The sequence below is a fragment of the Onychostoma macrolepis genome, chromosome 10 (assembly GCF_012432095.1).
Source record: "Onychostoma macrolepis isolate SWU-2019 chromosome 10, ASM1243209v1, whole genome shotgun sequence".
NCBI classification, from domain to species: Eukaryota; Metazoa; Chordata; class Actinopteri; order Cypriniformes; family Cyprinidae; genus Onychostoma; species Onychostoma macrolepis.
Genome location: NC_081164.1, coordinates 10,372,908 through 10,500,703, shown reverse-complemented (window position 1 = coordinate 10,500,703; position 127,796 = coordinate 10,372,908). Strand labels below are relative to the sequence as shown.

At 38.2% G+C, this 127,796-nt stretch overlaps 2 protein-coding genes and 1 long non-coding RNA gene across 3 annotated transcripts; 1 reads left to right on the top strand and 2 right to left on the bottom strand.

Annotated features, from left to right (window-relative positions):
• The first annotated feature begins 6,446 nt into the window (after positions 1–6,446).
• On the top strand, positions 6,447–9,375 carry LOC131548577 (uncharacterized). The gene is made up of 3 exons (XR_009273192.1): positions 6,447–7,601; positions 8,048–8,079; positions 9,270–9,375. It is a non-coding gene; the product is annotated as an uncharacterized LOC131548577 (long non-coding RNA).
• ints2 (integrator complex subunit 2) lies at positions 8,618–29,420 on the bottom strand. Its single transcript, XM_058790009.1, is given in 26 exon segments — positions 8,618–9,688; positions 11,306–11,482; positions 11,923–12,028; positions 12,581–12,688; positions 13,676–13,819; positions 13,822–13,968; positions 14,059–14,260; positions 14,351–14,476; positions 14,557–14,758; positions 15,577–15,741; positions 16,004–16,108; positions 16,890–16,998; positions 17,893–18,069; positions 19,261–19,395; positions 19,795–19,863; positions 21,465–21,579; positions 22,447–22,518; positions 23,310–23,435; positions 23,644–23,864; positions 23,951–24,121; positions 24,207–24,337; positions 26,620–26,733; positions 26,980–27,082; positions 27,722–27,860; positions 28,037–28,333; positions 28,981–29,420. Coding segments are annotated over 25 exon segments (3,630 nt in total). The 5' UTR covers positions 28,330–28,333; positions 28,981–29,420; the 3' UTR covers positions 8,618–9,515.
• A 1,109-nt stretch (positions 29,421–30,529) lies between these two features.
• On the bottom strand, positions 30,530–105,257 carry med13a (mediator complex subunit 13a). Its single transcript, XM_058788751.1, has 30 exons — positions 104,655–105,257; positions 100,466–100,700; positions 79,873–80,041; positions 67,733–67,878; positions 63,029–63,226; positions 62,624–62,818; positions 62,368–62,530; positions 61,063–61,176; positions 58,078–58,806; positions 47,012–47,228; positions 44,993–45,023; positions 44,604–44,725; positions 44,200–44,290; positions 43,606–43,808; positions 43,112–43,311; positions 40,356–41,269; positions 39,480–39,647; positions 39,087–39,310; positions 37,789–37,978; positions 37,275–37,689; positions 36,919–37,138; positions 36,116–36,307; positions 35,135–35,358; positions 34,696–34,838; positions 34,269–34,427; positions 33,343–33,528; positions 33,051–33,205; positions 32,556–32,720; positions 31,768–31,868; positions 30,530–31,679 (listed from the first exon to the last, which is right to left on the bottom strand). Exons 1-30 carry the CDS (start codon positions 104,718–104,720, stop codon positions 31,547–31,549), a joined length of 6,468 nt encoding a protein of 2,155 aa, XP_058644734.1. The 5' UTR covers positions 104,721–105,257; the 3' UTR covers positions 30,530–31,546.
• Between the last annotated feature and the right edge of the window lie 22,539 nt (positions 105,258–127,796).

The following is a 127,796-nucleotide window of genomic DNA, read 5'->3' as shown; positions in this document are numbered from 1 at the left end:
ACCCCAGTGCAGAAAATATACTGCATATGGATGCATCATTACCAGATTGACTCCTGGTCAAACACACCATCATGGGTAGAATGTACCTGTACTTTAAGAGAGAAACACACACACACACACACACACACACACACTTATCATCCATGCCTCTGCAAATGAACTGTGAGAGACATGAGCTATCTCGGTTAGCGGTCATGGGGGCTAGAGACAGGCTGCTTTTTTGCCCAGGACATATTGACGGCCCCTCAGAGAGCCACTAGCCTGATCTACAGCAGCAGTTGGGGTACTAAACACACACCACTGAGCTCATTTCCTCTTACAGCAAGAAGGAAGAGCCATTTCACATGACACAAAGAATAGAAAGCCCAAAATATGAAGGCAAAGAGTTACAGAAAGGCTATAATGTCTTGAAAGCTGCTACAAATTGCTCTAACTATTAAAGGAATAGTTCACCCACAAATGAAAATTTGCTAAAAATGACTAACCCTCAGGCCATCCAAGATGTAGATGAGTTTGGTTCTTCACTGGAACAGATTTGAAGAAATTAAGCACCACATCACTTCTTCACCAATGGATCCTCTGCAGTGAATGGGTGCCGTCAGAATGAGAGTCCAAACAGCTGATAAAAACATGACAATAATCTACTAGTAACCCACATGACTCCAGAACATCAATTAACATCTTGTGAAGTGAAAAGCTGCGTGTTTGTAAGAAACAAAGCCATTATTAAGGCGTGAAAAAGACCATTCCCTTTTGCCCTCTCACACCAAAATCCACCAATGGCAAAAAATGCCTTAACGATGAATTTGTTTAATAAACACAGCTTTTTACTTCACGAGACATTAACTGATGGACTGGAGTCGTGTGGGTTACTTGTGGATTATTGTGATGTTTTTATCAGCTGTTTGGACCCTCATTCTGACGGCACCCATTCACTGCAGAGGATCCACTGGTGAGCAACTGATGTAATGCTGATGAAATTCTCAACATCTGTTCCAATGTAGAAACAAACTCATCAACATCTTGGGTGACCTGAGGGTGAATACATTTACAGCAAATTTCCATTTTTGGGTGAACTATTCCTTTAACTACAATGAAATTACAAGTTGCTATTCTCATTTATTTTTGTTTGTTTACTTGCTTATTTCAACACGTAACAGAATTATCAGCTATGCTATTATCATTACGTGCGAATAAAAAACGCTGATAAAAAAGCAGCACATAAATACTGAAAATCGTTCGTGTTATTTATTGAGTGTTAAATAAAAGCTGCCCTGATATCTCCAAAAGGTGATATTACACTTGTTCCGTGTTACTCTACATCTCACCAGGAGAGAAAATCATGCAAAAACGGGTGAAAATTACCTCTGGGGCCACTCAAGAGCTTTCTCTCACACACACACTTGCTCATACACAAACACACACACATTCATGTGTCAAAAGAGCAATTACACGCCGGCTTAGTTCATGAAGACAAATGTAGAGCATTTTTCAGAAGCCGATTAACAGACTTTTTATCACACTAAAACCTGGGAATTTCATTTGCAGGTTTTAAAGAGTGCACACTATTTTTCTTAAAAAGAAACGAACCCCACACCTTCACTTAATAGGAGCATATCCTGTCTGCATATGATATTAGAAGACAAAGAATTACAGTGCAAAAGCGTATAAATATATATAAATATATATATATATATATATATATATATATATATATATAGGGCCTTGCTCTTCTCTCTCATCTGATTGGTTGTCCTCTTCACCTCAGCATGGGAATGATTTCAAGGTATCTCATTAGTGATTTAAATGAGCTTGGATCCTGTTTCATGCGTCCGTTTGCATCTGACACCACTTAAAGTGGTTACTGAAAGGGCACGGATTTCGTTCTTCCCCTTTTCTTTGTCTCTCAGAGGCCTTAAACCTAATATTTTTTGTCCAGACAGTCTGTTCATGCACTTCATAAAGGATTATAAGCATCATAAAGAGCCCATTTCATGTGTTTATGTGCTTGGAGAGAAAAAATTGAATCGTCTCATCACTCCCAAAGCTACAATAAACAGGTGGTAATAAAGGTGACGACAGCTGGAAGACGCTCCAGTCATAACAAAGGCTTTCCAAATAAGTGTTCCCAATATCCACAGAGTTTCTCCTTCATCTTCACAGCCACCTACACACACTCCATCAACTGAAAAACTACCGATTTCATATTTCATTATCCCCAGTGTGAAGCAGCCTTTTTAATGTAATTTGGAGTTAATCACCACACTGGTTCTGCACAAAATGAAATCATCCTTGCAGTAAAAATCTGATTAGCTTTCATGGTTCATTTTATAAAGCTGTGTCTGGCATTCCAAAATCCAGTCATGGAACTGATTAACCATCATTGCGTGCAACGGATCTTTACATTGTTATGCTGTGAACCTTTTATAGGAACACCTTTTCACCTTCACATTTGCAGAATTGTTTATAATATTTAATCCAGATGCTTAAAAATAAAATAGAAATGATATTAGTATATTTATGTTAAAAATAACACTGAAAATATACATTGAAACAAATTAAAATATGTATACAATTTTATTTTTTAATATTATTGCTATTCAATATAAACAATATTGTTAAATGAATTAATACCTTAAATTAAAAGCATTGTGTAATTTGTTTACACCTTTTGATGCCAATGAACTTAAGACATTCTAAAGTGTCCAAATAAGTTTTGTACACGATCTGCAATTGGGTTTTACCTCTTTAATATATTTTTTTACACTGTGAGGCTGATGATACATGGGGCAACTTTTTTGAGCAATGTTGCTTGGGCACTTTCCCATTGAGAATGGGTAACAAATTTTTATCTGGATATTTCAGATCGGTCGTAGGCCCTGTGTCTCGCCTGGTTGCCCAATGACGGCAACATTGCTTAAAAAGTTGCCCCATGTATCATCAGCCTCAGGTTCCTCAGGTGAGTCCTCCAACCCCGCAGCTTGTCTCTGTTCCTCTGTTGGACTGTTCTAAGGACACAGAGACACAGTGGCTGGAGGCTGAGAATCACTCAGCTGTGGAATGCAATAGCAAGGCCTTCGATGAAGAATACAGATGGATTTTAAACAGCTTTTACTCCTGATCTGGCCTAACACTTATTATGCCTTCTTTTCTTGTCTCTTCTTTTTCACAAAGACCACTAACAGTCTTCCACACACACACACACACACACACACACACACACACACACACACACACACATCCCACCTCTCCGGAGCTCTCAAGAGGTAGAACAGATATAATTTCACAGCTGAGCTGCTAAAGCCACTGAGCTGTGGGCTGTATGAGATTTCACACCTGAGGTTACAATAGCGTTACAGATTGGATCTGTGACTTTACAAAGTGAAGGCACGCACACTCCCCTTGAGCAACCCCCGCCTCCCGTGACAAAAGAGTACATATCCTCTCAATGGATCTACACCAATCGTTTGGATAAAGTGATGGGAATACAGCCCAGGGAATGATTGTGGTGGTAAAGCAAACACATTGATTTATTTACTAGCACTAACATATGCGGATCAGCATCAAGTAAGTGGTCAAGATTTGACTGGTCAGCATAGCTATGTTAGTCCCTGCAGATAGACACACAAATACACTATCTGACCACAGAAAAAAAAAGGGCAGTGTATTTTGAGAGTTATAAATATGACATGATTTCCAGTATCTAATATTATGATTATTCATAATTATATTTGCATTTGTAATATTGATTATTCATAATGATTTACAATGAATGTTTAAATGTTATTATGTATGTGTGTGTGTGTGTTGCCCTTCAGCCTTGATTTATTCATGATACAGCATGGCCTCTTGTACCGTATTGCTTACTTTATATATATATATATATATATATATATGTGTGTGTGTGTGTGTGTGTGTGTGTGTGTGTGTGAGTGTGTGTGTTTATAAGTTTTTCTTCTTTTATTAGTGATATATATTCATATTTGTAATTGTTTTTTTTTTCTGTTTTGTTTTTTCTTTTATTAGTCACTTAGCATTTATAGCTGAAGTGATTGCCTCGAAACGACCTGCCTGAAGAACTTCACCACCCCGAGCAAACACAGCAGATTTCAAAGTGAATACTTCCTGTGCCAGCCGAGCTGATCCCTGAACAGTATCTACACCTTCAAACTGTCGCCACAGCTTCAGAACGAGGCTGAGCCATCTCCCAAAACCACCCGAGGAGCCGATTATGCAAATGCAAGGCTAGCTAATTAATTGGCAGTCAAAGAGGAGTGCTCGTCTCCCAAACCCTGCACTACAGAGATCGCTTTCTTGACAGCGGATGGGGGATCGTGCCCAGAGGCAACAACAAAATAACAGAGATTTACAGTGGCTGATGATAATCAAGAACCATAATTGCTTTTTCAATCACAATGATAATGACACAATCTTGATGTAGAGCATTGTAATTGTGCTATTAATATGTATACTCTCTCAGCACTGCAGCCATCTGTTGTGTAGAGAGAGAGAGAGAGAGAGAGAGAGAGAGAGGTGCTCAAAGGCTCTTCAGCACTTTAAGAGGACGCGTTATGCAGCTCACAGCCGTCAGAACGAGGTCAAATGTGTATATAATGAGGGCGTTAAATGGCTGGTTGGCTGGTTAAGAGCAATTTACTCTCTGAGGAGAAACAGTGAAAAGTAATACGCCATGTCAGCACTGGTAATTAAAGATTACAGTGTATTTAAGTGAGCTTTGGCGTCATCAAAGATTGTCCCTTGTTCTGTCAAATGACAACAGGTATGTTTTTTGGCTTTATTTCAATAATATAATGCTAAACAAATTCAGAATTTACCCTCTTGAGGTAAACAAATAAACACTAAAATATTTGTATTTTGTGAAATAATACACTGTTGCGTAATTTTGTTATGAAATCAATGCTGGCTAAATCAGTTCTTTCTCCTGGGAGAAAACTATTCTAAATGTAAATAATTCAGTGCAACAAACCATATAATCAAAGCAGCAAAATAAACAGGCTTATAAATGTTTAAAAAGTGAGGAGAAAACACTGTCGATATCTTTTGTTGTTGAAGTCGAAAGCTCTGCATTATTATAGCGCAAATCCATCTGTCACTTGATTTAATATACACAAACTAAGTAGACGCTTGTGTGGGATACTTGCAAAACCATCATAAAAATATGACCTAGACTGTATTAAATTCATGATCATAATATATGTTTTAAAGTAGAATGTCTAAACTGAAATATAGGCTACAAAGGTTAATAGTTTTTGAATTATGTAAATATTTACCCTAAACATATTTTAGAATTTAAATCAATTTTGAAATTATAATCTAACATTTAAAAATAAAATATTAAAAACATTTTATATACTTCAACTACATATGTAAATTTGAGCATGTAAACCCCTGGTTTCACAGACAAGGTTTAAGCCTAGTCCCAGACTAAAATGTAAGTCTGAGCTTTCAACTGAAAGAAACCTGCACTGACTGATTTTAAAATATATCAGTGCCTTTGTTTTGTCTCAAGATGCACAGCAGCATTATCCTAATTGAACTATGGCCTAATCCTGGCTTAGTCTAAACCTTATCTGTGAAACCAGGCAAAAGTAACAACAATTATTAATAGAAACAATTGCACGAACAAAAAGTCCTTAAATAATAATAATAAATAAATTATATATATATATATATATATATATATATATATATATATATAGTAGTAGTATGGAGATTTTTGTTCATGTTTGTGTGATAAAAAAATAATAGTACTATGTTGGGACGGCACTTGATGTCCTGAAGCAAGACCAGCTGAGAACCACTGTGCTAGATAGTTTTCCATCATAACACAAAATTGACTGGATAAATGAATACAGAAATACGCAAATACGGAATAAAACAACCACAGAATTGAATCATGGCACACTGAATGTTGGAAACCTAAGTGGCAGTATAGTACTGTGAACATCACTCTACCTACCACATTTAATGTGCAAAAATATGAAATATTAAGATACAGCAAAACGCTGCTAAATCTATCCTTTCCTTTCCACTCACTGTGAAGTCAGTTCACAAAGCTGCTTTTAAGCTCATATATATGAAAGAGTCTCTTCTGTCTGAAAACACCTGTAACGCACAGCCGCAATCTCAGACGATCTCTTCAATAGCTGTATTGCTTTTACTAACGTAGTCACCCAGAGCGACTGATAAAGTCAATGTGGGCCCAGAGCAACCGGCTGCAAATGATTTATGCTTCAGACCAGAAGCTAATCACACATTCACCAGGTGTGGGATGTAATACACTCTCCCGTCTCTCCAGATGGTATAGCATCCAAGAGCCCTCAAGGTTCCTCCGCATCCGATTCTGGCCGCAACGCCGAGCATGGAGCAGAGAGGTTACATACCAGGGCCGCACAGCTCGGCCCGTAATAGCGGGGGTAATTAGATCGAGCACACCGCAGACCGCATGCCGGCATATGGTACCTTTCAACCGTGAGCCCGCAGCTAACAAAGGAAGGAGTATTTTACATGGTGCAATCTCTAATCTCATAAACAATACTAAAGACATGATGTAAGCCTCCAGGGTGCCATGAACGCCGAGGCATATTGCATTTAGATGGAGCCCATGGGGCCGGAGCTGAAATATGGTGATTTGATTGCAAGCGTCTGTAAATAGCTTTTGCCAGTTCAGTCGGCCTACGCTGACAACACGATTTGCAGCACAGCTTGCTTTGATTCGGTGGGAAATAAAACACACAAACTCACTGCAGAGCCGCGCGTTCTGAAGCGAGATGTTTTGAATTTCACCAAAGGCTTCGGTCCCTGAGATCAGAGACTTGATATAACTATCTGGGCAAGAGACAAATTCGCTCGGTTTCGCTCGCCTTTCCAACTGGCAGACTTCACAAAGTTACTTGACATTCCTGTTTGAACTCCTTTGAAAAATCGCCTCCATCTTTGAGCGTTTGCAACAAGATGCAAGGAAAGATAGCTTGACTGGTCGCAACCTACAATCGTGAAGTTTACTGTAAAGATCTGTATTTAATCTCGCACACATGCCCGCCAGCCACTGCCAGATGGAAAGCTGGCACTCGCCACGGTGGATTTCACAAATGGATGCTGTGCAGCGAGGAGCACAACACTAAACAGATGTCAATTACCAAATCAAAGCGTGAATTACATTATCGGCGCTTTTAGATTTCAGCAGACCTTTGTCTCGCAGCACAAAGTCAATTCGATTTACTGATGCGCGCAACGGCAAACTTCCCACTCAAGACATCCAGAAGTGAGGAAAATAACTCAATAGCAGGTCAAATGAGCAAGTAACGAGAAATGGCCCTGGAACAGAGAAAGCCGGCTCTGCTAGGGGAGGTGATAAACATTTCCATTTCTCTCTGCCGCACACACTCGCGCAAGAATGGAGGTGCAAGCAAAGGTGAAAGAGGGAAAAGAGCACTGAAGTTTTTTTTGTGTGAAAAAGGTGTTTAAACTTGACAGTGCCTTAAAGGAGAAACAAAACTGAGCTGTGATTTCGCCTTCGCTAGCCTGAGGCCGTTCACAGCAGCTCAGAGTCAGAGCTCTGTAGAGGCAAAAGACCTGCGGTGAGAACCATTTACACAGTCTGGATGCATATTTTGTGCCTTTTCTTCCATTTCTATCATACACAACAACATCTATGATCACCCTATGGGCAGATGTGCCTTTAGAAGCCATGGATGCCGTAGTTATTTATATTTATCTTTACATAGGAGCACATACTGCACATCAGACATGAGAAACCTCAGAGCTTCTTAAAGGGACAGTACAAAATACGTATAAATTATTGTTTATTAATGCTTTTTTAAAAGTGATGCAGATGAGGCTAAAAAAAATGACCAGAGCCTGATTCTGTCATCATTTATTCACCCTTAAGTCTTTGCAAACTTGTATGACTTTCTTGAAGGATGTTTTAGTTCCCATTAACTTCTACTATATTGTTTCAGACCATACAATGAGAACCTAAATTGTTATCAAGATTCTTCAAAACATATTCTTTTGATATCCACAGAAAAATTAAAGTCTGCCTGGAACAACATGAGGGTAAGAATGACAGATGACAGATTTTCATTCAACCACTCCAAAAAAAGCTAATGTGAAGGTTAGGTCAAGCTTTATAGTGTAATTTGGCTCTGAAAAAGTACATTCTTGTATTTTCTGGATTTTTCTACTTTAATGCAAAGCATTTTGGGCCAAATTTGATTGCAAATTAAATGAGAGCATTTTCTAAAGCACAGAAAACCATTGTTCTGGAGCAAAAGGAGCATGTGATTGGCCAAGTTTTTTGTTATGCTTCAATCATTGATCATGTCATCATTGAACATGCATAAGCGTTTCCATGTGTCCTCCAGCCTGCGGATCCTATGCTTCTGCATGTGACAAGAGCGCCCCCACATGGATCTAAATGATATGTTAGTTTTAATACACTTACACCCCCCCATCACAGATAAAAGATTAATCAATATCAGGCCATTTATGTAAAATATTAGTTAATGCAAATGTCTTCAGTATCCAGTTGCTCCAACTGTTGGCAATTGTTTTGGCAATCACAATGCCAGCCATACGTCCTCCTCAATTTGTTCTAAATATAACTGAAGTGTGTCATTTTTTATATATTTTTAATGCAATTTTAAAATCCCAACACAATATACAACTAATTGAGTAAACAAAGAGTTTCCAAAAAGTTGTTTTAATAGAAATGTTCAAAATGTAAGATTGACATGTATACAAACCAAGGTAACAAATAAAATTCAGATGTCACGCTTCAAGAAAAGGTGAATTTGAGCCAAGAAAATACTCTTTTAAATTGTGGTCTAGAAAACAGACCAATAATATCACTGTAAAGTGCCCTGGACTCACATTTCGTCGCTCACTCAAATACACACTTAACTAACAAGCTAACAATTAGAAAATACCTACTACATCTACAGCAAGTTGCTTTGTGACCAGAATTACTCCAATCCTTCACGACAGGCCAGAGAATGAACGTCCAATTCGCTTACAAAAAAAAAAGGCTTGCTGGAAAGTCAAATGTTGTTTTGAGTCAAATATAGATGGTGGTTTTGGCTGGCAACAGAATATGGAATTGCAATCTATATTTTTATCTTTCAGTACATCTCGTCCTTTGTTTTGAAAAATGGTACCCCGTGATTTGACTATTCATATGTACCATATAAATACAGTTTACGTAAAACTATATCAAATTAGAATTTCTTTCGTTATCTTCATTCCAGATGTTTTCTTAACTTGTGGTGTGCCAAAATGGAGGAGAAAATTCATGTTCGGTGTTTTGAGTGGACTGACTTTAAACTGAAATGGTCCCAGCACTAGTCCAACAGCTGTAAGTCGTCTATCATTATACTGCTTTGCATGTTCATAAGCAGATTCCTGGAACATGAGGCTTAACCTTTACATGGGACAAAAACTCATTCCAATCTATGCATAGTCCCATTAACTTTTCTATTTGTCTGTTTGTGTCGTCACAGTGCCTGTGTGCTGGAGCTAATGATGTCCATGAAGGTGGCCTCTATCTGATAGCACAGCTGTACATCAGGATCGGCTCCACCCAGCTCCTCTGCAGACCTCTTGCATAGAGAGTATTTGGATTCTGATAGCGGTATTTCCTGTGGCTTCTGTCTCAGATACTGGAGCCCTAAACACAAGAGCACAGTGAATTAGATCTAAATCTATGGCTACATGATTTGGCCACACCATATTGTGATCATATCTTGAGAAATGAACTGTGAAAAGATAACCTCATATTACTGATGCTTAGATAACAGATAAAAGAACAAAGAAGGCATAGAACACTTTGAAACAGAAGCTCACATGCTCAACAGACTGTGCAAAACTATAAACTTGGAAAGAATGCCATTTTTTTGTCTGCCAAATTCTGCAGAAACAGTTAGGGTCTTCAGACTTGAAAATCAATCTCAAATCACTTTTAACTGTCCAAAAAGAGAAGTGACTGAAAACGAACCTACTTATCTTTTGATTCATGGGGTACCTGAATTTGCAAGTGGATATTTATTTACTTCACAGGTCACTTGTCACTAACACAAATGGTTTGGAAGTCTATCAAGCTAAATCTGATGGTAATATAATAACAAAATATTATAGTTATAGTTGATTATATAACTGTTGCAACAGAGATGGAAATACAATTTTTAAATATATGAATTATGCTTCCATCTTTGTTGCCACAGTTTTGGAAGTGCCTTTTTCTGTTCTAAAGAAGGGGGTGTCCCAATACGTTTGTCCATATAGTGTATGTACAAGTCATTGGGGTTTAGTAAAGAGTTTTTGGCTCAAGATCTGCATTTAAAGTCACACCAGAGGTGTTCAGCTTGGATTAGGACTTGGCTTTCTGCAGACCAGTCAAGTTCTTCCACACTGACTCAATCAATCATTTCTTTTTGAACCTTGCCTTATACACAGAGGCATTGTCATGTTAGAATAGAAAAGTGTCCTGTCCAAACTGTTGCTTTAAAATTAGAAGCACACAATTCCCTAGAATATTATTATATGCTTAAACATTAAGATTTGTACTCATGGAAATTACTAAAGTAGTCGAACCGGTTCATTAGAAGGGGGTGACCCAATAATTTTGGCAATATAGTGTATATACATATATTGCATTACAGCCGTTAAATACATAATCATGTACCTTTCTTTTTTTTTGTCAGATTTTCAAATACTTTTTTGCTTCAAACCAAAATTTGTAATGTTGTGTCACTGCTAGTTGGTTCTGGTTCTTGGCTTTTAACTCTTTAGCTCTTAAGACTTGGTAACACTTGACAATAAGGCGTCATTCGTTAACATTAGTTAATGAATTAACTAACATGAACGAACAATGAACACTACATTCATTACACTCTTTATTAATCTTTGTTAATGTTAGTTAATAAAAATACAGTCGTTCATTGTTTGTTTATGTTAGTTCACAGTGCATTAACGCATTAGTAAATTCTGAAATTGACAATAACTAAGATTAATAAATGCTGTAGAAGTATTGTTCATTCTTAGTTCATGTTAACTAATGAACCTTATTGTAAAGTGTTACCGACTTTATCAACCTATGGAAAAAATAAATGGAAAAAATACTTCAAGAACCAAGGCAAATGAAAAAGTCGGCATGCACTTTTTCACTCTATTAGATCTGACTTTGAACGGAGTAAAGCAATTTAAAATCTTGCCCTGCCCCATACAATAGCCATAGATCAATTCAAATGAAAAACAGCTCAGTCAAATAAGACAAGAATACACTCACTGGCAATGAGAGGGTCAATATCTCTGGCCTTGGTGGTGACATCAGCAGCAGACACCTGTCCCACCTGAACCAGCAGGGACATGGCATCATCAAAGAGTGGGGGGAAAGCCTTGCAGAATGAAACCAGGCATGGCAGCGTCGGCATGAAAAATGCAAAGCGCTTGGCACGGGTCAGCACTGTGAAAGATACCAAAAATTGTTTAGAATCTCATGCAATTTTTGGTTGTTTTGCTAGATAACATAAAACTAAAACTGCACAGGAACTGCAGGATTTAACAGTGCTCAAGACTCCTCGGGTACACTATTCAATAAAACAATAAATGGATGGCTGATGCATAATTTATAAACACTGCAGATGAAGGTTTGTCACAGGCAGTAATAAGTGGCCAGCAGAGGGCAGTGTGTACTAAGATAATGGGACAAGTTTGCACAGGTTGGTTTTTGCTACAAAAGGCGGCAAGGTAATGGGGTCTGATATCTCCAATTATCAATGTTATTTTTAGACACTCTTTAATAAAATGCCAGCCCTAATAAATGAATAAGAACAGAGACCAAGGTAAAGAGAAAATGGAAGAAAGATAAAGAGATAAAGCAACAGATGAAAGAGTTATTTCTACCTGTGAGGAGGGTGCCCATCACACTAATGGCAAGACGTGCCACACTGAGGGATTTGGGCAGGGCGTACTGGGTGCACAGATGGGACAACAGCTGTATGGCGAAGATCTGTGCCAGACAAAACAAAACTGCCATTAGCATCAAGCCCAGAGGTCAACCCTCAGGGCTCACCATGTGTCTGTGATTCAAGTAGCATAATACATACTATTAATACTTCAACTTATAGCTAGACAGCTCTAAATGAAGTTGTAGTACAGGGGTCACCAAGTTCAGTCCTGGAGGGCCGGAGTCCTGCAGAGTTTATCTCCGACCCTAATCAAACACACCTGAAGCAGCTAATCAGGTCTTACTAGGTATACTTGAGACTTCCAGGCAGGTCTGTTGAGGCAAGTTGGAGCTAAACTCTGCAGGACACCGACCCTCCAGGATCAAGTCTGATGACCCCTGTTGTAGTATATATTATAAAGCTATAAAGAGTCTTGTATCCTACCAAGTATACGTACATACTAAATACAATAAATTCTAGAAAGAGAAATTAGATTCTGTGTATATTCGTGGTATAACAAATGAAGGGATTCAAATTAATTCTGGAACTTGGGACTCGGAAGTGGCAACTGATCTATTTAGTAGTCCTGGCTGAAAATACTGATAGTTGCTTACCTGTTTCTCCAGCTGTGGCTGAGCGAGGAGTTCTGGGATAAAGTCTAGACAGATGTGCATGGAAGGAATTCCTGCCACCGTCAGAGGGAGCAAAGCCTGCGGATAACCCTGAAGAAACATTTAAAGAACATTTAGAAAACTTTCAGAACTCAATTAAAGCTTTAGAACCCAATTAGAGATTTATCCTTTATCTGAAACTGATTCACAAAAACCTAAAGGCTGTTTTATTCTTTAAAACGTACTTCATAGTTAATTTTAGTTTAAAACTGTTCAAGTCAAGATGAGAATGACCCGATTTTTTAATACATGTTCCTGCTAAATTTGCAAATGATTTACTGGTGCACATAAAAAAAAATAAGAGCTATTATAGTGTCACAAAGTTTTACACTCTTGTTCAAAAGTTTCAGGTAGGAAAGATTTTTACATTTTACACTCTCATGCTCACCAAGGCTGCATTTATAAATGTACAATAAAAAATATAGAGTTTGAAATTTAAAAGAACTGTTTTCTATTTGTAATATATTTAAAAATGTAATTAATTCATGTGATGTGAATTTTCAGCAGTCATTACTCCAGTCTTCAGTGTCACATGATCCTTTAGAAATCATTCTAAATATGCTGATTTGCTGCTCAAGTAACAGTGCTATTTAATATTTTTGTGGAAACTGTGACACAGGTTTTAAGGAGTTCAAAAGAACAGCATTTATTTCAAACCAAAATCTGTTATATTGTTATAAATGGTCTTTATATTAAATACTTTTGAATTAAATGAATCCTTGCTAATAAAAGCATTAATTTCTTTAAAAAAATATTAGTGACTCTTTTGAACAGTACTGTAACTTGATTTTAACCCCTCCCCTCCAACCACCTGTCATACAGAGACCACTTGTCACTAATCAATCTAATCAATTCCCAATGGATAAAATGTCATTTTTCCCATTGGATATCCTGTTTCACTTTGAAATACATGACATAAAAATGTTAAATCCATATTGAGAAAAAAAAAACATTGTGTGTGTACTGTCTTATGATCAATATGCATGTATGTATAAAGTATGTATCTTAATGGTAATGACAATACTGTAACTTAATTACCTGAAAGTGTACTAGTTTGGCAATGTTGGGGTCTGCGATGAACATTTGGTGCAGCAGGCAGCAGATGAGACACTGCACCTCCCTCAGGTCACTGAGCAGCCCGCCCTCTGCCTCGCGCTCCCCCTGGGCCCCCGCCCAGCCCCCACGTCGCCCACCTGCTTCCGCATGGGAAAACCTGGAGCAGACTGAACGCTCCTCAACAGGCTGTCTGCTCCTCCACCTCCTCCCAGCTGCAGCTCCTCCTGAGGGGACGGCAAACACACCTCCAGCAAGATCTGTACTGCTGCACTGTCCTGAAGGTGGACAAAAACAACACAAATATGCCAAATGCACAAACTGATGATTCAGAAAACAGTATTAGACGTGTGTGTGCATGTGTCTACCTGAGCAGCCAACAGAGCGTTCTTCAGCTCTTCTCTGGTGACCTCAGGGGTATCAGGTTGGCCACTCAGCCCAAGGTTTGATACAGTCTGAGCTTGTCGCTCAAATTCAGCCGTCTCTTTCAGGTGGGCGTTCAAGTAGGCCTTAGATGCCAACAGGTACCCATTCAGCATATGAAGAGTGACGTCCATTAGTGGAGGACACCTTCATGAGAACAAACACACATTCCTTCAGTAAGACTAAGATTAGCATGAATTATAGAATTTCTTTAGGGTATTTCTTATCAGGTAATACCTGAAGATTCTGGAGTCGCAGCGCAGGACAATGAGAGGATCCACCATCAGATCATTCTGAGTGTATTTCTGCTGCCGCAGTAGCTTTACTGAAGGCTGCAGAGCGTTTACCGTCATCACCCACAGCCTGACAGAGGAAAGAGACTTAGTACGAGTGCTGAAGTGCAAGATTCCCTTCCATTTTACTAAACACAGAGGAAGTCTCACTTGCGTGGCATGACTGTATTAAGTACCATCCAGAGTTTGTTAACAGTCTGTAGGATCCTGCGAGAGACGCCGTCCTCTAAGAGCAGCCCCATGCTGGCAGTCAAAGCCTCTGCGTATGGTATCAGATCTCCCGCAGAGAGCAGCGTCAGGTGCTCCAGGATACGCAGCAGCCTGGGCCCACCAGAGAGAACATTCTGGAAAGCTAAGAAAAAATAAATAAAAGAAAAAAGATAAATGGTTAATTAAAAAAAAAATAATCACAAACAATTGCTTATATTAATTATTTGACTATATTTAATTCAAAAAGAGGCTTTAGACGTCAATATATTTGTTTGTTTTATTTCCATATTAAATATAGCATAAGCCTGTCACCGTCTGTGAATACAAGAATCCTGTGGAGAAACAGGCCTGTCAGAGCAGCGTTGTATGAATACAGAAACACCTTCAGGCTCATTACTCCGCAGGTGCAAAACTGAGTCATGCACATGAAAGGTCAGACTACAACAACAAACTATTCATATCATAGACCATAATAAGCACTTGTGATCTCCTCCAGTGCCGAAGGGCCTTATGAGTCTTAATGTAGAGTTCAGTGGTCTGGTTTACTGTAGTGTGAAAACTGCTTGAGAAATACATTGTACAGCAGAGATGTGCTAATTGCTTTTGCAGAATCCACCTGAGCGACCACTTTTCTATTTTTACCCATGGTGGCTGTAAATTTTATAAAAAAAATTGTATAGACATATGCCTTTCCATTTCCTTATTTTGACCTTGTGTTGATATAGCCAAAACTGACTTGTGTGACATATCCCCTTTTCTTCACTTTTAATCCATATTAATATTCTTTACTGTGTAACAATGGATAAAAACGGATGCATCAAATACATTTTTTAATTATGAGTCAAATTTCAAAAATTGAGTAAATGGCAGAAAATCTTTAATGCAATCTCGGTCACATCAGAAATGTGATTTCCACATTTAGCTCTTAACTAAATGGGCGATAGTGTGAGTTTCTTGTACCCTCTCGTAGCTGTGTCTGTGAGTATTTGCAGGTTGAGGATGTCAGCAACATCTTCCTCAGTAAAGGCAGAGTACCAGTCACTTCTTCTTCACTGATCCAGTCCTCCACCATGCATAGGTGAGGATAGTTTGTGGCCAGTAGACGCAGAAGAGCAGAATGTAAGCCTAAAAAAGAAAATAAATTTAACTTTTTTTTTTTTTTTTTTGGGAAAGTATAATAGCATTTTCACTGTTTGCATGTATACAGTCTGTAAACCAAAGCACATAAAATTAATGAAACATTTTTAGCAAGATATCAAGTATCAGTGTCATGTAATGAGACAAAGAATTGCATCTAGTGATGCAACTAAATATGGCTATATTATCACATATTTTAAATCTACTCTGCTGAATGTAAGTGCAATGGAGGTTAACGGGTGTCCTTTACCTCCCAGCTCCTGCTGCAGTCCTTGGGCCTGGCGAATTAGGTGTTTAATGGGAATCTGGTCCATGAGGGCAGGAGAGTAGGATTTTGGTTTCTTCTGCATAAGTGCTGGGAGAAGAGAGAATGCATGGTTATCAGGCTGTTTGTTAAAAATAGGCCTCTGTGGTGCAACTCATGTACAGGTGATTTTTCATTGTATTCCAGTTCATTAGCACAGCCAAAGGGCATCATTACTCCAGAATGATAGAGGAGAAGAGAGGGAGAGAGGGAGATTAAATAAGCACAGCACTCTGGGAAGAGCTGTGTGCATAAACACTGAAGAGTAACCGCTCTAATAACCGATGAGAGGCTTCCAAAGCAAAGTCAAACTGCAGGTGATTGGTGTGAGTTTGAAGCAATTTAATATGCAGAGGAGAGAGCAGGAAGCTAAGCTGTATCGCTCTCATCCTAATATTATAACAGCACACAGGGTGGCAAGACAGGAACTTACATAAGCGAGCATACACCAGATTAACTGGAGATAAAATGATTAAGTCCTGTTGTGCAGAGACTATCATTTAATAGCTGAATTGTTTAAAAATTAAACAAAGAAAAAGGCTGTAAGAGAAGACAAAATCAAAAACATCTTTTTCAACTAATTAAACTGGAATTTGAATTGAATGGATCAATCGGAAAAAGTGAATTCTAATTTAAGGAAATGTAAAACAGGAAATATACTATTCACATTTAAAATGAAATGAAATTGAATAATAAATAAAGTTAAAAAAATTGTATGAAATAAAAGTTAATTTTTAACTTAACCTTAACTTTTAACATAAACAATTTTAATTAAGTAAAAATATTTGAAATTCCACCTAAATTATATCAGTTAAGTGTGTAATATACCTACCCAACGTCTTTGTATTCGCGAGCAGAGCTTCCTCATACGACAGGATGTAATAGAGAATGAGCAACTGGGTGGTGATGGTGTACCGAGAACGGACTTTCCCTCCATCTCCCTGAGAGAGACAGAAAAATTAGAGTGGGAGATGGAGAGAGGTCAAACAGGGGTTAAAAGGAATGGAAATAACAGGAATAAATGGTTTTGATCTGCATCGGACAGATCTGGAGATATACAGTGTATAATCTAGACAAGTCACATTTATTTATATAGCGCTTTATACTATACAAATTGTTTCACAGAATCTTCACATTAATAAACATGAAAATAACACTGTGTTAATGTTGTAAAATTCATCAATTATGAAACAAATTCAATTTGATTTGTAAAGCAGCTTGACAGAAGACAATAATACCATAATTCAGCTCAATTTAGAACATCGTATCAATTCAGTTCAATAACTGTCAATGCTGCAAACTCCAATTCAGCTATAAGCAGCTCTACATAAGACAATAGTGTCATTATTCAGCTCAAGTCAATTCAAAGTTGATCCAATTTAGTTCAAAAACAGCATGGGATGGAAAGTTAGTGTCATTTTCCAGCTAAATTCAGTTCAAATTTAGTTCTCATCCGATAGTGTCAATGCAGTTAAAATTATAACATTAATTTCTAAATTAAAGACAATTGGCATTCAGTATTAGTGATATATACTTTACCACAGACCACACATGATAACAGGTCTTTAATACTATTAAACCTCAATTGTTTCAAAGTGCCTTTTGACCTATATAATTTATGCTTCTATCAATGATCAATGCTTTTATCAGTCTTTTAAAAAATCCGAATCTTGGCTTGTACATATTGCAATATGCCATTGGTCTAAAAATAACCTTCAATAATATCTATGCAACTGATTTTTGCTATGGCAGGGCGGTCATTTCTCACAGTTAGTTTTTTATTTTTTGAGATTTTGCAGTCAACGTGACCGAAAAGATGCTTAAGCTCCACCCACCCCTGCCAAGCCCTGGAAAACATTAAGGATCTCCTGCTCTGTGATTGGCTGGTTGGTGGCCTCAGGGTTGGTCTTGGAAGCAGGGGTCAGGATGGAGTTAATGTAAACATCAATTAATGGAAGCAGCTGAGTGTGGAGTGGAGTAGTCGTCTCGCACAGCTGTCTGAAGATCCAGTCCTAAGAAAAAAGGGTAAAAAAAAACACAAAGAAAGAAAGAAAGACACTCAGAGATCATTCAGAATAAGTGAATTATCCAATCATCTACCTCTGGCACTCGGGTGATTAAATCATCTTTCCAGCTGAGCAGATCAATAGCTATAACACGGCTTACTGACTCTAGAGGAGGCAGATTTCAGTCTTTAAGGCTGACGATGTAATTGTGAGGAAACATTCTGATCAGCCAGGCGATGCGCTACCACATTCAAAAACCACATCCTTAATTAAATCAATGGAGTGTCTTTCCATGAGTCAGGAGACGAGCCAGCCAGTCAAACAGATAATAGAACCCAGTGGATTCAAGTCGATACTAGCACTGAACAGAGTCAACAGAGTAATGGAACGTAGTTAGCAAGGAGCGGATTTTAACAGAACACAAAAACAAAACAGGATAAGAAAGAAAAAAAAAGAACAAAATAGACTGCAAAACAACAATTACAATACAACAGAATTTAACAAACGGAACACAGACAAAGAGAATGGAATAAACAAACAAACGTAATAGAACAAGACAGAATAAAACAGGAAATAGGAAACCACACAAATAAAGTAAATGAGAACGCTTTACAAAACACCAGAAGAAAATATATACATAGAAAATAATAGAAAACAAAATAAAATATAATAAGATAGAACAAGCAAACATACGTAAATAGGATGTAACAAAAAACAGAACACAACAGAACTGAAAATTACAAAAAAAAATACAGTTGGAAAAAAAATAAAAACTGTTAACTGTTTTTTTTTATTGTTATTATAGTAAAATGAGAGTAGACATATTAATCATGATTTATTTTATAACTGCTGAAGAATCAAGTTCTTTAATAAAAACTGGTAACTGAAGGGGAAAAAGAAATATGACTTAGGTTTTAGAATTTTAATTCACTTTAGAGTTTTTTTAATATATTAATAATAATGTGTTCATTTAAATGCTATTATGTCATTTAGTGCCCCCCCCCCACCCAGAAATTTGCTTTCAAAGAATAGCAAAGAAACAAAAAGGATAGAATTTAAATTAGAATAATAAACTAACAAAGAATGCAAGAAAATAGTATGGAACACAGCACCAAAGTACAAAAAAAAAACAACACAACACAACAGAATTCCATCAGAACAGAAACAACACAGTCAGAAGAGTATCCTCAGGATTACCTTTATGGACACTTTGTGTTTGGTGAAGGCTCTGCTCCTCAGGAGCTGGTATATGCAGTGGATGGGGAGGAATCCTGTGATGTTGGCACTGAGGTTATTAGTAACGGCCACTCGCACAGCATGTGCTGTGACCACCTGTGACAAGACAAAAATCCACTTATCACAAAATCTGTCTTCATGCCATAATTGTACACCGACATTAACATTTAAGATATTCAACAGATGTCTTATCCATAATGACAAAAAGTGCTTTGTTTCCATTTGTTAGGACCGCCATGTTCAACAGATGGCAAGCACGCAGTTCTCAAAGTTATCTGCTAAGACAGGATATCTATAATAGTGCATGTAATAATATGGCAGGCTGTTAGTAATTAAGATGTTTGCTCTGGTGCCTACACAGTTCTTGCAATATGTCAAATAAATTGCACAAAGTCAGAGGCACAATTATTTTTACAAAAACATTGTTCTTATTAGAAGAGACTAATGACTGTTCTGCATTAAAACACCATCAATCCACTGTAAAGAAAGAGGCACCTGTTCTGTGAAGATTTCCTGAGTGAAAATGGTCTTCATTTTGCTCAGTGAGCTGGGTTTGATGGCGATCTGTGGAAGGATAAAGAGTTTAAGTCAGTTCTCAACCAGATTCAACTCTGTGCAAGGTTTAGAAACTTGAAAAACAAATTTCAACAAAATTTTCAACTAGTTTTTTTTTTTTTTTTTTAATGTCGAGAGTGACTCATTCTGGCTAAACAAACCCTCCATGACTCATCTATCTGTACCACATCAATAATGTACGACTCAGCTAAGGGCAATTACATATTACACAGACGTACTTTTGCCTTCTCAGGGATGTGCATGTTCCTAGACACTAACAATCAATAAATCCACCAATTAACACCGTCTCTTCTGTGACTTTTACAGTGCAAGCCAAGTATAATGGATGTTTATACCTAGAGGACTAATTCTGGAATTTAACCAATGTTGGCATTTAAGCCCCAAAGTAAACAGGACTAAGTACCCCCTTTGTTTGGTTCTAAATTTGACTTGTTTTTATAGAGAAACAAACAAAAACCCAGTACCTCTAGAGTGAACCACTGAAGGATAGACTGACCTACTGCTGTAGGCACTAGAATTAATTGATTTTGTCTAATCAAAAACTAATTATCTTAATTATAAAGCATGTTTGCTTATTATAAGCTAAAATCAAATGTTCAGAATGTCCAAAGCGGCTGTCTAGGTAAGTCAGTTGAAACAGCTAAAATTCCTATTCAGGTGGGTTTGTTTGAAATGTGTGTTCCACAGATATACTCTGTGAAATTCCAGTCTCTGTGTCCTCACACAACTTTGGTAAAAAATTACAGAGCATATTAGCTACTTTTTCCATCGGTTATCTTTGGGGTCCTCTGTGAAATTAAACCCACCGGGATAGAAACATCTGCGACTGTGGAATGTATTTTTAACGCTCATTTATTTATACACTCATTACTCTAACTAAAAGGACAATTCTCACTAAATGTACTACCTAGTGCACATTCATTATAGAATTCCCTAATCATATACACTATTGTTCAAAAGTTTGGGGACAGTATGAGTTTTTTTTTTATATATAAACATGCAGAAATCCAGAAAGGACACATTAAGTTGTTTTAAAGGGACAGTAAAAACATTTACAAACTAAAGATTTACATTTCAAACAAATGCTGTTCTTTTCAACTTTCTATTAATCAAAGAATCCTGAACGAATGCATCACAATTTCCACAATTCCATTTTCAACACTGATAATAACAAAAAATATTTCACAAGCAGCAAATCAGCATTTTAGAATGGTTTCTGAAGGATCATGTGACACTGAAGACTGGAGTAATGAATTCAGCTTTGCCATCAAAGGAGTAAATTACATTTTAAAATTAAAAATTAAAAAAACTAAACAAACTATAATATAATTATTCACATAGTTCACAAAGTCCAGTTTATTTCAATGGGTTTTGTGACACAGCACAAACTTTGTGACATCCAAATACATTCAAGAGACACTCCCATCTTAATAAATTACATGAAATGACAGGCATCCAATGTTAATAATTAGAACTCAAATGTCATTTAGAAAACCAATCCCCCCAGATTAGTGCTGAAGTGATTTTATTATACTGTTAGTTTTTATTCATTGGCTGCTAGTGCTGACCAACTGACTGCTTAAACTCACCTTCATCCCAAGGGTGGAGCAAACCAGCTCGATGATGGCACTGAGCTGGTTGCTATGGAAATACATTGCAACCAGTAATAGCATTTCTCCGAAAGAGGCCGAGACACCGGCGGCACTGGAAAGAATAAGAGAAGGGAGGAGAAAAGAGAGACGGAAAAGCAAAATAGAGGGAAGACAAAGAGAGGAGGTAGAAAATGCATTAAAAAGAGTCCATATTTAAACACTCTTTCATACAGAACAAACACATAGACACATACTAACCCCCAGGGTTACAGTGGGCTTCACATATATGATAACACTAACCACAAACACGCTCGGCCGTGCATCGATGGACATTTATCTCTAAATTTATAGAGTGTGGATAAGCGCTCCAATCACAGTGGGTCACGAGGAGCACAAGCTACAGGAGAGATGACTTATAACCCATCAGCTGCTTATTAGTTATTAAATTGAAAAAGCCTGTCACTGCCTAACCTCTGCATAACCCCATCTGTTTTCATTTTGTCATTCATGCTCTCACCCTCTCCCTTTTATAAGCAGAAAATTATCTAATATACTGAAAATTGACCACATTTCACCACAAATGTTTTGTGCTTGCACAACACATTTTATTTTTTCTTGTCTACTGAAAAAGTGGCCTTTAAGTAAAAAAAAACAAAACCCAGTACTAATGGCTAAAATTCATCTTGCCTCACCAGACTATGCTTTCATATAGCCTATATCTAGAACAGAAGTGGGTCTGAATGCTACAGATCGGGCAATAATAATTGCAGACAAAAAAAAAAAAAATTAAATAGTTCTCCATGAAATAAAACTAATTGAATTGAAGGATAAACAGACATTTGGTACATGAGCAGAACAATTCTGTTTCCTGTAAACTTCTCCAGAAGATTTCCTTCTCGCCGATCATAAAATAACTGGTATTTTTAGTATGTTGTAAAATGCATTTATTGGTTGTTATGGGTTTGAAGGGCTTCTGTACCTCTCAAAATACTCCTCCTCTTTTATCATCCAGCTGAGCCACATTACCATCAGTTGCTCCTGTTCTGGAGTACTGCAGAGAGAAGAAACAGCAGCAATTATGACTCATCTGGGTTTTACTCTGAAGTTTGGGTAAATTAAACTATTGAAGATGAATTGAACTGAATTGAACTTTGCATTGAACTTATCTGAGTGACAGAACATTAAAGTGCTGATGTTGATGTTTACTGAAAGTGCAAAGTGCTTGCTAATGTTACATATTTAAAGAGGTCATACCATGCAAAATAATTATTTTCCTTGATCTTTTGACATTCACTATTGTCCAAGTTTGGGGTCTAAAATGTTTTATTTTTATTTTTATGTTTTACAAAGAAGTCTCTTGTGCTCACCAAGACTACATTTATTTGATCAGAAATACAGCAAAAATAGCAATACTGTGAAAAATGACTACAATTTAAAATATCAAAATATTTTAAAAATGTAATTTATTCCTGTGACGGCAAAACTGACTTTCCTGCAAACATTACTCCAGTCTTCAGTGTCACATGATCCTTCAGAAATCATTTGAATATGCTGATTTGGTGCTCAAAAACATTCCTTCTTATTGTTGAGTAAAATTATTTTAACAGTTTAACAGTTTTAGAAGTCCAAAAAGATCAGCTAAAACGGTTTGTACCGAAATCCTTGTACTTCTGATGTCTGAGATTAAAATGGAAGTGGAAAATGAAACTAAATTATAATTGTTTTTGGCACATTACAACTGTACCTCATTGAGAAAAATTTGATTAAAGTGTGATATGACTGTTTTAATCTTTAAATCGTTATTTATCTTAACAGGTGTAGTATTTGTGTCAAAGTGTGTACCTGACGAGGGTAGGGAACGCCAGCAGTTTGCAGAAGGACAGGGAGACAAAGCGCACTCCTGCAGGTGTGGCTGGTGGACGACTGGTCATCAGCTGCAACAGTTGCTCCGCCTCTTCATCTGTGGGCCTGTGGAAAGAAAACACATTTGTTACCACCATTAAAACTTGGCAACATTTGAAAGAGGAATTCAGATTCCATAACCTCCAATGGAATGGAGCCAGGACTTCTTCAATGGGAAAATTAGCACCTTAAGCATCTAAATTACTCATGGTTAAGAGTTACTCTACCACCCATTTATACTTTAAAGAACTGATATGTGTCAGCTGTAGCATACCTAAGACCAGCAATCCCCATAAGTGCGCAATAGAGCCGCAGCAGCGCGCTGGCCTTCACCACATGCTCCTCCCGCAGGCCAGAGTACCCCGAGCTGCTTTCTGAGTCCATGTCACTGTCGTTGGGAACATGGGTACTGCGGGAACGGGGTAAGATGGCGACCAGCTCCAACAGCAGCTGCCTCCGCATCTGCCACAGAACTGAGCTGCTCTCCCTTTTCCTCTGAAGTGAGACACATACATGAATTTCATGTGTTTCCAAAACAGCTAATCATCAATTGTCTGAGTGTTTCTGTTGTTCCTACTTACCTGCTGACCGTTGCGAATGAACATACTGAACCAGGTACGCACTTTTGCATTAGTGCCCAGAAGTAGGCCGCTGACATAAGACACAAGAGGACTGACCGCCTCATCTGCCATGTCTGGCTTATAGTCCAGCGTTAGAGCAACACCCAGACCTGGAAGATGACACTCTTCCACCTGTGGAAGGACCAAGGGCTTGACTTTAATGACACATGGTTCTGATCAATTTAGCATGACAGGTGGTCTAGTGCTGGAGACTCACCACCATGGCCCTGATGTTCAGAGCCTGAGAAGGGTTCATCTGACACAGCTGCCGGAGAGCTTCTGTCCTGCGTCGCCCACCCATGCTCTCCTCATCCTGCCGTTCTCCATTCTTTATCAATCCCCTGCACACTGGAGACACACAGGCAATTTTGATTAAATGTGCTGCTTTTAACTTTAAGCAGCCTATAAACCACATAAAAGATACTAATATTGTTAGATTTTTATTACAAACATTAAGTACAGTGCAAAGGTCTGGAGTCAGTGAGAAAAGTAATGATTTAATTCAAATCTTTATTAAGGAAGGATGCATTAAATTGATCAAAAGTGAGAGTAAAAACAATAAAAAACTGTTACGGAAGACTTCTTTTTCAGACTTTTTATTCTATTCTTTTTAATTTTCTATTCATCAAAGAACCCTGAACAAATGTACCAAAATGTAATGTTTAAAACATTGATAATAAGAAACGTTCCAAATCAACACATTAGAATGATTTCTAAAAGATCATGTGACACTGAAGACTAGAGTAATGACTGCATAAATTCAGCTTCATATCACAGGAATGAACTAACACAGAAAACAGTTTTTTTTTAAATTGTAATAATATTTATTAATATTACTGTTTTTGCTGTATTTTTATTTTTTTTACAAATAAATGCATCTTTGGTGAGAATAAGAGGCTTCAGCTATACTAACTACAATGAGCACCACAGCTAAACTACTATGTCACGGCCCAGATGAGATTATTCTAAAATATTTTCCACAAATCTCTTTCTTTATTTGGCATGAATCCAGCTCTCCTCTCACCTTGAATTTAAATATCTGTTTACCTTTTATTACGTGATTTTAACCACAGATGACATTTTGCCACACCGCATGATTGGAATTATAGAGAATCTTTTATGACCGAGTGCCAGAATTATATTAATTTCAATAGCCTCTTATAAAAAAAAAACCCGCCTGATTGAGAGAAAACGCAGCTGAGTCCGTCACAATTCATGCTGCATCTGATTACAGTGTATCTCTATAGACAAGCTCTTTCCCTTAATGATTCAGCCTTGAGCGGAATATTCTCCCAATGAAAGATCCTGTCTAGGTAATGAGCCTTGAGAATTGGCCATTCAATAATACGAAACATTTCAAACTGGCTCTGAATGGAGCCTCACACAAATAAGCTATTGACTCAACAAGGACCTGGGAGTGATGAAAAGATAGCACAGACTCAGAGATGTTTTTATTTCCACTTAGAGCATCTCTGTGGAAAACCCACATACACATATAAAGAGGTGCACAAACACACCCATGCCCAAACTGCACATAATCAGCCCTGCCATACTCATCAAAATGGAAATTCAGCACCTCTCAGATGATCGTGCAATGGCCACATAAGGCAGATAAAATGTCAAGTAAAACTGAGTTTCATGTGGCTTTATAGTCAATGAAGAAAAACGAAACTTACGGTTATATTTTGGTATGTTAAATAGAAAACACATGTACATATCCCTGACCCAAAACCTAGAAACACCTGAATGCAACTCCAACTATTTAAAAGTCAATTCACAATTCAAAGAACTTTCATAATGTGTCACAATGAGCAAATCTTCAAAAATGAGTTATTTTCAAAGACCTTTCAAAATGATGTATGAATTGTTGGAATCGGACAAAAAAATGACTGAGCTACACCCGTTTGAGTCAACAGTCAGCAAAATCAATTTTGAGAAAAATCAAGTTAAAGTTTTCTGAAAGCTCCAAAGCAAAATCACCAAGCAGCATTGCATCTTTTCCTCCACTTCTTGTCTTAATGATCATTACTTTATTAATAATCACACTATAGCTATTTGTTGATTTTATCTTTGTTATTATAAATAAGAACAGATGCAAAAACAACAGTAGAACAAATATAAGAAAAGTAATGCATTACCTTTTTCATTTTACATTTAAACAAAAGCATTCAAGAAAGAAAAACAAATAATAAAACGTAAAAATCCCTTTTTTTTGGATTCATTACAAATAAATTAACTATTAAAACAACAAAAGCAGTTCAATCAAGAACAGCGAGTGATTCCCTTTTTTCTTTTATTGTTACATTAAGATTAATGAGACAGACGTCCTATATATTAAGACCTACTGTACTGCATGGATCTAACAATGTTACACATCAGATGTTTCACTTAAAAAATAAAAAAAGCTGTTTGTGTTATGTTTGTGTGAATACTTAAATACTGTAATTCTATGTATATGTGTATTTATGCATGCCCTTTGGACAGTCAACGCGAGAGGCGAGCAAAGAAAAGGTACTTCTCTCAGAAAACACACAAATAAAGATCATTTTAGGTGTTCAAATTTAACATTTTTAACTGTTTTAAATTCAATATTTTTTGGATCATAATATTTCAGCAGATGATGGACATACCCTCACTGAAGCTGTCTGGGACATTTGCCACTAACAGGCACAGGAACCACTCTCCGTTCCGCACGTGAAGCAGGGCCTCGGCCACCTCAATGATGGGCAGCAAAGAAGGCAGCTCTGTTCGGAGCAGATAAATCATTTTCTATGTTTATGATGGATTTATAGTTTTATCTTCAAAGACAGTAAATAAAGGACAAAACATCAGATAAAGACAAATTACAGGCACAGCGGAAGTATAATCTTAGCAAGTTTTTCATTTCTGACATGCTGAAAGAAAATGCTTGCTGATTTAACAAAGATTTTCACTAACTTGTCAAGCAAAGTTTTTGACAGACTTTACACCAAAAATGTTACACCATTGACCTGCTTGTAGGATGCAAAGAACATCAGCCACTTCCTCCAGATACACGGGACTCTCAAACAATTCAGAGGACTTGAGGAAAAACTCTCCATTAGAGTCAGCCACCTGTTGAACACAGGAAAATATTTTAACACTATGTGTGACAGAATGAATTAAAAATAACAAACATGGCATCTTTATGAAATAGAGGAAAACATGTAGAAAACAATGCACGTAGTCTTTCAGTTGGCTAAAAGGATCATAATACCTATATTATTTGGGGTTGGTATTTTTCATTTTTAAGGTCTCTTTTGTCCACCAAGTCAACATTTATTTGAACAAAAACGAAATAATATTGTCAAATATTTGTAAAATTTAAAACAATTTTCTATTTGAATACATTTTATATCTATCTATCTATCTATCTATCTATCTATATATATATATATATATATATATATATATATATATATATATATATATATATATATATATATATATATATATATATACACACACACACACACACACGCATATATTTATATATATGAGCAGAAAGAAGAAAAAAAAAAAATATATATATATATATATTTTTTTTTTTTTTTTTTTAAATGTTCTGAAATAATATATAATAAAATAATTACACATTTCTGGACTAACTAACAGTTGTCTAGAGGAAAGTATCTTAACATTAAGAAAATTATACACTTCGCTTTTAAAGTGAAGGACAGATCGAGATCAGAAGTAAACAAATGTCTACTAAACCTTGTTCATAATGGCCAGCAGCTCACTAAGAGCCAGTCTGAGTCTCCTGAGAGGATCACTGTGCTCAAACTCCAGAGTCAAACCATGCTGCAGCTGAGAGACCAGGATGCTCTCGCCATTAGAGCCACCAGCCTTATGCCTGTACAGAGAAAATATAATTAGAATCATCAGATATTTAAGCAAAATTCCCTCTAAAACACTTCTCTCAATTTCTCAGAGCACTTCTGAGAAAGACTAACTTATCTGATTTATTATGCCAATGAACAGAATCTATAGAACAGCCACATGAAAGCAATTTCTAGTTTCTGAACTCACCTCAGCTGCTGCTCTTTTCTAGCGTCCTGCTCCAGAGCATGGAAATCCACAGACAGCAGCGCAACAATGGAGTTTACCGCCTCCACCCCTGACAGCAGTCGCAGGATGAGCTTCTTGTCCTGTGCCCAGGTGTTACTCTGATCCGCAGGGGCACAGAGAGCCATCCTCACCAGACAGGGCAGCAGGAGCCGCAGCTCTGGGTCACTTAAAGCGGCTAGTCTGGCCACATCTACCTTCTGCATGGCCTCAAATGCATATGGGCTCACAAACTGAAGACTGGCACTGTCTGCCATTCTGCTGCAAAGAATGAAGGGGAAAGACAAAGAAAGGAAAGATTTTAGATTAAAAAAAGTTTATAATAACCATACTTTACACAATATTGGTTAGTACAACTATTGCTATTACTGTAAAATCATAATAATAAATGACTACGGGATTTTTTCCAATGAAGTATAACTGTCATTTTATTTCATTTATTTTTTGTTGACATTTGTGACTAAACTCCACACCAAAAACAGCACTGTGGTATTACCATGACTTACCATTTTAAAACTATGTTCTGGACATGCACTATGGTAATACTATGCTATTATTTTACGTATTTAGTAAACGTCTGTAAATACTGTAGCATATGAATATGGTAATAAAACAATCCAATGGTATAATAGTGAGTTTACTTCGATTTTAGTTGTATTTATAAGAATGTGTATTCATGTTTCAAAATTTGTTGCTCTAAAAAAATATTTAAAAAGAAATACTAGGCTATTTAAACCACTTTCGAATGCTCACTGTGGAGAGAACTGCCCTAAGATGCACAGCACAATGAAATACAAAGTAATATTTAACGTATCAAACACTTTGGCTTGCGCGTTAATTTATCAGAATCTAATAAAATTATATTTTGTATCATTAGGGACCGTGGAACAGCAGTGGAAGCGACTTACCTAAAGTTTACCGGAGCCGCTAGCTACAGCAGAAACACAAGCCCCGATGAGGCCCGCGAGACCACGGTCTTTAGTGATTCTCACACCTACAGGAAGTTGAGCGTCGTCGGTTAAGGTAGTAGAGTTCACCGGTAAGCTAACAGGCTAGCTGCTAGAGCTAATAAAAAGAGATCCATTCATCAAGATGTAACTATTTGAAACACTATAATTTCCAATATTAATATTTATATGCTTCACATAATTGACTGTTTAAAACCATCTACGTCCCCCAGACTGTTTACTGACAGCAAGCTAAAAGTAATGGTGAATTGTTTTAGCTCAAGCGCTCATCTGCCTTCGGTGTGCATGCTGAACTCTGACTGCGTCTCAAAACCCTAGTGAGCCGCCTACCTAGACACCATTGTTTGGCCATCACTAGCATGTTCATAGTTAAATTATCGTAACAGCGCAATAAATATGGAACATTTACAATAAAGATACAAATACAATTAACAAATAAAAATCCATCGTGTCTGATATGCCCAAAATGCTATTTATGTAAACAGCTCTCTAGGGTTTGAGACACAGCCACGTTAACTCATTTAACCATTAAATGGTAGTTACAAGAAGCAAGGTCAATTTTTTTCGGAAACATTTTCCCATTCAACCATTTTTCTACTGTATTCCAGATAATCATAGTTATTTAATTACAGAATATGTATTTTTACCTTTTATTATATTTGCTTTTATTAAAATTAGCACAGTAAATAAGGCCTACATGTGGTATTTTTGTTCAGATTTACTAGATTTCAGTAATTATATTTTAAATATAGCATTCATAGTAAGGCCACAGTACAGGCAGGTGCAACCTACACAAGAATCAATGTAATTTTATATAAATGCTTTTCATAAAGCTAAATATGGTGTGTGTCATAAACTGTATATGCAAACATTTTAAAGTGGCAATTTGCAAATAGCCTTAATTTTACTAGGCCAATGATTATCAGTAGCTCCTTAAATTTGAATGCTTCCCTTGAACTACTGTAGTTGATTTTCACAAGGGTAAACTGTGAAACAATCACACATGCAGTGTAAACTCTGACCTCGGAGTGCTTGACCCTATAGCTCTTTACATGCTGTACATCACACACTTGCATTTGGAAAGCATGAACTGGTGTGGGAGGTAAGAGAAATCCCAGGGTCTTTGAATATCAGCATACAGTTTATTCTGAACAGAGTAAGATACAGGAAATAGATCTTTCTCTGTGCACAAACACTGCATTTCCAACAGGCACCCAGATCTGGCTGTAAAGTCCATTTACACCACACATTCCTTTGTCACACTCAAAGAAAAGTGATTTTGGTCTAAAAGTGTCCATTATCACTCAGAAATGGTGCAAGCAGGAGAGCGAGGTGAGGTGAAATGGATAAACTTCTAAAGGGGGGCTAGAAGCATATTATAGATATTTGATTATAGATACTTGAAGCCGCAAGTCTCCGTCACAACAATCAGATTTTGGATTTCACATCACAGTCCCTCCCCCCAAAAAACACAAGCACAGGAAAAACATGAAGTTGACTTTTTATTCCTAAAACAGAAGCAGTGCCACCCAAGGCTGGTGCGGCATTCATATATAATTATTTATATATTGCAGTTTTTCGTTTTTGTGTCTAAATGTGTGGTATAAAATACAATATACGACAATGTACCTCTTTATTTTTAAACACAGTGAACTTCATTGCTGTACAAGTCCCGTGCAGCTAAAGCTTAGCTGTAATTGTATCCACACGCAAAGGCGTGGACAGAAACCCCCATCTGGTCTCCTCTGTACATCGTGACAATACAAATAATCTGTCTCCCTTACAAAAAATAATACTCTAAAAGCAACCTACCGCAACTTTATTTTATTCATCTTTTTAGTGGGTTTTTTGTTGGTTTGTTTTTGTAATTAAGACGAGTACATATATTTTTGACCAATTGCTTTAAAGCAGGAAGGCGATACAAACCTTCTAGAACTTTTATATATAAAAGAGGTTAAGAAATCAGACAAATTATACATTAAAAACTTACAATAAATAAGACAGATGCAGGCATTTCGTTTGGATATAATCCCATCCAAAAGAAACAGGGAATTAGAGGTCTTAAAACCAAGAATTCATTCTCTCATTTCATAGAGCATCAAAGTCCCTTTCCATCAGACTCTATACAGGTTACTTCTCCAGACACATCGATTATGGAACTGGCCGAATCCATGCTAACCGAGGAGCCAGGGATGTAGAAGAGCACCAGTCAGCACTTCCGTCTTCCTTCTTTGGCCTCCATGCTGCCGATAACTCATCCAAGGCCTCCGTTTCTCCACTTTTTCTCTTCGAGTGAGTGTTATAAACACCAGACGCCTGATTCTCCTCCACAGTGCTGGGTCTCAGGTGTAGTGACGGACTACCCAGATCATCTCCGCTGTAACTCGCGTACATATAAAGTCCAGCACTGTAGTTATCTGTTGGGCTGTTTTCAGATCCACCTTTTCTTCACTCTCCTCTTTTCGTTCCCTGACAAGGTCCTGCTCTCAGTTCTGCTCTGTGAGTGTTACAACATGGTCATAATGAAGTTGTACATTTGATTGAGCACCACAAAATGGATGGGCAGGCAAGAGCGGCGGTCCTGGGTCGCAGGGTCACAGGTCAGCCAGGAAAGGGCGTTGTACTGCTCCAACACAAATCTGTGAAGGAAAAACATTTTGGAATATTCAGCATTCGCTATCATTAAACTGAATTATATCACTTCCCGAGGACGTAGAGGAACATTACCTGAGAACATCAGAGGTCTGATTGGAGTCCAGAGGGTGGGAGTGTTTGCTGTGCAAAAGTTCATCCGATTGCACTGAAGACACATGGAGGTGTAGAGAGGCCTGAGAGTTGGGAAAGAGAGAGGCAAGAAGAAATTTTCAGTCGACAGAATCCATTAATCTACGCCCACCCAAAACAAGCTACAAAGCTGAGTATTTCCTCTCATTGTCAGGGCCTGTTATGAATTAAATCGACAAGCCCATGAACGAGTAAACACGAGACGCCAGAAACATTCTTACCCCTGTTTACAGCTTCCTTTATTAGGGAACGGTTTGCTCCAGACTTTTTAATTGTGTACAAGTCAACAAGTCAGCAATAAACGAACAGCTGCTTATCAAATCAAATGCTTTGCCTTAATAATTCATGTCAACACATTTTGTGAGCTCAATTCCCTCCATATATTTCGGTCTGTTTTCTCTCCTGCTCTCTCTTATACACACCAACAGCGGTCTGGCCCAATCCCTGAGTATTGAATTATTAAAAATCCCCCATTGCAGGATTCTCTATAAATGCTGCATGAGGAGGAAACAAAAGGTCATGTGACCTGGATAAAGCTTGACAGGTAGATGGGTGAAGAAAATGACATTCTGAACAACGTTTTGTTGGCTCTGCATATATTCTAATATCAGTTAAAAATGTCCATTTTGCACATTTACAGTATTCCTTGGGGATGAATCAATAGAAATGTGATGCAATAACGTACAAATCCCAAGACAAAAATTTCTGCATTATGAACGAGGAGGAATTACCTTTAAGAAAAGGGGACACTGGTTCTGTGCCTGAGGACAGGCGGACCAGAACCAGTCAGGCAGTGGACCTGCTTTAGCTGTGGACACAAAATAGCCCAGAGCTAATGGCTGCTGGAGGATATTGGGAGCTTCTTCATGAGACTCCATGCGGTCTGTACTTTGACCCTGAAAAAGAAGAAGAAAGGATATAGAGATGAGCTGCAACAATACAAAAAAGAAAGGGAAAAAAAACTTTTATATGAGAGTTACAAGAAAGTGAGCAACAATTACTCTCAGTAAATCAGTACTACTCTCAGTACCTCTCTCTTAGCTTTCATTAAATGTGTTTTTTTTCAATTAAATTTCATTGTGTTATGAAGATTAACTGAAGTCTTATAATTTTTACATGAAATGTCCCTTTAAAACCTTAAAAAGCTAAAAGTTTTGTCTTTTATTCTAACAGCTCATTTTAACTGAAAGGTCTGCTAGTCAAAGTTCATGCCATTTCTCAGCTACCTTGCTCCCATCTCCTCCGTGGGGGTACTGGGATCCAGGTGAGTGGACTGGTGACGTTGTGGGTGAGGCAGGGAGGATATTTATGATGTCAGGATCAACCAGGTCATTCTCCTGCTCCAGAAGGTCAAAGATGCCTCCCATTGGATCTGACCCATCTGGAAATGAAGCAAGGATTCAGTATAATTTATTTGCATTGACATGCAACTGATTCATATGGCAAAATCTCCAAGTATGGCAAGAACACAGGCTACCAAGTAAAACAGACTTGGAAAAAGACAATGTTGCTCCTCACCATTGCCAGGGTTGAAGGCAATGTCAATGTTCTCGTGTGGGTAGTTGGAGCTGTTAACTTGCACAAAAGCAGAGGTGGGGAACACCAGGATGTGTGTGCAAGACGTGTCCTGCGGGGTGCTCAGCTGGGACGTCTGCATGTTCAGAGTTGTACTGCGACCAAACACCGAACCTGTTGACACAGAATCTGGACAAAGAAAAGAGACAGAAAAGATTAAAATGACAGACTGACAGATTGAATATGAGATCAAGAGAAACAAGGATTCATTGATGCAAGTGCAAGATATTATTAGCTGTTATTTTCATTAATGAATCAGATTTGACTGAAATCAAAATTCGCTTTTGAGTTAAAACCAGTTTTGTTCCCTTGCATAGGCATCCTAGTATGAAAAAAAATATATCCTGTCGCTCTCTAAGCTCTGTGAATGATGGGCAAAATCCATCAGATGCAATACATCTTGATACTATGACAGAATGAAAAGCTTTTGTCAAATAAAGCCATCGATCTTCAGTATCATCACACCAGCACAGGAATCAATAGGAGTGCAGAAAAGTGTTTTATGAGATCGAGACACAGACAGGAGTGTATATCAGATAGGGACAGCAGACACATGCGTTATGACACACTGAGGCTATCATTCACATCCACAGCGAAGAGATGCACGACTAGAGGGTTATATTTTAAAAGGTAAAGTGTGTTTTTTGATGTTTAATTATCCTTTTCAAATACGGTTTAAAATACATTTTAATAATAAGTCTGGAGAGTTTTCAGAAAAGCGTCATTTTTACAATTCCCTTTTGTGCCAGAAATAGAGCAGAAACTAACTAACTATGCACACTAATTACAGCTAATGCATCAAACTAGCCATAAAAATAAGGACGACAACATGCACACCATACGGAGAGTAACAGGAAGTGTGATTCTACCTGGCATGATGACAAATGAGCCCTGGGGTTCCATGGCAACCAGGCAGGCGCTAAGGATGCTGGGAGTGTCAGCTGCTGAGATCCCGCACAGCTTACAGTTCTCCTTCAGCCTCCGAGACACTGACTGCAGATTCCGTCTGCTCAGTAAAATACTCCAGTCTGAGAGAAGAAGAAAAAAAAAAAATTCATTCCTATGTGCAAAAAAAAAAAAAAGCGTCCAACTGGATGTGCACTCCGGGGATGCTGATCAATCAATTGGCTAGAAGGATGCCACTTAATAAATTTCCCTTATTTTAATAAAACTACAATATTAATAATAATAATAATAAATTTATGTAGCAATCATTTTATAAAAGCAGTAAGTAACGAGTCAAAACTATGAATACTGCCAAGGTTAAACGCCTAAAAACATTTACATGGCCATTACCTCGCAACTCTCCATGCCCTATTCGTCCAAGCCGGCCAATCACCACTCTCCATGGCAATGATGTCATCTGAACCAAACCTAGACACCAATCCCAAAGCTTTTGTAGGCCCAGCTTCCGGGCAGATCCCTTTTTCCTTCTTGCTCTGAGATGACAAAAACAGAAACATTTAAAACCTCTAATCACAAATGCTAAATATGTTTAAAACATCCTTAAACTAGTTTAATGTGTAAATTTGTTTTACTTAAAATGTACATCATGGAGATGAAAGTAAAAGTGTTACAAAGGCGTCAGGTCTCTACTTATCATGGCTATGGTGGTGATAATGGTTCATTACACTTTTCTGAAGTGTTGAGTGAATAATTAATCCTGCATAGTTCACGAACCACCTGCATGTCACACAATGCTATTGAGTGAGGACATGTTTTTTTTGTAGTTCACCTGTTGGGTACGTCTATGCTGATGATACAAGTTTCCAGCAGCTCTCCATACAGGTCCGTACAGGTGGCCAACAGCCATCTTTGATCATGTGACAGGCAGTAGCCCACAAACAGGACGTTATACTTCTGAGACGCCTCTCCGAATGTCTCACCCAGCTCCGTTTGCTTGTCTTTCGTTGGGGCCAGGATGAAGGGTGGCGTGTACAATCGCAGACACTCCGGTCTCTGTGGCAAGAAAGTCATGTGTTAATGGAAAATAGTGACAGAACTTAAGTTGCCCTATAAAAACAGTAAAGATCAGGACAAGAGGACAAAAGTGAAGGGCCTAAGGTCGAACCATCAGCCTCATACCCGGGCATGTCAACATAACCTTTTCCTCTCTTATGAAATCAATAAACCCCACAGAGTAGTCACATCTCTTTTGTGAGTGGGGAAGAAAGTGGGGTGGGAGAAACAGTGCTAGTGAGCGTAGCGAGAAAATTGGATTCTACAAATAGCTCGGTGAAGAAAGGAGAGCAAGTGGAGCTTTTGGATTCCTCTGCCAAAACATGCAAGCCGGATCCCATTAGGGAGGTCTCACGGAGCTGCCCAAGCAGATAATGGAAAGAGAACTGTTGGGTTGTGCGAGTCCCCTTTGGTTTTGTTCCAGGACAGGGAGGTCAGTGTAACAGTCTCCACACGTCACCGAGTTCTCATACAACACTGAGAGCCGTTAAAGAGCCTGAATGGGCTGCCAGGGCGGGAGCCATGGGCCCTGGGAGCCTCAAATAAGGGTGTTCATTTTGACACTGCTGGCACTGGGGACTGGCACTTTAACATGTCAGTCTGGAGCATTGACAGACCTTTAACAATGCTAATGTGTATTTTGTTTTTAATATTTAAGGTGCTTTGGAGACTGTCTGAGCTACCCATTTCTATACAACAAAAAAGGGAACTGCTTTTGAATTTGTCATCCAATCATTCTGCTGAACCCTCAACTCACATCTGGGTTCCTGAGGGAAGTGTCGAGGGCGAGGCCGGGGCCAAAACCCGTCAGTGATTTCACATTGGTGGAGGTTGGGAGGGGTCTTCTGCACTGGGTGAAGACTGAGAAGGCCAGAGACTTGAGGTGCTGGGCGTAGAGGTACCTCTCTTCACTCCTCACAGGCTGGAGCAAGTACTGACAGGGGACAATCTAAGAACACAAAGTACACAGATGTAAAACAGTGATTTGTTTCACTATTGTCTTCACATCGTATCTGCTGTTATAGGTGTCCTATATCCTATAGGTGTCTATTTGAGACCACAAGAAATGAAGTCACACAGTGGTTCTCAACCTTTCTGACTTCAAGATCCCCCATTTTTCACAACAATATTTGCCCAACATTCCTAGTTTAAACTGCACGATTCCAGACGTTTTAAGAGCTAAATGTTCTTCAGGGTTCCCACTCTCATTGAACTTAAATGACTTTTCCAGTTGTTCATAATTCACAAAAATATGACAGCTTGGCATAACTACAAAAACATATATTCGTTATAAAAGTACCCATGGAATTTTATTTAATAAATGACTTAGAAACCACACTTTTAAAAGTAGGGTTCTTCATATATCCAGGTTGAAAACATTGGGAACCCTGGTTCTTCAAAGAAAAAGGAGTGAATTTTAAAAAATTGTGGGTTTTTGAGCAGATTTGAATGCTTGTTTTATGCCAAGTCATCTTGGGGCCCCCTAGTTGTGAACCACTGCACTAGACTTTTTGCTGCATTGGCTTCCTTTCATTTGCATGTTAAACTGACTGTACCTACCTGTACAAACACAGAGTTGCGGATGTGAGATGGAAGGGCCAGCAGCATCTCCAGGTAGCAGCGGAGGAGTCCCAGCGTCCACATGCTTGATTGTGACACCCCTGGCTCTGCCTCCTCATATGAGAAGGGGTCCATAATATAGATCATGATGGCAGGTGGGTAGGTGATGGCATGGGAATCTCCATCTGTAGGAACTCCGACCTTTTCTCTCTCCATAGTGCTGATTTATAAAAGGGAAAGAAAGGGTCTTTAATGTGCTTTTAACACAAAACCAGATTTTAAGTGTTTTGACAGGACTTAAATTTATACATGATACTACAATTAAGACAGGAAAAGGCAACAAATACATTGTGTACCTCTCTGGTGGTTCAGATGGCCCCTGAGTCTGGCTGTTGATGGTTGAATTGTCTCCAGAGAGGCTTGAGTTCTGGGTGACAGCCTGCTGGCCCAGAGCCCCAGACTGGGAGCTGTTACCTTGGACTCCCATGCTTCCAAAGGGAGGGAACGAACTGGGCTTGGCAGACTGGATGCTGCTGCCCTGAGGGCCTGAGGAGGAGGAGGGGGTGTTATTGGTGTTGCCTGGCAGGCCTGAGCCACTGTTGCTGGCAGCACTGTTGTTGTTGAGGGCGGAGCCTCCGGAGGCCATTGAGGTTTGGGAGTTGGAGGAGGCGGAGCCTGAGGATTGCGAAGATGATGATTGGGTGGAAGAAGTGACAGGGGTTGGCTGAATGAGGAGAGAGCTGTCCAATGACTGTGTAGCGAGGTATGGAGCTGAAGAAACGGGGAACAAGATGAAGATTAGTGAGACAAGTACTCTTTGATATATTTCTGTGACAGCAGGGATAACTAAGAGAGAGAGATGGGTCTTACCGAGGTCATGTCTGCAGACTTGGGCAAACAGTTTGAGCTTGGCAAACGCATCACTGCTGCCACTAGCTGCTTTCAGGAACCAATCGCTGACTGGCTGTTCTGAGAGCTTCTTGGCAGCTGCTCCACCCACCCTAACAATGCCATCAGCATGCACTTTGGAGATTGGTCGATGCTGACCGAGCTTACAAGACTGTTGGGCAGAAACAGAGAGAAACCAATCAGAAAGCAGGTCAGAGAATCCAGGAAAGGTTTAAAAAAAAAAAAAAAAGTCATGTGTCAGTCACATGAAATTATTTTAATTTATTATTGTATTCATTATCACACTGGTTTGTTGCGAAAATATTTTACTGTTTACTGAATTATTCTAGTTATTTACTTATATTAGCTAATGAATCGGAAGTCTCGCCCATTCACAAGAAATAGCTTACTTCTATCTTAAAGTAAGGTGGACAGTGAGAGACAAAATTAAAGTCTGTGTAAAGAGAATTCTGAGAATTGTTTCTAAACACATTACAAATGTTAGAAATGTATTGCTGAAACACATTACAAAGAATTGTGGAGTTAAACCGTTAAACAGTTTTTCACCAATTCTGTGTTCAGGATTTTTTGGGCGGGGCTAAAACAGTGGCTCAATGACGCAATGGAGCCATCGAGCGTGGCCCCGCCCCTAACTCTATAATAACTATGTTGAGAGGTCAAGTTCTTAGTTTGTCAATCAATATGTGGCAGAATACATACAATTTAAAAACAGGGAGAGTTCACAATTCGCATCTAGAAACGCAAGCTTTACCGCTTTCTCTTCTTTCAAAGCGCACCGGAGCTTGCGCTCTCGTGGTGTTTGCCGTTGCTAAGCAACCATGAGCCGTGCTCACCCTGACGACGAGAAGGTTTCAACTCACTGCAGCGTTGAGCGCGCTTGCCGCACGTCTACAATTAAATAACGAACTTGCACGCTCAAACATGTATGGCTGTATAAATCCAATTAAGCTACTAGAGGTAGCATCAGTAGCATCCATTCAGGTTGTAACGGTATTTGACAGTTGAGAGAGACGGCCGCTTTCCCGCGAGTGGGCATGGTTTCAGCGCCGACAGAGGACACGCCCCCAGTGTTTGAGAGCAGAGAGTCCTGCTTATTTTTCAAAGATTTTGATAACTTATTTTAATTATTTGGCGATTTTTTTTTATCATTTAAATTTGGCTGGGTGGTTAATAACACATTTTTCTGTTGCTAGACAAACTCAGAATACATATTTTAATATCACTTTACACAGACTTTAAAGACTGACAAACTCTCTCACCTCGTAGACCGCTGTCAACTCTCTAAAGAAGTTCTTGGCTCCAGAGAGGAGAGCATCGCTGTCCGGGCAGAGGACCAGATAGCCCACGTCTCTCTGGGAGCCAAAGGGATCCAGCAGTAGCTTCTCCCAGTAGGGCAGGCCAAAGGGAGACAGCACCACAAAGTCATACTCATACCCAACCAAGAAGGTAGGAATGGGCAGCGGCTCCGGAGACTCATCAGTGCCTGGAGAGAAGCAAAGAAGTTAAGTCAGAGTGACAGGTGAGTGGTATCAAGGTTGCCCCTGCCAGCAATTTCAAAGTCCACTAACAATCTTGTCAATGGGTAATTTTGAACATTTCCACTCCAAAAATCATGATGGCCTTTTTGCTCAACAAGTTCCCTTGCTGCTTACCATAAGACCCTCTTCCTGCCATCTTGTGAAATTGCTGCCATGTGAGAGGCCCCTGGACTCCCCACGAGCGAACAGTCCTCTTCTTCTGGATGGCATCCTGAAGAACAGGCTGAAGAGAGAGGAGAACTCTCAACACATCCTGAGAGCACAGCCCGCTCACATCCACTGCTATAGAGAGAGAGAGAGAGAGAGAGAGAGAGAGACTGTTTAATACATATACTCAAATCTGACAATATTCAACATTTACTGCCATATATAAACACAGATAAAAGTAGAACACAGATAATGTACAGAAGCAAATATTTTACCAAAAACACCAAAACCTAAGTTTTTATTAAGGCAAAAAATAAAGTTAGTATATAAAGTTCAGAAATGAGGCATCTCTCTATTTCATTGCTACTCTGCAATCATTCTTGGTCACAGTGAAGTGTCCACACTGCTGAGATGTTTACCTGTTGTACAATCTACAACATGTGCAATAAAACAGATGCTGCCACTGGCAAAACACATCATCCTAAAGCACTGATTTCAGCCCTCCAAAACTATTTTATCCAAATACAGAAAATTAAAATTATTTTTGGTATTGTTGGTTTCTGAAATTTTGTTGCATCACTAGCAGAACACGTAAATGGTAATAAGCGGTCAACTGTAAAAGGAAGGACTGAGAACAATTAATTGCTCACAGTAAGACCAGGAATGTGTATTAAAAGTAAGTAGAGTCAACTTTGACCTCAAGTTATCATGGCCATCTTCTCTTTTGTAACTGTGAATGTCGTCCTTCTTTAATGATCATATCTGTAATAATTAAAGTACTAGCCTAATGACGAGTATTGATTTTTGAAGTGAACAAATGGCGAACATGCTCTAATCTCTCACCGCTGCGTTTGGCCCAATGGTGCAAACACGTGCTTTTCACCAGCGTCTCGTCCACCTTCCCACCGGACATGTTATCCATGAACTGCCGCCCGTGTTCTAGAGCCAGGTAACAGTCGTTGTGGAAGTCCCTTTCCTCCACACGCACACATGGTGGTACAGTGACACCCCCTGGCCCTTGGGAAGGCAGTCCCTCTGGGTCCAACGCCAGCATAGGGGAGAAGGGATTAGTGCACTGATCCTGCAGGACAGAGATAAGCTCGTCCGGGACTCGATCCTTGCCTCCAGCCCCTGTCTTCTCCAGCGACATGCTCCGTAATGCCTCAAATCGCTTCTCCGCCTCCTGGCTCACGTCTGAACCCCGTCCGATGATATCCAGCTCGTCTTCCAGGAAGAGGCCAGAGCCATTACCGTAGCGCCGGTTGACGACAGCGCTGAAGCCGCACCCGCAGGGATACTGGGCCTCCATGTTGGGGTCGCTGATGTAGATGCCCACGTCGGCGCCTTTGATGTTCATGTTGCAGACGCAGATGCAGCAGCTGTCGAAGTTGCAGTCCTTGAACAGGTTCATGACAGACTCCGACAGGATGAGGTTGACGTATAGGCTGTGGGCTTCGGGGATGGAGGGAACCGTCGCAGGCTCCACAGAGTTGAGTGGCCTGCAGGTGGAGGGCGTTGAGGCCGGCGAGTACAGGTCCGAGTTCTCATATTTGAGGGAACCTTGCACACTGGCTGGGCCTCTGGGGGTCCGGGGTGTCCGTGGGGTACGAGGGGTGGGAGCTGAGAAACGAGGCGTGGCAGGGGATGGGAGGATGCTTGTGCCGCTGTTGCTGGGCGGAGCGCTGTTAGACAAGAATGGCGTGTGGGTCTGAGGGGTGTACGTTTGGATATACTCTTGTTCCATAGCATTGTTTTCACTAGAGTTCAAAAAGCAGAAAAAGACAAGAGGTTAATTGGGACATCACTGAAGTCAAACCCTACAACATTTAAAAAATCTTGTCTATTCTCACTATCATAGATGATTATTGGATATTAACATCATGAGCTGCAGTACTGTACTTGTATCCCAAGAAGACCTCTGGGGTGGGAGGGAGTGAGAAACTATTTTTAGACAGACGGTCCAACAGGCAGCTGTGCAAGAAATGAAAGCACAGCTTGTGCCACATGGACTGTATGTGTGTGCGAGTGTGAGAATGCCGAGTGTAGCTCCCGGTGGCCTTTAAAAACAGGCAGGCGTTTGAAGGTCCCCCATTTGAAGACGTGGCCCTCTCCCCCAGCTGCTGTGGGTTATAAAAGAAGCCTAACCAGCTCATAAAGGGCTTTTGGACTGACTTAAACAAATGTGGACTTTATGACCAGACTTATCACCCTGTCATCGACCATTCGCAACACCCCCCTACCTCTCTCGATTTCACTAAATTTCTACCAACAGCAAATATAATGTCCAAGAACACAACGTTCTATTTGCTCTGAGATTAATGTACGAAAATAACTTTATCCGATTATTTTTTCATCTGTTTAGATACAGTGCCAGTACAAAGAGACAATACAAGCTCAAGTCTAACTTGAGACTAACAGAATGAAAGAGGATAGCTGAAGTTGATCCCTGACACAGGTTCATAACATCACATGAAAAAGCAAACCAGACGACAAGAATACGACATGAATAACAATCAGATGTGGTCATCTGAGTGAACACCAGCTATTCAAATAAACCAGTCCACGAGAAACGGAGTAGCTTGAGTGTGGACAGTGAAGAAGCTGTGAGATAAGCAGCTTCTAAATATAAGAAAATAAAAGGACAGTGGCAGCAGATGGATTTGACAGGCTAATTACCAGTGTGTTAACACCTGTTCTTTGCTTTTATTCTCTATTCGCCATTACTAAGAACAAGAGGTGTGTGGGTGTAACTGATTCCACAGAGCACGAGTTTGTACCTACAGTTCTAGGGTGAATCTTGCAGAAAATTATTTGCATGTAAATGTAAAATTATATTTTACCCTAAAAATCAAAAGGGAAAGGCTTTTTTTTTTTTTAGCATTGTGCAATAATTTATGAGAATGAAAGACAAAAAGATATTAAAATGGCCGAATGAGAATTTGTCAAGGAAACTTTCAGAATTAATAATCTTAATTGCAAATTATTTTATTTGGGAGTGAAATATGACCCAGACATTTCTTTGTCAAGTCAAGTCACCTTTATTTATATAGCGCTTTTAACAATACAAATTGTGTCAAAGCACTTAACAGTATCAAATTGGAGGATAGAGTGTCAGCAATGTATAATGATAAACACTCAATTTTCAGTTAAAGGCATTTCATTATTGAATTTAGAGATGTCATTGTCTAGCTCAGTTTAGTTCAAATAGTATCTGTGCAATATCGATGATAATCGCTAGAAATTAAGTGTCCCCAACTAGGTAAGCCAGAGGCGACAGCGGCAAGGAACCAAAACTCCCTCTGCGACAGAATGGAGAAAAAAAACCTTGGGAGAAACCAGGCTCAGTCAGGGGGCCAGGTCTCCTCTGGCCAGACGAAACCCGCAGTTCATTTCCAACCGCAGCCATGTCAGATTGTGTAAAGGGCTTATCTGATTCCCGTGGTCTTGTCCCGATGGAGCATTTTAATTTATAATTTAATGTGTTTGTTATATTTGTGTTTGCTTTGTGAGACCCTTAGTGCATACAAAAGTCTGTGTAAAGATATGGGTGTTGTTTATACAGTAAGTTCAGTACATTTCACCCCAGATGTGAAACTCACCCATCCTTGCTGAAAATGGTCATAGCAGGTACAGAGTTGAGTAGCTCCAGTTTTCCCACTGTCCAGCTGGGCCTGTAAACACACTCATCAGGCAGTTTGATAGGGGGCAGGCACTGACTGGGCAAAGACTTCAGGGGGGCAAACATGGAGCAGCCCACAAACGACTGACACAACTCAGGCTTGTACACAAATGAGAAGTCCTGAGGAGAGAGAGAAAACCATATTCAGTTTGTTGTTGTGTCATTCCAGTTCAATAGCAATTTAATTAAAAAAAAATTAAAGCACTTGAGTAAATGCATGCAAGCTAATTTCAACAAGTTTAAAGATCATAGATAATTTAGCTGCAAATAAATTCCTAATATCAAACATGAAGTGCGTTCCCATTGGCTGTGATCATGTTGCTCTGCACAGCATTTTGCTATCAATAGAGAATAGAAACGTACTGCACTGCACATGGTTAGGACATGGTGTAGCAGTCTTATTACTCGTCTAACCTTGATTTCAGAAGGTTTGGGGCTGCAGAAACTCTCCTCCACCTCGATTTTAAACTGACCACCCAGAGCAGTAGGGCCATCTAGAGTGTTGAGGCCAGAGCCAGGCTCCATACAGCCATACTCTTTGTTCATGGGAGAGTAACCCATGTTGTGCTGCTCTAAAGATGGAGGCGTAGGGAACATCTGGTGTAGATCAGCCGCGCCTGAGGGATGGATGAGCAGAGGGAAAGATGACATGTAAGTGGAAGGATGCAGGGGACGATACACAGTACATGCATAAAAATATTATGTTTTAAATTGTCTCATTTCCTACTTATTCTCATGGAAAGCAAAATCACTTATTGTCAAAATGTCAAAGTTGCAAAGAACTTTTAAAAAATGTTTCGATTAGTTAATTTAAAAGCATATAGTATTTCTGAACCTTTAATGTTTGCACGTTAAAGAAAACTAACACCCTGTTCCCACTCAAAGAAATGTGCATGATGTTACTGCTTGTAATGTAAAAATGGTCATAATGGCCAGCAGGGAGCAGTATACAGAGTTTGAATGATGAAGTAAACCCTGTATATTTATAGAGACAGAGACTGTGCTCACTTATACAGGGAACAGGGTCCATTGTGGCTGGTTTCGACTCCTTACTGCCAAACTTCTCATCTGCTCCATTTACAGCTCTCCGTGCTCCAGGCTATGGAGAAATACACAAATTAGCCAAAAATCAGAGCTATGATTTAATTAAAATTACAGCAATTTCTCTACAGTAAAATTTAAAAAAAAAAAAACACATTTCCATTGCAACACACCCTTATTTTCAAATAGCCGAGCAATGGTAATTTTATCAGTGATTACATATTGATTAACATCTAATTACGTACAGCAATCAGCTCCGAGCCCTTGCGTCATTGTGAAAATTTGCCAAACCAGCAAAATTTATTTTCACACAGTGACGCAAAGGGGAGACAAAATAGAAAGAGATAATAGAAAGACAGCTTGATACTAACTGTTTGTTCGTCCTCATCTGAGTTGAAGAGGTTGTCCAGGTCTTTGAAGGAGACTGCCAGGTCTGAATCATGTATGAGGCTGGTGGAAGCAGCCCGGTTATGGGCCGCAGCCCGCTGAGCATCTGAGAAAGAGAAAGAGAGAGAGAGAGAAAGCTTAACACACAGGCCTGTTCTCCAGCTTTATCTAGCGTAACCACAGCCTGGGCTTGAGACCATATCAGGACGAACCCTTTCCCTCACTCAGCGAACACATTTAACCTTTATGGGCAACAATACACTAAACTAACCCAGGCTGTCAACAGGGAAACTATTTCAAATAAAATAAGTGGACTGAGGGTTTGAGAGGGGTTTATGAGAGAGTCACTGGAGTGTAACAGGACAATCCTTACCATCTGATAGTGCAGCACTGCCATCTTCTCCCTGTGAGAGAGAAAATAAGTGATGGTAAGTGTTAAAAAAAAAAAGACATTATATAATGCACAGATACACAAAGGTTGTGTTAGATTAGATATGCAGGGTCCAAAATGTACTTTGAAACATGTCAATCGCAGCTGAGTTGAGACAAAACTAAAACATACTGTAAAAAGTGTTAACCTCCAAATGTTACCTCAAAGAGCTATTTCTTCCCCTTAAAATAGTTCTATTAGGTACAGATTGACGCATTTAGGTGAAATTTTGACATGAATAAAACCAGTTCATGTACATGTTATTTATTTTCAGTGTAGTCCTCAATAGTAGGCACACACTGATTAACTTTTCCACAAAACAAAGATGAAAACAGTCCAGAGTTTGTCAGTTCATGAACACATGTTGGTTAACAATCACCTAGAAGCAGCCAACCAATGAGACAAGGTGACAGCAAAAGAAGAGTGAGGGAGAGTGTGAAAAAGAGAAACAGAGTGAGTGAGTGTGGAAGCATGTTTATATTTCACCACCAAATTATATCTTCCACACACAGAATAACAAATAACACTGTAACAGCACAGGCTAATGGGACTGCAGCTTTCCCTCAGCGCCTTACAAACCCACCCCGGACCCTTAACCTGCCCCTCATGCAACCTCCACATCTCAGAGCCACCATTACAATGCAAGCCGCACGCTATGCAGAGATTCATTACGCCGTGCATAATTTCATTACGCTGCAGGCCGTCTCTCTGCATAAAGAGTGTAATCTGTTCCTCCATACACACACTTCACATCCTAATGACCAACTCTGTAATAAACGCCTGTACATGCAAATCACTCCTCCCCGTAATCGATAGCAGAACCCTGGGGTGGAGTATAGGAGTTAAGAAAGCAATTTTCTATGTAGACTATGTATTTTACAACAAATGAACGCTGCTGTGTGTGCTTACATGTAACAGACACACGTGTGTTATAAATGAGTCTGTGCTGCACCATATGGCCTACATTACTTAATCCTCTCCTGTGACAGCAAAAAGTAGCTGTAAGGTTACCAAGACACACATATGACGAGTAATTCTGAGAGTAGGTACCAAAAAAGCTTTTACAAAACAATGAAGTAACAGAGTACAGAAGGACAAAGCTGATTTTTGTTAATCCTTCACAGCTGCCAAAAAGACACTTAAAGTATGTGTGAAAATCCAACAGGAATGGGAAAGACTGTGTTCGCCCCCTCTATTCATGCTCTCTCCTCCACGTTTGAGGGTGTCAGATTCAGATCTCAGATGGGAATCTCCCATGAGCTGAAGACAGCAGACATGATGCCAGCATATTACACTCTACACTGCCAATGGAGAATCTGCGGTGTCTAAAATTCCTTTTCGCATGGAACAAAAGTCCATGTGAAACTGTATTCACAACCCTTTGTACTTCCGTTATGTTGCATATTTCTAAGTGAAAATGAAACTAGCTTATGAAAAGTGAAGAGCACCCTTACATTTACCATTCAAATGTTTGGAGCCAATAAGCTTTATTTTTTTCTTTATTCAGTAAGGATTCATTAAATAGATCAATTATAATGCTGCATAAGAATTTTATTTAAAACATGCTATTCTTTTCAACGGTTTCATGACTTTCACAGAAATATTTTCACAAAAATAACTTTTGTCTTCAACAATGATAATGTTTCTTGAGCATCAAATCAGCATATTAGAAGTATTTCTGAAGGATCATGTGACACTAAAGACTGGAGTAATGGCCGCTGAAAATTCTGCTGTCACCACAGGAATATTTAAAAAAAAAGATTTTTTAAAACATGAATTATAAATATATTAATTTGACAATATTACCGTTTTACCTCTATTTTCCATCAAATAAATGCAGCCTCTGTTAGTATGATACTTAAAAAAAAAAAAAAAAATCTTACCAACCCCAAACTTTTAAACATTAGTTTATCCCAAAGATTAGTGCATTGTGGGACATCTCTACCAAAAAACATTGCTCACCTTGTGTTTCTTCCCTGGTTCTCTATCTCCCCCAGCTTTGTCTTTCTTATCCGAGAAGGTGAACTTAACATCTCCGTCAACAAAAGCGTAGGGGTCTACCTCAGGCTCGTGGTCGCCGTCGGTGATGGCTGCAGCCAGGTACTGGTTCTGTCGCTGCAGATACGTCTGGATCCGTTCATCTGAGACCTTGAGCGGCCTTTTGGAGGCAACCATTAACCTGAAAAGGACAAAAGAAAAATAGGTCAAACCATAGCTGAAATATTATAACACTTCTTGGTACCCTCATACTGACCAGAGACAATTATAACCCCCAGACCAATCAAGTGTGCAATATTTGGGATTAAAGGATTATTTTTGATTGAAATTAACACATTCATAGTATAACAGAAAACCTACAGTAGTTGACAATAAATCATAATGCTATCTACAAGCTTTGAAGTTCTATCCAAGTTTTAATCACTCAGTGTCTCTCAAATCTTTACTTGTGTTATGTAAAATCCCTCTGTGTTAGTTAAATGGCATGTACCAGCCACTGTCCTTTTCACACAGATCAGACCACTGTAGCTCTGATGGGGGGGGGGGGGTGACAGCACACAGTGGCACTGGCCAGAGATTAAACCCATTTTGAGACCCCAGAGAGCACAGGGATTACACTGGGCCTTAACAGCAGAATAGACACAAGAGGACTCCAGCCAAGTGCATACTGGGATTGCACTGCATACCATTACATCTTGCTACGGCCAACAGAGAAAGCTCTCGAAACCTCTCTTTCCTGATCTTGGGCAACTGCAGGCAAACAACAATCTTACAGTGAAAACAATATAGAACTAAAAATGCAAAGTACTAAAATGTTGGAATGTTCACACGTCTAAAATTGCTGAAGGAAACTGCATTATTTAAAACATCAAATATTTGTGAAGGACCCACGCTAAAACAACATTTTCAAACCAGCCATTTTTTGTTTCTAGTGAGGGATTAGGGGCACATATTTTTCAACTTAATACTATCAACACGCATTCTTCCAGGAAGACAACGGCACGGCTGAGCGATGTGTACACTTCATTTTGTCATAATACTGCTGCTTCGTGAATTTATGAGGGGAATAAAGTCGTTGCTTTCAATAGCTCTCATCCGCAACGGTTTAGAGAAAAGTTCATACTACATGAACATTATTCACACAAAAGTGTCCAAACATTCTCACACAGGGCCAAATATCAGGACGACCAACAAATGTTCACCCTTCAACAGATTCAACAAACGCCACTTCATGTTAATAGATGACACTATACGAAAAACCAAATGTTTTCTTTTTTTGGATACAAAGTGGCAAAAGTGATGAATGTGCACTCCTCTAAGAGAATCGGCATGAGAATTTTAGTCATCATGTATTAGCACAAATACGGAGCTAACTGCATTAAAATAACAACTTCATGTCTTTTGGAAGCAGTGTGGGTAACCGTTTGTTGATTCAAGTTCCTGGAGAAAGCAGATAAGATGTACACTTTAGCAGATATTCAACACACAAGTAAACATGTCACGACTTAGTTGGAGACTGTCATCAAACAGCACTGGCACCAGTGTCAAATGACTGTGCTTTTAAATCAAGGTAACCACATGGGAGGCAAGTTCCCATGGTGCTTTTCTTGGAAGTCTAAAGAGTTGGTGCATGTTGCAAGAGTGTCAAGTGCTGAGCATGTGTGGATATGAACACAACCTCATTTCACACTTTGTTTATTATTAATCATAGAGAAAAATTAACCATGTAATTGCAGTAGGTTGACAAAAATATTAAGCAGCACAACTTTTTTCAAAATGATAAGATTTCTTTTTCTTGAGCACCAAATCTGCATATTATAGACGGTTTCAATGGCAACAACATAAACAAACGTTACTGCGCATGCACACTTTTGTGGCCCTAACTTAACTTCCGGTAGACATCCAAATAGAATCAATAACAACAGCAAGTCCCTCTAGAGTAGATAATTTTTTGATAAGCAAAATATGTTTGCTGCGTAAATCAGACAGACTTATTAAAAATGCAAATTCATTCTCTGCCAGCAGGAGGCGCTTTAAAGCAGGAGAACTAGAGGTTTCCCCCGGTAACGGCTGCTGGGCTGTACACAAAGCAGCCATGAGCTTACAAACGCTGCTTTATCAGGCATATAACATGCATGATGAAATGAAAATGACATGGAACATTTTCTAAAGACAGTCTTCTTTCCTTAAATACAGTGATATAAAAACACCCGCGCCTCGTTTTGATTTTTAAAGGTGCATGTGTTCATGTTTATTCAAGGAAGCCTTTTGGAAAATCGGTCAGTTGTCGCCACAAATAAATTAATTTATGGGAAACACATCCCACAACACAACAACCTGAGCCCAGCTTCATTACTCATAACTTTAACTGCGTTTGTAGCCGTCGCAACTAACCAGACTGATAAACAAATACAAACCGGAAGTTATCTTCGGCCAGGCACATGTGCCCGATGAAACCATCTATAATAATTTCTTAAGGATCATGTGAGACTGAAGCCTGACGTAATGGCTGCTGAAAATTTATCATTGCCAACACAGGAATAAAATCACATTTTAAAATATAAAAATAGAAGAGTTATTTTAAATCATAATATTTCACAATATTACTGTTTTTACTGTAGTTTTGATCATATAAATGCAGCCTTGATGAGCATAATATACTTAATAAAAAAATAAATAAATCTTACCAACCCCAAACTTTTGAACATTAGCGTGCATAATATAAGCAAAGGCCCCTTAATTTTACAGAGAGTGAAGGAAAGTAGTCTCCCAATGTCTCTTTCGGTCTTGTCTCTTTCAATGCCTCTTTCTTTGTCCTTAAGGTCCACAAGCTAGTGTTTAAAAGTATATCATGTTAATTTCCAGCCTAAATCCCCACTTAAACCCCTGAGTGTTTGTATGCACGTGAGAGACGGACCCATAATCTCCTAGTTCACAACAGTGCTGGGCCTGCACATTAGTGAAGTATGATGTCAAAAGGGCGCATCGCGAGAGATTAACATGGTGTGCGCACTCAGAGAAAGAACATTCTACACAAAACAAGAGTGTGGTTAATGTGTGTGTTTGAGTGAGCGGTGTGCGAAGCTACATCACAGCTATTCCAAAACACAGCTCACAAACAGACAAGGACGTTTGGGGTTCAGTATTGGGGGCTCTCGCTAACAAACTCTGGCTGCTGGAAATAAAAAGCCGTGAGCGGAGGAGATTAAGGGGGTCCACTGGGTGGTCCTGCTCTCACTTTAGAATCACAGTTACTTAAGCCATTATAACACATCACAAATGCACAAGGCAATCCTCCTGGCTGTTTACAGGTTATGGAGAGCTCTAAATCCTAAAGATACGTACTTTTAGTTCACTACATTGTTTGAGACTTCAGGGAGGTTTTAAAAGCGAATGTAAACAAAATATGTCTTAAAGGGAACATGTATGGAGGAAAACCAGATTTTTTTCCCCTTTCCTTTTGAAAACACAGCAGCCAAAACAGGGATGTGCAACAGCGATCAAGTATGTGACAGTGATGATCAATCACGAAAACGATGATCATGGAAAAAAAATTTCCCTGATTGGTTATAGCAGCACTTTGGGCAGCACCCTGAGCTCTGATTGTTTAGTTTGCCACAGCATGCAGTCCAAAATATAGATGTGAGAAGAGAGAAAAGCATGGCTTCAAAGTCACGCAGTGATGTCTGGGTTAGCTACATACATATCTGATTAATCTAATATAGGATGCATTGGGATATTAACATTTATTAACATGCTCAATGTGCTGCATATTACCAGAAGGTGCGTTTACATGGAGCATTGTAATCCGTTTAAAAGTCCAATCCGAATGAAAATGCTCCATATAAACACCTCAATTGGAATAAAAATTCCCAAACCGAATGAAATTGTAATCGGTTTGAGAGGGGTGGGATAAACCTTTCTATAAACCGAACAAAATTAAAATTCTGCCATGTAAACGCGTTTAACATTACTTTGCGGCATTCTGGAATTTGGGGACACAACAGTAGAGACTGGGAAATAGTGGAGGTAGAAGTTCAAATTTAAATTATACAGTTAAAACACATTAGAATGGAGAACGTTTGCTGTGTAATGCACTGCCGTTTCTGCTCTCATGACCGGAGTGGAAAATTGATCTGAAATGAAGTGCAATTTTCAGCTTATAAACAACACAATGGTGACAGTATAGCTTCCCCAAAATTTTGAGGTGAAAATGGGAGGACGACGACGATTTACTGTTAATAAAATTCACAATTAATTTCAGTTTATGTCTCAGAATGTGTATTTTGTTGTTTGTAATTTCACAGCTGTAATAACATAACATGTTACTAAAGTTGGAAAGTGCTGCTTTTCTATCGCAAATGTGCCGAATCTGCTCATGTAATTACAACCGCTAATGATAGAGAAGGGGAGGGGGAGCTGAGCTCTCGTGCCTCAGAAAAAAAATAAATTTGCCCACCACCATCGAGTGTTCACTTTCAGTGCTGAGGAGTGTTGAGAAAAGAAACCTCGCAGGGGAGGCTAGCCTGCCTTCTGGTATATCAACCAATCATCATAGATGCGTAAGTTGTGTGATATTAGTTTGAACGTCTCCCGCTGCGATGATAATGTACCAAGTACTTACTGATGAGTAGAGATATTGAATATTTGATCGCCAACAGATTTACCAAGCTGTCATTCAAACAGTATATAATACAAATTACAAATAAAGGGAGAACACGCCTAAGCTGGATATAGGCTACAGCAGTCGGCTTAATTAAATGGCACAACAGGCAGCTCTCTTTTAACACAGACTTTTAAAAAGGGATGGATGTTTGCTTCAATTGATAGGCCAGGTAAGTGAAATTATATTATTGCTGTACGTGTCATTTTCTTTACATTTTCTGACTAAAAGCAACCAAAAAGCCATTTTTAAAGTGCTTAAGCAAACAATAATAATAATAATAATAATAAGCAGGGATTCCCAGACCAATACAATTAGTGTGCCGCCTCTATTTTTGTCGTTTGTATTTATTTATTACAGATTCATAATTTCCAATCTGCTTGAAGTGCTCACACCATGAATAATGTATGAAAACACGCTTGGAAATGTTATTTGTTATATATCTCGTTGCGATCACTCTCCGTGTTCATAAAGCAAAGCTCTTTTGATTTATTGTTCAGCAACTCTTGGTAAGAAATCGTTTATTTGTTCTATTTAATGTACAGTAAAACTTTTTAGTATCACAACAATTAGGGATGGGTACCGAGAACTGGTATTTTTTTGGACCGTAATTGGGTCAATACCAGACTACCGGTAAGCTTCAGGACAAACGATACTGTTATTGATACTTGCGTTGTTTTATCTCCGTATACTTCAATGTTAATGACGAATTAGAAGCAGTTGCATGACATTTTCCTTCACTGAATGACGTGGCCATCGTTTGCTCGATGTGCGTGTGATATCCGTGCGCATGTGCGGTGTGTGTTTGCGTGCAATCAGTCATCGCGGCAAGAGTGAAACGTTCGAAAGTGTGGGCTCATATTACAAAACTAAGCGACACCAGTGTCAGATGCAACATGCAGTAGTGTAATAGTGAACAAAGGAGGGAACACCAGTAATATAATGAAACATTTACTAACAAAACACAGCATCTACCTCAAGCAATGCGCTGTGTTTACTATGTGTTTACTATGTCTCCCGGCTCCAGCTCCAACTGCAATTCGCGCGACACATTCACATCAAATGCTGATTCAGCGGTAGAGTTACACTCACGAGACACCGCACTTATTCGCAATCACAAAAGTACATTATTTGCTAGGGATGCTCCGATCGATCGGCCGATAAACACATTTTGTGTGATGTACATGATGCGTGGGGACAAATGATTTGGCGCCGCAGTCATGTCATTGCCGGTGTGGAAATACTACAACTCTTCGAGAAACAATGAAAAATGTGTTATTTGTTGTGTATGTTTTTCATGATGACTGAATGGATATTTAATTTTTAACAGCAGATTCAGTGATGTTAGAGCTGATCTGCGCATCACTGCAAATGTCTGCGGCGCGCTCCACGGGAACCGGAGCTGATCACGGACGCTCTAGTCAATGCTTATGTTTATACCAGCCACGCTGCGGCATGTTTCTGAAGCGCCTCTCCGCGCTGCTTGGCTAAAAATAGTCTTTTGTGAGTTGGCACAGCATGGAGGACGGAACAAAACCTCGTCGGAGCCGTAAGGGGTAACGGTAACATAATACATTGATCGTGGTCTGCTTTTAAATGAACATTTATTTATAAAACAAAATATCTTCTTTGGCCATATTAGCCGTGTCAATAGCATTAACACAGGCTTTACTCCTTTCAAACTTTATCTGGAACGTCACCATTTGTGTCACTGCAACTTCCCGATCAGGCAAACACACACACACACACACACACATGAAATCGTCTGCCTGATGAAAAAATGTATTTAAAATAAATCATAACTGGTGCAAATATTAACTACATTTTTTATTCACCCGCAAATAATCAGAATGCATTTTTTTATTACTGTGATTGAACTACTCCGTTTTGTTCTTTATGTTTATATTTCTTTTTTCCTCTTCAGTCTTATATTGGACAGTATTAAACCTTTTGAGTTACATCAGACTTCTCCATGTTGGAGTTTAAATGTTTCTATTTATTTTATCCTCTCTCTAAAATTGGACAAAGTTAAATTAAACCTAATGAGTTGCATTAAACTACTCCAATTAATTATTTTAGGAGTTTAAATGTTTTCTCTTTTTTTTGTAATTAAATTTGTCCTGCTCAGACTTGTATTAGACGATGTTTAAATTACATCAGACTTCTCAATTTTAGGAGATTAAACGTTTATTTTGTCCTCCACAGATTACTATTGGATAATGTTTAAATAAACCTTGTGGGCTGCATCAGACTGATCCATTTTGTTTGTATTTAATTTTGTCATTAAGTATGCTGATATACATAATGTTATGCATAAACCCCATTTCAAAGGCATATCAAAATGTTAACTGTATAAGGAATTTCTATAACATTATTACACATGTTGCATAAAGCTTGAAGCATCAGAATCGGCACTGGTATCGGCCAATCACCATGACAAGAAATTGGTACTCGGCTGCAAAGATCCTGATCGGAGCATCCCTATTATTTGCGTGTACTTTAGTTTAAAGCCATGCTGGTTAAACATTTAATTTGCGTGCTGTTCTGACATCCGCTTATTCAGAGCGCTTACACCTGAAGCGTGCGTACGCTAAAAGGCCGGTCAAACAGCACATGATTACATAGTTGTCGTCTGATTGCGCTAATACTGCCAAAAACACACTAGGTTTACATATAAACACAGTTAGTTATGTCTCAAGTGAAAGTAAACAGTTGAGAGAGAGAGAGAGAAACAGAAACAGATGTGTGCAGGTCTTAAACGGACAGAAATAAACATAACGCCGATTTTCATTAAAGACATAGTTCACCCAAAAATTACAATTCTGTTATTTACTCACTGTCATGTTGTACCAAACCTGTATTAATTATTATTCTTGTGCTGAACACAATAGATGATATTTTGAAGAATGTTTGGTTACCCACATTCTTCAAAATATCTTCTTTTGTGTTCAGAACAAGAATAAAAGTTAATACATTCTTCAAAATAATTTTGTGTTTAACAGAAGAAAGAAACTCATTCAGGTTTAAAACAATCTGAGTGTGAGTAAATGACGACAATTTTCATTTATGGGTGAACTATTCCTTTAATGTTAATTAAATAAAACACAAAGAGAAAAATAACTCCCTGCTCCTGACTGAAGAACTTTAATACAGTTGCTAAAGTTCAACCATAATAAAATAACTTGACATTTTCAACAATTTCTTGCACCAAATAGTATCGATAACAGTATCCCCATCCCTAATCACAATACAATTCATTTTAGAGCTGCTTTACAGAGGGACGTACTGTTATTTTATCCCTCAGTGCTTTAACATTAAGAAATTATGGCGATATGATGATATGTCTTGATCAACTGGCTGAGATCAAGCTATATTGTGTTTATTATTTTATCTGATAGATGGGCTTATATCTGTTTAACTTAGTTATTAGAAACTGCAAACAAGAAATCAGTTTGGTTCTGTGTGTGGTAGGCTACAATAGAAGACGGCCGTATAATTTCTATGAATTTCAAAAGTATGTCAAAACACCCCTCTTGGCAAGTAACTTTGTAGCTTTAACAACGATTAATCTGTGGGATCCCCTCGAAAACGAGACGGTACATCTCAAGGGGTTAATCCTAATAAATAAATTCAAATTCAATCTAATTTATACACTGGAGTACAAATGCACCGATCGACCGGACATATTTTGTTTTATTTCAGACTATCTCTGTCCCGTGCTTGCACACAAATTGCACTGCAATCATTTTCCCAAATGCCATTTGTGTGGAAATATTACGTTATTATAATTAGTCTGTAAATGGCCGTTAACAGAGGCCAGAGACGCTGAAGACAAACGCAAAAAATAGGAAAAAATACTGTAGCAGTCAGATCAAGATCACTGTTCACGATGTGTGAAATATAGGAAGAAAATCCAAATATTGAATTTTATATGAAAGTGGTTCTGAGGGGAACTGGCTGTTTTGAGAAATGGTGTTTTCTTTTCATTTAGTCTCCATATAATTAAATTAGTGTTAATAAGCGCAGCGCTGCTCTGTTTACAGTGGTAACCAAGGAGTTGTTCTATAAGCGCCACCTGCTGTCAGAGAGTGAAAGTGCGTCTCATTCAGCCCGCCTGCTGTTTCTGTCATGCAGATGTTTTATGTAGCACAATTTCACAAAGCTAGAGTCAGGTCATTCTGTTTTTGCTTCAGATTTTGAAATTATACAGTCTAATATAAATCAAACATTGCACATTTTTTGGGGGGGGGTTTTGTGGATCAATTCATGATTAAAATGCAGTGGCTGCCTCTAATTTCAAATGGCTATGAAAAATCAAGGTGCAACAAAGACTGAAGAATATGTAATGTTATTTAATATGTGATTTGTCAATTTCTGCACCCGAACATCTACAAACATAAAAACCTAAAGAATCATTTCATTTCTATCTTTGTGCTATAGGCATATGTTTGTGCTATACACTTTTAATAATGTTTAAACTTTATATTTATGTTTATATCTGGCTAGTGATTTTTGCCGTTTTATCGAAATTGAAATAGATAATTGTAAAATTTAATTGGTATCTAAAATATTGGTGTCATATAAGCTTATTTATTATAATAGAGATCAAAAACAACGATAACAGCAACTATTTTATTTTTTTGAGTCAGGGCCAGTAGAAAAAATCCTTAGCGTTGATCCCTGCAAAACGATTCTTGATCTACATTTTTTCGCCAATTAATTCTTCTGCTGTGCAAATACATCTTTACAATTTTACATTTTACCTAAAATTGCAGTTTCTATGCTTTTTGTTTATAGTTGGAATCTCTGTATGTCAGCACTGCCATCTTAAAAATAGGGGTGTGAATCCTCACTGGTTTCACGATTCAATTCAATTACGATTATCATTATCAATGGGGAAATCGTGGCCATGCACTTTGGACCACTTTGGTAACCTTACTTGGCCACACGTCACTTTCACTTTCGTCATCAACTCAACATCACGATGCGTCATTCTCAGTTTCCAATTGATAAATTTAAGTTTCATATAAATTTTATATCAAATTTATTTTGTGCAAAATTTACTTTATTTTATTATTTTTTTTAAGTATACAAGTAGGCTAATTTTTAAAACAATTACTTATTTAAAATAAGTGTTCGATAAGTATCCGAAAGTTTACAGACAATAGTTATGGGTTTATCTTTGTTTCCTCAGCATTATTGCCGTTTGATTATTACTGATGAGATCATAGACACTGGCAGCTTTAACAGGCTGCAATCACACTAATGCACAGATCTATTTCGACATATCAGAGGTTTTGTCCTGTTCTGAAAACATAACTGACTGTGTGTAGCCTACATCAATTTCGTATAAAAATATTCGAAAATGCAAGTGCATTTAACTGCAGCCACAACCAAACACAAAGCGCACATGAAAGTCTGTCAGTGCGCAAGTTTCGTGCATCTAATAGTACTGCATTCCAAAAGGCATAAATGAAAGCATATCTAAAGTAAAAGTGGGTGGAAGCACACACCGTCAAGCAATGCGCACGTGTCTCACAGCGCAAATTCTGTGCAATGAAGGCCGCCGCGTCTCTAGCGTGCACACGTGCCATATGCAGGGGGGAAAAAACCAAGCTCAGAATAGATTCAGAATCGTTGAAGAGAGAATCGCGATGCATCGGAAATCGATTTTACCTCCCACCCCTACATCGTATGGCTTTGAAAATGCGCAGGCAATTTCAGGAATCACTTGATAATGTAGATGAAAATGTAGCACAAATCTGCCATAAACATAGCATTATAATGAGAACTTTATAGAATGTGAAATCTACAGTAAATTCCTTCCAGCAGTGTTTCAGCACGCTGTTATGAAAGCGCATCACTCATTCACTCTCTCGCTATAGCGAGTAACTTAAAGTTCACTGGCATTTCAAAAACATAGCATTATAATTAGAACTTTATAGAATGTGAAATCTATAGCTTTCCTTGCAGCACGCTGTTGTGAAACCGTATCACGGAGGGAGCTCTCTCACTCTCAGTCTCATGCACCTAAGCCAAAAATCACAAAGACTGCAAAAGGTCTCTCCCAATCAAAAAGCTCATTTAAACTCACCTCCAAAAATGGGTTGTTCAGGTTATCAGATCAATGGGTATGATGACCCAAATTTGCATATCAACATATATTTGGTATTCAGTAAACTGGCCCGCCCTGTTGAACAATGTCTTATCATAACAGAGATCATTTCCATATAGCCTAGTTCCAATCAATGGAAGACAGAGGGAAGCCTTTTCTCTATTATTGTTGCTTGGTGGCTCAGAAATGACATCATATACCTTCAAGTAAGTGCATGAAATTGTGTGTTGCATAAAAACATGTGATACTCACTCAGTAACAGACATAATCCCTTCAGCTCCGAGTGACGCCTCTTCTCTGAGTTTGTCTCCTGGTAGTGACGGTGTGGGAAACTCCGCATCTTTCCTACGGGGCAGGTTAAAGAACCTCCACGGCGCGTGACTCCCGTCGTCATCCAGGTTTACTGCTGCGCTGATGTACGGAGTGGGCTCCAGGGGCTCGGGGTACGCAGGGGGAAAAGGTTGGGTGAGGGACTCCAAACGGGCATCATCTGGGCCCTTTTGGGGCAGAAGGCATGGCTCTGTGGAAGGAGGGTAAAAATGTTGGCTGTGTGGTGTGGAGGGGTTCTTAATGGCGTCTGAGGTTTCCTCGCCACGTTCGCAAGGGTGAGGGCTCAGCGGCGGTGGCTGAGGGGAACCGACCATCTCCGTTGGGCCGCTGTTGCCCACAGTAGCTCCGCCCCCGCTGTGCAGTTGTGGAGGTTTCGAGCCAGTGCTCACATCAGATGGGCGAAGCCCAGGAAACCGTCCACCCTCTTGACCTCTAAGAGCCAAGCGCTGACCCGCAGAAGCGTCAGTTTCCATTGAGACATCTTCACAGACAGAGTTGCGGTGGTGGAAGGGCGTCTGCGGGCGTTTCTGCTGCTTGTCACCTTTTTCTGGCTTCTCCCCGGCTTTGTGCTTGATGGGCGGCTGCTGCGTCTGACCGGTGGTGGGCGGCTGACCAGGCGTGCTGCTTGCTCTCTGCTTCTGGGTTTTGTGCCTGATAAGATAAAGAAATATTTTAATACAACAGATACATGAATTATGAACTGATGCCATCATTAATAAGAAAGCCTATTACCAGAAATCATATTTTTTTTTATTCATTTCTTTTCACTGTGAGAGTTCATAACATTTCTTTTCAGGTTTAATAGGCCTTTGAGACTCGTAACAGAGAAATGTAACAGTTTCTTAATTAGCTCATTATTTAGAATTTCCTAACTATTATTGGAGCCGTGAAAAAAACTCTCTTTGAATAAAGATTCTCTGCTTGTCGAGTCCAAGGACAGGTTTAAGAAACCACCCTTTTAACAACAAGCGCTCCACTCCTATCAGAGTCTGTCTGACCTGATAACGTGTGTCCACACTTTCTCAGAGATATGTAAAGCCCAGCAGCTGCCAGAGTTTCCCTGTGGGTTTCCTTGTACAGTGTCTCTCGTTTATAATGTTGTTCTTGAGAGGCAGTCACCATCTCAAGCTCCATAGCATCTCAACACACAAGCCTGTAGCTACAAACGAAGGCTTTACACTGTTTTCATCCCTCCCTTTAGAATGCAAAGTTTCACAACAACCACTCATGTCACAAAGCTAGAAAAATTCAGTTTATCTCAAATATTTTACAGTGTTTTACATGAATGCATGTTAGTATTTAAGAGAGGCTAAAGCATGTAGCGTGAAGAGTTGGGGGTCAAGGAACCTAATTTAGCCTGTATATGTAAACAAAGAAACCACAGACTACTTTGAGGTTGGAACTTAGGTGGTGTGAATATGTAGACCTATGTGACCGTTTGTAAGATACATATATAGTACATATATAGAGCTGTAGATTTATATATAAAACATACATATACCTCCACAAACTGACAAATTTAAACTTAAACTGCACAAACTTAAGAGCTAAAAAGAGTTACATCCAGAACACGGGTGAGTCAAGGGTAAAATTATACCCTCTCTTATTCACAGTCAAAACAATTTCACATGTACGCACACAACAACACACAACTCACACGTACACACAAGCAGAATGCTAAACAAGCAGAAAGGATCTTAGTCGATGCATGGTCATTTTCACTTCACTGGGGGGACTCCGAGTTTCATCACACCTCTCATGCTGGGTCTCTTCCAAAAAACATATTTGGCAAATGACAACAGTCCCATGGCGCCTGGCCTTCTCTTGGCCTGAACTGAACAGCTACTCAATGAAGAGAAAGAGAAGACGACTAACAGCATGACCACACAGCACTACATGACATTAGGTCTGTGTTAACGTTACTTACTATGCTTCACAGTGTTTGGGCTCATTCTTTTTAGGACTTGCTTCTGGTTTATAAAACCATTATCTAACTGAAGTAGGCACCGACAGATCTGGACTATGTTACAGTCTTACCATTGAGTTGGTCAGTGAGTCTCAGATATGTAAACACAAGTTATAATTTTCTGCCACACACATTTATTAGTAGTCTGTCTGTCACAGATTAATTACATCATTAAACTCAACTGTAATATCTGCAGACTCTTATTAGAGACAATAGCCTTGTTTTTTTTTCTTTTGTAATGCAAAATATACAATCTTAAATATTTTTTTAAAACTATGCATTTTACTTCAAATATGTTTCTTTGTTTTGTTTTAATTTGTTCTATTGCTTCTAATTGTTTTCTTTTTCCCTTAACTCTAAGCTGAAGTTGCCTCCATGAAGCAAGGAACAATAATACTTCACACAAACATTAATTAAAAGGTGAGATTGCCCTCTTTATGAAACACAAATACTCTGTAATGATGGTTGGTGTTAAAATCAAAATCTAAATTGTATTTTAATTGTAATGCTGCAAAGCCACATTGGAATATATTTGACCTAAGATTTTTCTTTAAAAGTTTCCAGACTCAGGAGCCACAAAACCATGCAATAACATGCAAAGTGGAAGGACCAACTGAACTACAAGACTAGTTACAGCCTGATACAATATATATATATTAAACATTCAACACATGCAGACTCTGAACATCGAATCAAATTAATTTCTTCTATCAGAGAAGCAAGTAAAAGAATCAGAGCAGGACTTATGTCACCATCACTCAGAAACCAGTTTTTCCGGTTTTCACAAAGAGCTTATTTAATACTCCATGACAAATGTATTGCCTGTCATTTTACAGAGTGACAGAAGACACTAGAAGAACTGAAAAGCGATGCAGCAGCAGCATGGTTAAACAATGACAGCCTATGAGAATACAGGACTGAGTGAATGTTAATGTCTGTACCTCGAACAGTTGCAGCTTGATCTCTGTGTGGAGTCGACGAAGTCCCAGGTGCCCACTTTCATCAGCGTCTCCTCTTCGCTGGTCCCATTGGAGGCTGTTGCAGAGAATTTCCGTCTGCAAAGACACAATGAAACAAGATTGGATTCAAACTCTCTGAATGACTTCTAATGGCACTTTTCCACAGCATGGTACGGTTCACTTTCGGGGGGTTTTCCACTGGGTACAGTACCTGGTACTTTTTTCATTACCACCTCGGTTGAGGTTCCAAGCGAACCGTACTGTTACCAAAACATGACGTGTAAACTCTGCTGATCACTGATTGGTCGGTGAAAATAGTCACTGCAAACTTGCGACACGAGACACAACAGACCCGCTAGATTTAATTCAGCAGAGCCAGCGAAGGATCGAACGCAACTGTTTTGAATGAGCGCACTTTTTTTTTTTTTTTAACAACCAAAAAATGGCTGTTTGGTTGTCTGTTGAGGAAGTACAGACGTTCCTCTCGTTGATAGCCGAGGAGAGGATCCAGCGAGAGCTTGATGGAGCGACGCAGAATGAAAACGTTTTTCAGGAGCCACGGCAGTAGAGGCGGTGCAACTATAAAGACATGTAAATAATCCCACCCTCTCAAAAGCAGTACTAAACTGCAGTGGAAACGCAAACTGAGCCATGCCGAGTCGTACCACGCAGTGGAAAAGCGCCATAAATCACAAAATCTATGGTACTTTGTTGAGACTAGTTGTACGTTTTAGTCCAGTAAATATCTCCCAGTGTCAGTTTCTTTTTAAAAGTCAAATTCTGTGTACATAGTGCCAAGTTTTGGTTACACAAAAGTTTATAAATATTTTTACTGTTATTGCAACAATTTTATTGAACACACATTGACCTCTTTGAGTAAAGGCAGATATGCCGTTATAGGTAGTACAGTGAATTATAGGATTATCAGCTTAATTTAAACTAAGACAATTATGTTGAAATCTAAAATGTGACAACATCACCTGAAATTAATGAAATTTTAGTTTAGACAGTGTCCGAAAGCTGTTCCCCAAGATGGACTGAACTGATCAAACAATCACACATTTGTGCAAATTGTGACTCGAAACCTCTTAGACACAGCCCTTGTGAAAAGTCTCCTAATCTCGATCACTCCTAATTGTTTTTTTACCTCAATAATCACTAATAAAACATTCTGTGGCTCAGATATACATTGTACCAGTTTTAACAGTGTATTGCTGCTCTGTGCTTGATTTATCATGACTGTGAAATGGGAATATCAGATTTTAGATTTACTCTGAGCACACTTACTTGTTCTGAGCTCGGTTGATGTTGCACTCCTGCCAAACGCTCTCAACCACCTGACTTGCCATCCTGCGTGGAATCTTGCCACCGTGATGACTGGTGCTGTCAACACTGAATCCATCCATCGCCACTGGCAACCGCATCCACTTCTGTGCCGAGTGAGAATGAACTAGAGAAAGAAAGAAAGGAAAGCCAAAAAGTTTGAGAGTGTATCGGATGCTGCTCATGAAATGAGACAGGTATGGGTTTGAGTCAAGTTTACCTGTCTGAGCCTCCTCAGGTGAGGTGGGAGGAGTCAGGGTCACTGAAGAGATGGCGGGGTCACGGTTTGAAGCAGGCACTTGATGGCCATTTGAATAGACAGCAGTGCAGTGCGAGGACCCCGTCGGTGTAACAGTGGGGATGTCTGACTGCGGGACTAACACCAGGCATGCAGGATACACCATGCGCACACCACCTGGAGAAACGGCCACATATTAACACCTTATGAATGCACACTTTGGGGGTAAAAAAAACAACAACATGTACTACAAATGAAAATCATATTGCACACTATATTACATTTCTATATTACATTCCAGTATTTTCAGCAAACATGTATTGCACCCACAATGCAACTGGTTTATTTACCAGCCTTTTAAGTAAAATATATTTTAATCCAACCCACCAACAAGCACTTCCACTGCTGCTAGGGAGTCGTCCTCCCAGTCGATGTCCTCCATTTTGTCCTCTGTGCTCTCCTTGGAGGTCGGGCTGATGGGATAGAACTGGTTCCATTCTTCAATGAGCTTCTGTGTCGGAGGGTCGGACAGCTTGAAGGACTGACCGGTCAATGTCCCGTTCAGTCCAAATGGACTCAGAATCACTACAGCGAGAATAAGAGAAGCGATTCAGTCATACACACTACCTACAGCACAGAACACAAGAGATATTGGGCAGCACTGGCATAAAGGTCAAGAATCTGGGACACAGGCCTGTCATGATTATCTGATCTAATCGAGATTATTTCAGATAATCATAATCATTGTGCGCTTTAATCCCAATCACAGATTGCCATTGAAATAAGGGAATTTTATTATTATTTTGTTATACTTATATTTTTACTCTAATAATATTACAATTATTGTTGTTATTTTACAGTGTTAATGGAAAGATCTATCACACACAAAAACTGTAAATAAGCTGAAATGATACATTTATAAAAATAAAAAGTTTTTTAATTTTAAGTAATATAAAAATATTTATATATACATAATTAACAAATAATTATTTAATAATAAATATTAAATATTTAAAATATTGGGTCATTCTAATATGCAATTTTTCTAGTGCTGTCAAACGATTAATCATGATAAAAATAAAAAATGTTTACATATGTATGTGTACTGAGTATATTTATGTATACATAAATACACATATTTAGAAAATATTTACATGTAAATGAATATATTTATACACAAACAACATTTTTCTGCATGCATATACATTTATATTTATATATAAATAATAAATATACACAGTACACACAAATATATTATGTAAACAAAAACATTTATTTTGGATGCGATTAATCACGATTAATCGTTTGACAGCACTAAATATTTCTGTACAAAAGATAACAACAAAAATCAAAGGTAAAGGTTTGTGCCTTATTCTTACACTGTGAACGACACGAGCAAAAAGGCTATTAAATTGTTAGCTGCAAATTAGTTGTATAATATTTAATAAACTCATGATTGTGACAGCACTAGCTGGTACACAAAATGAGTTACCAAGACTATGTAACATGCATCGTTGAATAACCATATTGCCCTTGAATAAAATCACCTATCCTAGTATCCCAATTAGTTTTTGTTTATGCATGCAAGTACTTGTGTTAACATAATAGTAGCAAAAGAGCCAACAAAACATAATCAAGTGCCATTTATCTGGAGTTGTCCTTGGAAAGTTGCCCCAAACTGATTCTTACAATGTAGAAAGCCCAGCATATGTAGAAGAAACACATGAAGACTAAGGAGCGTGTAATCAGAACAGGGCCAAAGCAAATGAGTCTATGAAGCGGGGAACACTGTACAAACACTCGCGCCTGGCTCTCTCTCAACCGCTCCCTCCACTTCTGTTCCTCATTAACTGTGGTCTTAAATGACTCCTCCACTGCAGCCGGTTCTCTTTCCTTCCTCCTTTCTCTCAGACACTTTCCGAAAGCCTTTCATATCAACACAGCCTCCAGTTACTGCCAAGCAGCGCTCATTCTGAGCCCATAAACCAACTTAAATAAACAGGTCACTCAGAGGGAGAGAGACAGAAACAGAGTGAAAAAAGACAAGGAAAGCGCACAAGACAAGGTGAAGCACAAATGTGGAAGCAACGGCATCAGTTTTCACTCTATTGGTATCTTACCAAGACACTTCAGTTTGTCAAGAGCAGCTCTGTTACATGCTGCTATCATGCCTAAAAAAACAACTAAACACTGAGGTAGGTAGCCACAAATTTTCCCAAGGAAATCTCATTCTGTACTTGTGTTTCTTTAACTGCCTTGATATATTGATCCACGTATTAGGGGTTAGGAGGAGGAAGGAGCTTCCAGGGAGAAAAAGGAGGGGGGAGCAGATGAATCCATCCCGTGTCCTTCCATTAGCCGGCTCATTCCATGGCCTTCATCACACAAATCCATAAAAGCCACAATGACAGAGGACACCTCCGTCCATCCGGAAGAGGTATGGGAAGAGGGAATGGGGGCAGGGGGATGCTATACAAATGGAAAGGAGGCACGATTCATCTTTAATGGGTTACGGCGGCTTAAATCTAAACGCTCTAACAGAGATCGTTATCCTAGCATCAAAACAGAAGCCGCCAAAATGCATTATTTCGAAAACACAAGCTGTAACCAGATGTAAGAAAACATACACGGCTCGTTCGCAGGGCAAAAACAGCTCTTTTAATATCTGACAGGTCCCTGATCGAGCCAAGGTGAGGGGGTGGAATTCATTTGGCCTCTGGATGGCTACCTCGTCACAATGCATCAAAAAAAGACTCGGCTGATACGCAAAATATTTACAAGAAAGAAAGCCCCACGTTGAGCTCTTCAGGTAGGTGGTGAGGCAGAAGATCAGAATTTGCATGGCAGGGGAGCTCGAAGCATTGAATCCACTAAAGAGGTATCAACACTTTGGTCATCATTAGAAAGGGGTCTGCTGCTCTGGTCCGCATTTGATTGGGGGCATCACACAGACATAAAGCAATTTTCAGACAAACAGGCAAACAAATGTATTCCAATATCACACTGTTCACCTCACATTTATTCTGTCAAGCAATCTGTGCACTACCAGTCTCTCTCTCGCTCTCTCTTCTGCTCGGTTAAGTGAGCTATGAGTTCATTACACCCCTCTCACTGCTCTTTATGAGGTCATAGTCGCAACACTCGCACGCTCACTAATCCGAGACTGTCAGAAACGGTGAGCAGCAGACCAAAGGAGATCGAGAGAGAGCGGGCGAGCAAGAAAAAGGTCAGCTGGTTCCAATTGACACATCACACATTCCTGATTCACTGCAAAGGTTATTCCCCCATCAAAAGGATGAATTATGTTTTTAAAATGTTAATTCGCAGGAACTGCAAACAATCTCAATTATGCAAAACAAAGGCAGAAGTGATCTAGTGCACGGCTGTTGATGATGTAGATTGGTCAATACAGCATTCCAGCCAAACTAAAATGAATAATACTGGATGAAATTCATTCAAAATTGAGCCTCACAAAATAAAAACTATAAGGAATATTTCCCACTGACAGTTCTTGGGTGCATAAGAGCAACTGAGGGCTTTGAAAGCCCAGGTAACGTCTTAAAGGGATAGTTCACCCAAAAATTAAAATTCTGTCATTAATTACTCACCCTCATGTTGTTCCAAACTCATAAGACCTCCGTTCATCTTTGGAGCACAAATTAAGATATTTTTGATGGAATCTGAGAGCTCTCAGACGCTCCACAGACAACAAGGGTCCTTCTACGATCAATGCCCAGAAACGTAGCAAGGAGATCGGTAAAATAATCCATGTGACATCAGGGGTTCAACCTAATTTTACGAAGCTATGGTGAACTATCACTTTAAGTTTCAGCATGAAACGGAAATTGCGATCGACTTTACCTCCCTATAGTGACGTAAATCCAAGTGAAATGGCTTTCCAAATGAAAAAAAGAAAAAGAAAAGAGGGTGGGACCATTTTTGTCGTTTTGTCCATCGGGAATTGACTGGATCGTTGTTGTTTGCTAATTGCTGCGATCTCATGTGAGTGACAGATTGCTGGAGGAAAGCCTTAGTGCCCAGCCCTCACACCAGTCAGAGAAGAGATGGTGTTGAGAGGGGAAATGTGATTGAGAAAATAAGAATTGTCCGTTTTGATTTTATGGTGACTTTAAAAAGGCCTAAATCTCCCACCCAGGGATACATGATCATAAATGGCAAAATGTCTTCCTTAACATGACCAACAACTCTTTGGAAATCCCACTTAACTTTACTATTCGACTTTAGTAAGTTGTTATTTTTGTTTTCTTTGCACACAAAGTATTTAGTGGCTTGGTTGAACCACTGATGTCACATGGACTATTTTAACAATGTCCTTACTACCTTTCTGGGCCTTGAACGTGGTAGTTGCGTTGCTGTCTATGCAGGGTCAGAAAGCTCTTGGATTTCATAAAAAATATCTTAATTTGCATTCCGAAAGATTAAGATGAAGATGAAGGTTTTACAGGTTCAGAACGACATGAAGGTGAATAACTAATGACAGAATTTTCATTTTTGGGTGAACTATCCCTTTAAAACTTTGTTACATAAAAATAAAAACTTCAAATCATATAGTTTCAATTCAGTTTAGGCTAGGGTTTGGTTATTATTATTATTATATGTCAATATAAACAGCCATTTAACAAATGACTCTAAACATTATCAAGGCAAAAAAAAAAAAAAAAAAAAAAAAAACAACATGATTACCGATTAAATATTTTTACATATCTCTGTGCCCTAGTTTAAACATTTTCAAGATTTAAGGATGTGCAGATATCTCTAAAATCACCATTAGTACGTTGAGCACTGCTCATGTTACCGGTAATGAAGAACACTTTCTTCTTCCCCGAGCACCTAAAACAGAAAAAGGTCTCTAACACTATTTCTGTATTTTATTTATTAATTTTTTCAAGCTACAGAGTGGCAGACAGGATGCCACTGGGCTTTACTAATTATAAACCTCATCTTTCTGATCAGAAAGGAAATGCTGGGAAGAGAAAAAGGCAAAGGAGAGACAAAAGAAGGGGACAGACAGGGGGGAAAAAAATATATATATTAAAAGCATTTTTAAAAAAAAAAAGTGTGATCTATCACCTTGGAATGGGCTGGTGGCCTGCTGGGCCAGTGTCAGGTGCTCCTCGCTCAGGTGGTACACGGGCTGGTGCTGGTTGATCTCCACGCTGGTGCACACATTACTGTCTCCATGCAGGAAGAACGTGAAAGAGCAAGACAGGTGTTCTCTGAGAAAGGGAGAGACGGGTGTTTAAGTTACACAGTAGCACATGTGCCTCAAAAAAATAAAATAAAAAAATAAAGGGATTATTCATAAAGACCCAACAACTATGGATCTGGATTTCTAACATACTTTATGAGTCATATAAACAGCGTCACTGAACTCTTGTGAATCATTTAATCACCATCTGATGTGCTCATTAAATGCCTAAGACAGAATCTGATTCATTTGTAACTCTAAAAACAGTACTGTCAATATCTCAAATGCGTGAGAAACATCACATGCCATTGAGATGCAAGTGTCTGCTCTTTGACCTCAAGGATTACACTGTGTTTGACCCTTCTCCTCATGAATATACATGAGGACCTTTAATATATGTAACAGGACAATAACACTTCTTCTACATTAGTCACACTCTGAGCTCTGTAAAGCCTGAGCTCTGTGAAAATCAGTCCAAACTACACCAGCTTCCTAATGTGTGCTTAAAATCCTTCGTTCCACGGCGCATTAGAGTTGCTCTGCTGATCTGGAATCATTGCAGGCATTAAAGCATCTTAAAGCAAAACTAGTCCAATGGCAAAATTACTAAACCAGAAAAACCCTCTTGTATTTCTATGAAATGTCATTGCATTAAGCTTTAAAAGGAAACATTTGTGAAATAAAGGCAAGTTCCTGCATGAATTAATTACACTTACTACGACAACTTCTGCATTTACTATTGCTCATACTTAAGGTTAGACATCTGAACAAGCCCCCTAAACCCAAGTATTACACTTCAAATCACACAAAGTTTGTGCCACAGACATGAATGACACCTCAAATAATGTGGTTTGTTGAGAAGAGCTATGCTATTAATTTTCTAAGCAATCAGATTTTATCCCTGAACATGTTAAAATGACAACAACTTGCACTGAAGGAACGCAAACTATATCTAGGGATAAGAATAACAAAGTATAGGCATCGCGCCATTAGTATGGACACTAGCCAAACATCTGCATTTAGAGAGTGAGAGAACCATAGAAGACGTTCAGCCACTAACCCACAGAGACAGACACTGATTTGCAACTACGTCACATCTAAACAGAGTAAACACGCCACACTGACCACTTGCATTTCTACAGCTCTTGGACTTTGCTAGGGAGAATGATTTACAGCAGGCTGCCCCCTGTAGAGACAGTATCGCAACTGCGATCTGATGCCATTGCTTCGTTATTTCAGTTGCACACCGGTCTTAAACTTTCTCAACAACCACGCACACAAAAGGAGGCTCTCTGGGCAAGCTAAATACTGCTGCACCATCACATTTGATCACATGGTCTACACACACACTGAGCTCAATTACAGCATGCTCCTGAAGTTCTCTATTCAGTGGCAGACAGAGCAATCAGTGTGTGCATCACTGACCAACCCCAAAACAAAAACATGACCTGTAACAAATCACTGTCCCTGTCTGAGCTCACACTCAACCAGGATCCAAAAGTAACTCACCAAAAAAAAAAAAAAAAAAAAAACTAAAAAGAGAAAGTAAATGGTGCAACACTCATTGCAACTTATCCCTGCACAATTCATCATCAGAAGGTTACCAAAGATTAATTCAAATTCACCTTCAACTGCGCTGTTTGTCACATACAAGCAAAGAAAAACACAGCAAATAAAAATACTTATAACATACACCACTATTAAAAAGTCTAGTGTCAGCATTTTTTAAAAAAGAAATTAACACTCCTATTCAGCAGAAGTAATAAATTGGTGAAAACAGATAATAAAAGGCATTTATATTGTTAAAAAAGATTCATATTTTAAATAAATGCTGTTCTTTTGATTTTTTCCAATCAAAAAAAATAACTTAAATCATCATGATTTCCACAAAATATTAAGCTCAACCGTTTCCAACACTTAAGAAATGTTTTCTGAGCAGCAAATGAGCATATTAGAATGATTTCTGAAAGATCATGCGATTGAAGACTGAAGTAATGATGCTGAAAATTCAGCTTTGCACCACAGGAATAAATTTTAAAAATATTGAGTTATTTTAAATTGCAGCAATATTTTACAATATTACTTTTACTGTATATTTGATCAAATAACTGCAGTCTTGAGCATGAGATGCTTTTTCCCAAAAAATTTTTTTAAATCACAGCAATCCCAAACTTTTGAACGGTACTGTATTTCAAACAAACAATTGCAAAACAGTTTTATGGTCCCCACACTTGTCAACAGAGGCCAAAAATAGAGTTAGACAACACTACTCCTGATGACACAAGCTAATCCATTGCATTTCCAGCTAAAAAGCAAGAACGGAAGAAGAGAAAGGGCAAGAGGCCACAAATAGGTAACATGATCCTATGTGTGACATAGAGAGAGAAAAGGACCAGACTAAAGTAAAAGAGCATTAACAAAATTAAAAACAGCTTGTTGTGAGAAAAACAGCATGAGTAAGTAAGAGAAAAAGAGAGGTAACATTCTACAGCTGTAGTATTGGGCTGTTACTGACTTCCTGAAAGCAGTGGCTCTGGTCAGGGCGTAGCAAACTCCTACTACAAAACCCACAAACACACTTCACATCTCAACGACTTTACACGCACAGCACACCCAGTCACACAAACAGGTGGTGTCTGTGGCCCCTTGGCAGAGTCGTCTGAAAAGCATCCAAAATACTTTACATCTAATTGTCTTGCATTTAACTGTCTTGTCATGTGGAGTGCTCAAAGAGCTACTGGATGAATCTCGCTTCAGTCATACGAGTGTGTTAGTGTTATGAAAACTAAAAGCTACAAAACATTTTTTTTATAAAAACTTCACTTAAAATGAAAATGAAAACAGAAAATCTAAAAATCAAAGCCAATTCAAAATATATAGTATATAAATAACATTAAATCATCAGTTCGTTAATGTTAAACGAGAAATGATGTGGTACCAGTCAGGACAAACAATAGAAATTCTGTCATTTATTCTCCACATGTCATTTTTAGCTTTGAGCGAACTACCCCTTTAACACACCATATGCATCTAAACCACATGACAAACTGTCTGTCTTCCATCACCTGACCAATAGCAGTAGCAAGATCAGATGATCAACTGTAGAACATGCCGTTACACACCCTCTCTCCAAACCAAAGCCCTGGAAGACGTCAAGCACAGTACTGAAGTGCATTACTAACAGCAGCGTGTTTACCACAAATAGAGAACTGAGACTCTCTGAAATACCTTCAGATTAAAGCAGTCGACCACAGAGCAACGGCAGTTAACACACACAAACATACACGGTCTACTACATCCATCAAAGGTCCTCCAAACAAAGACTTTATACACACAGAAGAGGACAACCTCTCACTCATTCATAAAGTGTGACCTTAGAGTCAATAAGAGAACTTAAAAAGCCTCTAGACTTGATGACTAGTGCTCGTATTCTGCGCGCTTTAGCTGTTTGCCTCATCATAACAGCTGAACAAACCCGGCGAGACTTTTCTCAAACAAAACGTTTGTTAGTCAACAGTCACTTATGCTAATTAAATGTTTATTGATCTTATGTAACAGGCTTTCACTAAATACAAAGCCAACGTACAAACTAAAAGAGGACCTGATTGGCTGCATGCCTCGGAGACTCTCAATCTTTACAAAGATTATCACAACAGCTGCACGCGGATGGGTTTTGAAGAACACTTTAATGCGAAATTTGCTTTTAAAACTAATAAACAGAAAACAATCAATACAGTCGCTCCCTAGATACTGTATTTGGCTTTTAAAGCTGTAATTTCTGAGCCACAAAAATTTGACAGCTAAACTGATTTCTCTTTCTTTTTGGATTTTTGCATCCGAGCTGATGTAGATTTACTCTGTAATGCTCCTTGAGCCAACACACCCCTCTAAAGCAGGCCATTCCACCCAGACTTCCTCAATGCACTGTCCATAAATTTTCAACCTCAAAATTAACTTTACAGAAAAAAAGGACTATTTTAATCAACATTCTTTTTGAAAATAAGGGGAGGTGCCAGACTGGAGACCATGGAACATCTCCACGGATTGTAAATCTATCCACAATGGACACTCTGCACACACACACTCCCTTAGAGCAAAGATAGGAGCTTGAGTCAAGGCCAGAGTGTAGTGAGCATCTGAGGAGGAGACGAAACCGATGAGAATGAAAAGGCGAGAGAAACTGATAAATTTGGAGAAAGGGAGTTGACACTTTAGCACTGACCAATATCTATAACCATTGTGTAGTGTGTGTGTGTGTGTGTGTAGAACAGGAATGGGAAGTGAGAGAGTAGGAGTTCTGGAATGTCAGGAATCTCACATCAGACTTGTGTAACTGAGCTCAGAAAGCAGCAGAGAGAAGCTAGATTTACACCGGCCCAGATTTACTATAGCGTGAGTTTATCTGAACCTGTCCAGGATTGATGGGTAGAAAAATGGTTATCAGACAATAATGATATAATCTGGACATGCCTTTGAAGTTTCAGCATGAATCAATTCTGCACGCACACACGCTGGATCTACTGTTTGTTTCCCATCCAAACTGCAATGACATAGAAAAGGTCCCATTTAATGACATTTAATGCATTTAAACATTGTAAAATTTGTGAAACAAAGCAAACTCTGACTGGTAGCTAAAAGCATAATGACATCTTTAAATTCAGCATGAGCTGAAAATGCATGTTATTGTAAATGATTCATCCATGCATGCATATAGTTTTTTTTTTTTTTTGACTTTATAATTTTTAATAAAATATTAACAACTTTCTGGTGACACAGTCCATAAAAAGATTTTTTCCCCCTTCCTGTTTTTTTTTTTTGTTTTTTTTGCTTGTGTCACACTTAAGATTCAGATCGTTAAAAAAAGATAATGCGAGTAAATACAAAATGCAGTTTTTAAATGATTTCATTTATTAAGGGAAAAAAAGCTGTCCAAACCTATCTGGCCCTATGTGAAAAATTAATTGTCCCATCCTGTTAAATCATAAAAGAACTGTGATTAACCACATTATTTTAGAAAGCAGAGTTAAATTTCACTAGCCAAACCCAAGTCTGATTACTGCCAGACCTGTTGAATCAAGAAATCACTTAAATAGAACCTGTCTGACAAAAGCCGCTTTTCCACCAAAATTACCTGGAACAATTTGTCCCAGGAACTTTTTTTTCCCAAGACCTGTTGCTGTCTGCGTTTCCATCACGGTCTAAAGTACCGAGAAGATTAGGCAAATAGTCTGGTGACGTAGGTCTGCGCGCGTTTCTCAATACCAAGTACGCAAATTTCAGACTTGCATCCTCAGTGGTTCGGACTTCGCAAGTTCGACTCAGGAGTGTGAACTCCCACGGATGGGACGACACAAGTCCAGTAATTCTGCAAAGAGCAGCGTACTTGATAACATCACTCAGCTCACCTTGGCTACTGCAATTTTCCTTACTGCATTTACAATAAGACGAAATGTGATAAACACCACTGCCTCTTTTAGTTTTCATTTAAACATTAATTTATAATAAATTAATTAAATTAATAGCCGCAGAAATGTAGTTCAGGGAACGTACATTACAATTGAAACAAAATACTATATCAAACAGTATTGTCTCTCTTCATTCTCATTTTAACCTATTCATAGATTAATAGAATAAAGACCAAAGACTACCTGTTAGCTTTACACAAAACAAATTATATCTTCTGTTTAACCAATACAGAGACATCAGAGCCAGTGGCAAATGTCAGAAGGACTAGCCGTGCTGAGGCTGCTCTCGTCAGGAAACATGAGCACTGAGCGCCCGCTGATCGCGTGGAGCTCACGTCTCCGAAATCGGCGAAGCACATTTTCAAATTTATAAATAAACTGCAGATCTGAGTTTTAAACAACTACATTCTCGCCTAAAATACTTTCAAAACTACATTTCATGACACAATAACAGTAATATTTAAAAAAATTATGCGAATACATATGGTGGTTGAAATACAATGCTGCATGAACTCAACCAATCAGCATGCTCAGCGCCCAAGACCCAGCCCCGAAAGTTCCAGGACTTTAAAAAAGTTTCTGAGAGTCAAATTTTTACCCAGAACTTTTAGATCCTGGTTCCTGCAGTGGAAACACACCGAGTACCAGCCCATGCCGCGATCTAAAGAAATTCAAGAACAGATGAGAAACAAAATAGTTTACATGTATCAGTCTGGAAAGTGTTATAAAGCTATTTCTTTGGGACTCCAGTGAACCAGTGATTCTCAATATTTTTTTTTTTTTTTGCACCCTCAGATTCCATATTTTCAAATAGTTGTGTATTGGCCAAATATTGACAAATCTCAATTTCGAAAAAATGTATCTTTATGACTGGTTTTGTGGTCCAGGGTCACAAATGGAGAAAACTTGGAACAGTGGTGAACCTTCCCAAGAGTGGTTAGCCTACCAAAATTACTCCAAGAGCGCAACAACGACTCATCCAGGAGGTCATAAAAGAACCCAGAACAACATCTTAAGAACTACAGGCCTCACTTGCCTCAATTAAAGGTCAGTGTTCATGATTCAACAATAAGAAAGAGACTGGGCAAAAACGGCATCCATGGGAGAGTTCCAAGGCAAAAGCCACTTCTGACCAAAAAGAACACAAAGGTTCGTCTCACATTTGCCAAAAAATATCTGGATTATCCCCAAGACTTTAGGGCAAATATTCTGTGGACTGATGAGACAAAAGTTGAACTTTTTGGAAGGTGTGTATCCCGTTACATCTGGTATAAAACCAACACAGCATTTCATAAAAGGAACATCATACCAACAGTCAAACATGGTGGTGGTAGTGTGATGGTCTGAGGCTGCTTTGTAGCTTCAGGACCTGGACGACTTGCCATAATTGCTAGAATCATGAATTCTACACTATCAGAAAATCCTGAAGAAGAATGTCCAGCTGTCAGTTTGTGACCTCAAGCTCAAGCGCATTTGGGTTATGCAGCAGGACAATGATCCCAAACACACCAGCAAGTCCACCTCTGAATGGCTCAAGAAAAACGAAATTAAGGTTTTGGAGTGGCCAAGTCAAAGTCCGGACTTTAATCTGATTGTTCAACTTTTTCCCTTAATAAATGAAATCATTTCAAAACCGCATTCTGTACTTTTTCGGGTTATCTGTGTGTAATATTAAAATTTGTTTGATGATCTGAATCATTTAAGTGTGACATATGCAAAAATAAAAAATAAACACAGGAAGGGGACAAAAACCTTTTCACAGCACTGCAAACTTAATAGTCTAGAAAACTATAAGAAAAAACGGTAACGCATTAGTATAGGAACCAATTCTCACTATTAACTAGTTGCTTTTTAGAATGTCTATTATTAACATATTAGCTGTTTATTAGTACCTATAAAGATGACCAAAAAAACAGCAAAAAAAAAAACATTTTTTATTTGAGTGTTGATTATTAAATACAGTTCAATAATTAATTGATCATCATATAAAATGTATTTTTGGTTTCAGTTTCAGCTTTCAGCCAAGTGCATCCAAAATCTTCATTTTAGTGCATCACTAATGAACATGCATTTATTGAGAGATTGGATTTTTTTAACTTTGCAAATTATAGATGTCACATGAGAGCAAAGATGGGCCTGGTTGTGATAGAGACAAAGAAAGCTGGTGTGGATAAATTCATCCTTTTAGCAGTATAGCTACTGCAAGTTCATTCATAATAGATAAACACAGCAGATCACATGCCACTTCGTTCTCTGCAGAATCCCTTCGCTGAGAAGATGTTGCATCTGCCGGGGTGTGAATGTGTTTGTGACAGTTGTGTGCAAACCCCTATAAAAGCATCCTAGCTTGTAGTTTGTCATAGGCGTGCATGTCAAGGAAGACCGTGTGTGCATTTCCACATGCAAATGATTTTGTGCCTACGCAAGCGCATGATTTTATTACGTGAGATTTCTGTGGGTGTGTACAGATGTGCAGAAATGTGCGCGGTTTGATGCAGGCAGGTATCCTGATGGCTATATTCAGCGCTGCAGCCGCAGTCTGTCTCCTCCGCCGCCCTACTAAACAAACTGAAAAATCACAGATGCATCTTAAATACCCTTTACAGTATGACTGCGACATTACACCACAATAATTGTTGAGTAATGTGCAGTGACGTGCAGGGGATGCATCATGTTCTGCACTGGCTCACGCATCGCCCAGCTCCCCCGTGAACACTACCCATAAAAGAACACACTGGATCTGTGGATTAGCCATGGTAACAGATCTGCTGCTCACACCCACCATGAGAGAGAGTGAGAGAGAGAGAGAGCGAGAGCACGATCACAGCTCTGACCTGTATGAAGGATGATGTAAGCAGCTAAAACACATCGGGATTTGGTTACAGAGCAGCGTCGTGTGACAGCACAGCCAACCAATGAGAGAACCACCTAGTGACTGAGCACAGTTCCAACAAACACAGACAAACTACACAGATCTACATATAGCTGGAGCGTGCTGACCATTTCAAAATAAATTAAAAAAAAATCTAATACAACAAAACAAGCTCTCTGGCATTCCTCGGAGCCTGGCTTCTGAGCTCCCTTCCCCACAGATACTCTAATTATAGCGAAACCACAAGACACTGTGTGCTCATATGCAAGACAACACAGCGCAGAACAGAACAGGAAGGGTTTGGGTCTATTCACCAGCTGGAATTCTTAAAAAACCTGCAGGGAAAGAGAGAGAGAGGGAGAGGAAGCCAGCGGCGCTGCAGAGGCTGTCTGTGTTTTCCGTGCGGAAGGATCTAGAGGGCGGGCATCAGGACAAGCAAAGGTGGGGACAACACAGGCCTGAAGTCTAACAGGTTCACTAAGATAATCCCTCAAAAGAGAACAAGCGTGTATGTCTGCACTGCGAGTACGGCTCCACTCCTTAAACACACCTTCCAAATCTAAACGGTCCACAACAACAAAAAAAGACAACAAAAACAACAATTATAAAACATTTACAGCACTGTTGAAAAGTTTTGGGGGTCGTTAAGACGTTTTACAAATATTGAAAGTCATCTCTTTTGCTCATTAAGCCTGCATTTATTTAATCAAAAAATACAGTAAAACCAATAACACTGAAATATTACAACTTAGAATAACTGTTGTCTATTTCAACAAATTTAAGAATTCAAAAGAACAGTATCTATTTGTCTTCACCGTCATTTTAATGTGCCCTTGCTAAATACAAGTTCTTTTTTTTTTTTTTTTACTCCCCAAACCTTTGAATTTTAAAAATAGAAAATGCTACAAATGAATGTAGGCATCAGAACATTATAATATCTAGTTTCAAAAAGGATAAGTTGTAGCCACTCTGTTAAGATGGCCCTGCCAGTTTATGAATGGAGTCCTGTGAGGAATCAGAGGTGTTTTGAGTTTCTATGGCACGCAGGAACCCACTGCCATATTTGTGACAGGTGATATTCACTAAGGGACACATGTGTGTTCTGCTACGGTGGCTCTTCGGGGACAAAATTAAAATACCTCCTTGGTGGAAAAAAAACCCCACACAAGCTTAAGACTTGAACACACAAGCCATCACTGAGGGATTTGGCACTAAGAGAAACGCAAGCAGGCTTTGGGAATCAGTGTAGCAGGCAGAAATGCTAATCACCATACAGCCCATTACTACACCGTGTTCTCCGCTCCTCTGCCTTGGAGTCTGTTATTTAAAAGGCTCAGTGAGCACCGATTGAGAATAAGATCCCTTCAGTTCATATTATCTTGTCATAGGGATGTAGGGAGTGAAAACTCATACAAAACGACCACTTACACAAATACGCATGGATACGTATTGTACGTTTATTTGCGCTTTGATTTGTACGGAAACAGGCGTTACTGATGACAGAGAATAGAGAATAGCGTACGCACTGCGTACGCAATTGCGTCCATCGGATGCTCTCCAAAAATGGCCCTACGCTGACACAGAGAGGACATGAATTGTTGAATAAATGTCGTTATTTTTATTTTCTTTGCGTACAAAAAGTATTCTCGTCACTTCATAAAACTCAGATTGAACCACTGACGGCAGATGGACTATTTTGACAATGTTTTTTACACTTTTCTGGGCCTTGACAGTGTTAATTACTTGGCAGTCAATGGGACAGTCACAAACCTCGCGATTTTCATCCAAAATATCTTAAATTGTGTTCCGAGGACGAATGAAGCTTTTACGGGTTTGGAACGACATGGATCAATGACAAAATTTTCATTTTGGGGTGGAGCATCCCTTTAAGGGTCGTGCCTAAATGTACACTATCGTTCAAACGTTTGTAATCAGTATATTTTGAAAGAAATTAATTTAATGGTGTATTACATTTGCTAAAAGTGTGTAATGTATAATATTACAAAATATTTTTATTTCAAATAAATTATTTTTTACTTTGTATAAATAAATATATTATATTATATTATATTATATATATATAAATATTTATATTTACATTTATTTATAACATTGCCATTTCCAAAAACATATTGCTGCAGCACAACTATATTTAACATTGAGAATAAGAAATGCTTTTTGAGCTCCAAATCATTATATTAGAGTGATTTCTGAAGGACCATGTGACAATGAAGGCTGGACAAATGTTTGCTGAAAATTCACAGGAACAAATACTATATTAAAACATTGAAACCATACCAATTGCAATATTTCACAATATTGTTTTTACTGTATTTTTCAATAAATAAATGCAGCTTTGGTAAGCATAGGACATTTTTTAAAAACATTACAGACTTCAAACATTTGACTGATAATGTAAGAAGGAGTTTATACGTTTTATCAGTTTACAATAGAAGAGAGGGACAAAGAGTTGAAAGTATGTAGTAAATATGGAAGTATGCAATTAATAATTAATGAGTCTGTACGCAGAGTTTAACACATGTTGAGTCATGGCGGTCATTTGGTTTCAAATGCCAGTGGCAAAAAAAAAAAAAAAAAAAAGCATATATTAGAGTATTAGAGAAAACTCTATGACTGCTGAATCTTTAACACTCACAACACTAAAGGAAACTACTAATAGAAAGAGGGAGGGAGAGAAGGAAAGTGCCTGTGTGTGAGTAAAAGAGGGTGAGCTGAAGGAGGAAACGCTGTTGTTCCTTTTTGGTGTCACTTCGCAGTGATTTGCAGACAGACAGAGCTATAAAACACACAGACTCACAGTTAGAGCCTTGTTAACAGACCTCAAAGGAATGTGTGTTTTAACCATGTTTAACAAACAGCCTCTGATCCTTCAAATTCAAAGATTAAAATATTAATTTCAGTATTAAACAAGGCCTCAAATGCATATCTTGCATTGCATTTGAAGAAGTTCAACCTTAACTGTGATTTGTAGCACGACAAAAAAAAGAAAATAAATAAATATTCTGAAATTACTTGAAAGCTGTCTGGCTGTGCTAATAGAGTGTATAAATGACCTTGAGCAAGATAAGAGAAGAGCGCAAATAAATGACGCTGTGAGGAGAGAACTGTGGCAGAGGGCAGAGAAAAGCCAAGCTGCTCTTTTTTTTCCACCTCTACACATGTCGTCTCAGTTTCTTATCAAAGAGCACAGATGCTGACAGGGAGAAATCCAGCGCTGGAGACAGAGCACTTGCACGCCTGCAAGAAGCTAATGTACACAAACACACAAGAGCATATTGCAGCCTGAGAACTGCATTTAAAAAAAAATTATTATTGCACCATAGTGCAAGTAGCCAATCTCTGGATAAGCAACCAGGTCTGTATTCAAATCCCCACTGAGATTATGTAAATATGCTTTGAAAGCAATGATATTCATGTTTTGGTGTCAGACTGTGAAGGAAGTGTGGTTGATTTGAGGCCACCTGGTCTAGATCTTACTCCGTATAGAAACCTGAGCTTCACGAACAAGCTTTTCTCTAATGCAAGCACCTTAGTGTAGGATGCAAAAATTGCAAGCTCCATTAAAGCTGTGATCAAATGAATCCTTATCCTTACAGATAACATAAAATCCATTTAAGATAATGCAAGTAAATGAAAGAACATCTGAATGAAATGGTAGTCTTACCTCTTGTTAATGGGCTTCTCATCCTTTTCGTAGGGTTTGACAAACCATTTTCCGATGCGCACGAAACTACGGTTCATCAGACAGCGCTCCAGCAGGTTGTGAATGGCCTTGAAGAGAAGAGTTCGACATTCATAGGACAGACCGCTCTCCCACACGCCGTCATCCTCGCCTGTGGAGAGAACAAACACACAAGAGACCCGGTCACCAACCTGCTGCTGTCTATGAAACGGCTGATCTGCCGTTCATACAGGAATGCAATTTGCAGAAGTGAGTGACAGAACACACACACACAAAAAGTGTCCCTCTCTAATATTTTTTTTTATACATACATATATACATACATACATACACACAGAAAACACAAATGTATTAATTGTACCTCACCAGAATACAGACAAATAACAAAAAATGAAACTGGCCAGAATAAAAACGAGATTCCCGATTCTAAAGGTTTTAAGTCATCTCTCTGTTTTACTACAACACAGCAAAAGGGGGGTGTTTCTTAAAGGGATAGTTCACCCAAAACTGAAAAGTCTGTTATTATTAAATCACCCTCATGTCGTTCTAAACCCGTAAGACCTTTGTTCATCTCTGGAACAAAAATTAAGATATTTTTGATGAATGCGAGAGCTGTCTGACCCTCAATAGACAACAACGCAACTACCAAGTTTAAGGCCCAGAAAGGTAATAAGGACATTGTAAAAATAGTCCATGTGACATCAGTGGTTCAACTGCAATGTGATGAAGCTACGAGAATACTTTTTGTGCACAAAGAAAACAAAGGCTCTCGGATTTCATCACAAATACCTTAATTTGTGTTCTGAAGATGAAGGTCTTATGGGTTTAGAACGACATGAGGATGAGTAATTAAATCACAGAATTTTCATTTTTGGGTGAACTAACCCTTTAAGTCTACATAATCCAAATGTGACAAACAATACAACACCTAATCACTCAAATTTGAAAATCCAGAGGCCCTGCTGAATTTGAATCAATTAAAATCTTTGGCTATTAATTGAATTTAAAAGTGGCCTCTGTTCCTGCAGTTAAAAAAAAAAATAAATTAAAAAAAAAGAATCTTGTTCATTTTAAAGCAACAAGAATTCTACTCGTATTTTTCATTTTACTCAAGTTTTAATTAATCTGATGCACTGATTCTAGAAAATGCCATCTTGCCTTGCACCGACTAGTCTTGCAGGTACAATGTCCAAAGAGGCTGTAAATCTGAGCACTGGTTTGTTTCTGGATCACGTTCGGCTGTGGCCTCTATGCTTCAGTAATCTCATTAGGAGTCACTGCTTAAACCTGGCAGCTCTTAAGCTCCTTTCAAACATGTCTCTGTGCAGCACAACTCCCATGAGCACCCAGGGGCTGCACGCATTACAACACCCACCCACCTACCCACACTTGCCCGCCCGCTGGTCTGCAGATGGAAACACAGCAAATCCACTTGATAAAATAGTAACAAACAGCTCAGATAGGATTCCCCGACACCGCAGACGTCTGACAACATATTTGCTGCCATAGTGTCCTAAATCAGACACATTTAGTTTTAGGTGACAACAAACTCTCACTTGATTATTTGCATGTAAAAAGCTGAGTTTTCAAACACATCTTCCTAACCAAATCACACATTTCTGGCCATGCATGTATATTTAAAAGGCAGATCTGTAGCGACTGTACTAGTTGCAGCTAACAACTCTCTAAATGTTTACGGTTTTCCTTATGATTGCTTTTTGCCATAAATGTTTAAATAAAAGCTATTGTAACTCATGGCTACTCTGATCAAACATCAGTAAGAGTACAGTACATTCAGATCATTCCTATAAAGAAGACACAATGTGGCCCAAATCATAAGGTCATTCAGTCAGAGTGCGTCTGCATATGGTGAAATAAATGCAGATTGAACAGAGCTGAAGACATGGAATCAGGCCAGAAGGCAAATCTATAATTCGTTGATGTCTTCTGAGAAGGCAGCAAGTAGAACAATTCACTTTTAAAGGATGTCATTGATTTGACTAACAGCTTGGCAACAATGAAACACCTTGTCTTTTGTCAAAGCAGAAAGAGAGGCAGAGAATGAGAGAGAAAATGAGGTGGTTTTGGCTGTCTCATGCATCTTTTAATACTCTAAGTAAAGGGCCAGCAGCTTTTCACCTGTACACACAGACACACACTCTTGATAGGATCATTCATGGTAAGAAATGTTAACCTCAGAGTCCACGAAAGTCTCCCATTCATGTAACATCAAAAAAATTATAATAATAATTAACAAAAAAGCCATTGATCTCTTCATGTCTACCATTTGAAGATTATTTCATAAAACCTAGTTAAATATGCAAACGGTATTTGGGAAATCCGTCAAAAAAACACATTTTTGCCATTTTGTTTAATGATGCAGGAATGGCATAGAAATTACACACTAAAGCTTTTAGATGACAACCTCGATTTAAAACTATATGCTTTAATATGAAATCTCAGCTTTAGTTAATAAGCGTTTTCTCAGATTGTAAGATGTTTGGATGGCATCAAGATGACGGAAAACCGATGAAGGCATCACTGTCACTTCCACTTTCGATAACGGCAAATCATGCGCCTCACATTTTATATAAACAGCTGCCGTAAAATCTGCTGTTGAGGGCGTCAATGGCAACTCACTCCTCCTTTAATCCAAACCATCGTGTTCACTATTTCTACTGTGGGGAGGAGGCACCTGGTTTCTATCAAGCATTCCCTATGACCTTGTCTCTTATGCTCTAACCACTGCCCACAGAGCGCGAGACACAAAGAGAGGAAGATAGCTGACTTACAAAGAAACAAGCGCTCAAAAGACTGCAAGGCGCAAACGGCACTTAAATACCCTTGAAATATAAACACATTAAGCTTGGAGAGCAAAACAATATTAAGGAGTAATTCATAAATAAATGCATAAACAATGCTGCCTCTTAAGGTATATTTACATTTTAATAAAAGCATATTCAAACAGAATTTACATTAAGAATGCACATTAAATCTTAAAATTTTAAACGCATGGAATTTGAGCTGTGACAGAAGCATTGTTGAACTGACACTGGCTGCAGGGCTCCAGACTAACTATTTTTACTAGGAGCACTGTAGCCCCTGACTGAAAAGGTTTAGGAGCACAAGTCGAAAATTTAGGGGTACACCTTAAATCAGCCTGCAATGCAATCATTCACATATTTTCCCCATTTTAACTGTATTACTGACAAATGCTTTGATAATAAATAGACTTAACTCAGAGATTACAATGTGCAGTATTCTTTTAATTTCAGAGGAATATAACAAATATATATATATATATATATATATATATATATATATATAGGGATGTGCGATATGACTATTTTTGATCGTGGACGATAAAAATGTCTCCACGATCTGCTTTTGAAGAAATATCGAAGTATCATTCTACCAGCTGCAGTTCTGGTGCCTCCGTCTCAATATAGTGTACAACGCTACATACATTCACATCAGTGTTGACTCAGCGGTAGAGTTACTCTCAAAGGCCACTGCACTTATTCGCAATCACAAAAGTACATCATTTGCGTGTTTTATAGCCTTGCCAGTTAAACGTTTCATTCACGCGCTGGTCTGACGTGCACTTTTTCTGAGCCCGTACACCTGAAGCGCACAAACTAAAAAGTCTGTCAAACAGCACCTGATTACTCAACTAATTTATCTGTTGCACTAATACTGTCAAAGTAGTGCTGGGCGGTATGACCAAAAATGTATATCACGGTATTTTTCAAAATTATACCGGTTTCACGGTATATGACGGTATTTTTTTTTTTTCATGCATGAACGGGTGTTAACCACATTTTCTACAGGTACTGGTCATATAATTAGAATATCATCAAAAAGTTGATTTATTTCACTAATTCCATTCAAAAAGTGAAAGCTCATGAAAGTCAAAAATCAGTATCTCAAAATATTAGAATATTACTTAAGACCAATACAAAGAAAGGATTTTTAGAAATCTTGGCCAACTGAAAAGTATGAAAATGAAAAGTATGAGCATGTACAGCACTCAATACTTAGTTGGGGCTCCTTTTGCCTGAATTACTGCAGCAATGCGGCATGGCATGGAGTCGATCAGTCTGTGGCACTGCTCAGGTGTTATGAGAGCCCAGGTTGCTCTGATAGTGGCCTTCAGCTCATCCGCATTGTTGGGTCTGGTGTCTCTCATCTTCCTCTTGACAATACCCCATAGATTCTCTATGGGGTTCAGGTCAGGCGAGTTTGCTGGCCAATCAAGCACAGTAACACTATGGTCATTGAACCAGCTTTTGGTACCTTTGGCAGTGTGGGCAGGTGCCAAGTCCTGCTGGAAAATGAAATCAGCATCTCCATAAAGCTTGTCAACAGAAGGAAGCATGAAGTGCTCTAAAATTTCCTGGTAGATGGCTGCGTTGACTGTGGACTTCAGAAAACACAGTGGACCAACACCAGCAGATGACATGGCAGCCCAAATCATCACTGACTGTGGAAACTTCACACTGGACTTCAAGCAACATGGATTCTGTGCCTCCACTCTTCCTTCAGACTCTGGGACCTTGATTTCCAAATGAAATGTAAAATTTACTTTCATCTGAAACGAGGACTTTGGACCACTGAGCAACAGTCCAGTTCTTTTTCTCCACAGCCCAGGTAAGATGCTTCTGACGTTGTCTCTGGTTCAGAAGTGGCTTGGTAGCCCTTTTCTGAAGACGCCTGAGCGTGGTGACTCTTGATGCACTGACTCCAGCTTCAGTTCTCTCCTTGTGAAGCTCTCCCAAGTGTTTGAATCGGCTTTGCTTGACTGTATTCTCAAGCTTGCGGTCATCCCTTTTGCTTGTGCACCTTTTCCTACCCAAATTCTTCCTTCCAGTCAACTTTGCATTTAATATACTTTGATACAGCACTCTGTAAACAGCCACACCTTTCAGTAAAGACCTTCTGTGACTTACCCTCTTTGTGGAGGGTGTCAATGTTCGTCTTCTGGATCATTGCCAAGTCAGCAGTCTTCCCCATTATTGTGGTTTCAAAGAACAAGAGATACCCAGAATTTATACTGTAGGGATGGTCATTTATTCAAACTCAAATGTAAATATTCTAATATTTTGAGATACTGATTTTTGACTTTCATGAGCTGTAAGCACTAATCAAAATTAAAAGAAATAAACATTTGAAATATATCAGTCTGTGTGTAATGAATGAATATAATATACAAGTTTCACTTTTTTAATGGAATTAGTGAAATAAATCAACTTTTTGATGATATTCTAATTATATGACCAGCACCTGTACTAATTGAGAAGGGAAAAACTGCAGTAGATTGACTTAGAATGCCCTATTTTACTGTCATGATGAGCGAATATTGTAGAAAAATTCCACACTAAATAGTAGTGACTAAATACGACTCATTAATACATGTTAACCAGGAGTGTCACTCATTTATAATCGCGACATCGTCTGATAAAATCAAAATGCATCTAACGTTACACTAAAGAGCAGCTATGCGGTGGTTTTGTTACTTTTTTTGTGTCATGCAGCGCACTGAGTAACAAACTAAAAATAAAATAAAAAAATAAAAAGTGCATAATATCAACAGACGAACTATGCTCATTTATAATTCCAAACAGTCAGTTAGCGGCAGGTGCTTGGAAACGCTGTTTTGAACTCATTTATTGATGAATCTGCTGCGGTACGGCCAACTGAATGTGCTGCTTCTCAGCCGCTCGCTGCACAAAACAGACGCAGAGAGAGGCGACACTGCACCGAGAGAGTCAGATCTCGCGCTCGCGGGGCAGCACTGGCGACATCTTCCAACTGAACCATAGCTAAGGTTTATCCAAAAATGTCGCTAGGTTTGTGTGAGAGACCCGGGAGCTGATAGCAGCGGGTGGTGGATATTGTGGATGAGTTCATCACGAACCGGTATACCGCCCAGCACTATGTCAAAGCACACAAGGTTTATGTTAGGGCTGGGCGATAAATACATTTTATAGATTAACTCGAATGTGTAGTTCACGTCGATTTGTTTGAATGAAAATCGGTTTTCTCTTTAACATCCGCCGACGCTCCCGTAGTCCCGAATGGGCTCAGCCCTCCCCACGCGCGTTTGCCATATTAGAGTTTAGTTAGGGTTTCGTGATCCCCCCGCAAATCCGCCGCATCCCAACGTGTTCGGAAAGATGACGTGTACTGCGGAATGCGGATCCCTTAAAAGCAGTGTTGCGCGGCTCACAAGACTCGTGCGGCTCGCCAAGCTTTAATTTGTGGCTCGCATGGCAGTAAATAATACGATGATATGAGCAATACAGAGATTTCATAAAAACATTAAACAAAACAAGCAGGGCTATAACATAACCCATAAAAAAACTCACACCGTGTCTACACCGGTCGTGAGCGTCGCGGTGCGATCAGAGCTTATGATTTCCGCGATGCGGAAAACGCAGACGGAATCTCGGAATCTAGTTATAAAAACAGAATGTACTGTATAATGCGGAATGTCATTGAATTTGTCAAAGTTTGGATGAATAAATCAAAAGTAGGTCATTACACTTTCAAATCGCGATATGAACTAGTATCTGTAAATGTTAAGCTGCAAAAATCCTATTTAAATATGAATCCTGCGTGTCTCCTTATGAATGAATGCACAGACGCACAGTTTCGTTCACTACACATACTGAAGCGCGCAGTGTTTTCAGCGTCTGCCGTCTCGCCAAATGAAGTCATAAATACATGAACAACAGTCAGTGTCTGCTCTATTACAAATAATAATTTTTTTTTTTTTAAATACCCAAAACAGCGGGATTACAAGATGGAAATATAGACTAGAAAGATATTTAAACTTGCTCTGCCCTTACGTCCATGACATTGACTCACTGCAGAGAATAAATACTGGGAGATGGGAGGAAAATGTATATTTCTTTCCCTCAAAGTTTTATCATTGGGTGACCATCATACTGTATATAAAATTGAGGGATTCAGGGAGCCGCTATTATGCATTGCAACTGCTTTTGAATGCATGATCGCTTTGTTTCACTTTTGAGATTGGCGATCGCACGTCTGTGTTTATACTATGGAGTGGCAGTATTTACCACACATTTTACAAGATTAGATGTTTGTCAGTTTTGCTCATGATCTGAAAATCATTCGTCATCGTCCTGAGTCATCTCTCCTTACTCTGTTTATGTGGTAAGTGACATTTTATGTACAGTAATGTAACTGTAACAGGCAACCGTTAGCAATCATTTGTTTTCCGTGCCTTTCTGAATACAGATTCACGCTTCGGGCACACCCCCTAACCCCCACGATGTCATCGTCCATAGTTTATCAGAACTACCTCCTATCTACTGAATAGCAAGATGTTAAACTTGTGTTTAAAGAAAACTTATCAAAAAGGGTCCCATAATTTTATGTTGTGCGTTACATTATGTTATATATGTTATGTTACATTTTCACTGTTTACAATAGCAGGGCCTGCCATCTTGTCTCTTTGGCTTGTTGTTTCTGATTGCACTTTAACCCCAAGGGGGAAATCCAGATCAAATCCCAGAAGGGAAAAGCAAGTGGGGGGGGGGATCGATTTAAATCGTAAATTGGATTTTTTGTGAAAAAAATCGGGGATTTTTTTTTTAGGCCATATCGCCCAGCCCTAGTTTATGTATAGACTCAATTGGTTATGTCTAAAATGAAAGTAAACAGTTGAGACAAACTGATGCGTGCCTGTATATTAGATGCGTGCAGGTCTTAAAGGGACAGTACTAAACATGCTGCCGACTGCCATTAAAGGGACAGTTCACCCTAAAAATTTATTTCTGTCATGATTTACTCACTCACATGTTGTCCCAAATCTGTATTAATTTCTTTCTTGTGCTGAACACAAAAGAATATATTTTGAAGAACGTGGGTAAGCTGGTCCACATTGACTTTGATGGAAGGAAAAAAATACTATGGAAGTCACTGTGGACCAGCAAACTGTTTGGTTTCCCACATTTTTCAAAATAGCATTTAATAGCAGAAGAAACTCATACAGGTTTAAAACTAATTTTGAATGAGTAAATGGTATAAATATAAGACACCGACAGAATCGACAGACAGATGACAGAATTATTCTTTAAATGTTAAAACAAAACGCAAAGAGAAAAAAAAAAAACAGATGCTTTAATAGGAATCAATCTATATAGCGTTTTATTTTTATATTTGTTCATTCAGTTTCTTGAATGCTCCTGCTAAATATGCCTATTCTACCTGAAAATAAAGCACTGTTTTATTTGTATATTATGTGTATTTGTAATGTGCATCTTTGTTCTTATTTTTAACAACAAAGATAAAATATTGACAAAGATTTTTATCTTCGCCCACTTTGGCCTAAATATCCACCATTCTTTTTTTATATTTTGTTACCTTGAAAGGCTTTGTCTTTATAACAGGGAAATTATTTTGGCTGTACTGCTCAGACAAAATAGTAAAACCAACATGACAAAGAATAGTGATAAATCGTAAAATTGCAACAAAAAAACAAAAAAAAAAACACCCTTTATCTTTATCATATATATATATATATATATATATATGAAATGTGAAATGTGTCTGTTTTGAATCATTGTGGTGAGACACGTGAGGAAAAAATTAACAATCAGTTGCGGGACTATTGTCATAAATCGCATACCATTAATTTCTGAACTTTCTACTGTCCGTTACTGGAAATGAAATTACTGGTTGATATGTCCTGATCTCAATGAACTTTGCACACGCTTTTAGTCCGTGGAACTGGATCTCGCTCACGCGCGCTGTGAAAGTTTGGCCAGGACGCTTCCAGAATAAATCACTGAGGCATTTTTGACCTCATTGCTTATCACTGATATTTCCGCAGCATCATTTACGAAACTTTGCAGCATGTAGTGTCCGAAAAACAAAAGTTTCATTCAAATTCTGAATAGATGAATAGCCTAGAAAACACACAAAAAGCATGCTCCCTTTATTATCACTAAAAGAATCACTCATTAAAAAGTTCATTGCGATCTCACAAAGTTCCGTTATAATCAAGCTCTCTAAACTAAACAATAAATCTTATTTACATCGCATCTGCACTTAGTCATGAGATGATTCACGAGCGTGCAAAACCCTGGCTCTTTCAGCGGTGAGTGAATTCTGAAAAATCTAATGTTTCTGATTGGCCATTGCGTTGAAGAAATCAACAGATATGTCTTTGATTGGCTACATTGCTCAACACTGACAAACACGTTAGATAGTTTGCCAGATCTTTTAATTGCTTTTGCTTTCGTTTAAGGGTATTTAGCACCGTCTAGTATCCCAGTACAACCGGGCCTGGGCTGACAAAAGAGGTTCCATGACTGACGATATGAGGGGGCAATTACCCGCCACAAATACCCACCGCCCCCTGCCATCAGCTCTCGCGTCTCACAAACACACACACAAGCGCGAATTTAGCACAATATTTAGCAACTTTCAGATCCTTTTAGCGGCTTTTTTCCGCAAACGATACATACTGACAAACCTAGTGACTTTTTTGAAAAAACCTTAGCTTTCATTCAGTTGGAAGACGTCACCAGCACTGCCCCGTGAGCGCGAGGTCTGACTTTCCCGGTACAGTGTCTCCTCTCTCTGTGTTTGTTCTGAGCAGTGAGCGGCAGAGAAGCAGCGCATTCAGTTGGTCGTACCGCAGCAGACTCGTCAATAAATGAGTACAAAACAGCGTTTCCAAGCAACTGTTTGCTTGCTGACTGTTTGGACTTTTAAATTTGAACGTAATTCGTCTGTTAAAATGCTCATAGTTTGTTACTCAAACGCAGGCAGTGCGCTGAATAAGACAAAACGGTAATATAGCCAAAACCACCGCATATAGTCGCTTTTAGTGTAGATGTATATTGATTTTATCAGACGATTTCGCGATTATAAATCAGGATTTAAGGAGTATAGTGAGAGTGATTCCTGGTTAACGTAGTATTAATGGGTCGTGTTTACTATTTATACTTGTTTTACGTATGACAACAGAAAATATGTAAGTGTTAACAGCTTTATTGGGCATTCAGTTGTATTACAGTATGTGACAGTTCATAGAGTAGAAAATATGAAGTGCCAAAACTTGTCTGAATGCAAATTCGACGCAATGACGTATATATATATATATATATGATCAAATTAGGCTACTATTGTTTTGCATTAATAAGTGCAGTTACTAATAATAGGCTATTACATGTTAATTTCATGTTTACATTTGACAGTAAAACACTAAGCTTGAGTTGGGAAGCTTTTATTAACAACAGTAACATGTAGTAACATTTTCAATGACGCCAGTGTGACCGCTCACAAAATTTACTCGCACCGGCAGAAAAATGGTCGCAAATTGCTGGTCGCAGTCTGGAGCCCTGGGCTGTGTTTGTTTTGTAAGGATAAGATACTGAAACTTTTTTTTAAAGAACTTGAAGTTCTAGTTATCAGAGGAAACAACTGAATCGACTTCAGGACAACACCGGTAGCAGACTAACACACAAACCACATCGTTCCCACAGTCTAGCCAGGGATGCATTTCCTAAAAGTATTGTTAGCTAACTATGCAAGTTCACAAGTTCTACTGAACTGTATTGGTAACGGCAGAAATGGTGACTATAGTTGATTTTGGGAAATGCACCCCTGGGTAATCATTGGAAAATGTAGGTAAATATAAGAACAAAAGGTATCTTTTTTTAATTTTTTTTATTCCAATTAAAAATGTAATTGTATTTATTAGATAAACGATGTACAAGCAATATTAAAGCACACTAGTCTCTGAAAACAAAATGGAAATGGTTACCCAAGACCCTATCACTCCTACAATTGTAAATAAAAAGCAAATGATTTCATAAAATTGAAAATTTATATTTAAAATGTCGTTGTACCATACAAAATATTTCTGTACAAAATAACCTTACTAATACTACAATAATGAATAACTGCAAAGTTTGTATATATAGTTTAATATATACAATGTGTATAAAAACATTATATTAAAGGCATAGTTCACTCAAAAATGAAAATTGTCATTAATTACAAAAAGTATTCTCATAGCTTCATAAAATTACGGTTGAACCAGTGACGTCACATGAACTATTTTAACGATGTACTTCTACCTCAGAGGGTCAGAACGCTCTCGGATTTCATCAAAAATATATCTTAATTTGTGTTCCAAAGATTAACGAAGGTCTTACGTGTTTGGAACGTCATGAGGGTGAGTAATTAATGCCAGAATTTTCATTTTTGGGCAAACTATCCGATTAAGATTATATTTTTATACACTTACACATAAACAACAAACTTAATTATTGCAATGTGTAGAGAGTGAGAAATACAGAGCTTTACCCTAACCTGACCACAACCAGGAGGCCAGAACATGCTGGTCTTTTCAGCAGTCCCCTGTATTATTCAGTACACTAGCAGTGAGCACCATATTATCATCCTCAGACACATGGGCTCATAATAGCAGGACAGTGAGCCCTGCCCCTTAGTGTAGAGCTGCTCCCCACAGCCACAGGTTCCTATGCAGGAGTCATTAGATCAGCTGTAGGGTCATTAAACAGAGAGATTAATGTCTGCTCAACCATTGGCCCCTGGGGATTGAGCCAGACCAGGGAAGAGCCAGAGCCGTGCGCTACAAGAGCCGCTTCTCTTTCTTCCTGCTTATTTTCTGTGTTGTCTCTTCCCCCAATCTCCATCTTTCTTTATTTCTCTCTAGCTCATCTTCATCCTCTGCTGTAATCGGTCTTCCCTCTCTCCCTATATATGTACCTCCATCCCTTTCTCTTCTCCTTGTGCCCTTGGATTTCCTTTCTTTCTCTCTTGCTCTCGTTTGTTCTTTTTCTCTGACTTCGAGAGAAGAGCCTTACAAGGACCAGAGAGCTTCAATTACTAATTAATGACTATTTCCAAAGATGACAGGAGAGCACAGCAAGAAAGAGAGAAAAGCATAAAGATGGAGGGAAATGAAGGCAGGGCTCCCCTCTTCCTTGGTTTGGGGAATTAAGTACAAAAGCTAATGCATCATCAGGACAGGGTGAACAAGTCTGACCACACCATAGTTACAGCAGCACAGACACAAAGCACTTGCTGAAAATTGTAAGTGCATTTCAGAGACTGATTAATGGGAACAATAATCATCAATACTGATTATAGCCAATACCATTTATGACACTTCTACCAGTTCTAATATTATGACCATATTTCATAAATTATGAAACTTAATGCTTCTAATTTGTCACAAAAAAAAAAAAAAAAGGTACGTTTCAGAAAGTTTTTTAAAAGAAATTAATACTTTTATTCCACAAAGATTAATTAATTTTATCTAAAGTGACGGTACAGACTTTTATGTTGTTACAAAAAAATAATAAATAAATGATATATACACATATTTCAAATAAATGCTGTTCTTTTTAACTTTCCATTTTTAAATAATCCTGGGGGGGGAAAAAAGGCTTAAAATTGATTAAAGGGGTGGTTTACTGCGATTTCACTTTTTTCATTTTAAATAGTGTGTAATGTTGCTGTTGGTGCATGAACAGTATCTGCAAAGTTGCTGCGCTGAAAGTTCAATGTAAACGGAGATTTTTAAAAATCAGGAAGTTTAATGCCTACAAAAACAACTCATATGGGACTACAACGAGATACTTCCCGGGTTGCATACGTAACAAACCCATAAATTTGCATCAACCCCTCCCTCCGGAACATGCAAAAAAGGGGGCAAGGCCATGTTCTGCTGCTTTGTCGAAGAGGAAGAGTTATAGTGGAGAGTTGTAGCCATGCCGTCAAAACGGTGTTATTTTCACCCAGCTGTCAGGTCTTCTGTGTTCGGGCTTCCTACGGATGCTGTAGTTCGTCAACAATGGTTAAAATTTATGTTTGATTATGTTCCTGACAATTACAATCCTAATTTAGCTCTCTGTGCTGCGCATTTTACGGAAAACAGCTTCCAGAATCTACACGAGTTCAATGCCGGATTCACACAGAAACTATTACTAAAACATGGAGCAGTTCCAACTTTAAAACCAGAGGCAGCAGTTGTTGGGCCACAACCCGCAAGTAAGATTTCATAATTGTAAATGTGTTTGCATGTATAATTTCAGACGTAATGTTTTAGTTTTATCAAGGATGTAAACAAATGCCAACGCTGGCTTTAGTAGCCAGTTAGTTAAATGCTATTTCGTGTGTCTATGACAAACGCATACAAACATTTTGGACCCGGATTTGTAATTATGTACTAATTTTGTAAATGTATTTTCCATGTATACTTTATGACGTAATTTTTCGATTTGATCAAGAACGTAAACACAAGCCAACGCTGTTTTGGTTATAGTGGCCAGTTAACGTTAGTTCGATGCTATTTTGTGTGTATAAGACAAACGTGTACAAACTTCAAAAAATTATATGTAATCACAACAGCAAACTTCCATTCAGAAACGCTTTGTAAGAGCCGTGCTTGCGGAAGTTTTGCTTGACTCTCTTCATTACCGCTTTCTGGGTCTGATTCTGGCTCAAACTGATACGGCAATATTGACACCATTATTTACATTTGACCGCAGCACATGCACCTATCACAACACAATCACAACACACCGGCCCAACTAACCAATCTGAGCCCATTGCCTGTTTCTGAGGGAGTGGATTCATAGAATCAGGAAGTCAACCGGTCGTTCAAATGACAGAGGAGAAAGAAGCTTACAATAAAGGTGAAATATATGAAAAATAAGGCGTTTTTTAACAAACGAAACACGAAGACATGTTATATTGCACCCCATAAACACAATCAAGCAAAGAAAAAAAGCAGTAAACCACCCCTTTAACTATTACAAAAAATTCTGTACTGGTGCATGCCTACTGAATATGCTTCTCATCGACTTGTTCAAAAACCACCATGAACAGGTTTAAACCAGGTTCCTTCCCGCTAAAAAGGACAGACAATCATTGATCTATTTTACATGTCTGCAGGTCTTGACCATTAAGCCAAACACAAGCAACTTTCAAGCACAATGTAAACTGATGTTTGCAAGCATTACCGGTAAGGGCATAAAATAGATTATTGACAACAGCAATTGCACATTTCAACAGAAACAACCAAAGCCCTGCATTACAGAAATAACACACAGTCTTGCAACACAAAGCCCTTAACCTGTCAAACGGCACAACAAGATTAACAGGGGCAAAAATACAAATCAGACCTCACACACGCGGCGAGAAGAACAAAGAGGAGCTTTGCGCGTTATGCCGAGCAACAAACCACCAGCAGTGTAAATCAACCCAAATCTTTCTCCTTCAATAAAACAAATGAAATAACACCAATTTCAGGTGACCTAGAAATGTCTTTTTATCACTAAACCAAATGTGTTTGTACAAGACCCATGCTGTTTTCTGGTAGGCATCTGGCACAATGTCTGACTGTCTGATCACGTTGCTTGACTGTTATGGTATCCGAAGTCTGTTTAAAACGGAGGAAACGGCGGAAGGCCGGGGAAAATTGAGAACGTCAACAACGCACCTTCTGAAGTAAAGGAACTTGTATTATTTCCTTTTGCATTGACATCACTTCCTGTTGGAGGCAGAGCTCTCCAGCCATGGGTCAAAGGTCGAAGCAAGCCAACGGTTTACAAATGGCCTTCCTGGGATGATCTCACTCTCGAACGCCCCTACGGTCTTCAGACACGCAGTGATGTCAGGGAAAGGCAACAGCAGACATCATTTCCTCCAGCGCACTCAGTTCTCTCCGTGTCGATGGGATCCAACATGTTTTCAAAGAACCTTTTCTCAGAGCGGTTCAGCTCTGTGGCCCGAGGGTTCACGGAACACACAGCTTGCCAACAGAAGATTCCTGCTCTTAAATGCACGGCTCATGTGTCTGACAAACAGTTCCAGTCAAGCCGCAAGCACACCACCAGTGTGCCTAAGAGTCATGGCCTACGTGACTCCCAAACAAATACTAAATTAAGTGTGTTCATCACAACTTGTGTCATTATGTTGGTGAGAGACTCTCAGAGGCAGACCAATCTGTAATTACTGCGACTGACAGGCTCTCCGTGTACTTGGCTTACTGCTCCAACTAACACTTGCACATATATTAAAGGTGCAGTGTGTAATTTCTATACTACACGGAACAGTTTGTTTTATAGTGGCCCCACGCAGCAAAAACTTAAGACTGACCCAAAATAAGTTTGCCCAATATTTTTGACTGTCATTAATGATTAATTGGTTAGTTGGTTGTCGAACAGGGAATAAATACATTTAAAAAATCAGGGTGTGAAAGAAAAAAATAATAATGGAAGTAAATAAAATGTGGTTGTGAATGAAAAAAAATAAATAATAATAATTAGTAGTAGTAAATAAATATTGGTTGTATGAGTTTGGTTGTAAAAGTAAAAAACAACAATAAAAAAAATTTGGCAGGAAACCCATTTCAAAAAATCTTTAGAGCCACTAGTGCCTCATAAAACACACACTTCGTCTTTAACACATTTTTGTATACTGTCTTTTGTTGTAAGCCAATATAAGGAAGATTATACTCCGTAAAGTCTGTGCTCTACTTCTTCCTCAATATTAATAGAAATATTAACATAAGCATTTTAAATTTCAATACTGCACAATATTACCATTTTACTGTATTTTTGATTAAAATAAATGCAGACTTCAAACATTTTAAAATTTTACCAACCCCAAAACTTTTGGACAGTAGTGTATGTTTAGAATAAATACATAAAATTAGGTTGTAAAAAGAAAAATAATAATAATGGTAGTGATAAATAAATAAATATGGAATAAAAAAAAATAAAAAAAAATAGAAAAAAATTAAAACAAATTAATAATAATAATAATTAGTAAATAAAAAATTTGGTTGTAATAGACTAGTGCCTCATAAAACACACACTTCATCTTTGACAAATTTCTGCATACTGTCTTCTGTTGTAAGCCAATACTCTGTTAGTAAAGTCTGCTTTCTCCTTTTTCCTCAAATCATAAATTTAAACATGTCATTTAAGAGAAAAATAAGTGTCGGTATGACTATGAGCTTTAATTTTATAGCCTGAAAGCCCGTCAGCCTTCAGCATAATGGGTATCACCAGCAGCTGTCTTTGAGCTATGCGGTAAACAGGTAGCCCTCGCGAAAAAACCCAGAGGAGGGAGAGAGAGAAGAGGAAGAAAAAGAGAGGGAGAGAGAAGCTGCCAGCACAACTCGCACCACAGGGAGACTGGCAGACGGGGGAGGGAGCGAGAGAGTGTAGCAGACGAGTGTCAGAGGAGGAAAAATGAGGAAGAAATGAGCCCTACAGCAATTACCCTTACAGACAGACTACAGCTCCTTAATTTCTATGCAAAAAAGATCAGAGAGAGAGGAAAGGGAAAAAAAGAGAAGGAGGGAGGCAAAAGGGAGAGAGAGGAAAAGCAGAGGGGAGGGAGAGAGAGAGAGAAAGAGACAGAAAGGAGGAGGGAAAAAAGACCTTATTCATGTCTCGTTCTGTGGATGCCCCTGGATAGAACCGACATCAGCAAGCGCCACCGACGGGAACAGAGAGCAGCAAGGGGGAGGGGAAGCAATCGGACATTTACATAAAAATAGAGGGCCGTGGTCTACCGAGGAGATGCTCATTTACTCCAATGGCAGTTCGGTTATTCCAGATCATTCCATCACATAGCAAGCAGAGCGCTGGGATTGGCTCTCTCCCGCGTTCCATTCAGAGTCAGGTAAAGTTGCCTCTCAAACATCAGCCAAATGGCCTCCTGTCTCATTACATCTCCGAAACAGCACTCCATGTTTTCTTCCACTCGCTCGGTGATTAAATACGAGGCTTCAGAAGATCCGTCAAGTTCTTCCTTCACTTGCTCTTCCCTTGGGACGGGAGTGATTAGTTAACAGACAGGAATGGCACTTGCCGCAAAATTTTAAGACTTTAACAAGCTGTACGAGGGGAGAAGGAACAAACATGGATGAACAAACATGTGGAAACACCAACATCTGAGCTGAAACAGCCCCAGACAAAGCCTCCGAGTTACACTATTGTATTAACATCCAATCACAAGTGCGCCAAGCTGAATACAGGAGAAAATGCGGTTCAACACGTTTGTGGGTGTAATAATTTAAACCACACTCAAATGAACTAAAAAAAAGTCATGTGACTACACCGTAAACGCTAATGCATTCCACCCTCCTTAGTTACTGTTGCCATGTCCGACAAGCATGCCGCTCTCACACCACACATTATGTTCTCACGCAGTAAAAAAGCAAAGAGTAAACTGACAACACGCCAACAGACAAGACAGAGCAGGTATGAAACAAGGTCTCAGCGTTCAAATTTTGTAATTTAAAAAATTTAAACAACAAATACAGTTTTGTGGCTCTTTAAAGGGTTAGTCCACCCCAAAATGAAAATTTTGCCATTAATCACTCACCCCCATGTCGTTCCAAACCCGTAAAAGCTTAGATCGTCTTTGGAAAAAAGTACTTTTTATTTTCTTTGCGTGCAAAAAGTATTCTCATAGCTTCGTAACATTACGGTTGAACCACTAATAGCAGAAGGACTATTTTGACAATGTCTTTCATACTTTTCTGGGCCTTGACAGTGTTAATTACTTGGCAGTCAATGGGACAGTCTCAAACCTCCCGGTTTTCATCCAAAATATCTTAAATGGTGTTCCGAAGACAAACAAAGCTTTTACATTGAATACAACATTTTTCAAGTTTAAGTCAACCCACGTTAATCTACTCTCCAGTCTGATTTGTTTGTTGGACAAGATAGCAGATTCAGCGTTATTATTGGTCAGATCGCCTGTCAATCAAGCTTTTGCAAAGGGTCAACTGTAAATTAATCATGGTGCTAAAAAGACAGAATTAAACGTTGACACTTTGGTAAAGCTTTAAAAGAAAACCATCTGATCAGGAAAAAAAAAAGCCTGTCACATACACAGGTCTAAATATTATTTACGTCAAACATCTGAAAAAGTCACTGCAAAAATTTGTGAGAAATGGCAGCGCTGCCTAAAATTCAGCTTTGCCAAAACTGCATTTTAAAATATATTAACATAACATACACAATATTACTGTATTTTCTATTTAAATAAATGCAGCTTTAGTGAGCAAGAGAGACTTCAAAAACATTAAAAATCTTACCGACACCAACCCGTTTGAATGGTAGTGTGTTTTAACTATCAGCATCAAGTAACACTGCCAAAATATGTGATAAGTGTCCACAAGAGATGTATTTGAGGTGCATGTTAAAACCAGGTGTAAACAGAGTTTTAAACTCTGAGACAGAATGGACAATATGGTGATGAAGAGGTCAGCAGCCTTAGCCACTATATCCAATGCAAATCTTCAGATTTCCAAGCTTTTGTGATTCTCCTATGCTGAATTTCTGGCTTCAAGGCTTAATTACAGCAGAACACATGAATTCCGGCCCGTTCGCTTGGTTCTTGAAACCTTCTGAGACATGTGTTCCTCAAGTGAAGCGTACAACAGAAGTGATAGTGCCATCTTTCATTCTCTCTCTATCCCCTTTAAAGTCTCACTGGACCTGCTGTTCACTGAGTCACACCTTCACTGCCAAGGTGCCAGTAGGGATCTAAATCAGGTGCTCCGTGGTCCAGCGCAGGCGAATATATTTACGCGTGTGTGTGTCTTAAAAGCTTAATCTTTATTGCATCCTGTGGGCCTCTGCTGTGTTTGTAAGAGGGCCAGCAGAAAGACGACTGCATGTGTGTTTGTGAGAAAGACATCAAGAAGTGTGCATCAAGAGAGATGTTGAACGAGCAGCAGGTTCACACGTCTGTTGCAAGGAGAGAAGGTCAAGTGGCTATGACCCTGCTGATCTCAAGACGACTGCAGGCATAACATTTAGTCCTGAAACACAGGCTGTTTGACACGTTATCTGATCCTGAATTAGATGAACAGAGAACCACAGATGCCTACGAGAGGAACAAATTAAAAGTACACAGCTTAATGCGACATTTGAAAATCTGGATTAGCACTCGGATAAAATAAAACTGCAATAAAATCAATGCTCTTCTGACAGTTTTCCCAACACCTTGAGACCAATTAAAAGTCTTACTTGACTTTTCTGGCTGTTCGAGATCTGCAATGTCTTACCAAATAAATATTTTAAAGCAAGGTTTAACTTAAATTTGTTCACACTAAAAATTACTTATCCAGGCCTCGAAATTACCATTTCGACAATTCCTTGATATTACAGGGTTCCCAAAGTTCTGGAGACCAACAAGTGAAGAAAGAAACAAGAGGTGTCAAGAGGCAGAGAGAAGCACATGTCTGACTACTTCTCTGAGAGTCATGAGGCACAACTGAGATGCAGCCATTATAGCAAACATCTCCACAAACGAATGAAAAATACAGCAATATCTCTCATGGAGAGGGATATTATGGAATCAGTGAATTGGTCATTCTTTTCCACATAAGGCTCCATTTCTGTCCCTCCTCTGGCACAATGAACGATAATGAGGCAGGGTCTATGGACAAAGTAAAAAAATAAATCGCCTCTTCCTATTTCTCTATATCATCCCATTTTTCTTTCCTTCTGTTTCTCACTGTAAAAGGCGGCATGAATAAAGATGGGACAGGTCCATCTCCTTGGTCCATAAAGGAAAGGAGAAAAAAAAAACAGGGATAGAAAGAAAGGTGGAAAATGAAAGCTTTTCCGCAGACATCCATGATGCTTTCTGCTCGTTCATGCTTCGATGCGCTTCATTATTCCATCCTTCAAAGAGCTTAAGAAATAAAAATGAGGCAAAACTTCTTCGATATTTCCTATTCCTTTCTTTTGTCTTTCATCAAACCGAGGGATTTGCACTCACACACACATCGGATGAGATGTGACGCCGTCACACAGACTCCGCTGCTCTGTTTCATACAATGCAACACTAACCCAAGACAACAATAACCCTCAGGTCTGGGTTAGCAGAGCGAGAACTGATCTTAAAAGAAAACAATTATAAAGGCATTTCACATCATTCCAGCTACACAGCTCTACAGGTGATCACTTCTACAGAGATGAATCAAACACCTTCAGACCAGTCGGTTCAAACACAACAGAAGGCACTTGATCTATTTTTATCACTCTAACAGTTCTTGTAAACATTTCAAATATTGTAGCGTGTATAAACTTAATGGCACACTTTTTAGGTTTATCCGCAAGCGACAGACGCTGACTGCTAAACTGGGACTGTAGAAACAATAACCGAAGATCTTTGCTTGGGCCTACGGCACATTTTGATGACAAGTAACTAAAATGCACACGCAAAGAATGTGTGGGTGTGAGAGAGGAAGGAGGAGGAAGAAATTCAGAGAGACCACAGTCGATAGAGAAAGAGAGATAAAGTGGGCGAAAAGGAAAAAAGGCAAAACAAAAGGACTTTTCGTTAGAGCCAGTGAAACAGTGAGCTGCCTACCTAGACAGCATGAAAAGGTACTTAGGGGTGCCATGATAGCCATCATCACATCTTTGTTATGTGTATATCGACTTGATACAAAAGCACCAGTACTTTTCACATTGACATTGCTCACTAGGTTTTGAAAAACTCAGAGTTGCGCTCAAAAGCTTACCTGTCAGCTCGTGGTGGATGAGGTCAGAGAAGTTGGGATCGTCACCCCACCAGAAGAGCCACAGCTCCCGGCGTCCCTGCCTATGGCTCCGCCTCCACACGCTCAGCACATCCGCCTTCAGACAACGGCTGAAGCTGCAGAGGATGGGGTCCTCCTCGGTGACCGGGAACAGGATGGGCGCCGAGGTCGGACCTTGCCACACGTACCTCTTCCATTTTATCCCTGTCAAATCAGCCTGTGAGAAAGAGAGATTGCATTAGCTTCTGTCAGTAAGGCAGTTCGCTCACCAACTCCGAAAAGACACATATTCGGCAGCACCTAAAAGTCTCAGTGCTGATCTATTAACTGGTTTTAAGACTGAAGATAAACGGCACTGATGTGATGGAACAGACCCTGGAACAGCAGCACTTGAGCTATGAAATACTTAATGGACCCCAGCCCAGGAGTTAATCCTGCCTTAATGATCCGCTGTAAGATCAGCCATACTCAGACCGATACAGATAGGAGAGATCAGAAAAACAGTGAGTGAAGCATAGGATAGAAAGACTTGAAATAAATACAAAAAAGCAAGGAAAATGGGAATAAAAAAAAAATACTGAAGGGGATAAAAATAACCACTTTATGAGCGCAAATTAACAAATAAAACAATGTGATGTTACGCACATCCTTAATTGACTTGGCAGGACAGGTCATGCAGACCTCAGCTTTTATAAACTGGACGGCTGCATTTATAAAGAGATCAGGACAAAAACAACCATTAATTGTTATAATCTATAAACTCTGACTAATGGCAAGCTTAAAACTGTGATTTTCTCATATATTCACTGCCATTTAAAACCAGAGATGGAAAAAGACAGGTCATGTTCACAATCATGTTCATTTGTTGCAAAGTGAAACTTGTTGCAGCTGTTGGAAAATATTTCCATTTGACTTAGGAGTGCAGATCAAACACCTGCAAAATATGCAAAGAAAACATCTGCAGAGGATGCACAGAAGAAAAAAATACAGCAGCAAAAGCTGTTAAACACTTGTTAGTGAAACTAAAAATAGGACAAATCTAGCGGTCGAAGTTTAGACCGTTGACAGCTGACAGGGGGGGGGGAATAACTTTATAGGCATGAAGAAGAAATTGGCAGAAATGTAAGAGGAAAGTAAACAGCCTCATGAAGCACTCCACTTTTCCAGCACAACATTCTTGTTTTCCAAAAAGAGATTTTTTTATTTTTTTTTTTATAGATGGAATTCAATATGGTCTAAAATTAGAAACAACCACAATATGCAAAAACATCAACGGAAAGAGTGTGTGTTTTGAGGGCAGGAGTCATGTCCGGCTTGAAGAATCTGGCTCCTTTGACTTTCCACTTAAACTTGAGTGGTTTGTTGGGTCATGGCCTTCCACATAACTTCCTCCTTTGTCAAAACATCTCTCCTTCCTCTCTCTCCCTTTTTCACAAAAGTTTTACAAGAAGTCTTCTGAGCGCTGCCAGGAACGACAGCAGATGCTTCTTGTGAGAATCAAAGCAAACAGCTGAGCTACAGGTGAAGTGACACCAACAACCTCCTTGAGACGCACTCCATCTCACGGCCCGAAACTAACGGATGCTTTCTCTGTTGCTCTCACTCCCAAGAGATGCTTATCAATAGCGTGTGTCTCACATTGCTTCAGCCACTCAAAAAAGTCAATCAGCGCTCGAAGACCAATAGCCCCTGGAGACCGTCCAATGACAGGAAAATAGCTTCACATGCACTCAAGATAAAAACTGTGACTGTTTTCAATCCATTTAACTGAAAGATTTAATCTTCAAAAGATTTTCACAAGCAAAACGCCCTCACTAACCCGACTAGTATAACAAAACGTGAAATGTCAATCTCAGGAAGCCACAATTTATCTGCAACTTATTGCATGAAAATGTGCATCCGACAACATTACAGCTCACCACCTGTTTTATCGCTATGCTAGACGTAAATAGAGTGAATAAACAAACATTTAATAAAATCTTGTTGGCTAAAAAGATGTTGCCTGATGCTTATTAAAGTTCCTTGCTCAATTTCAAAATCATATTTACACCACCTGCTTGGCTAATATTATGCACTAAAACTTAGATGAGCGTGTGTTATGAGGCAGCAAATGTGTGTGCTGAGGTGAGACAGAGTTTCCCATGAGCTGAGCCTTACAGTGGTGTGCTAAATTTACACCAAGCAAAACAAAACGGGGTCAAACACTTTAAGAGCTTACATGTACAGAGAAATATGCAGATGGACTGTTCTGCATGATCATATAGTGAGGCTTTTATTATCTGAACAATTCACACACCCCACAAAAAACAGAAGTAATTGACATTGGTGGGGAAAAAACGTGAGGAGGAAAAAAAGTTGGCACACCTGTAACTAAACAAAAAAAAAAAAAAAGCCTCTTCCGAGACTGAGAGCGCAAATGAGTTTCTGGAAAACTGCAACTATTCATATTCAAATCATCAAGCAATACATTCAAACAAAGTGTGCAAACAAGCTCTCAGTGGAGCCATCCATCTTCAGACAATATCAGAGATTGTGCTGTGGCAGTAATAAAACAGAGCACGCATTAAACTGGATAAACTGAAGTTATATAATTCACCACAAGGCCTTGACACTGTTCACGAGAGTGTGTCTGTGTATTTGTTTTGTTGTACTAGTGAAGGACACGTTTCTGAAAATGTCAAATATAGCAAAACCTGCATAAACCGAACAAATAACATCTGTTTTCAAATCTAAAAATGCAGGGCTGGTCCATAGGAATTATAATTAGCTTAATCTAAGAACAATAGAAGTCAATGGGACGCACCAGTATGTGTGTAAAAGTGTGTGTGTTAGGGAGCAGAAAAGTGCTGTAAACAACCCTGCAGGCTCCAGGAATGCCCCATCTATTTCAAACCCCATGTCTCTTATTGCACACATGAGGTAAACCCCAAACCCAGCACTGGTTATTTTAAGCCAAACAACTGATGCGTGGTTCACGCGATTAATGCAAATGTATCAAATCTGTCAAAACTTTCAGGTAAAAAGGTGATTCCAAAAAAAGTGTCATTTCAGTAATATTTTAAGCATCCTTTTTAGGTTTTGACAGATTGTATTATGTCACTTCGATTCAATTTTAATATATATTGGAATATAGTTTAATGCAAAGTTTTTCAGGCTAATTTAGCTTTTTCTAGAGTTTGGCTCAAGGTCATGACACTGCAAAATGTTTCTTATTGTAAAGGAGAATTTAATGCAGATGTTTCTAAAAAATATCCAGTTTCCAATAATTAGCTGCTTAGTGTACAAAATGAAGGTATCATGGCTACTGTCAAACAAAATGAAAGAATGATGTCATTATGACAAATAAATCTGAATTATGGAACTGCACATCATTTTAGTAAGTTGAAGTTATGATGGAAACAGTTAAGCATGGGATACAACTTTTTGATAGCATTTCATTAAAAAGACATTGTGTCCACGATTTTATTTTATTATTATTATTATATAAAAAATAATAGCTATACAATTACATTAAAATCAATAATTCATATTTAACAATAAAGCAAGAAGTTGAAAACACATGCCATCCTCAGGAAAGGATTCAAATGTAATAATAATAATAATAATAATTATAATGTTTGTGTTTTTAAAATATGCTCAAATAAACGTTTTTCAATTCGCTAAACACACATTAGAGAGAAACGAGATGAACCTTTTCGGGGAATGACCCAAAATAAGCCTGCAGAGAAGCGTGTGTAAACATTTATGTAAACACCACGGAACATAACAACATGGAGTTTGAAATCAAGCCTAACACGCTTTGTTTTACACACCTCCTAAAATAACGTTTTTAAAAACGAGCGGAGTAATTTATACTTGCACAAAGTGCTGGTAAAAAGAAACTTTAACTTTCATTCTGCCAACACTCTTCTTTACGTGCAATTTACAAATACATAAACTCAAAACACACAGCCGGTTTGCGTTAAGCCATCTGGTGCAAAACACTACAAACATGTAATCTCTTCAGAAAAGCTTACAAATAAGCAAATAAACAAGCAGCGTGTGTTTGAATCACACACATACACTGGGCCCTGATCCTGCTCGCTCTCTCTCTCTCTCCACTGGGGCTGATGTTAGCATGCTAGGCGGCTAAAAATGGCTGCTTTTTCCTTTTAGTTTTTAAATCTCTTACCAGATAGAATAGATTGGAATGGCAGTCCTCCAAGCTGGCCCCGTTCGGTACGAAACAAGAACTCATCCTTTCACTGCGCGCTCGAACATCCCATCATCGGGCTTTCCATGGAAAAAGAAAAAGAACGTTTCTCCGAATTCGAGTCGAATGTGAACGGAATTATTTTTAAACAATCGGTGGGGGAATGGAATTCAACAGCCCCATTCGATCGCTCGCGCCTCCCGCGTTCAGCCCGAATTAGCAGATAAAAAAAGAACGGCCTCAACCGTCGACGAGGCTGTGAGGGAATAGATTACATGTAAAAATAGAGGAGGAATGTGTTGTTAAAATAGAAAAAAAGGAGAGCAAAAAGAGGCAACTCTCCCCCCTCCCCCTTGGCTTAAAAACGGTTTTAGCTTAAAAACGACTCTCTTATACCTCCATCCCCACCGAAAGCGGTTTAGAAACGAAAAACATTCCGCGTTAGAAGCGTCGAAAGGTGACGAGAAACTACATGAAATGCCTCATTTTCATTTAAAAGCGTATACTCGGTCTGTGTTCCTGCTGGTTTCCATTTGAATTCATGGATTCCTTTCTCTAATGGCGGCCACAGGGAGAACTCTGCCTCCCGGAGCCCATTGGCTGCTCGGCGGTCATGAGGGGCGTAACAACACTGCGAGCGACGGGCGCTGCCGCTAGGGGCGCCGCTGAGCGAATACAATTACTGCTGGCACACTTTAGCCCTGCGCCACCTAGTGGTCATTTAACTCATTTAATACCAAATTATTCCCAGGCTATGTATTCTGTACTTATTGGATAACCCATGCATATTTCCCTGTTGTTTAACTTTTTTTTTTTTATATATAATAATACTATAAGAAATGTAAATCACTCGTTCAGTGGGGCTCTGGGATATACGATTTATATACATTTATATATTTAGACAGATAATTGTTCATAATGCATTCATTTTAGATATTAAAATATTAAATATATATGAGCGTTTCTTCAACTTGAATTTAAAAAAACTTGTTCAAAAGTCACGTAGCAGTTTTAAGGTCTGTAAGAGGACAAACTTAGATTACAAGAGAAATTGTTAATATTTTACATTTTTTCCAACCTGCAATGAACAAATGTCATTTCCACCACATCTCAATATACAGCTGTCATTTAAATATAGAATAACTTATGCCACTCAAGAATTGTCTAAGATAATTTTTGTAACTAGTTTTACCAGTTTTTCCACAATGTACAATAATTATACATTTGTCAATTAAATGTAATATTGGTTTGGGTAAGAGCTTATTAGGAAATAAATATAACTTAAATAATTTTAATTTTTATATTAAGTAGAGCATGATCTCATAAATTGTGGATACATTTTTAATGTGTGATGAGAACTTTTTAAATATTTTTTACAAATATGTGTGGGTGGTGGAAATGACAATGAATTAACTTGAATGTAGAGAAACAGCAGAGATATTTATTAGAAAAAGTCTTGAACCCATCACACTCATTAAACTCAATTCACAAAATCATTAAACATTTCAATTGTACTTTGCAACCATAAATGTCATTTCCACCACAGAGGCAGTGTGGTGGAAATGACATTTCTGTATTTTTTGGTGAAAAAATGGAAGATAGCTTCACTGATTAGCTTTGAATTAATACTAAGCTTTTCATGTATGCAAAATACTCTTATTTAACTTAAAATTTTGAAGTTACAGCGTGTTTGGAAATGACGTAGAATAAATATATTAACTGATCAAGCAATATTTCCCTTGATTTTTCTTCATTTGTTGTTGATGAAAATGTAAATTTCCTCCATGTCCAACATGTGCTCTGATGTCACTGAACATTTCCATAGAAACCACCAAAACAATCTTTCACACAAACGTTTTAAAGAGACATTACAGTGTTGTGATGGAAATGACACCAATACTGTACGACAGCTATATTTTGTATAAAAAGTAATATTGATAGTGGTCTCACATTAAATACTATAATGTATTTTAATTATTTTACTAGTGCTTAATTCAGGTACATTACGAGTTACCAGATAAGTCATATTTTTAAACTGTATTTTCATTGATGAAGTTTAAAAGTCTGGGTGTGCGACAAGGAGAAAACAGTGATTTTGACACCTATAAGGAGGTAGAAAAGTATGAAAAAAATCATAATAGAAAGGTAGTAAAAATTTTAAGGTGGTTTTATTGTTAGCTTGACAAAGAAAGAGGTATTTGTCCAAAATTATATGTATTTTTTTTAAATATGACCAAAGAACATAAAAGTGCCCCATAGTCTAAGAATCACCCATATATACAGTCAAATCAAAAAAGATATAATTTTTGATATTTTTTTTACTAGTGGGTGCAGGACACCATAGTTCATTTATGTAAGTGAGGACAGCAAAATTAAAGTAAACTGTTTCTGTGACATATTATACCCAAAAATGCTACATACACTTTTAAAAATTTGGGACCAAAAATTATTCAGACACTTTGACCTGACCATGTTTTGCTTAAGTGTTTTTTCTTAAATTGCTAATGCAACTTTTTTTTACACCACAGACTGAACAAAATTAAGCATTGCTTGGTAATTGGTTGACCTAAATTGCTATTATCTAACTGTGTACTTAAATTTAACAGCTGACAGCTATTTAACCTAATCAAAGTTATTTGTATATATATATATATATATTAAAAGTACCCAATATATTTATGTGACTACTTATACCAGCAATGTTCGCAATGAAATCAAAACGGTCTTGACTTGTATTTATAGTTGATAACTCTTTGTAAAAATCATCAATAAGAAACTCATTTATTAGAAAACTTGTAACTAATTTCAGTCACACAGGTAAACAACTTCAAACATAATAGGTTGAAGTAACTACACAATACAGTTGAGCATCTCCTTGAACATGTCCATGCATTTTTATGTGGTTCCATGACAAGAGACACTTTTTTTTTCAAGAAAATATGTAATACACAGAGTGTTACAGGCGTAGTTAGACACGCAGCTGACTGAATGAGATTACTTTCATTCGAGAGTTTAAGTGAGATGTATTCCCATGGACGTAATAATCAGATGCCAGCTTCATTTGCTGCTTTTCTAATGGTAGCGGGGCTTGTCTGGCTGAAGTGCATTTAGAAAATGAAAACTTCATTGACGAGCACACAACCTATTAGCCACATTGGTGCTTCACAATAAATTACTTTAGGTCTATAGATTTGTAGAAATATTCAAATAATACGTCCACTAGATTAAACACTTTTACTTTAGATAATGCATATTTGTCAGAGGTGAAATTATAAAGGCTTTTGATGTGAAGGGGAAGGATGGATCCAAAGAGAATTAAGTGGATTGATGGCTGCATTGATTTACAAGGTCATGCCTACACATACAATAGATCTGTCAAAGAATGGCATGCACATCTCTCCTCACACACTCACATATTCCCATTGCTTGTCCATTACATAACTTTTTTGTAACATATACAATTATTTAAAAATTGACTAATCAAATTTTGAATTTTTATGTTCATTTTATTGTCATTTTTAACAATAATATTTTATTTTTATTATTATTTTTGTCAATTTTCAATTTTTGTCAATCAATCAATAAGTAGACTGATGCATTTTATCCGTATCTGCAAAGCTGTTTTGCCACCTCCTTGACAGGTTCCTTTTAAAGTTTGTCTGACACACACACACACACACACGTTCACACGTTGTCACACGGGGAACATAAGACACGCGCTAGCAGACCAGGGACTCATCAGTGGTCAGTGGAATGTGTGTCAATAGGAGTTGCAGGGCCACAGTTCAACAGCAGACCTGCTGTTTACACAGGCTAAGTGGTGATATCCTTCCTGCTCCTTTCAGCAAAAGTGGAGTCAAGGAGGGATTCAGAGGTTCAAAAAGGGTAATGCGTGTAAATACAGGAGCAGTCTGACTGCTTCTTTCAGTGCACACATAAGAATATATGCAGACATGCATTCACTATCACACAAAAATATTTATAGATGTCAAATGGCAACTCAACACAGTATCAAAAAAATACAAAGCAAAACATTAAAATGCATTAATATTATGAGCTACATTGCTGATCAAAAGTCTGGCATTATTAAGTTTGAATGTTTTAGAAAGAAGACTCTTCAATGAGAATACTCATCAAGGTTATATTGATTTGATCAAAATATAGTAAAATCAGTAATATTGTGAAATGTTATTACAATTTAAAACAACTGTTTTCTTTTTGAATGTGTTTTAATGTCAGCAGCCATTAATGCAGTCTTCAGCAATTACTTCATGATTCTTCAGAATCATTATCAGTGTTGAAAACATTGCTGATTCTTTTTTTTTTTTTTCTTTTTTTTTTTTTTTGAAACAGGAATTTTAATAAGTTGAAAACTGAAAAAAGTTGAAAAAGAAAAGCATTTATTTGAAGTAGAAATCTTACATAACAATATAAATGTCTTTACTGCTACTTTCATTTAATGCATCCTTATAGAAGTATATATGAATATATATTTTAAATCTTACTTACTCCAAACTTTTGAATGTATCACCATTTCCACCAAAATATTAAGCAGCAAAAGGAGTTTGTTTTTGAGAAATGTAACATTACATAACTTGCAGACCAATGGATCCTCTATAGTGAATGGGTGCCGTCAAAATGAGAGTCCAAACAGTTGAAAAAACATCACAATAATCCACGAGTAACCCGCACGACTCCAGTCCATCATCTTGTGAAGCGGAAAGCTCCATGTTTGTTGAAGCACATCCATCCTTAAGGTGTTTTCAGCAAAATGTAATTTCATATCCTTTATTTAAAAAATACAATAAACAAATATAATTCATATGAATTGTATATATACACCTCTGCAATGAGCATCTTTTTCATTTCTGAAGTAAAATTCATTTTGAGATTTTTTTTAGGTGTGCATAAAGTCAAAAATGTCTTGATATCATAATAAGAAAAAACAACAACATTAAAAAAAAAAAAAATTTAATTAAGCAAAACTATAGATTCAGATTAGGTTGTAAATATCGTGTTGTGTGACTCTGCCAAAGCTTTATGATATATGTATTACTAATTCATGATATTAGCATTAGAATATTTTTTTATGTTTTTGAAAACGTCTTTCATGCTTACCAAGGCTGTATCTAATTAATAAAAAGCATACAGTGAAAACACCAGTATTTGATACTCAAGAAACATTTCTCATTATCGGCATTGAAAACACCAAAAACAGCTGTGCTGCTTTATATTTTTGTGGAAACTGGGATACATTTTGCTGAATTGATTTGAAATAGATATCTTTCGTAGCATTATAAATGTCTTTACTATTTTATATATATATATATATATATATATATACACACACACAAGCAGAGTTTAAGGTCTATATACTCACATGTATTCGCAGCAAAAAAAGAAAAGTATGTTGCTTTTTATATTTTTATATTATTTTTCATGTTTTTATTGTAGACAAATATTGAATGAAAAAACAAGGGGCTGAAAATGTGTAGAACGTTGTTGGTGTTCCGATCCTGCAGAATTCTGGTGATAGACAGACCAAACAGTGACCAGTTTTCCTCCAGCTAACAACCTGCTGAAAACTCCCTGTGTGAGTGAGTAAGTGAGATTGTGTTATACATTTTTTTTTCTTAGAGCAACAAAAGAGAAGGCTTTCCCAGAGTTCAGCTGAAAAGGTATTGACTGACACAATCTTACACGGTTCAGGGGAGGCTTATGGTCGGAGGCAGTTTCCGTCTGTGGTCAGCAGGTCCTCTCTGCAAACAGAAACAGCACTGGGCATTTTCAGAGATGAGAGGGGCAGAGATGCTTGTTCAATCCTTCAGTGTTTCTAAACAAGGACATCCAGTGGAGAACTCAGCCAGGGCCACAATTACCCCCTAAATGACTCATTCAGTGGTTTGGAGCTCTTACCAAAATAACCGTGAACCCTTACTGTGTACTCTGGTTCAGCTTGAAGAGCCAACAGGGTATTAGGCTGATTGTAGTGCTGGGAAGAGCAGAGAGGTCCTCAAAGACCCCTCGTTCAGGGTGTCTCCGGTGACTGATCCACACCTGCGATGATGGGAAAGAGAGAAGCTGAGATCTGGAACTGAGAACCTTCATCAGAAATAATGATGCTGAAGCATTTGACAAAATGATGGAAGTTAATAAAATTATTTATCGTTATTTCAAATTTGAAGTGATTTACGAAACGTTTGGCAAATTATTAGTTAAAAATAATTTTGAAAGAAGTCTCCTATTGAGAAAATATTGCAAAAATAAAGTAATAAAAGAGCAGCCATTACTCAGTATCTTCAATGTCACATGATCCTTCAGAAATCACTATAATTTGCTGATTTGATGCTCAAGAAACATTTCTTTTTACTATCAATGTTGAAAACTCATCTACATCTTGGATGGCCCTAGAGTGAGTAAATTTGAGCAATTTTAAATTTTTAGGTGAACTATTGAACAGAAGGGACACAAAATGAGAATCACTTAATTGACCCTAATGCTTACAGTAACAAATTAGAGTGCAGTGTATCTCAGTTCTCTTTGACACATTTTGTTCTGCAGAATTCCACAGATTTGCTCCTCAAATCAAAAAAAAAAAAAAATCAAATAAATGTCTTCAGATTCCACCTGGATCTATCACTTAGGAGCAAGGATTGCTTTTGTGATACTGCTGTGTATACAGTAGAGGCCAGGGCTGCAAGACTGGAAAACTCTGTTGAACACACAGGAGATTAGCAGGAACATTCCCCTGTACACAAATGCAGACATGACAGATGCTTTTGTTGTGCACCTGACGCGGGGAGGGATGTTCTGCAGGGCTGCTGCCTCTCCCAGCGACACACAACTACAACTGAACATCCCTGCCGCTAAATAATCTGACACACTTTCCCTCTCCCTGCAGTCTATTGCCGTTTCAGCACTGTTAGAAATCATGTCGCCTCTCTCCCTCTCGTACCCGCTCCCTTCCCCTCTCTCCACGAGCAGATGGATGAAAAGCGGCAGTATCACGGCTTCTTTTAGTTAAGCTGCAGAAACAGCATGAGATTAATAAATTCAATATGAATAGAGAGTTAATGAAAGGAGCCTCTCCCCCTCCCTTTCAGCTGTGTTTTCTGCCGTCTGAGGAGCCTGTAAGTACCATTGAAAAGCAGGAGTCAGCAGAAACAGCCCCTGGATCGCAGACAGACTTTGACCTCTGCAGATTCCTCTGTGGCAGCTCACTCTGTCATTCCTCTGCAGTTCCTATACCAATAAACACATCAACACTTACGTCTGACACAATATGGGCACAAAAACACATTTCTGTAGTCAAAGGACAAACAGTTGCCTTCATGAATTCACTGTAAAGTTTTATTGCATGAAGTTAATTCATTGTATTACAAGGAATAATACAACTAGGAATGTTTCCCCAAGCTTTTTCACTAAGGTTTTCTATATAGGGCAAGGGTTTTCAAACCTTTTGCAACCCAAATATTCACTATAAAAAATTATTTTTCGACGTTGTAAATATGGATTATTGGAGTACGCATTACAAGAAAATGCTGTCTTTCTACCTCAAAGTTTTCTGTAATTAATTGTGAAACTTACTAGCAATTTCTGAGAGAACGTTGTTTCTACACCAAAGTTTTTTCAGTGTACATGTCAACGTTATAGGGTAAAATATATAGACAATTGCATCATGTATAAAGAGCCTTAAAAAGTTTTCACACTGTTCAGAAAGGTTTTTTTTCTGTCATTAAAGCCAAAGCAAATTGTAAAAATAATATCTGGAAAAATACTTTTAAGACAGTGTATCATTTTTCCACAATAAATATATTGCAATCACTTTCTGTTCCAGTGAAATCATAAAAGAAAAGAAAAAAGAAATGAATAGTTTTAGTCAACATTATTTATAAAGATTTCTATTTCAAATAAATGCTGTTCTTACTGTTCATCAAAAGTAGCTTGAAATAAAAGTACTGCAATTTCCTATATACATATATATATGTACAACACAACCATTTGATGCAAATTCAGCTTTGCCGAATAAATTACATTTTAAAATATATTCAAATAGAAATAGGTTAATATAGTTCATACAGTTCATATAGAAATAAGTAGTTCACAATATTACTGTTTTATTGTTTTATCAAATAAAGGTCTCGTTGAGCATAAGAGACTTTTTTCAAAGCGTTAAACCCAAACTTTTGAATGACAGTGTACATACTGACAAACACATGTAATGTGTGAAATACTTATTTTTAAAAAGTTGTCACCTTTTACACAAAAGGCAAGACATATTCCTCTGAGCTCCACCAGCAGATGTTCAGGTAAGGGACAGAGCCCCTAAGATTAAAATCCTTTTGACATTCAGTCAAATCTGCAGAGCACATGACAGATATAACATAAAGTAAAAGCACTGAAAGATGTCAAATAAAAAAGGTTAAAATAGCACAACTTCAAATTTAGAATATTTTTTGACATTTTTGACAAGTGTCTCTCGAGGGACTCGGGAACAGATACGCATCAAGCATTCTGTGGAATCCAGAAATAACACCCGTGAGCATCACCTCAGCAAGCCTGCAGAAGTCCAAACATGCTGAGACGTCCACAACCAACAAGACACTGAGAAATCAGCCACCCACACAATCTGGCCCTGCTTTCCCTCCGCTCATCTCAAAGGACAGAATCAATGACAAATGAAAACCACGGTCCGCTCTTAAATCAAAGCGTGCACACGCTGCAGTTTCCACCTTGTGTCTGGGTACAGGGGCTGCCAATTAGACATGAAGCAGTGGGTAGCCGTGTCCTTGCCAGGTTATCCTCAAGGACAGGCGTCAGAGGAGGAGGGGGATGCTGCCACAGAGGACATGACCACAGGTTGGCCATCTGACCACAGTCGTACAGTATTTCAACATGAGATACATGCGGAATGATTATGTAGGCATTTACACAGCTATACAATGGGAGCCCCCAACATCCAGCAACAAATAATTGTGAGTTCAACTGTAAAAGAAATATTAAAAATTAAAGGAATGTTCTCATTCTATATGGTGAAAAACTGTTATAGATTTAATGGGACATTTCATCTAACCAACCAACGGCTCGGCAGCAGAACTGCATGAGCCTATGGCAATGAAGCCCACCAGAACCCGCCAGAATGGGCGGGGCCATCTGGCTATATAAGTGGGCATAGGATCCTCAGGTTACTTCGACTGAAGTGACGACTGAGTTGTACAGCTACATAGCACGGGCAGCAATGCAGTACTTGTTCCTGTATCTCAGGGAACCGAGGTTAAGTTAGTAACCGAGTACATTCCCTATCGATACTTCACTCGTACTGCGTCTTTCTTAAGACGCTAAGGGGAACCAGTACAATCCCGCTGTGCTGGAAAGGTCTGAAAGACATCACCAACTACAAGATCGATACTTCACTCGTACTGCGTCTTTCTTAAGACGCTAAGGGGAACCAGTACAATCCCGCTGTGCTGGAAAGGTCTGAAAGACATCACCAACTACAAGATACCATCCTAATGTATCCGCACTGAGGCGAATCAACAAATGAGTTCTACTGCAGGTTTGAAAAAACACCATTAACACCTCCAGCAACCCCCATCTCCCCCACACCTGCACTCCAGATCAGTGAAGATGATATTCTGCACCAGGTCTTCAGAAAGAACAAGAGAAGAAAGGCACCAGGCCCAGACAGTGTGACACCAACCTGTCTGAAATCCTGTGCTGACCAGCGGGCCCCCATCTTCACACAGATCTTCAACAGATCACTAGAACCTTGTGAAGTCCCTTCCTGCTTCAAACGCTCCACCATCATCCCCGTCCCAAAGAAACCCAAGATTACAGGACTTAATGACTACAGACCTGTGGCTCTAATGTCTGTGGTCATGAAATTATTCGAAAAACTGGTTTTGACTTATCTGAAGGACATCACTGGACCCTTACTGGACCCCTGCAGTTTGCCTACAGAACAAACAGGTCTGTGGATGAAGCAGTCAACATGGGACTGCACTTCATCCTGCAGCATCTGGACAGACCAGGGACTTATGTGAGGATCCTGTTTGTGGACTTCAGCTCCGCTTTTAACACTATCATTCCAAACCTCCTCAGCTCCTCAACTCAGCTCTCCGTGCCCACCTCCGTCTGTCAGTGGATCAACAGCTTCCTGACAGACAGGCAGCAGCTAGTGAGGCTGGGAAAATTCTCATCCAGCACCCATACGATCAGCACTGGCGCCCCTCAGGGCTGCGTCCTCTCCCCACTGCTCTTCTCCCTCTACACCAACGACTGCACATCTCCCTTCTACACCAACGACTGCACATCTTCCTCTACACCAACGACTGCACATCTTCCTCTACACCAACGACTGCACATCTAAAGACCCCTCTGTCAAGCTCCTGAAGTTTACAGATGACACCACCGTCATCAGGACAGTGACGAGTCTGCTTACAGACAGGAGGTTAAAGAGCTGGCTGTCTGGTGCAGTCTTAACAACCTGGAGCTGAACACACTCAAAACAGTGGAGATGATCGTGGACTTCAGGAGAAACCCCCCTGAACTCCCCCCACTCACCATCATGAACAGCACTGTGGCTGCAGTGGAGTCATTCAGATTCCTGGGCAGCACCATCTCTCAGGACCTGAAGTGCGACAATCACATAGGCTCTATTGTCAAAAAGGCCCAACAAAGGTTGTACTTCCTTCGCGAGCTGAGGAAGTTCAACCTGCCACAGGAGCTGCTGAAACAGTTCTACTCCGCATCATTGAATCCGTCCTCTGCGCTTCAATAACTGTCTGGTTCAGCTCAGATACCAAATCTGACCTCAGAAGACTACAGAGGGTAGTCCGGACTGCTGAGCGAATCATTGGTACAACCCTCCCCACTCTCCAAGAACTGTACTTATCCAGAGTGAGAAAAAGGGCTGGCAAAATCACTCTGGACCCCTCACATCCAGTACACTCCCTCTTTGAACTGTTGCCGTCTGGTCAACGCTACAGAGCACTGCGCTCCAGAACGGCCAGCACAGGAATAGTTTCTTCCCTCAGGCAATCCATCTCATGAATACTTGAACACTTATAAACACAATAAACATGAAACACACAACACTATCATACATTTATTTATTTAACACACATACTTATTACATTTCAAATTTGCACCTAACATATCTGTACATACTAAATTGTCTATTTTGTATATTGTGTTTTGCTATTTTGTACATTGTCTATTTTGTATATTATTTTTATTATTATCTGTGTCGTCTTGTCACTGTCATTCTGTCGCACTGTGGAGCTTCTGTCTCAAAACCAAATTCCTCGAATGTGTAAACATACCTGGCAATTAAGCTAATTGTGATTCTGATTCTGATTCTATGCTAGAGGAACGACTAATACTTGAACTTGCCTTAAGCACCAGAAAGGGGCCCAGAGGGACCAAGTATTTTGCAGGAAAACCCCGCAGGAGGCAATAGGGCCAAACTCCTAAAGGTCGGCCCGGCCTTGAGTAATCGTCTCAAGAAAATCTTTGTATAGCCTCGGAACTCAGTGAGGGCCAACAGTGTACTGAAGAAGGCAACGCCAGAAAACACTGGTTTTGTCATATGACAAGAGTGAGCCCGTTATGCAGAAAGGACCTGGGCCTGTAAGGCCGGGACGTCCAGATCATAAAACCTGGTAAATGAGCCGCACCGACCTGGCGCATAAAGCCAGGTCGGTTGCACAGTGCAGCTCCTTGAAAGCTGCGGGGTCCGGGCTGGACTTGTCCATGCAGCGAAAGAGTTTGGCCTGAAAGACCTGGAGGACCGCCATGGAGTGATGCGCCGAGGCTGCTTGTCAAGCTGATGAATAGGCTCGTCCAGCGAGAGCTGAAGTCGTCCTACACGGCTTGGACGGGTGGGCGGCCTTTGCCTTCCAACTGATGGCCGTGGGTGGGCAGAGATGTGCGGCCACTGACTCATCCAGGGGAGGCAGTCTGTCGTACCCTTTTTCTTCATCGCCGTCAACGATGTGAGGGCGGACGAAGGAGAGGCACGTAGACGGGCCGAGTAGGGGGGGGCGCCAAGATCTGGTGATCTCGTCATGGACCTCTGGGAAGAATGGTGAAGCCCGTTGACGAGGGGCCTGACGGTGCCCCGGCAAGAACCATTCATCCAGGCGGCTACAGGTGGGTTCCTCAGGATGAGACCACTCCAAACCCAGCTCCTCCACAGCTTTAGACAGGACGCGGACCAGTTCGGCGTCCATGCCTCTGCTGGCTGCGCTGAGCTGTGCAGACGGCAGGGGGGCGGGGTTGTGAGACAAGCCCGACAGCTCCTCCGCATCTGAAGCCGCCAGAGACATGCTGTCATCCATGTCGTCGCATTTGCTCCCACCAAACGAAACCAGATCACTCGCAGCCACAGAGGGACGCTAGTCCGGGTGAGCAAAGGGACGGGAGAAACCTCTCTATGAGGAGAGAGTGAGACACGTGGGGGCTCAGCCGACATGGGCTCACTTGTCTGAGCGCTGAATTCCTCTGCCCTGCTGTTTTTTCCTCACAGGCTCCTGGAGGAAGGAAGTGGGAGGGCGAGAGGGGCGGAGTCGCTTTCTGAAAAGATAATTTTATTTTTATTTGAGTGTCGTGCGTTAGCGAGACTTGTATTTGTGTGTAATACTGTACACCTTTTATATAGGCTATTAGTATTTACCACAGCTTATAGAAAAGCTACTTTTGAAGTAAGTTACTTTTTTACCACCTGCACTTTAAAAAAAATAATACCAAAGGGAATACTTTAATGTGAGTTAATGTAATTGTTTGTAAAATTTACTAGCAATTTATGAGTAAAAAAATTGTTTCTACATTTTTTTCAGTGTGTTATAAGGTGGTTATCAGTATATCTCAAGGCAAAAACAGATTTAGTAATTGGACATATTAAAGTTAATTAAATATATTCCTTATTGTAAGTGTAATGTCAATCTGTAAAACTTAAAATGTTGCTACTGTATGTTTTTACAGTAAAGTTCTGACAATCACAACTGCCGGTTTTTACTGTAAATTTCACACTTTTATTTATTTATTTATTTATTTTTTTACACAGCGTATCACATTAAATTGCTGCAGAAATATGGTAGATTTCATGTAGTAGAGATTAAATTTGGAGTTTTTAACAGTATTTATGGAGTTGTAACTGGGGGAAGTGATGGCTTGTGTGACAGACTGACTCTTATCAGAATGTGGACACACACATAATCAGTGAAACACTTCTCGTGCGGCTGGCCGCTGGAAAGAGTGAAACCGCAATAGCAAAAGGAACAATTTAACGGATGTTAACACAAAGAGCTATAAAGTGTGACAAGTGTGCCATAAACACTGATGATAAATAGTAATATACTCAGTGGAGGATATGGCAAGGATGTGCAATCTGATGCTGTGTGTGTGCACGTGTGTAAAATTGAAAACAGTCGGAATCAATATGGGTATTATAGCATTAGCCATGGAGAGATATACCATAAACTGTTATACATGGTCCCTGGCAAAGCAATTTACACACTTGCTCAGTGCTTATGAATAATGCATGCTCATATCAGTGCTGCAGCAGAGCCCTGTACTGTAAGCTGCTTTAATAACTGCATGAGTAAAGTCACCTTTGATACTAATTCAGTCTTACTTCATAGACATATGGAAGTGTGTGTCTGTCTTATGTGAGTTTATCTTTATGATATTAAATAATATTTTACTGTCTTATTCTAGTTATTTTATGGACTTTACCTGTTTACACAATACAAGCGATAATCATACTCATTTCATTTATATTTGCGTTATATCTAAACAAGAGAAAATCTAAAATACCAATAATATACTACTACTAATAATTTATTTATAATTATATATATATATATATATATATATATATATATATATATATATATATATATATATATATATGTATATATTATGAATTCAATATTTAGAATAATAACTATTATTTGTATTTTCTTATTCTTATTTTAAATATAAACAATAAATAATCATAATCATAATTATAAATATGTATATTTATTATTAACAAATAATAATAATAATAATAATAATAATATTTCAATAGTAATTATTAACTAAATTAATAATTGAATAATAATAATAATAACTACTATTTGTTATAATATTACAACAACAATAATAATACAATAACAATGGCAATAATTATTATAATTTTTATTACTACTACTACTACTAATAATAATAATAATATGTGTAGTAATAATAAAAACAGTAATAATACTAATGCTAATAACAAATCATTTGTAATTATTAATTATATGTAATAATAATAATTAATAATAATTAATATTTGAATAATAATAACTATTTGTATTGCTTATTATTTATTATAATATTATATTAAAATATATAACAACAAAACCAACAACAATTATTATTATTATTATTATTTTATTATTACTACTACTAGGACTAATATTAGTAGTAGTAATGATAAAAACAATAATAATGTTAATAACTAATCATTTATAAATATTAATTATACAATACCGTTTCTACTACTACTACTACTACTACTAATGTTGTTTAAACAGGTTAGCAAAAACGTTTCTCTTTCCAGCATTTCCTCTTTTAATTTAGGGTTATTTATAAAACAGTCTCTCAGATTTGCATCATCAGGATGTTTATCATGTTTTGATAGTTCCTTCAAATGCATTTCCACACAAAACATACAACTCATAAACTCCAGTTCTGTGAAAGTCGTGAGTCTGAGAGCCCTCAAGCAAAAACACTGTGTAATCAGTGTGTGATTGAACCACTAACAGTCAGAGTTTTGACGAACAATTGAAATGTTCAGTCTGCCTTTTGAACATGAGTCCATTCCCAGGATCTCCAGATACGGGAACAGCAGTCAACCCATACTTCAGCTATGGGCAGCACAATCACACACAGGTTTCCTTGAATAACCTAACCTCTAATAACCTCTAAGCAAATAGCTTTAATATGTCAGGGATATGGTGAAACGCGTCCTCTGTGGGCACAATTCATCTTCACAGCATTTTGTTTTCCTGCTAGTTGGTGGTGCACAGAGGATCTGCATTGCACAACTCATCTGTCATGAGAATCTGATCATAATTTTTTTGTGTGTGAATGGGACATTATTTGTTTATCATTATACTGTAAAAATTAAGATTTCACAGCAATTTCTTACAATAAAAGTGTATTTTTTCTTGTGAAATGAATTCAGGTTAAGTCATTTTCTGTGCCTAAAAATAAAATAAGTTGTTTATTATTAAAATAAAATTACTACACTTTTAACAATCAAATATTAATATAACTGATAAATAATATCATCATAATATCAAATCTAATATTAAATATTTAATATAAATTATTTACAAAACATATGTAATAATATAATTAAAAAGAATATAATATAATATTTTTAGTAAGTAATATTTACAATATTGCATTCTAAAATTTTAAACAACTTTATAGGCAGAAATCAGTGCAGGCAAAAAATTACAGCATTAGAAAAAGTGAAATTATCACACTGTGAGAAATAAAGTCACAATTATCTTTGAATTTTTTATTTTGAGGAGAAAATGTGTGTTTCACAATATGTCATTTATTAGCAATAAATGATATACAATGTAATAATAAAAATAATTGTATAATAACAATACTAAATCAATACAATACTACTACTGCTACTATCTCCTAAATGACCGAAATATTGAAAGATATTTATTATTGAAATAAAATTATTTATTTAATCATTTAAATTATTTATTCCATTTTATTTATAAGACACAACAATAAAATGATTTTAATGAATTTTTGTTAATGAATTATTTTTAATTAATAGTTATGGATTTCACAATATACAGCTGTCATTTTGCAATAAATTGTAGAAATAATACTATAAAAATTACCGTGAAAGTACGGCAAATTGTATTGTACTGCAAAGACCTGTCATTTTCCATGCGTTTAACTAAAGTCACTTTCTCCACATTCCGATTCCGCAGTTGTGATCCTCTTTTCCTTTATGGCTACAGGAAGCTGGCTTAGTGCTGGGTGTCTGAGTGAGTTTGCCAGGTTTTCTATGGGAGAAATACATAATTAATGAAGAGTGTGCTATTTCTCTGAACACACAGGGAATCATTCCTTTCAACTTTGTCTCAGACCCCCAGCGGGCAGCGTCTGCAGGGTTCTCATGACACACAAACACACACAAGCACGACCCCCCGGTGCCCTCTCCCCCCGTCTCACGCTGAACAGACACAAAGGGAGCAAATCTCTCTCTCTGCCTCCTTTTCAATTTCTTCCATTCTCTCACCCTCTCCCTCCTTTTCTTTCTCTCGCCCATATTTCTCCTCCTATCGAACCCTAAAGTCTTACTCTCTCCTGTGCGCAGTGGCGGCATGCTGAGGCTAAATTAATTTGGCGGAGCTGTTTTCTTTCTTTATTTTCTTTTGTTGCTTCTCAACTTTGTGATTAGTCCATAGCCCTGGTTTCATGTTAGACTTGGCAATTCCGTTTGGCAGACAGTGATCTTATCCTGCAGTCATATATTGTAAGAACATGCTCCTGGTGGGAATCAGTGCCAGAAGACAGAGAGACAGAATGAGGAAAAACTCTCATAATATGAAAAACACCACAGAAATATAGTCCTCTGATATACAAACATCCATTAATAAAACCCTGAACAAACTAGCTTCTTCCTTCAGCACTGGAACAGACATTGTGTTGTACTACTGTGAAGATGAGTGCAAAAGAACTGCAACTAGTAGCTGGAATACACTATAAATTAATACTAAGTCTTTTATGGTGTGCACAATACATCCTCACCTCCGACAGTAAGAGTAAAAGCCCTTTACCAGGAGCTGAATCACTCCTAAAAGAACATAAAGGCATCTGAACTATACAGACAGTGAGATGACAAGAAACAAATGGGACGCGGTGCTGCACTTGTACGGCTCGTAAATAAGGCATACAGCAGGCTGACTATACTGTATGTGCTGAGATTGCTTCTGTCACTTACCTTTAGAAAAAAGCAGGGCAAATGTGGGTTGATGGAGAAACCAGTGGATCTCTTCTCTAAGGCCACAGGGGACATGTCAGTGTGAGGATGCTTTTAAAGTACAGTATAGGCTATAAAATACATCTTTCAATATAAATATGTCTCCTAAATGACTACCTAAATCTTAAAAAGTTATTTATTATTGATATAAAATGAGTTTTTAAACAGTAAATTTAAATATGAAATTATTAATATTAAATACTCAAGTTTTACATAACATTTTATTTATAAAACTTACAGTATATAATAATAAAAATAAAAAATTCAATAACAATAATAATGCACATTATACATTAGTATGTTTATCACAAAGTTTTATAACTAATAATAATAAAAATATTATTATTAATCTCCTAAACAGCTGCCTTAATTTTTAAGTTATCTGTTATTTAAAAAAGTTTTTCAAAAAATCTATTTAAATATTAAACTAAATGATAAAATATTCAACATTTTTTCAACAACTAATTTATTTATGAAACATAAAATAATAAATGTAAATATTAATATTTATATTAATATTTATTTATAAATTATTAATCTCCCAGATATCTTCGTTAATCTTAAAAGTTATTTATTATTGAAATAAAACTACTAAAATTACTAAAATAAATAGAAAATTTTCAATCAATTAATTTAAATATTAAACTAAATTATTAAATATTCAAAATGAAAAATAATTTTACTCATGAAACATAATACATATTGTATTTTTATTATTATTATGTTTTATGAAAAAATCCTACTACTACTCCTAATAGTATATTATAATAGTAATAGTATTATAATAATTATAATAATATAATATAATAATACATTTTATTTTTATCAATTAGTTTTACTACTCCTACTATTACTACTACTACTACTACTACTAAAAGTATTATGCATTTTTATTTTTATCACATAATTTTATTATTATTACTAATATCTCCTAAACGACTGCCTAAAATGCTAAAAATGATTTGTTATTGAAATAACATTACTACATTTTTTCCAATCATGATAAATATTAAATTAAATATTTAACAAATAAAATAATCCTAAATTACATGATATTGTTGTTGTTATTATAGGAAGAACTGATGGAGAGGAAGAGTACAGGCCTGGTTAAATACAGCATCCATTATTTACATATCTTTCTGCACATTACAAATTTCACATTGGCATATCATAGTCACTGGGGTGTGTTGAGTATCACTCCACAAGTAAAAGCAGGTTTACCAGCCGTTCGAGTTTGGTGAGATCATTTTCCATTACAGTCCTGTCCTGCTCAAGGAGTAAAACATGTAATATTTAATGACTGTCGAGATACCAAAACATAAAGCATTATCATCCATGGGAATGTTTGACGCAGCTGTTAAAATAAACCTCCGCTGGAATATCGATCGATGTAAATCACTGTTGGGTCTAAGCAGCTCTCTAAAGATCTCTCTGCAATTACGCGTATAAAACCTTGCCTTCTGTTCTGGTTCATCCCGAGCAAATGTTTTAAAGGAGTGCATGACATTTCATGGAACAAATATTAGCATAGCCAAATGAGCTTGTTTTTTAGGTTCACCAGCCATCTGCTCAGTACATTACACAGAAAAGGTGTCAAAGACGCTTTATGAATCATTCTCATCATTAAGAACAGTTAGCTTGACTGTAACTTGTACATGTGGAATTCTTAGAATTGTTGTGGCCTTGCAAATCACTGGCAACATTCTAGGAATTCTATTTATGTAATGTGTCCTCGATCTAATTCTCTGTCAGCGTTAGCTGCCGCCGGCCTGCCTGACTGTTTTTCTCTATGTGCTGTGTTTGAGGACATGTTTCCCTAATGCTGGCCGACCACTCGCAGCCAGAGAGTCTGGCACACGAATGATTACCTGTCTGTATGATCAATTACCTGATTACTCTCTGGATACACACTCGTGGCATGTCTCTGGAGTCATGCTCGCACATTCACACTCAACACACACACACTCTTACTTTCTCCTCTCTTTTCACAACCCATTTCTGTCAGAAAGTGCCCTGGCGTTCAGAGTGTGTATATGTGTGTGTGTGTGAGAGAGAGAGAGAGAGAGAGAGAGAGAGAGCTCAAGGAGTTGGCTCTTGGTGTTGTGGCAGGAAACACTCTTTTGTTTCTTGCTTCAAAATAAGTCTCTCTCCTCATCATGATTGTGCTCATATACAAACTCAGTGGTAGCGATATAAGAACATTTAATACTACAGACCACAATAAATTGTTGCCAGTTATTTTCCCTATAAGTTGATGTATTTCCTATTGAAACTATTTTTTTACTTGCTGTTTCATTAGGAAATGCATCAACATAGAAAATTACAGCAACAGCAACAACAACAATTACCTAAAAATAATGACAATGATAATTATAACATCATCATTATCATCACAATCACCAATAATAATAATAATAATAATTGTTGTTGTTATTGTTATTATTATTATTGTTGTTGTTTAGATTATTCATATTGGGTTGTTTGGATTGTTATTATCATGTTAATATGTTATAGTCATCAATATTTTGTTATGTTTGGTACATGGAAGACTGTAAATCTTAATGATTATTGAACTGTTTAATAATAATTTTTGTTTTAGATTTTAACAACAACAGAAATACTACTACTACTACTGCTAATGTTTTTAAAATATTTAAATATTAAATATGGAATATATATATATATATATATATATATATATATATATATATTTGTGGCCTTTTGGTCTGAGGAAGATTGTAAATTTTAAGTTACAGATTATTAAAATTAATAAAATAACTGTTAAAAAATAAAATAACAGTAAATTATTAAATAGTAAATAGTAAATTATTAAATCATTACAATATATAAATAATAATTGTATAAATCCTAAGTAATAAAATAAAACAATAACCCATATAATAATAATAATAATAATAATAATAATATTTTACAATAAGTGTATTTTATATTAATATTATTCAGGTTATTTTTTCAATGTGTAACAATTATAATTTAATAATTTTTCATTATTATGTGGTAAATGAATTTAGTCATTTAAGACATTTAAGCTGGAAAACAATGTTGAATTATTTCATTGTAAACTATTAAATTAAGTGAAAATTAAGTAAACTGCATAAATATCAATGTCTGATGGCACCGCACCTGTAAAACTTGGCTGATTTGTAGCCAGTGACATTTGTGGAGTGAGACCAAGAACTATTTGTTGTATCAGTTTGACCTTCTTGCATCATTTCTCAGATACACACACACACACACACACACACACACACAGGTGCATGCACATCCACAGACCCCTTGAATAGCAGCATAACAGTTCGTAGCAGCTGAAAGTAGGTTTACAGTTACAGTGGAACACACTAACCCTCCTGAACCCTCACACACACCAGCCCATCAAAACCCTTACAAGAGAAACATATTAGACGCTCCTAAATCACATACACACACATACTGACCCACAAACCCATATGACCACAGCCACAGTCTGATTACACAAGCTACTGGCCGGAGGGAATCATGGGTAAAGATGGAGAGATTACACAACAGAGACAGCTGTCAACTCATACATTTACCTATTACATACACTCTCATCAGATCTACAGGTGGAATTATCCTTTTTGTCAAGAAAAAATACTTCCAGATTGAGTTCATGTATTAACTTATTTATGTGTTAAATTGTTGCCAGGTGTTTTTCCTATTGATTTTTTTCCTTGTGGTTTCACGATTATTTAATTTTTTATTTGAGACATCAACACAGGAAAATATTTTATTTTTATTTTATATTTATTCTATATGTAGTAGTAAATAGTTATATACTGTATGTAGTAGTAAACAGTTGACGTAATTCCTATTGAATTTTTTACTTCCTCTTTGCAATACATCAACATGGGAAATTATTTAACAACAATAACAACAAAAATCTAAAATTCAAAAATAATATAGAAAATATTAAATAATAATTATTCTATAATAATACATAAATTCAAGCATACATATCAAATCTAAAGAAAGAAATATTTCACACTAGATAATCTGTTTAATAAACCTTCATTATAAAGGCAAAATATTACCAGATTGAGTTCACGCATAAAACAGGTTGGCTGTGAAAAGCGGTTTATTTTAAGATCTTCGGAAAGTACTTTGACCAGAACGGTAAAGGATACTGTGGAGGAAATTGCTCACTTCAGGAGAGGAAAGATGTATTTTTACAGGGAAGAAAGAGAAACTGGTCCTTGTACTTTTTCTAAGCCAGTCTTGTAGAGCAATCTCACCTATTAGACTGAAGGAGACGGGGCTGACTGCTCACACACACACACACACACACACACACACACACGCGCACTGTAGACCGTAAGTGTTCTGAAATGAGAAGTCTTCACGTTGATATGGTTTAAATGAGATTATCTTCCCCACACAGCCATTGCGCAAAGCCAGACTGAGGGAGAGCAGCTCTTTATGACAGCGAAGGCTTGATCAGGGGGGTTCTGGATTTCCATCCATGCTGATAGAGCCAAAGCAGATTCTTTTACATTCATAAGATTCATAAGCGTTATGCTTCCAAAGACCTCATCTGCATTATCAGCAGGTGCTATAAAATGAAGGAAGACAGCAATGTTGTCATCAGTATGTTTGAATTATTCATGTGCAATTAAGCAGTGGCAAATATCATATCACAATGAGTTATTGCTCATTAAAGTGTGAGATAAAATACTTAAAATAAATAAATAAATAACCTTAGAGAGTCGTTTTATCGTCTGAGGTATAAGGCAGTTTGTCAACTATGAAGTTGAGCTTTTACATTAAGGTATGAAGACGCTCTAGATCGACCCTTGACTCAAATGCACTGTGATTTGTGACTTATAAAAGAGATATTACACGCATGACGTCATCCATAGAGAGTAATGCAAATCACCCGCTACACTGTTGATCCCTTGCTACGCAGTATTCCCCGTTATACATACTGCAGTGTTTGCAATTACACTGTTTTTTTTCACATGGGCCTGTTCATTCACACATATTTTAATTAAGCTCATTTGGCCTGTTTAGAGGGAGAAAGCGTTTACTGATACTGCGTTTCCATATTTAGGGCAATTTTTCATAAAAAACATATTGTTTTGCTGCAAGAACTATTCGAAATTTTAGATTTTATACAAATAAAATAGTTTGAAAATGATCTAGATTTAAATGTCATTTTTAAATTGTGATTTTGGCCTGTCCAGTTAGAAAAGTAATTAAATTAAAATAAAAACAATTTTGATAATATATATTATAGAACTGATATTCACTTCACTGTGGTGAAGAGTCACTGTAAAAAAATAGTATATAATTTGATATTATATTTTCTATAATATATAATATACTATAATTTATTTGTTTGTTTATTATTTATTTATTAGTCTGTGATACTTTAGTCAAAAATGAAGATTTTGTCATCATTTACTCAGTTCCAGACCTCTATGAGTTTGTTTCTTCTGTTGAGTACAAAAGAAGATATTTTGAAGAATGTTGGTAGCCATTGACTTCCATAGTTTTTTTTTTTGTTGTTGTTTTTTTCCATATGGAAGTCAATGGCTACCATCAACTGTTTGATTAACAGCATTCTTCAAAATATTTACTTTGTGCTATTTATTATAATATATTGAATAATACTTTTTAATTTACTATTTATTTTATTTAAAATTGAAATCACACAAATTAGGGTTTAGTAACAGGATTGAACAAACTGCAAATGTCATATAAGATGAATATAAAATAAAATGGCTCATAAAAAATTTCCTTTGACTTCCTGAGGGTGACAATCATCATTTTCTGAAGGTTAAGTATCTCCTGAAAACGTATTTTCCAAGTGTGGCCCTGTGTTTGTATCCTATTCATTGGAAGTGCCTATTAGTCTAACATCTGACTGCTAATTCCAGACACGAGAATGTTCATATTTCGTGTTGGAATGCAGCAGTCAAGCAGCAGCTGTGACATGCTGCTCGCTTCCTTTTCATCAAAGAATCCTTCTGGAGGGAAGTCAGTCAACAGTAGGCAATAGGAGTCGACCTTGTGCAGTCAGCCCAGCATGT

Excerpts from the sequence above, each read along its gene's own strand:
- med13a (XM_058788751.1), bottom strand. The coding sequence starts at position 104,720 with ATGAGTTCTTGTTTCGTACCGAACGGGGCCAGCTTGGAGGACTGCCAT. Across the intron at positions 43,312-43,605 it reads CCAAACCTTCTGAAATCAAG|GACTTCTCATTTGTGTACAA; the intron begins GTTAGACGAGTA and ends CTCTCTCCTCAG. Across the intron at positions 33,206-33,342 it reads TGCCTTCAACCCTGGCAATG|ATGGGTCAGATCCAATGGGA; the intron begins GTGAGGAGCAAC and ends CTTCATTTCCAG.